Source organism: Talpa occidentalis, unplaced genomic scaffold (genome assembly GCF_014898055.3).
Source record: "Talpa occidentalis isolate TD23 unplaced genomic scaffold, MPIMG_talOcc4v2.1 talOcc4.16, whole genome shotgun sequence".
In the NCBI taxonomy this organism is placed as follows: domain Eukaryota; kingdom Metazoa; phylum Chordata; class Mammalia; order Eulipotyphla; family Talpidae; genus Talpa; species Talpa occidentalis.
This window is the reverse complement of record NW_023601653.1, coordinates 47,890,169-48,029,929: the sequence shown is the minus strand read 5'-3', so window position 1 is coordinate 48,029,929 and position 139,761 is coordinate 47,890,169. Positions and strand designations below refer to the sequence as shown.

Genomic DNA, 139,761 nt, shown 5'->3' with positions numbered 1-139,761 from the left:
TCTCTTTGCCCATTAAAGTGATAGTCAAATCATTAATTTTATCATCAAAATAATTAATGGAATGGGTCCTTTGTTTTTTGTGTTGGGGAGATAGCGAACTGACTTTTAACACTTTATTCATAAATGTTCTAAACAAAAGCAACCGTATTTTTTAAATTAGTTCTGGCAGAATTGCTTAAGATTAGAGTGAGGTGGTCAGCTGTCGGCTCTGATAAAACCCCGTAGATACTTAGGTGAATTCTCTCTCTCTCTCTCTCTCTCTCTCTCTCTCTCTCTCACACACACACACACACACACACACACACACACTCTCTCTCTCTCTCTCTCTCTCTCTCTCTCTCTCTCTCTCTCTCTCTCTCTCAACAGAAAATAATCACACAGTTGCTTAGTGAGTACAGCATTAAAGTGAAAGGGGTGAGTCCATTGGTCTTGATGGCCACCATCACCTCATTCTGAGGCCGCATTCTCTTACAAAATACTGTGCCTGTAATGGCCTTTTTTCCTGTAAGCTCAAATAACAACCATCTTGAGATGTCCTTTTGTAGAGCTTTTTCATGCCAGCCTCCCCACTTCTGTTGACAATTGTCTTCAAATCATTTTCAAAAAGAAAATACTTTTGTGTCTTGCTTTTATGTCTATTTTTATTTCCTTTTAAGGAAACAAATTTTTACTAAGAACAAGTCCTAGCCATCTCAGTTGTACTTATTGTTAATATCTGAATAGTCATCTTCAAAGAGACAATCTCTTTATATAGTCTGTATGTTGAAATTCTAATGGTCAGTGGAGATAAATATATATGTATGTATATATATATGAATGTTTATTATTACAGAAATAATTGCTGCAATTAATCATTGTAAATGACTGATTTTATGTCTAAAAACAATTATTGAGATCTTTCAAACAGTTAAATAAGAAAATTTTTGACAGTTATAAATCTTAAGAAAGGGAATATTAACTGAGTACTGTTAGCAACAATATTTATGGGGCATGGGGCTTCCTATTACAGAGAAACTGTTTTGGATGTGATGCATATGAAAGAAAGCCTAAAGTAAGAGTGGTTTATACATGCAAGAAGAGAATTTCTCTCTTGTATAAAAAGAGAAAGAAAATAAGCAATATAGGGTTGGTATGACAATCTCAATTTTAAAGCATGACAATCTCAGTGTTAGACCCAGGCTTCTCCTGCCTTACTGCTCTGTCATCTTCAGCACAGGTCTCCCCATCATGGTTCAAAGCTCCAACTGTTTTATTTGATATCCAGGCAGCAGGAAGGAGCAAGTGTGGGGGCACTTCGGGAACACTTCCTGTGTGCTGCTGGTCAGGGCTTAGACATCCATCCACACCTGGCTGCAAGGAAGTTTGAACATTTTTTACTCTTGGCAGTCAGGTGCTTATCTAAAAACTGGGAGTTCAAGGATAAGGGAGGAAATGAGGAGAGCAGGAGTTGAGGGGCAACCAGGAACATTTTCACAGGCCTTAATATGTATTCTTTCAAAGAATGAAGAATGAATAAATGAGTAGATACTGCTAGAAATCCAGATCCTGAGTTCAATCTTGTAATCCTGATTGTGCAAATTAAGAATGTGGCTTAATCTAAGCCTCAGTTGTCTAGTTAAAATAGTGAAGGTAAAAGTATCAATTGAGGCAAGAAAATGTATGTAAAGGCTTATCCAACACAGCTTGAAATGTGATAAAATCTTACCAAATGTTCGTTTCTGCCTCTGTCTCCCGCAAAGCTATGGTCCAGGCCCTGGAATATGGTGCTTCAGTCTCACGCCAACTACCTGCAAGACTGCTGAAGAGGCTTGCTAGGTGCATAAATACTGGGCAGGGAAGATGAACTGCCTCTCCTGGTGCATAGTGAAATCTGTATAAGTGAGTCAGGTGAGAATTATTATAAGAAACAAGCCTGTTGTTTACATTCTTTATCTCACAAAGACACTAATATTATGCCCACTTTGCCAATAAAAAAACTCACCTCTATAATTAAGAAATTTTTCCATTCAACCAGCAAGTAACAGACAGAGTCTGGGGAGATACCTGGGCACTCTGACAAAAACAAAACAAAACAAAACAAAACAAAAACAAAAACAAAACACTGTAAAACCACTCTAGACTGGCCTGTGACCACCCTGTTCTGCGACTTCCTGTGTTGCCCCCTGTGATGCTGAGCTCTGGGAGAAGGACTTATCCACCAACACTGGATAACTTGCCTGAGGTTCCCCTCAGATGTGGTTGTCTCCTAGCATCTGCTTACAGGTGAGAAGTCTGTGTGTGTTTCTTTAGTATCTCCTTCTCCCTCTGTCTGTTCAACAGCCACAACTGTTATAGGGCAGGGAGAGGGGCAGCCCAAACCCCGCAAACCTGCCTATTCTAAATGGGTTCTGCCATCCGCCGCATCAACACAAAACATAGGAGACTTTAATGGAAAGGAACTTTAATAAAAATAGGAAACAATACAGGTAAGGCAAAGAGTCTAGTTTCTAAATGAAGCACCCAAAGTTACCCGTCCCCTCGTGGGTAAAAGTCCATCCATATGGGATTGGCCCAGAACAAGGCCCCAAAGCCTGCCACAAGTCTAAAGCATCTTCCAGTGGGGACCCACAGAAAAGGGTCAGAAACTACCAGACAAGCCCGGAAGGAAAGAGCAAAATTAACATCAAGATAAAAGCTGCCATTGTCACCTCCCCACGGGTCTCACCCACATCTGTGTCACCCAGTCCACAACCAAAAGACAAGCGCAGTTTCTTCACGTGTCTCTAGGCTCCATGCGCCTCCTCCAGGTCTCCTGGCTCCATCCTGCTTCCTTCCTCAGTTTCTTCTTCTGCAGCTTCTCTCCCTGCTCAGCTCCACCCTCCCTTGGGTGGGGCAGGGAACCTCCCCCTTTCCTGGGGACCACCCTGTTACACAACCACAAAAACTGCACCCCAAGGCATTCTTTTGTTCCTTGTATATAGTCAAGGGGACTGGTTGTTGGGGCTGGAGACCACATCTTCATTTACTCTCCTCCCTCATCGTCTATGCGCAATATTCCTTCTGCCCTTTTTTAAAAGCTTGCGTTTTTTAAGAGCAGCTTTAGGTTTATAATAAAATTGAGAGAAAGAATATACCCTTTGCCCGGACATGAACATTGCCTTCCCCACTATCAACATCACTCAACTAGAATTCTAGGTACATTTTTTTTTTTAGCCAGTGATGAACCTACATTGACACGTCATAGTCACCAAAGTGCGTAGATTTTAACTAAAGTTTCTCTCTTGGTGTGGTACAATGGAGTTTGGACATATGTCCATCATTATATCATGCAAAGTATTTTCAATGCTATAATAATCCTCTGTACTATGTCTATTCATCTCTCCCCCACCTCTACTCTTTCCCCTGCAATCACTGGTATATTTTTTTTTTTTTGTCTCCATAGTTTTGCCCTTTCCTGAATGTCATTTAGCTGGAATCGTGCAGTATGTGAGCTTCTCGGACTGGCTACTTTGACTTAGTAATATGAATTCAGGTTTCATCCATATATTTTCATGCTTTGATAGCTCATTTCTTTTCAAAGCTGAGTAACATTCTCTTCTCTGGATGTTACCGAAGGACATACTGGTCGCTTCACAACTTAGCAAGTATGAGCAAAGCTGCTACAAATACGTGTGTGGTTTTGTGTAGATGTAAATTTTCAACTCCTTTGGATAAATACCAAGGAGTGCAACTACTGGATTCATATAGTAAGGGTGTGTTTAGTTTTGTTACAAACCCACCAAAATGTTCTCCAGAGTGGCTATACAGTTTTTTGTTTTTGTGTCGTGTTTTTGTAATCCCACCAGCAATGAATGAAAATTCCTCTTGCTCCAAATCCTAACCAATATTTGATGATGTAAGTGTTCTGGAGTTTGGCCATTCTAATAGGTGTAAGGGAACAACAACAATAAGAGAACAATAAGAAAACAGACAACTTAATTTAACTTAACAGACACATTCCCAGTGAAGATACACAGATGGCAAATGAGCATATGAAAAGATGTCCCACATCATATTTCATCAGGGAAATGCAAATTAAAACACTAACAACCTGATGCCATCTATTCTGTCTATCCTTTTACCAGCTACACTTTGTAATAATTCTTGAAGTTGGATAGCAGAGTCCTCCAACTTTGTAATTATTCTTTATTAATCTCTTCAAAGAACTAGCTTTTGATTTCATTGATTTCTCTATTGCTATGCTGTTTTTGACTTCATTGATTTCTGCTCTAATTCCTGTTATTTCTTCTGTTTACCTTGTGTTTAATTAGATTTTCTTTTTCTAGTTTCCTAAGGTAGAAATTTATCTGACTGATTTTAGGTCTTTCTTCTTTTCTAATATATTCATTCAATGTTAAAAATATATTTCTAAGCACTGCTCTCACAACATCTCAAATGTTTATAAGTTGTATTTTTCATTTAGCTCAAAATACATTTAAATTTCTCTTCAGATTCCTTCTTTGACCCATGTTATTTAACAGTGTGTTGTTTAATGTCCACATAGTTTGAGTTCTTCAATTACCTTTCTGTTGTTGATTTTTAGTGTCATTCCATTATGGTCCAAGAGCAGACATGTGTGATTTCTATTCTTTTAAATTTGTTAAGGTGTGTTTTATGATCCAGAATGTGATCTATGTTGGTGTGACCCATATGAACAGGTGTTTCTAAGTAGCTTGTTTACACAGCCTATAAATGTCAATTACATCAAGTTGATTGATGATATTGTTGATTAACTGTGTCCATACCAATTTTCTGCTTGCCAGGTCCTTCCATTTCTTTCTTTTTTTTTTAACATTTATTTATGTGTACAAGAACTGGGGTTCAGGCCAGAGATTCAGGGAGAAGGGGGAGGTGACAGAGGAGTGAGAGGATTCACCAGAGACAGAGTGGGGAGCAGAACAGGCAGACTGAATGAAATACACTGCTGAGGGGAGCAGCTGGTGAGTCAGGAGAGGTCTGCTGCACCATGTGGGTTGCTCCTTGGCCGCCCAGCCAGGGATCGAACTCATGCTGCAGAGGCTGCGGATAGATTCACAGTGCTGTACTTAATCCCTTGTGCCACCAGGGAGACCCCCTGGTCGTTCCATTTCTGATAGAAGGATGTTGACGTCTCCAACTACAATAGTGGAGTCATTTTTTTCTCCTTTCATTTCTATCTGTTTTTGCCTCATGTGGTTTGATGCTCTGTTTTGGGGTACATACACATTAAGAATTGTTATGTCTTCTTAGAGAAATGACCCTTTTAGACTATGCAATGCCCTTCTTTATCTATAATAACTTTCCTTACTTTGAGGTCTAATCTTTTTGCAGTTTGCTATTGTGGAATATTTTTATACATTTATATTTCATCTTATGTGTCTTTATATTTTTTAATTTTTTTAATTAATTATTTATTTATTTATTTATACAAGCACTGGGTACAATCAGAAGCGTGGGAGGGTGAGAGAATCCGCCAGAGCCAGAGCGGAGAGCAGAGCAGGCAGACTGATGAAATACACTGCTGAGGGAAGCAGCGGGCGGCAGGAGAGGTCTGCATGCCATGTGGGACCCTCTCCTGGTGGCCGGGGATCGAACGGGCACTGCAGAGGCTGTGGGCAGCTTCACAACCCAGCACTCAACCGCTGCACCACTGGGGAGGCCCTGTCTTTATATTTTAAATGGTATTCTTGTATTACAGTTGGTTTTTGTATTTTGATCCACTCTGATATTAGGTCTTTTAATTGGTGCATTTAAATCATTGACATTCAAAGTGACTGTTTTCTATTTGTTGCCCTTGGTCTTTGGCCTTATTTTTTTTTATTATTTTAAAATTTAGCATTTTTTACATTTTTTAGACAATATTTGCTTCTCCCCACCCCCTCAGATTGAGTCCCCATAGATTCTCCTTCCCCAAAGCACCCATGCACCATCACCATAGTCCCCTGTGCTCCTCACTCCCTCCCTCTCACCCCTCTCCTTCTTCCTCCCCTACAGTATGTCTCTGATTTATAATTGTCTGTTTTTGCTTTGTTGTGTTTTGAACTGTTATTATTTTTTTTACACTGATGTCTTATTTGGTTCCCCCATATTCCTGTTATAAGTGAAACCATCCGATATTTTTCTTTTTCCTTCTGGCTTATTTCACTGAGCATAATTCCTTCTAGCTTCACCTATGATGCTGCGAATGGCATGAGTTTATCTTTTTTGATTGCTGAATAATATTCCATCTTGTATATATACCACATCTTCTTGATCCAGTCATCTATTTTTGGGCATTTGGGTTGTTTCCAGGTTTTACCTATTGTAAATAGTTATGCAGTAAATGTAGGTGTACAGGTGCTCTTTTGAATCACTGTTTTTGTGTCCTTTGGGTAGATTCCTAGGAGTGGAATTGCCGGATTTTTTAGCTCCATTTTTAGTAGATTGAGGAACCTCAGACAGCTTTCCACAGTGGTTGGACCTGTTTGTACTCCCACCAGCAATGTAGGAGAGTTCCTTTTTTGCCAACATTTGTTGTTGCTTGTTTTTTTGATATGTGCCATTCTTACTGGTGTAAGGTGGTATCTCAGTGTGGTTTTGATTTGCATTTCCCTGATTATAAGGGATGTTAAACATTTTTTCATATGCCTATTGGCCATTTGCATTTTCTTTTTGGAGAAATGTCTTTTGAGTTCTTCTGCCCGTTTCTTGACTGGATTGTTTATTTCATTTTTGTTGAGCCGTGTGAGTTCTTTGTATATCTTTGTCATCAGTCCCTTATCAATTGAATGGAGTGCAAAGATTTTTTTCCCAATCAGTGGGGTGTCTCTCTGTTTTGGTTAATGTCTCTTTGGCTATACAGAGCTTTTCAGTTTGATGTAATCCCAGGTGTTTATCTTTGTCTTTGGCCTTATTTTTACCTTATATCATTTTTCTGTCCTTTATGCTTTTAATGGATCATTTTTTATCATTCCATTTTTTTCACCTTAGTATACCAGTTCAACTTCCTTGCTTACCTTTTTTAATGGTTGCCTAGAGTTTGCAATATGCATTTAAAACTAAATAAAACTTATTCATGCTCACTTTCAAATAACACTATTACCAATAGGTAATGTGAATAACTTACAGTAATAAAACAATACTAATTCCTCCTGTTCCTTGTACTGTAATTCATTTTCCTTATATATAAGCATATGTAAATATATGAACACACATAATATATAAGTATACAAGTATATATAAATATATATACGCAAGTATAAAATAAAATAGATTGTTGCCATTATTATTTTGAACAGGTATCTGTTAAATCAATTAAAGACAGAAATATAAAAGTTTTTGTTTTACCTTCAATTCCTCTTTTAAAACTCTTTCTTTTTTCATGTAGCTGAGTTTCTAACCTGTGTTATTTTCCATCTTGCTAAAGAACTTCTGGAAAGGCAGATCTGCCGGCAACATAAACAGTTTTTGTTTATCTGAGAAAGCCTTTATTTCTCCTCTAGTTTTAAAGGCCAATTTCTCAGGCTACAGAATTCTAAGTCATTGGAATTTTTTTGTCTGAACACTTTAAATATTGCAATTCATTCTCCTCATGCTTGCATGGTTTCTTAAGAGATGTTGGATGTTCTTCTTATCTATGTTCCTTTATAGGTAAGTTGTTTTTTCCTCTTTGATCTCCTTTCATTTGAAAATGATATGCCAGGGTATAGTTCATAATTACTTTGTTGTTTAGCCATTTGTTGATATTCTCTGAGCTTCCTGGAGCTATGACTTGATATCTGACATTAATTTAAAGAAATTCATGTATTGTATAAAATATTTCTTCTGGTCTTCTTTCTCTTTCTTCTCCTGGTATTACCCTATGCATATGATACACCTTTTGTGGTGTCCCACAGTTCTTGGATATTGTTTTTTCTTTTAAGTCTTTGTTCTATTTTTCTTTTTTCTTTTTGAGGCTTCTGTTGCAATATCCTCAAGCTCAGAGATTCTTTACTCAGCCGTGTGCAGTCTACTAATAAGCTCATTAAAGTCATTCTGCACTTGTGTTATAGTGTTTTTGGTTTCTAACAGGTCTTTTTAGTTCTTTCTTAAGCTTTCCATCTCTCTGCTGACATTGCCCATCTGTTCTTATATGCTGTCTATTTTAACCATTAGAGCCCTTAGTTTATTAATCAGGTTGTTTGGCATTCCTAGTCTGCTAATTCCAACTTCTTTGTCGTGTCATGTTCTGATGCTTGCTCTGTCTTTTCAAATTGCTTTTTGCCTTCTGAAATATTCCCCCATATACCAAATACAATGTACTGGCAAAAGGAAGTGCTGTAATTGGCCTTAGTAAGTAGTGACAGGTATAGGGGGAAGGGAAGTGTTCTGTAGTCCTACTGATGAGGTTTAGAGAGGTGTTGGGTTCAGAGAGCAGGGTCCTTGGGTTACCTTTCCTCTGAAAAAGTTTCAGCAGCACGTGGTGAGTTTCTCAAAGAGGCAGAGACATTTAGTTACACCAAAGGTCAGGTTTATTATAAAAATGAAGGGAAGGGAAGGAAAGGATGCTTGCCGGAATGTAAGCTGGCTGGAAGAGCTGCCCCTGAAAGGGACAGGTTTGTTAAAAGAGAGGCCTGCATAGTCACAGGCAGGCAGTCTTGGGAGAAGAGCTGACTCTGCTGCTTTGCAAAGGGAGAAGCTTGGTGGGTGAAGAGAAGCACCTGCATAATCACAAGTGGGCAGAAAGACTACTGCCCCAGCCAGTCAGAGATCACGTTGACATAGTCTTCAATTTGGGAGGGGCTCATTCCTTTGTGGGATTGTTAGCTGCTATCCCATTAATTATGTCTAGGGTTGGCGCCTGAGGATTTTTTCTATATTTGGTTTGACTAGGTCAATTTGGAAGGACCGGTGATTGTTTTACAATGGTGCTCAATCTCCATGTCCCTTCCTGTTCTGCACCTCAGTCTGTATCTCTGGATACTTTACTTCTCTGTATAGCTTGTTTAATGACCATGTTCATCACTTCTACCCCAACCTCCAGCTTCTGGCCTTGTGTGAACCTGGTTTTGGTCTCGTGACGCTTCCTTGACAAATGTTCACTCTTCGCCTCCATCATATGATGAGGTTTCAGCCCTTTAGTGGCCCCATGCCACTGGACTAGGAACTTCGCAGTGTTCCTCCACTTTTCTCCCCCTCACTTGTGTGGGTGACAGTGACTGGATAGAGGGGGCTGGAGTGAGAATTTCCCCTCCCAATCAGTTAGGCTGTGATAATATCCCTGAAGATTAGGCTCTAACTAGTTTCTGAGGGCAGACTTAAGGAAAGAATGCTCTGGATATTTCAAATGGCTTCTTTTCTCCTCCCCATGCCAGAAGCCCAAGGGAATTTTTCTTGGATATTTTTTATGGGAACCTGGCCAACCTTCTAGAGGTATACCTCACATTACTATAGGGCCTAATCTATGACTGAGACCCTGGAGTTTTGAATTCTGAGCTGTTCACACTAAGCCACACTGTAATTCATCAATTACAGTTCAGGTTTTCCTATCCAGCACTGATTTCTACAGTGGTTTCTAATTGAGACTCTGCTCCAATAAGCCATGTCTCCCAATTTTATTCCCATACACATTCTTATTTCCAATCCATATTATTTCCAGTCAGCAAAAACCTGTCTTTCCACAGTCAGCAATTTGCCCATGGCCTCACTTCCCTTACAAATCCAAGATGAGTTGCTGACTTTTCAGTCTGGTCAGATTATTTTCTTACATTGTTGTTTATTTTTATATATTATTTGATTTCTCCCCTTAGGTGTCATTCCCACAAAACTCCCACCACCCTATCACCTGTGAACCATCACTGCAGTCCCTCGTGCTCTTCCCTACTCTGTTTTGACCCCTTCCTCTCCCCGACTGTAGGCTTCAGATCTATAGTTTGCCTCCAAGTTTTGCCTTTTTCCTGACCCTTTGTTTGGTCAGATTTTTACTTGTTATTAGTATGAAGTGGTGACTTTCAAGCTCCTTATATGTGGGATCAGAAGCCAGAAGGACATTCCTTCCACTCTATATACTATAAGTTAACCAGCAAGAATTCTCTCCTCCTCTTGGCTCAAGAGAGTTGGTGAGTCCTCACCGACTTCCCCAAGATACCGCCTTCTTCAAGCAAGTCAACTGAAGAGACACTGAGCTAGAAGTATCACCCCTAGCCCTGCTCCAGGAAAAAGGCAGGGAGACAGACAGTTGAGGAGGCTATACACTAAGAAGAGATGTATTTCAAGTTTGCTTAAATGACTTTAATTGGAGACTTGAACCCTCTAAACCATAGTTCAAGCCTGGCTCTGCAGGACAATGTCCCATTGGGGTCAGGGGAGAAATGCACAATTGAGCTTGAGAAAAAGTTCCACTGTCCCTAGTCTTTTTTTATAGGGTTTATTTAAATTATGGCTGCTACATAAACCTTAAGATAATTAATGTTCATACACCAAGCTATAAGTTCCTTTTTATTTCTGATTCAAAACCTTCCTCCCATGAGGGCAATTCCTCTATAGCTCTGTAACCACACTAAACATCTACAAGTGGGGGCTTCTTTTTTTTTTTTCATTAAAATATTGTGTTTATTTTTAATGATTTATTCTAAGCTATCTAATAATCATCTGGAAGCTGAGATATTCTTAAGTAGAAGTTCTTAAAGTTCAAGAACCAATACTGAATGTATCTGTTATTTCTTTTTCTTAAATTGTTATTGAAGTACCATTATTTTATTATCCCATTATCCCATCCTTGCTATTTCTGATTCATTTGCTGAGCAGGCCTGGAGAAGTCCATTCCCTCCAGCCCATGACCCCCTTCATTTAGCACCGGAGTTCCATGACCCTGTTCTGAGAAGATCTGACCCCAGAATAGACCAAATACCCACTCTTTGATTTCCAAGGCCTGATTTCTTTGAGCTCCACACAGGGCTAAATTGCAGCTTGCCAAGGTGTGGACAATAGCAGCCATTATAGCAATTTTAAATTTCTACCAGCCATACTTCCTAAGAACAATTGAAAATGTTTTCACAGTAATAGCATCAGGTTTGCCCTCTCCCCAAAAAGAAAGGGGCCAAACCTTCTCTTTATATTAAAAGGAAACATGAGGCCCACAGGGTCAAGGACTTATTTTATGGTTCCACTTCCCATCAGGGCAGAAAACTAACTCGGGCTCCTATCTCCTCTATCTGGACCCTGTTTCTTAATCTTTGTTGCCAAAATGCTCGAGGACAAAGATTTGACTGTTTCTCTGCATTTTCCTAATTTTGTCTCTTTTTTTCTCTTTCCCACATGGGCATTTCTGGGCTTGGGAATCCCTTCTAATGTCTCTATTTCCTCTCCAGCCTAGAGCACGTAGCATATTAGTCCTGCCAAAGCTCTTCTTCCCCTTATGCTCTTATCTCACTCAAAGCTCTATTGGGTGGAAGACACCACATAGGCGGTGGCGATGTACTTCTTGCCATTTCCATAGGTAGTCTTGTCCCAGGTGTAGGTCTGGATGGCCAAGGGATATCCACCCAGGCTTAACCGGCACCTGTGAGGAAAAATCCCCAATTATAGTGAGATATGACAGGAATTCAGCACAACGGAATTTAGCCCCCACTTCCCCATCCAGTATTCCTGAAAAACAGCTGTGCACATTTCAGAACAAAGTGATTCAAACCCTATTACTTTGATTTAAACCCTATTAGTTGATCTCTCACACAGGTCCCACTACTTATCAGACTTCCATCTTATCTAACTAACAAGAGGTTAAGGGTCCATTACTATGATAAACAAAATTGGCCAACTCTCATTATCCCAACCTTCTTTTAAGCAAAAGTTTCTGGCCCTTCCATTAAGCAAAAGTTGTCAAAACCCATCAGGATCCCACCTGTGAGCACTTGTCCCCTCCAACTAAGCAAGTACATGTGTCAGCAGCCTTAAGGGTCAAGGCACCACTCTCCTCTGAATCTACCTGCACTCTCTTGTGTGTGGGACTTTCACCTACAATAAAGCTTCATTTCTAACTCACCTGTACTGACTCCCTCATGAATTATTTCCTGCAAAGAAGTCAAGAACCTCAGCACCCCTAGGCCTCATCAGTAGGGGCACCACTTCACTCTGCCTCTGTCCGCAGGCTGGAAGGATCAAGTCCCACCCATGCAGGAGTCCCCTCTACTTTACATGTTTCAGTCACTACCTCTATCTCCCTGTATGCAGGAGCCCTTTCACAATCCATGCTTTGTTTTCAGTCTTCTTAGCACTGTTCCTCCTCTTTCCCAGAGCAGTACTCTAAAAAAATAACCCCATAATCTAGAGCTGAACAATCCCTCCCCTCAAAATGAAATGTCAGCTTAGGGTTTCAGAAGTAATAGGGCCCAGAGTCCTTTAATGTTAGAGAACTTGAGACCTAATGGTTTCAAACTGTGCTCTCTGGAGCTCTATGTTTCCCCCAAACTTCCTTGAAGCCACATAGACCTAGAACCCCAGGGCAGCTCTATTTCTAAACACCTTATAGGTAAAGGTCCTGCATAAAATTTCATTTGGGGGAAAGTTCTGCTGCTAAGATGAAATTTGACAGCTATCAAGCTAATTTTACAACTTCATTTTCCAAATGAGAAAACTGAAACCCAGAACAGGGATTTGTCCATGTGCTCCCAGCCATTGAGAGGCAGATTCAAGGTCCCTGAATGTCCTGGCCAAGGACAGCCTGCAGCTCCCAGCCTGTCCCCAGGGCTGGCCCAGTACTTACTCTTTGCCTGGCCTGGCAATAAAGCACAGAGAGTAGAGTGCAAACTCAAATTCAGGGCTGCTGCCGATGAAAGCTGAACCCACTTCCTTATAGTAGCCGTCCCAGTTGAACTGCATGGCTAGCACATCAGGGTAGGAGTCCCACTGAGAGAGAAGAACCACGGAGGGTCTGGTGAGGACCCAGAGCGGAGTCTGACAGAGGGTGGCAGATGGGAACTGTCAGCCTGGATTTGTGACGGTCCTTGAAAGGCGCATGTGAGCTTTCCTAAGATGATGAATTCTTTTAAGTGAACAGAGAAAACTGTCTGCCCTGCTAATCTGACTGAGTCCTGATTGGACCCTCTTGAGCTCCTGGTGCAAGTCTCCCACAGAGGTAAGTTAGTTGGCACCCACACAGCTGATGCCAGGGCACAGGGACATAGCTGTTCCTTGTAGCCCTCACACATAGGGAAGGAGAGTTTATTGTCCCCAAATTATTTCCTAGCACAAGGTAACAAAGTTTCCTTTTTATAAATATAAGGAGTTTAATTGAGACCAGCCAGGCCAAAGCTTCTAACTAAGGCCACATTCTAAAGAAATTTGGGCTTGTATTTGGCCCTCCCCTCTGAGAATCCTCTCCAGCCCCAGCCACCCATCTTGAGATGGTACCCCTGCCTCCTCACCCCTGCAGTTCAGTCTTCACTGAAAGGGAATCCCAGCATCCTGGCTGCATAACCCTGCTCACCAGGAGACAGAGAGTCCTTGTCACAACTCCTGCCAGTGAGAGTCAAGGTGGAAACTGACCACCTGGAAGGCAGAATGAGGGCAGAAGTCTGCTACCAGGTGGGCTTTTCAGTTCCGGGGGCAGCACTCTCTACTCACAGGTCCATCGTAGATATGGCTGTAATAGTCGACCAGGCCTTCCTTCTCCTGCATGTAGAAGCGGATCCAGTTATGGAAGCCGGTGACCTTGCCTTTTTTGACTTCACCTATAATAGAGTTCAAGATGGGGCTGGGGGGCTTCCCTTCCAAACCACTTTCTGCCTCCTATGCCAGGCTATCCCCCTTCTCCAGTCTCTGATTCCTAGAATATCCCCCTTTCCCCAGAGCCCCTCATATCCTTAACTCTCACCCCTAACTCTCACTCCAACTTCAGCTCAAGTCCTGGGGAGAATCCCTCCACCCAGTTGGACTGATGACCACCTCGGGATACTGCTGTCACTGTTTCTTCAGGAGCAAGCCAGACTTAGTAGAAACTTTTGGGGGTAGAACAGTGGGGAGAAAGACCACAGATCTCTGGGAAGCAGCCAACCAAGCAGAGGAAAGGAACAGCTAAGCTCCCAAACCATCTCCCTCCCATGTGTGCCCCTTGAACCCCAGTTTCTGGTCTTCCTTCCCCCTTCAATTCCAGAAGAGCCTATTCCTCAAAAATGGCTTCCCTGATCCTCCCGCTTGGCCTGCAGCATGTCCCTCCCTGCCAGCAGGCCTGGCTGCTGACCCGTTCATGATCAAGGCTGCTCTGTTCCTCAGGGAAGGCCTTTCTCTTCATCCCTAACTCTCTCCAAGCAGTGGCATCCCACCTGAGAAGACGTGTTCAAAGCCACTCGAATCTGCCTCTTCGCTTCCTCTTGAATAGAGCCCGAACCACATGTTCTTCAAGTCGTTGACAAATTCTTTTTCTGAGCTGTAGCGGTCTAGGAGAAGGAACAGAGGAGTTAGGAGAGGGGAAGGAAGAAGATTCTGGGAAACAAGGCCACTTGCCCTGCCAAGAGACAGGTGGGTAAGACCAACAGATGTATTCTATTATGTATTAAACAGGGATGTGTGGGGGATAGGGTGCCTGTCCTGTGCCAGGCCCAGATCTAAAGCCTGGGGATTCAGCAGGGAGTAACAAGGGCAAGGTCTTTCTAGTTTATGTTCCAGCGTAAGAGACACAATAAACAATGAGTAAACAATATGACTTCAGATAAGTGCTATAAAGAAAATAAAATAGAGTATCTTGTGATGACTAGAGGTGAGGATGGGAGGGGAGGAGAAAGAAAGAAAAATCTGTTCTGGAAAGAAAGATCAGGAAAGGGTAGCACTAATTAGAGACCTGCAGAATAAGAGGTCTTTGGTGTTCAAGGAGCACCAAGGGGAGTGACAGGCAAGGAGGTTGGAGAAGGAGGCAGGGACCAGATCACCAAACTATGGATCTCAGTTAACAAAAAATATCTTAGAATCATTGAGTGCTTCCTATGGCCAGGCACTGTGTGTTGCTTTCCTGAGATGTCGATTCTTTGAATCACATTGACACTTCACAGATATTAGTACTAATTATCCCCAATTTAGAGATGAGGAAACTGAAGCAAAGTTTCCACAATTCATGCAAGATGATAGCTCATAAGAGGCAAAGCCAGCACTTGAGCCCACAGTGTAGCTCCAGAGACTGCTCTAGCTTCTGTGTGATAGAAGAGCCAGTGACAAGTTTCAGGTCTAATTATGTGGTAGAAGCTTTGTTTTGAAAGGATCATTCTGGTTGCTATTTTCAAAGTCAAGGGGGTGTACGCGCAGGAGCCAACAGACTAGTTTTGAGGCTAACGTGCTGTTGAGCTCAGAGTGGTGGTTGTTTAGGCTGCCGCGGCTGCCTCAGAGGAGAGAGGAGGGGTGGCGATAGGTGTTGAAGGAGTGATAACTGATGAAGAGCAATGGGGTAAAGAGAAGAATCATATCTACATCCTGGGCTTTTGGCCTGAGCAGATGAGTGAATGATGGCCTCATTTGCAAGCTGGGGAAGACAGGAAGAAGCAGGTCTGGAGGAAGAGCCGGGAACCAGGAGTTCTCTTTATACAAACTTCAGTGCAGGTGCAGATGAGGTAGACAAGAGAGGCAGTGAGCACCCAAGGGAAAGGTCGGTGCTGGTGGGGATCTAAATTAAAGCATCATTATATATGGACTACTTGCTACCCAGAACTGTATTAGAAGGATACAAAGGAGACACCTAGTCCCTCCTTTCAAGGACTTAAAACATAGTGGGAAAACAAGACTAAATGTACGTGAAACACGAGAATGGCTTCATGAAAAGCTTCCATTTACTGGGTGTTGGGCTATCTCCTGGGTGCTTTACATACATAATCCTCCAGACCCTGTTCCACAGAAAAGGCTCACCAGATAAGCTAACTTGCCCAGGGTCACTAACTGTGGCAGAGATGGGAGTCAAACCAAGTCTCTCCCAGTCGAGGCTATTTTGGGTGATACTCCAAAGGCTTGACCTCTGAAGAGACTAACCAGGGCAGGTGCAGCTTCATGAATAAGAACAAGAACATTAAGGATGAGGTGGGTTTGGACAGGGAGAGAGTGAAGACAAGAGGAGCAATGGAACAGCCTGGCCTCGGTATTAGAGCCCTGAGTTCCAGCCCCAGCTTTGCCTTCAACTTCCTTTGTGGCCTCAGACAAGTCACTTGCCCTGTCTGGGCCTCTTGTTTCTCTCCTTTGAAAAGTTGAAGGCTCAGGCTAGGCCAAGATTCTCTCCAGCTTTGACAACAAAGCAACACCAGGGGGCGGTGCAGGATTGCCATGTCGACGAGTGAGGTGACAGGGAAGCAGCAGCCCCTCAGGCACAGCCCAACCTCCTGGAGTTCAGAAAAGGAATCTGGAGGACACAAACAAACACAGCCCCATGCCAAGAAGTCCTGCCCAAGCCTTTTTTGGTCCGTTTCTAATGTAGCTGGAGTGGGTCCAACCAGAACCCTTCCCGATAGAACTTCCCTCTCAGAACTTTTGGATTTTTCTCTTTCTGTTTCCCCAGCAAACATATGAGGTGACTGGCCTCCTTCTTGGACTTAGCAGGAAGAGGTAGCAGAATCAGGGACTGATTTTAAATGCCTGAAAAATCAGCCAGAGGCTGACTCTGGCTGAGAAGTAACCTGGAGTGGAGTGGGGTGACTCCTGGCCTGCAGAGAACCCTGAGATAGAAGAGGTCAAAAGCAGGGGATAAACAAGGCTGCTAAGAATGTGTTAAAAAGATGGGATGATCCCAAGTCAGACAAGATTTGTCAAGTCCTGATTGGGTCCATGATTTCTTCTGGGCTCCTGTCTGTCCCCTTCCCTGCCCCCTCTCAGATGGATACTGGCCTCTACCTTGTCCCGCCTCCTCCTCACCTGCTCTCTGAACCTTCTGTCTTGCAGATCCCAGAGGTACCCGGCTCTCATGCAGACAGACCTGAGTCCTCAGCACTGCCTGAGGGTTCACTCACTCTGGTGATGGAGGAAGCTGTAGAGTTCCTTCATGACGGCTGTCTTCATGACCTCGGTGAGGAAGGTGTCCTGCTCGGCCAGCTGCTGGCTATTGAAATGTTCCCCACGGCCAGTTGCTCGCTGGTAGTTGTTGAGGAGGTTGATGAAGGCTGCATAGGTTGGCTTGGAGAACAGCTTCTCGTTGACATAGGTGAAGAGCCTGGGGGTTGGAGGGAGACCGACTGAGAGGCCTAAATGTGGACCCTAAGGATAGCCAGGGGCAAGCATATGAGGGCTGGGTTCAGGGGCAGTGGGGTCACTTCAGGGTCTCTTGAAGGCAATACATGAGGTCTCTATTTTCTTCCATGCCAGCTCTTGGAAGTTCCATTCTATCATCAGCCTGGCCAATCACAGAAACCCTCCCAACTGGATGCCACTGTCCCTCAAGATGGCTTTATTTCTCCCTGGGAACAAATATTTTTCTCTCCCTTTGATCCTGCCTGCTTTGAGGAGAAACAAGCCAAGGCAAGCATCAAAAAAGCAAAACTAGGAGAGAAACGTTGCAGGAAGAGGAATGAAGGGAACTCACGGCTCTGGGCAACGGTCCACTTGGTCCCCAGTCTCTGAGGGGGAGATTCGGTTCTGGCTGTTGAGAATGATGTCTTCCTTCTGGGCCTTGTTGACATCCGCCTGGTAGATCTTCTCAGAGATGCTCTGCAGCTCCTCCTTGGTTATGGCGTCACTGCTGCGGGAGAAGCCCTCTGGGAGGAATTAGGGGAGGGGTGCTCTCAGAGAAAAGGAAGGCTGGGCATGATTGTTTGTCCATGTACCCCCTCTTGGACTCCTTCTACAAGCCAGCAGTGAGGGAGAGGGCTGAGACAGGTACCTTAGTGGTTGGACGTCAGGGTCCCGGGGCCCAGAGGATCTTTAGATCAGCACATGGCCTTGCCCAGAGACTGTCCACCAATCTCCACACTGCCCCCATCCTGTTGGAAGGTTCTCAAACATTGGCATGCATCAGAGTCACTCAGAAGGATTGTTAAAGTGGATTGGTTGGCCCTATCTCTAGGGTTTCTCACTCGGGTCTGTCTTTCTCTCTTTCTCTCTTTCTCTCTTTCTCTCTTTCTCTCTTTCTCTCTTTCTCTCTTTCTCTCTTTCTCTCTTTCTCTCTTTCTCTCTTTCTCTCTTTCTTTCTTTCTTTCTTTCTTTCTTTCTTTCTTTCTTTCTTTCTTTCTTTCTCTCTCTCTTTCTCTCTCTCTCTTTCTCCCTCTCTCTTTCTCTTTCTTTCTGTCTTCCTTTCCTTTCCTTTCCTTTCTTTTTTATATCCAAAAGGGCAGGTTTATTATACAAAAGGAGAGGAGAATGAAGGACACTTTCACACACTCAAGTGGGCAGAAAGAGCCTTTCCAAACCTATGGTACATTTCTAGCAAATTCCCAGATGCTGCTGGGCCAGGGGTCACACTTGGTGAAGGATGGCCCTAGAATATTCCTGTGTCTCTGGAGCTGTGCTAAAGGGAGCAGGAGACTGACCATGAGCACACAGATGCTCGAAATCCGTGCAGCAGTTCCCAAACTCAGGGCAGCGGGCATTGCAGTGGCACGGGTGGTGCTTGTCGAAGGCTTCATGGCAGCGGCCCCTGCAGGAGTTGGGTGCTGAGTACAAGTCTGAAAGAACAGGGGCGAGGTGTGTGGCCAATGACCTCTAGAGGTCACTCGATGGTGACCAGTCCCCCTTCAGCCTTGCTCTCCTCACTCTTCCTATTACAGATCTCCAGGGAAGGAAAACAAACAGTCTTGATTGGTGCACACCCTTCACAGTCAGGAAGTCCTTTCTGAAGCTGAACTTTACTTTTCTGGCCTGTTGTTTTTATAATCTTCCCACTCTAAAAATAAAATCTCTTCCACTTCCTTCTCCTGCCTCTCCACAGGCCTTAGACTCTCTCTGCTCCCTCCCCAGAAAGACTGAACACCCCACCTCTACCCATCCCAGCTTCTTCCTACCCAGAGCCCCTCTCACCACCTCCCGGTGCTGGTTTGGGGCTGGGGCTGTTGTCAGTGTACCCTCCTACTCCCCTCCTTTATCCTGAGGAACCCCCCCTTGGAGAGGCAGACTCACGACTGGCTGGGGCGTCCTCGGAATCTTCCTCCATTTCTAGAAATGCTTCTGGCTCTTCTGGGTCCTCTTCAACTGTAGGTCAGAGATGAAAAGTCACAACCCTTCCCAAGTGTTCCCTCCCCTTTCCTCTGGCCCTCAGGTCCCCCAGCCTCAGCACAAGCAGGTGCCTTGGCAGGAAATACAAAACAGGAGCTAGGATATGAAAAACAACTACCAAGTAAAAGAGGAGAAAACCTTAAAATGGAAGACAGAAGAGGAGAGAGTGTTGAAAACTACTGAAAAGTGGAAATTCACCTGAACCGGGTGCAATCTACCTTACCACTTCACCACTATGCTCCTCAGCATGTTCATCTGTGGAAAGGCGCAAGGGAGGCAGTGGGTAGTCCCTTTTGGACTGAAAACTCTGATTTTGGCTAGGACTTTTTCTAGTGGAAGCTGACAGATGGACAGGTTTGACACTCTTCCAATCACAAGGCCCTCACTTAGGAACCTCCCTTACCTAGAGTAACTCCCTGTCACAGCCAAGGGTGGGCTCCTCCCAAGGCCTCCAGGAATAAGAACTATTTCCTGAGATACCAACTTCCCTTCTTTCTTCCTAACAATGGCCACAAAGACTGCTTGGGAGGAGGGTGTGTTCAGAAAAGCACATTCCTATCACTGCCCAGTTCCCTTAGCAGAGGCCAGGCAGCAGAGACCGGAGTGGGGGGCAGAGGGGGCCAGAGGAGTGCTCCTGCAGACTCTGAGCTCCTCCCCTCACCCAGTAGAATCATTTCCACAGAGTGATTCCAAATGTGGGAGTGGTCTCACCCGGCAGTCCTGTGGAATCCCAGGAAGCAGGTTGTTCATTCAGTCCCCAAACATCTGATTTCTTTTTTTTGTGCTGTGCTGTGTTCTAAATGTTGGCAACCCACAGGACTCTTAATTCAGTCACAGTTTATGCTAAACAGAGCTGATCTGGAGTTACACACATCATTTGTAATATTTTTTCTATGGGAAAAGAATTTGGAGTTGCAATGGCTGAGCTGAAATGGCTCTACCTTGAATACTAGATAGATTATCATGTCTATCTTAAATGCTGGCCTGATGGTGCAAGGTGCCAGGTGAACTGCCGAATGAGGCCCAAGACCGCAGCAAAAGGGTAGGCTTCAATTCTGCCCTGAGCGCTGGGCTTGGGTCTCCTTATCTTGGCCTGATCAGCAGAACTTCTGCTAATATACATGTTGATTTTGTGTAATTTGAATAAAGGTTCTTCAAGGTGGAAGTAGTTCAGTGGACATGTGATTGGGTCACCAGATACTACCTTTGGGCAAATTAGGAAAAAGTTCTCCTTTCTCTCAGCAGACACAGTTCTTTACCAAGATACATGGTTTTTCAAAAAGGGTACAGATCCAATTTTGGCTCAACTAGCCTTCTCATCCAGGTGTCCTTGTGGGCTGCACAGCTCTCTATACAGGGGCCTTGCAGTCATCACCTACCATGGCTTCAGTGACCATGTTTTCCAAACTGGGAGCTGGGGTACATGGTTTGACAGTGAATGTAGCAAGGCTTCGTTCATGTCAGAAAGAGGAACATCAGGAAGTCTAAAACACTGGGAGCATTCAAATAAGGGGATTATTGAAAATGATTTTTTAAAAATGATCCATTTAGGGCCTCCTTGGTGGCACATAGTCTCAGTACTATGAAGGTATCTCCAGCCACTGCAGCACGAGTTCAATCCCCGGCCAGGGAGCTAGCCCACATGGCACTGCAGATCTCTCCTGACTCTCTCCCTGGTAATGTAATACATGCTAGAATAGCATTTTTATCATGTTGTTTTTGGGGAATCACTTCAATTTTCAAGGTACTGTTAATCCTGATAATTCAGATAGATATGCCAGGTAAATTATAGCTATTGTTTAAGTTGGGGTTTTAAGGTAGGGACACCCTAGAAAGCTTGGAATGTGTGGCAGCCAAATAAATCCCAGACCTCTGCGCTGGCCCACAGGCCCTTGTTTTGGGGCATATTAGCCCTGTCACCTGCCCCGAATCCTCGTCTGGACTGAGGGACACCTGCCAGTAGCCCCTCAGGCAAGCTGAGCAGAAACCTGGCTGGCCTTCGTCCCTCCTGGGCCCTCAGCCCCCAGAGCCTCACTTGCACACAAGTGCTCGTAGTCGTCACAGCAGTCTCCATGCCGGGGACAGCGGTGGTCACACTGGCAGGCAGCGTCCCGGTTAAACTCCTCACTGCAGCGAGATGCACATGACTCCATTTTTCCTACGGGCAGTGAAGGTCACAACTCAGCTCAACGGGGATCCCATTCACCTCATCAAGGTTCCCCTTGTGGGATGGTTCACAGACAGATGCTCCCAGGCCCCACCACTGGGAAGATCATGAATGCAAAGAAATGCACTCCCAGCCTCCCATTCGTGACTCCCACCACCCAGCAGCATGGCAGGGCTCATAACGTACACCGGGATCACGGACTCAGATGCCTGTTGGAGCTGCACCTATAAATAACTGAGTAAAGAAGCAGGGAGGCAGGGGGAGGAGGTGGGGACTGGGAGCAATTTCCACCTGAAACTGACCACCACCACTCAGAGGCGGCAGCCATGTGCTGCCAAGTTGCAGTGCAGGCTTGCTGTGGCCAGAGCCTCTAGTTTTCAAGAGAGACCATAATTTTTATGTGAAATGTTTCCAATTAAAAAAAAAAATATATATATATATATATATATATATATCTCCAAGCAGACCAAAGAGGTCTGTAGGCCAGATGTGGTCGGCAGGCCACCATTTACCTGCCACGTGGAGGAGGACCAGTCTCCAGAGACCCCTCCCCAGCTCCCCACTGCTCCTTCTTCTCATCTTGCCCCTTTTACATCCCCTGCTGCTCTGTCCTTCCCCTCCTACCCCTTCACCCCTCCCCATCCCACCATCTGGTCTTCTCTGTGCCAGGTTCCCCTTGTGGCATTCTTGTGTTTCTTTAGTCTTTGGAATGCATTAGAATTAGTTTTTGCTCAGGGTGGGGAATGAGGCGGGTGTGGGTGAGAATAGGGCTTTGGAATAAGGATTCTGTTATGGAACCACAGACCACATCCCTAACTCAGCCAAATGACTTGCAGAGCAAACTTTTGGTCACAGAGGGCATGAGACAAGACATTTTGAAGGAAACACTACAAGCCCACCACCCACCCTCCAGAAATAGCACCACCACGCCCAGGACAGCCTGGCACAGCACAGGGGCTGTGGGCGGGCCATGGCCCTGGTGAACCAGAGGGACCGCCTGCTTGCACTCTAGGCTTTCAAGGAGATAACAGAGTCTTTGTTTCCATTTGAGGTTCCTGGGGTTTGGATTTAGTGGGTGATGGGTTTAAGGGGTCAGGCTGTGGATTACAGAGAATGTCAAGATCAGAGTCAGAATTGCTGTCAGTGGCGGGTTTTGAATGAATGAGGAAACTGAGACCAAGTTAAGGCCAGGATTAGGGTTAGCGGGTCAGCTAGATTTAGACTACAAACTCCAGTTAGGGTTTGGACTTGAGCTAAAGTGACAATTTTGTGTTGATGTTTGTATCAGAAATGGTTTAAGACCACATCAGGACAGGGCCTTCCCAGTGGTGCAGCGGTTGAGTGCTGGGCTGCAAAGCTGCCCTCAGCCTCTGCAGCGCCGGTTCGATCCCCAGCCAGCCGGCGAGGGTCCCACATGGCGCGCAGACCTCTCCTGCCGTGCCCGCTGCTCCCCTCAGCACTGTGCTTCGTCAGTCTTCCTGTTCTGTTCCCCACTCTGGCTCTGGTGAATTCTCTAACCCTCAGCGCTTCTGACTGTACCTAGTGCTTGTATAAATAAATAAATAAATCTTTAAAAAAAAAAAAAACACATCAGGACAGAGGAATGTGTGAGGATTAGGAGAGGAAAAAGAATTTCAGTTGCATCTCAGATTGGATTTGGAGTTTGGTTCTGATTGTGATTCCACATTCCATTTAGGCCTGAACTGGAGTAGAGGTACTAGGGATATTTTCTGAGGGTTTATACTCTGCTAATGAAGGTGGGCCTAGCAGAGAGGTCAAGAACCTGGACTGGTGCTGAACTGCTTGGGGTTGGAATTCTGGTTCTGCTGCTTTTCAGTGATGTGCTCTTGGCCAAGTTATTTGACCTCTGTGCCTCAGTTTCCTTATCTGTAAAGATGTAATAATAATGGAGCCCATCTCGCAGGATATTCTTAAAAATTAAATACATTTTGTTTTAAAGCACTTAGTACAGTGCATGACACAAATAAGTGTTTGTTAAATAAACAAATGGTTCCCCAACCAGTCCCAACACTTGCCACCCAACTAGGGGAGACAAGTGTCCAGACTGGCTGGTGCAGCCTTTCCAGCCAACATTCCTAATCTAGCTGGCTCCCTCCCTGGGTTTAAGCTAGGTCATCCCTTGGACTGGAGTGTCAGCCCGTTTATGCTGCTGACAGATTCTGAGCTGACATCATCATCTGTGTTCTTTACATCAAAGAGTTGTGTGGTAACATTAACCTAGGTCTGGAGGCAATTTCCCATTGTATGCAGGGCCAGAAGGCAGGACTCTGATATAGTGGCTTGTCCTCAGGAGAAAACAGGTCGAAGTCCACTTGTCGCTTCAGCCCAAGGAAACTCCCCTTGAATCTTAAATGATGTACCCTGGAAACCCAAATGCAAAGATCTTAAGGAGAAATTTCAGCCCAGGGGAAAACTTCATCAGTTGCCTGCTAAGTCAGCCTGGCAGTACACCCAGAATCCAGATGGAGAGAACTCAGACAAATCAGGGCAACATTTTTAATGGGCCAGATCAGCAGAGTCAAGGAAAGAATTCAGTCCATTCCAGCAGCTGGCACCAGTTGAGAAGGGCTGCAAGTGAATAGTCAGCTCTGTGGTGCTCAGGAGAACACCCCCCACGGGCCCAAGCCAAAGGAACTTTTTCATCTCTGCTCAAGATCTTTGTCCCCAGTAAGAGCCCATTCCAAGGGTTTGTCACATTTCCCTGTAAACTTGGTCTGCTTCAAGATGACCCTGGGGTGCAGGTGGAGGGGAGGAGTGGATGCCTTGCTGTGCTATTCTGGGGACACTCAGAAGACTAACCACCACAGCACTGCCACCCAACACCTCCTGCTCACCAGAGGCTCTGAGCATGCTGGCTCACCAGTTAGCTGCCCGAGTCTTTCACTGCTCCAGCATCCATCCGCCCTCTCCCTCTGCCTCCACTCTGCCTCTCTCTTCATTTTGACTTTTCTTCTCTTGAACACAGATCCTCCTTCCATTCTTCAGGAAGGCCATAGAGTCTCCTGACCCCTTCCCTCACTATAAAATGCTAAATTTCTCTATGCCATCCAAGACTTCAATATGACAGAATGCTCAGCTCCCTAGCCACAGAAAAGGCTTGATCCCAAGCCTGGGTGTCCCTATATGCCAGCACTCATCCCCTCTGATGGTTTGGGCATCCAACATCAGTACCTCTCCAAGGACCTCAGATGCTTTGTCCATGGAGAACTAGTCACCCAAGAGGATTCACTTACTGCCTCAGTTCACTTGAAACAACCAGTGATCTTGAGCTGGCAATGGCTTCCCAGGTGATTCATATTCTTGCATCTAAGTTCTGAGAAGTTGGAAATAGACAAGATGAGAGCTGCCTCCTTCCCACCATAGGAAAGAAGGAGGCATCACCCACAGTCACTTCCCATCAGTCCCACAGCCAGAGCAGACCACGGCTCTTCCCACCCAGGCCCCAGATGGAGCTGATCAGGGCTTTTCTACAGTGATGCACAAAACTCAATCGCATCCAGGGCCAGGAGGCCTGGAAACAGCTGTCCCCTCCAACTTTTCCATGTAGGAATTTAGGAATCCAAGTAAGTTTTCCATGTAGGAATCCCATGAGGGGTCTCCTTATCCACAACCTGATGGGAATAATCCCAAGAGTAAGATTTTCCCCAAGAGTATTCGCAGTCATGATCAAAATCCCAGTTCACTGACATCTCACTCCATGTAGGATGCTGTATACATTTTATTAGATTATTTAATCCTTGCAATAATGCCCTACATAGGTTGGGTGGCATGACTATCAAGCTCTGATTCTCTCTCCTCTGAACAGAAAATTATCCTCTCCACATCCTTCAGCTCAGCCCCCTCCCCACCCCACCCCTTGGCACTGTTTCTACTCATCCATTAATCTCCAGCTCACACATCACCATCAGTGTTTTGCAGCTATTAAACAGGAGAGTGTACTATCCCTCTGCCAGTCCCAACCCTACATGGCTAGTAGCTGCAAGCAGGCCCCTCCTCAAAGTGTTGGTTCCTTTAACAATGTGCAGCGACCCATTCCTCTTAGTACTTGTTGATTCCTGGTCAGGGGCTCTTCCAGTTTCCCCCTGAGCTTGCCCATCTCCTAAGTCTCCTTTTTTTTTTTTTCTTTAAAGCTTTATTTTTTATGCATACAAGAACTGGGGTACAGGCCAGAATTGGGGGGCAAGAGAATTCACTAGAGAGAGTGGGGGACAGAACAGGCAGACTGACTGAAATACACTGCTGAGGGGAGCAGCGGGCGAGGCAGGAGAGGTCTGCTGCACCATGTGGGTGGCTCCCTGGCCCGCCAGGATGGAACTTGAACTGCAGAGGCTGCAGAGAGCTTCACAATGCTGTGATTAACCCCTTGCGCCACTAGGGAGGCCCCAATCTCCTAAGTCTCCTAAGAGAAATGTCCTACCCCAGACAATCCACCCACCACCAGGCAGTTGGAGAAGTGAAAAGCATCCAAGCCACTCAAACCCAGCAACTTTATATGCTATAAAACCCCAGCTTGATACCATAAGGTTAACACAAGAAACAAAACTTTGGTCAGATCAAATATCAGGTTGGACTAAGGGATGTTTGGGGCTGATCCTCCATGGTGTCAAGAAGGGGCACCCAAAACATTTGTTTGCCAGCCCAGCAATTCTTTTCCCACAGTCCACTCCAAACCAGAAGCAACTCTTTTCCCTCTCAAAAGGACAGGCCCAAGGTACTCCAAACTATAGGACAGAGCTGGCCTTCCCTGCCCCACTAGCATCACCTTCCAGCAAATTCCCTAACTCTCTGCTTCTTTATGCAGGACCCTTTCCACCACCACCTGATAGGAACTTACCAGCCCAGGCCAGGCCACAAAGCATGGCCACCAGCAGGGGCACACAGGCCCTCATGGCGCCCAGTGGGAGGTCGGAGGGGAACTGGCTGTTGGACTTTCACTAGAGTCAAGGTGGATGTCACAGCTCCCAAGTGAGCCTTATTTCCCAGGATGATCCTTTTAAAGACATCAGAACTTGAGAATCTGGTACCTCCAGATCCTTCCAGGAAGAAAAAGGGGAGGGAGGGACCAGATGGATAAGAGGCAGAGAGGAGGTGGGACCCTACAGCTGTTTAAAGCCAGAGGGAAGGTGACTAAGCAGGCAGGTAATGCCAGCTGTTCAGAACAGGTCGTGCTAGCTGTTTGCAGCTAGAAAATAGGTCATACAAGCAGGCACAGCAAAATGAGTCTAGTCTGAGGGGGGTCTCTGTCCAAGTTAGGTATCCCGATAGGCTTATCTTTGGGTGATGCCCCCAAATACATACCCACCTGCAAGCCACAGGCCTGCCCTTCCAAGGGACTGTAGGCTGGCCTCAACTTTGAATTCCTGGTGCTTTGCAGGAGGAATGTGGGGAAATGGTCATTACAAGCTTGGCAAACAATAAGTGATCAAGTAAGAGTTGGGGTCAGTGGGAGGAGAGAGCTAGGAGGCAAGCATGATGAACCAGGGGTGCTTCTCTTACCATGAAGCCACACATGGCTAAATCACCCTGGGAATAATATGCAAATGAGCCTCTAGCACTCACTGAGCCAGCATCTCAGATTACATGCTTCAGCTTCTCTAGGTTCCAGTCTTATGAGGCCAGGAAAGGACAAGAGGCCTCTGAAAGGACCCACCCTTCCTATCCTGGGAGCCCAGGATCCCACTCCCTTTACCCTCCACTTACACTCCTCTTCCCCCAAGGACTCCTCCCCAGAGAGAGATGAGGCATCTTAGGGCTCTTTTCTTCCCAGGTCTGAAAACAGATGCAGCAACTTGGGGATGCTAAGTTTTCCCCTCATAATGGAGGTAAAATCTGCTAAAATGATCTTTTCAGAAGGAGCATTGCATGGGGACCTCAGAGAAGTCTCGTGTAAAAAGGTAAAATGAGGGACAGTGGAGAGAACCACATAATGACGCCTACCTGGGGATGGACAGAGGAGGACCCAGGTCCTTCAACAATGGGATTTCCTTCCCCTCTCACGTTCAGATTCCTCACCTTTGATATGATGGAGTTGGCTCTGACCACTTCTTTCAAGTCCTCAGACTTTAATTTTGAGACCTCCTGCCCATGCCCTAGGTAGAGCAGTTGCTGGTGGGTAGAAGAGAATCCCCCAGCCGCTTTCTGTACAGAGGTGAGACTGGATATGGGGTCTCAGGAGTGGAGTAGACAGCAAGTCTTCTAGCAAGGAGCTCCCACCACAGGCACAACCGAGGAGTAAACCTGGTCCATTCCTCCAGGCAGGAAGGCCAGTTAAAGAACAGACACAGTGCCCCCCTGGTGGCACAAGAGGTCAAGTCTCAGCACTATGAAGCTATCACCAGCCACTGCAGCACAAGTTCGATCCCCAGCCAAGGAGGTGACATGCATGGCACAGCAGACCTCTCCTGTTTCACCTGCTGATCCTCTCAGCAGTGTATTTTAGTAGATCTGCCTGCTCTGCTCCCCACTCTGTCTCTGGTGAATCCCTCCCCCCACACACACCTCTGGCCTACACCCCAGTTCTTGTATGCATAAATAAAAATAAATCTTTAAAAGAAAAAAAACAAGAGCAGAACGGCTGTTTTGTTTGCCTTCACCTCGTTGGCACAGCAGGAAAGCAGGCTGCCATGCCCCAGCCAGAATCCTGTCCTGGACTGGCAGCATGTGAACATACGTTCGACTTGGTGAGTTCAGGGGATAAAGGAGAGTGTCACTGGCTGAGAGTGTCATCACTTGAGCCTGGAAGCAGTGATGCCCCAGAGTCTGGGGTTGAATGGTCTTTCCCTTGCAGCAGATTTTGGCCGAAGCCAAAGCTATCAGTTTGGGAGGGGGCCTGACCAGGGGTGCCCTGATGCCCACTGAACTGATTATGGATGGGGTTTAATGGGTGAGAATTCTTCCTGCCATCAAGGAACTGTGAGTCAGATCAGGAGCCAGACTGGGTACTGGGAGATGGACTCCAGGGAGCTGCGGGTCACCTGAGGACCTTAACAACCACCACCAACTCTGACTGACTTGACTACGTGCCACACTCAAGGTTTCCTATTTGTTATCCCCTTCATTGTCACTACAGCCTTTAACAGGTACTGTTGTTATCCTCACTTATAGATGAGGAAAGTGAGTCACACAAAGGTTGGGAGATTTGCCCAAGAGCACATGAGCATTACACCAGGCAGCAGAACTTGGGCCCGTGACCCATGACCAGAGGCTGCTCTCAGAAAAACTGATATCTTGTGGTCCTACAAATACCACATTTTCAAAGGGAATCAACAGCCACTGATTATATCTGAGTTACTACCAAGGCAGTCTGGAATCAGGCTCTCTAGAGCCCGAGGGACCTCATGGTCACCTAACCCACTGTTCAGATGCCGTGGCAAGGCCCTGAACACCCTGAAGAGGTTGTCCCGCCTTCACTGGAGTGTCTCTGGTACTGAGGGATCCCAACCCCTTGGGGTGCTCACCTCCTCTTCTCAGATCTGATTCCCAACCTGCGGGACTCCACGGGCTGATGTGAACAAACTTAAGAAGGAAACAAGCCAGCAAGCCATAAGGGAGCATCCACCCATACATTCATGCAGAGAGGCCGCAGAGAAAAAATCAGATGCACAGGGATGTGTCTACTACACAGGGTCAGACACATTAACTTCTGCTCCAAACAGATTTTTCTTTCTTGGCTGGCCTGGTCTGGACAGAGAACTCTGCTGCCTTCCTTCAGGTTTTCTCTTACTCAGGTACACTCACCCACCCCGCCAGCAAGGTGGGAGTCCCAGGAAGCTGAATCTCATATACCTTGTATAGGGAGAGGGTGGCAAGAGGCGTGTGGTAACACAGAGACACCTCCTCCCCATCGGGAAGTGGGGACGGGGTGCAGCTGTGACCTCTGTGGAGGTGTGGAGCGTGGGCAAGGACTCAAGAGGCAGTCAGTTGTTGGGGGCGTAGGGGGTTGGAATCCTAGCAGCAAATATTTACTCAGTGCTCACTATTCCAGGTGCCAGGCTGGGCTGGAAAACTCTTCTTGGAGCTAATGGGTCTTTGTTAGGACAGAAGGCCCAGCACTAGGCAGGTGTTCAGAGTAGACGCCACTCATTTCTGGGCTACCAAGGTGATCGGGCCCTATTAGGTCCAACAAGCTATGGGACAGACTGATGCAGGCAACTCCTAAAAGGGACACACAGCCCAGCCTATTGTCCCCATGAAATCAAGGCCATCTCACTTCAGCACAGGACTAGAGACTAGAAGGAGCCAGCCCAGGTGAGACCTGGCACGCTGGTACCTGAAGATGCTGGCTCTGCAGCCTCCAAGCCCCTGCAGCCTGGGAGTGCCCAGGCTAGAGGCCCAGGCCAGCCCCCATGTGCTCACTTGTGAACCACCTCTCCCTGTGGCACCTCTTACTGCGTGTCTCAGAATGACTCCCTGTGGTCTCCTCCCACATTGGCTTGTATGCTATGTACCACACTTGTGTTTCTAGGCATTTCTTTTAAGTTTGTGGATGTCCAGCTATTCAGCATCATACTCATCACCTGCCCCAGGCATGTTTGTAAGACACGCCCCTGGGCCCATATGTCACAGTCCCAGGCTGTCCTTCCGGTTCTGCTGGTCCTCTGACTGAAGTGCCCACCCACCGCGTGCTGACTGTCCAGCCCCAGGGCAAATCCACTCTTCCACAGATGACAGCACCTTTCCTGCCTATTATGTTTTTCAAATTTGTCCCTTGTGCCCCTGACACATCACAGTCACCTCTGGTAGATGTTGCTGTCAAGGTGCCAGGGAACTCCTACATGCCATCTAACTCCACCCTTAGAATTGCTTCTTCTGCCCACTTCTGAAATTCTTTGAGATTCCTGCCTCACGAGACCCGTCTGCTTTGTACTTGTCTTTCGAAGTGTGCTAAATAATCACCAGTGTAAGCCTAGCACCATAAATGAATCAATAAATGAATGGACTGAGGCTTCCAATCCCAGGCTGGGGGGATGATAAACATGACAGAGAGGGCCAGTGGACCCCTCCTGAGTTCCAGAGCTTCAGAGTTTATACATGGAGGGACTCAGGGATGGTGGGTGGAGTGGGAACCAGCGGTTCATTTTGTAGTAGCATTTCCATAGCAAACACATTGTTTTTACGTTATATGTTTATTTGGCACTAATAAACCTATGCCACCTAAAGCCTCAGCCTCCCATGGCACCATCACTGCAGAGGTCACCATCACAGGGTTCAGGCAGACCCCACGATTCCAGGAACTTCTGAATTCACATAGCACAGATAATTCAACTTCATCCTGCTTTTTAGGATCCACCTGCCTCCACTTTTTGCCAGCTGTGCCAACATTTGTTTTACTCGCCTAATAGTGATTAATCTAGTTTGTGTCCTCAAACCCCAATGATTTTGAGGGAGGTCTGGAGGCACAGACAAGAACAAAGAGAAGCGGATGAGACAGAGATAAGACTCAGGGAGTCTGGGAGTGAGTAAGGGCAAGATCAAGGCAGAGAGCCAGCACGGCCACGCAGGCCTACCAGAGCCAGGTGCTGGCAGAGGGCACTTTGCCAGCCTCTTGCTCCAGGCACGTTGGCACAGCTCAGTGATTCTACCCTCACCACCAGGACAGGACTGGCAGGAGCAGTTCCTGATCCCTGATCCAAAGATCTACAATCTGTAGAAATTGTTGTAATTATTATGCCAAGGTAGATGAATGATGGGTATTCATTCATGCAATGGGCTGTGCTAAGCAAAGTGGAAGCAAGGGCAGGCTGCTTAACCTCTGCAGGGGAGGGGGATGGTGGACAAAGTACATTGAAAGCTGTGGCCAGGATCGGGTGGGCAGAACACAAGGCTGAGACCACTGGTTCTGGAGTAGACTATCAGGGCTTGAATCCAACTCTGCTATCACCAGCTGAGCATGCCTGAGCAAGTTCCCTGATCTCCCTGTGCCTCAGTTTCCCCTGTAACTGTAAAATAAAGCTAGCCAGAGCACCTTACAGGGCTCTTTTGAAGATTGAGTTAATATTGGCAAAGCTCTTAGAAGAATGACTGACACCTAACAAGACCAGATATGTTTTTAAAAACAAATAGGGCCACAAAAGACCAAATTCAGATAGGCTGGTCAGGGAAACCCTCCTGAAAAAAAAAAAAAAGACATTTTAAACAGACATCAAGCAAGAGAAAGTGGCCATTTCTCTAATGATGCAGGCCTCCCTGGTGGCGCAGGAGTTAAGTCTCAGTGCTATCAAGCTATCGCCAGCCACTGCAACACGAGTTCAATCCCCAGCCAAAGAGATAACCCACATGGTACAGCAGACCTCTCCTATATCACGCCTGTCTTGCCCGCTGCTCCCCTCAGCAGTGTATTTCAGTGGATCTGCCTGTTCTGATCCCTACCTGTCTCTGGTGAATCCTCTCACCCCCCACACCTCTGGCCTACATCCCAGTTCTTGTATGCATAAATAAATCTTTAAAAAAAATAAATTCTCTGTGATGTGATTATTTTTATAATTCCAAAAATAAATTTACATTTAAAAAAATGTGCACTTTGAGAATTTTCAAGTCTTGGGGAAACTTTTTAATGAATCTATCTAGCTCACCTGCTTTGGCTGCTTGTTCGGAGGGAAGCCTCAAGTTTACATGGGGAGCAAATCCATGGCACCAGCCTTCTGGCCTTTATGCTTACTCTGATGAGATTACCAGAAGCCCAGAACCAAGAGACAGAGAACCAAGGGCAGAAAAGGCTGGCATCTTCTGCCAGGCTGGTGTTGCAGGCTCCCCTCTAGCACACAGAGGCCCCAAGTGAAGCTGGCCACCTGCCTCTTCTTCTAATCTGACCTTGAGGGATCCTGTGCACCCAGGGCCCTACCCTGTCCCCTAAGTAACACTCTGGGCCTTGACCCTCGGCCATGGCATGACATTGCCTCGGGACTCTTCCTATTCTCCCCGCTTAAAGGGACCATTACAAGTATTCATTAGAATCCTGACAGACTATTATGATTTCCCCAGGTTAGGGGTCTGCACAACAGGCGACTCTGCAGACAACTAGAACTCAAGGGGAGAGATGAGTAGTCATAACTCAGGCAGGCCGCTGGAGGCAACATGGAGGAGGGAACACCTTCTAGTAGACTCCTCACAGCTGACCCCTTCCCTCAACAGCCCTAGCAGGAGATGAACACTGGAAAGAGGTTAGGAGTCTGGGGCCTCCCCGGTGGCGCAGCGGTTGAGCGCTGGCTTGCAAAGCTGCCCGCAGCCTCTGCAGCGCCAGTTCGATCCCTGGCCACCGGAGGAGGGTCCCACATGGCGCGCAGACCTCTCCTGCCGCCCGCTGCTCCCCTCAGCAGTGTACTTCTGTCCTTCTGCCTGTTCCGCTCCCCGCTCTGGCTCTGGTGAATTCTCTCACCCTCCCGCGCTTCTAACTGTACCCAGTGCTTGTATACATAAATAAATAAATCTTTAAATAAACAAAAAAAAGTATTAAAAAAAAAGAGGTTAGGAGTCTGAAGTCTCATGCCCCTTCACCCCTGTTGATGACTTGAGCTGCTAAGTCAAAGGCACTAAGAGCAAGAAAACACTCCCAAACCTTATTAGTCCAGATCTCTGTTCATATATAAGGGACCAAGGAAGGGGCTTGCCAAAGCTTTGTGCCTTTTGAGGCTGAGTCTCCTTGGCCCCATAAACTGCTTGCCAGCAAGGGGAGGTCCTGACACCTGCCCGTGCTGCCTCAAGCTCGTGTTTATAGGGCACTCTTCTGGGTGGCTGAGTAAGCTTGACTGTCTGGCTGTCATGGCCTCAGCAAAAAGTCACTTCTCTCCACCCTTGTGCTGTTTGGAGACCCCTGAGTGCCAGAAAGTCTGCCCTCTCCTCTACTCAGCATCCCAGAAACACTCTGGCTGCCCACACTCACACCCCAGCATGGAAACTAAGGCTCAGACAATCCCAGGGCCAAGAGCACGGCAGGCCCATGATCCACACCAGGCTGTCTGAACTGTAAGAATCCCACACCTTCCCACGAAAAGTGGGTCTCTGCTCTGACCCAGCCTCCTTCCTTCTTTTGGGGTTCACAGTCCATGTTCCTTCTTCTGGTACCACCCTGGGCAACAGCACCCCCACTGGCCATCAAGGCTACCTGCTCCAGGAAGGCCCCGGTCAGGAGAAAAAAAGTTGCTGTCAAAGCACAGCTGAGTCAGAGTCAGCTCCTCAGAGTGACCCTACTTCCTCATTACCGGGAGTTGCCCTCAGCTGCCCCGTCAGGCTGGGCTGTGGGAGACAGACTCAGGTGTCGAAGATTCAAGTCTCAGGGAGCAGAAGCCTGGATTGGCTTGGCCAACTGGACAGACCTGAGCAGATGCTTATTTAATGCAGGACCACAGCCCTGGCAGGTGTGTGAGAAGCCCGGGACCTTGTGCGTGGAAAGGGTATACAATTCAGAAGGCATTTATTTTCTGACTGGTAGGTCCAGGGAAGGGAAGGAGGGGTCAAAAATGGCTGCCAGGTCAGAGGTCTCACTCTAGCCACCAACTGCTATTCCTAACACTCAAGACACTAGAGGGTTGGCCCAGTAGGGCACAGAGAGCAGCCGCAACTCTAGGACGCAGATCTATGCAGGGAATGGGGTTCTGGAGGGTGGGGTGTAGCATTGGGCTGTGAATCTGAATTCCATCATGGGGGACACTGGGGGTCTAAATGCTTGGGATGAGCAGTGAGGTGTGGGTTCAGACTTCCAAGGCTTTGTCTTCTGTGGCATCTTGTCCCTCCAGGTGGCCTTAGTTCTGAGTCCAGCTGCCAGGCTGGGTACACTGTCCATGAGGGCCAGGACTGCCCATCTAACTCACAGCACCTACTGCAAGCTCCAGTACATGTTTAAAAAAGAAGGAGGGAGGGACCTATATGCCTGGGTCTATTCCTACAAAAGACAGAAATGCTGGGTTCAGGGAGACCACATCTGAACTGCCTGGGGCCCGAGGAAAGGGCAAGACTGATAGTGCAGGCGTGACCAGTCCATGTTCAATTCCTCAGTCCACCCGCTATTAAGCAGTTATGTGACCAGCCTTCCCATGCCTCAGTTTCTTTTATTGTAAACGGGTAAAAATACCTGCCCTATTGTCAGGATAAGAAGATAACAGATGTGAAAGCATGCTGGAGAGGATGAAAACACTCCACATCTATATTAGCATGATAACTGCCATAATCACAGCAACCTGGAGAGGAAATTTTGCTACTTGGGAAGCAGAGCAGTAAAGGTCCAGGGCTGTCCGGAGACACAAAGGTGAGGAATGAGCAAGCAGTGGCGCTGGAGGGCGCTGGATTTCTGCTTGTTCTGTCCTGCTTGGGTGAGGTTTGCAAGAGAGAGGAGCTGGCTCCTCTGGAAAGGGTCAGGACTCCCCAGCTTGCCTTACCCCCTCACCAGATCCTGTTATGCCTCCTAGAGAGGTGTGACCCTCTTTTGTGTGCACCCCACATTTATAGTCCTGGCCTGGCCCTCGGGCTTCCAGGGCCTTTACAGCTGAGGATAGTGGGGAGGGGAAGGGTGAGGGGATTTGAGAGGAGGAATTACATCCTGTCTTCTGTCTCCCCCATGGGACACACACACAGTCCCTCTCTATTATCGCCTTTTAGGTAAACAATTTAAGGCCTTACTCACACATCTTTCTCAGCGGTCCCATGATTCTTTTCCCACTGTGGCTGTTGCAAAGCTGGAACTCAGACTGGAAGCCCCTCCATACAACCTGGGCTGCCAGAAAACAAGAAAATGCATCCCCAGCACCTTCCTGGACAGTCAAGGAGACTTCAGAGCAAGAGGCCACACCACCAGGAGCCCTGACTTCCCCTCGGTGTGCAGATCCAGCCCCCTGGGGCTCAGCATTCAGTCTGTGTCCTCCTATCAAATCTCTCCCCACAGGCTCAAAAGGTGTCCTGCCCGAGAGACAGGCAGGCAGCTGGGAGGCTGCAGGTGGTGCGGGGCAGAAGGGAGATTCACATGATGCCCAGGTTCCTTCGGGGTCACAGGTGTGAGGAAAAGGAGGAAAAGGAGGGTCGCTGATGGAGGAAACCAGCCCCCAGCAGCTGGGCTGCAACACAGCATCGAGGTGCAGCTCTCACCTTGTGTGACAGGGAGGACGGCCGCCGGTGGGTATGTCTGGCCACAGCAGAAGCACTGTCAATGGTTAGAAGAGGATACCTGGGATGCCCGACTTGCCAAGGCCTGAGTCACATGTCGAGGGCTCAGCTCTGGAAGCATCCACACCCATGGTCCTCCACCGCCACCACGGACAAGGGAACGGACTGATTTACCCCTGCCATCTGCTCCACTCCAGGCCGCCTCTTGTCAGGGGGAGGACACAGACCTGCCCGAGGTTGTCACCTCAGCTTAAAAGGCAGAGCTGCAGTCTTACTGGTTTGTCACTGAGAGTCGGCCATCAGACCCATCTTACAGATGGAAATGGGGGTGGGGGTGTTCATTGACTTGCTTAGGTTCACTTAGAAACCTGAGCTAGAAGCCTGGCTATGATGAGACCCTTTCTTGAAGCAATCTGCATGTGGTCCATGACTACAGGTTGAGAGATCCGGCAGCGCAGGGGTGCAGTGAGGGGGTGTCTGAACCCCAGGAGAAGTACCTGCTGAGCAAGTGCAGGGCCACACCAGGGGCCTCCTTCCCCCTGGGTGTGGGAGCACTTCCTCCGCATGCCCTGTGCTCCCCACCCACTGGCTTATTCTGAGCTTATCCAGGGCCTCCAGTCCTCTCAGGAGTCAGGCAATGGACCTTCCCCTACCAGGCTCAGGGCCATGGGGGCAGGGGGCAGAGAGGACTGAGGCCCACCCTGGAATGTCCTCAGAGAGGACTGGCCCCACCGGGAGCTTCCTCCAGGGAGCCCCCCTGAGGCCTTGCAGTAACTGGTTCCCAGGGGACATGCTGGAGAGCAGGGACAAGAGGACTCGACACTGACAGAGCTTGTGGGACCATTGTCATCACTCTTGAGAGAAAGCCTGACTTCATGGAGCCTGTCAGGCCTCAGTAGGGAATGGGCTCCCCTTACAAGTCTCTGCCTCAGCATCTGCTCTGCCACTGGCCACCACTCAGAAGCCTCCATTCCTCAAACCAACAGGTTGAGATGAGTGAGGTAGGCACTAGCTGCAGCTGGGCCATAACTGTCCTCTCAGACACCGTGGAGAGTCTGGGTGATCCTGGCCAGCCTCCTACAGGTCTAGGCTCTAGCCACTCCTGTGGCCAGCAGCATCCATTTTTGAGCCCTCTGGGGACCGGGAGACCATGTGAGGTGGAAAGGTTGTCCCATGCACCTCTTGGGGCCCAATCGAGTGCAGCACCACCTCTTTCTCAGCTTCTGGGCCAGAGGGTGTGGTCTCGGCCTTCTCTGCTGCCCCCCAAAGGACTGGCCTCAGAACATACCCTCTCTGTTCAGTTATGGCTCCTCAGGGACCACCACTCCCATACAGACAGCCCTGACCACACCCGACTGTTTATCTCATAGGCACAGAAAGAAAAGCAGAACTGCTCCTGCCCCCCACATCCCTCCCTTTCCCAGTTAACGGGCTCTCCCCGCCACACACATGCCACACACATGCACACACGCTCAGTTCACTGTGAAAATAAACCACAGGGGCCTGGAGATGGCCATACAACAAAGGCACAAGGCACAGAATCTGGAAAAAAGCTGGTGTGGAGAGCTCTCTATTGAACACAGAGTCCCAGCGCCGCTCCACTCGCCTACCCACTCCAGGGCCTCTCTGTCCCCCATTCCTTGGCCTTGGGCCCTGGCTCATTCCATTGCAAGGTTCTCCTTGGCCGCGAGTCATCATAGGGGACAGCTGTCTCCACGCTGCCTGCTCCAGGGCTTCGAGTCCACTCTGCGGAGAGCCCTGCCCAGCTGCAGCCAGCCTGTGGGCCCCATGGCCCGGGCGTGCCCTGGCTTTCCTGGTGGGAAGTGCCTGCTCCAGCTCCAGTCCCTCCTCATGACTCCAGTTCCCGGGAGAGGCGGGAGAGCTCCCGCTGGTTGTCGATGACCTTCAGCTGCTGGACATACGCCCAGGTGCTGGCTGGACTCCGGGTGCCCAGGGACTGCTCCGAGCCTGGAAGGGAAAGTAATGGGGGGGCATGACACCACTCTGTAGGGTCCCTCCCTCCCACTCCTGCCTTCCTGCCCTCACCTCCACCCTGTCACTGCCCATCTGAATCCTAGGGGCGCAGTACCCGCCCCCCACTTAGCAGGGTAGCACAGCACCATGGATAAGAACAGACTGAAAAAATAGGTCCCCAAGATTACAGAGAGCATAATACTTTTACTAAGTTCATAAACAGCTAAACCTCCTCCAGAATATTTTGTTGTCATAATACATATATATAGGAGGCATTTTAAAGACATGTGAGTAATATGTGTGTTTGTATATATGGTAAAGCTTTTAAATAAAGATAAGAAAATAAGTGACTCGATGCTCAAGACAGCAGTTACTGTTGGGACAAGCAAGGGGAATACCACTTCAGGGGGAGCAAGTTATTGTCAGTGTTATACTTGGGGTGGGACCAGAGGTGTTCACAATATCAGTAGAATAAATGTATATGTATAAAATAAAATAAAGGGGCAATGACAACAGTGTGGTATAGACCGTGGATCAAATCAATCCCATTTCATGCCACTGAAATCAATCAAAAAAAAAAAAAAAAAAAACCAGCTCTGTAGAAAGTGCTAGGACCTCACTAACCCCTTTGACTCGGGCTCTGTCACCAACCACGTGACCTTGCGAGAGTTCCTCAGGCCTGTTTGCATCAGTTTATGCTGGGATGACACTCTACCTACCTCACAGAGGTGTGAAGTAGCAGCACAAAGGCCAGCAAGGCTGGCCAGCACCACCCTACCCCACTCACATGTGGAAATCCTCGCAGCCTGGCCGTCCTCGTGCAGATGGGACACACGGCTTCTGAGCGGCGAGAGAGGCACTGGGTGGAGTAAGAGGTGGGAGTGAGGCCGCAGCCGCAGGAGGGATGAGGGTTGGGGGTGGGGTCCTACTGGGGCAGCTGCTCACCCATACTGTGGCTCCGGCAGTGGTGCAGCGTCCGTGCGGCTCTGGCCATCATCCTCTGCAGGCAAGCACATGAGATGGAGCCTGAGGGTCAGGACTCTGGCCTGGCCTGTGGGGCAGCTGGGAACCCAAGCTCCCTCTGGGATGCTCCTGGGGACTAGGGAGCTATAAGAAGGTTGGTCACGTCTGCTTCACCCTGGCACCCCCAGAAACCCAGCATGGAAAGAATAGGCATCAGGAAGGGCTTAGAGAGGAAGAGGCCTGGAAGGGGCTTCTGTGGAATGGTGAGGCACGGAAGGCCATCACCCACTAGTGAAGAGCCAACCCTCCAGCTTGCAATGGGCCAAGTCAGGTACTATTTTAAAAGAAGTGTTTGTGGTTATATCATTAATAACAACTTTTGTCAATCTCCCACCCTTGCCCCCTCCCAAGGCCATAACTCTGGTGGCGCATGTCCCCCCTCACCATCTTCTCAAAGTTAATGAGATTCTCCACCAGCGTGTGGTTTCCCTCATGGATGAAGGTCATGTCTGCAAAGAGGTAAGTTTTGCTCATATGAGTCCAAATTCCCTCCCCTTCCAGCCGCCAAGGAAAGGGAGAGAGTCAATAAAGGGGAGCAGTGGGCCTGTCCCACACCTCCATCGACCTCTTCCTCTGGCTCCCTCTGGCCTCCTGGAGTCATTTCCTTGTATCGCTTAGTTGTCATTTCTTAGTGGTCATCTAAGGTCACTAATGTTTGTCTGCATGTCCTAACTGCACTTCTAGCCTTGGAACTCTTAATCCATCTCTGTGCCTCCCAAGCTGTCAGCACATTGGAATCACTCAGAGAAAGCTGGGTGGACAGACAGACAGGTGCAGGGATGGATGGGATGGAGGCAGGAAGGTGAACACTGGTCCTATTACCTTTGAGAAGAAGGGGCATGAAGGGGATGACGGGAGGGGAGAGCTTGGTGAGGGCCATTCGATACACACGGTGGTTCCAGGAGGGGTCCTGACAGGGGAGAAGCCTCAGTGAGAAAGGGATGGTCATGCACCCCACAAGCCATCACAAACCGTAACAAAACCAAATGTACCACCCCACCAAGAAGGGCCATGCCCTTCCCCTTGGCGCTCGGTTTCTCCTTGTTCTCAGGCAGGCTCTGCGGCCAGCAGGAGGGGCCTGAGCTGGGACCGCTGGTCTAAATGCACATGGCAGGGCCTCCCTGGTGGTGCAAGGGGTTAAGTCTCAGCACTATGAAGCTATTGGCAGCCACTGTAGCATGAGTTCGATCCCCCAGCCAGGGAGCTACCCACATGGCACAACAGACCTCTCCTGTCTTGCCTGCTGCTACTCTCAGCAGTATATTTCAGAAGATCTGCCTGTTCTGCTCCCCACTCTGTCTCTGGTGAATCCTCTCACCCTCTGTATCTCTGGCCTACACCCCAGCTCTTGTATGCATAAATAAATAAATCTTTAAAAAAATTTAAAAAGTGGGCCTCCCCTGGTGGCGCAGCAGTTGAGTGCAGGGTTGCAAAGCTGCCCGCAGCCTCTGCAGCACCGATTCCCGGCGCTGGACGAGGGTCCCACATGGCACGCAGACCTCTCCTGCCACCCGCTGTTCCCCTCAGCAGTATATTTAGTCAGTCTGCCTGTTCTGTTCCCCGCTCTGGCTCTGGTGAATCCTCTCACCCTCCCGCGCTTCTGACTGTACCCAGTGCTTGTATAAATAAATAAATAAATCTTTTAAAAAAAATTAAAAAAGTAAAAGCACATGACCTCTGATTAGCCCTCGGAGAACCTCACACCTTCGGTCAACTGGCGCCTGAGGTTTCCTGGAAAATTCACTGTCTCCCTTTTCTGCCTCTGCCTCTTGTATGGGTAAATTCCTTTGAACCTCTTGAGTCCCATGAGGTAAATTTTTTTCTCAAAAGCTCCCTGAGCCATGCTGCTTAAAGCGCCTCTGTGCCAGTTCTCTCCTGGACACAGTTAACACTTTCAGTTGCCCCAAACTCCTGGGAGCAGAAGTTTCTGTTCTCCAACTCTTTCCTCTCTGTTGGCCTTGATGGGAGCGCAGGCTCCTCAGGTCTCCTGAGGGGCCCTGACAAGTCTGGCACACCGGGTGCTGGATCCAGGACTACCTCCCAAGCCCTGAGGAGGGCTGGCTGGGACAGTGCCCTGTCGATGCTCAATGCTGCCCTGGTGCCACAGTGCCCGTCCTGGTCTTCACACAGGACCCCGCAGACACAGCGAGCGCCCTACACACTTACTGAGGACTCTGACCCGCTGTGCACCCCACCATAATGTTCACTCACAGGCCGGAGGGAACCAAGCCCTGGCCCTGGTTGGGAAACCAGATGCAAGCAAGGATAGGCAGAGGGGCTTCAGGGAAGCCAAGCACAGGGGCGTCTAGAGCAAGGAGCCAAGGTCCAGGACTCACCAGGAGCCTCTCGAGGACTGAGTACAGCTTCCGAACTTTGTGGGGCAGCCGCTATGAAGGAGAAGCAGATGGAGCTACCAGTGCTCTGGGTGGGAGCCCAGCTCCAACCAGGACTCTGGACTCAGGCCTGGGGCAGGGAGACCCAGGCCTCATCCCAAGCCACACTAACCTCCCAGGTGTGGCCCAGGCGGCTGATGGCTGAGTTGCTGAGGCCAAACATGATGGCAAAGAAGGAGTTGAGGTTCCTTTGTTCCTTGAGGCTGCGAGCAGAAGACCCAGAGACCCTCAGGGGAAGCAGCCACACTCTAGTGCACATCCCAGACAACAGCCAGGCCTGGGGCCCAGCACCAATCCAGGCCAGCAGGGCCTAGGCAGGACTGGGGCCAGATGGGGTGAGGAGGTAGAGGTTCCAAGGGACAGGGGGAAGCAAAGGGATACAGATTTAGCAATGTACTGACTGGGATGGGGGTAGGGGTGGGAGTAAGAAGATGCTTCCCCAGGACTCTGGCCATGCACCCCACCCAGGTACTCACTGGGCTGCCAGCTTGATGAACTTCCTGAGCAACTGGGCCCTGGGACCCGGCTCAGGGCAGAGACACAGCTCTGTGGCCACCCAGTACTGCAGCTCATTGAAGCGGCGCATGAAGCGCTCCAGGTTGGCAGTGGTGACATCCCGCAGGTGCTGGGGGCCCAGCACATAGTGGATCAGCTCAACCTGGTGGGGGTGGGGCAGAGCAAGCTCTCAGCATGCACGCATTAGGTGGGGTTTCCTGCCACTGGCTCTCCTCCCCTCAGCTCTGCCCCATACCTGGTGGATACTGTTAAAGAGGCTCCAGTCGTGGTCAGTCAGCTGGCCAGCCAGGTCTTTGGCACTCACCAGCTCCAGTCCTTCAGCAGAGCCCACAGTGGGCCCTAGCTGCTCAGGGTGTGGGGTCTGCAAGCAAGAGAGTGCTCAGGGTGAGCAGTGGCTGAGGAATCCAGGGGAAAGGTACCAGATGGGAGGGGAGAATGTGGGGCAGAGACTGCCTGGGGTGGAGTGTCAGGGAGAGCAGTGTGCTGCAGGGAATGAAGGGACCTCTAGAGGATGAGCGTCCCCAAGGAGGCCTCTTCCTGACAGCTCTCCAAAGCGAGGACCTTTCCTTGTAGGGTTCCTGGGGAACCCCTAAGGAAGGCAGGTCTTCCTCTTTCTCCTGGAGAACTCCTTCCCTGATCTTTGGAATCCCCTCTCAGCTAAGGCCCACTCCTTCCTCTTCCCTTTTAAGACCCAGCAGCAGTCAGTTCAGTCAGCACCCTCCTGCACTCAGCATCCACCCCTATCACCCCCCCCCCAATCCTACCCCAGTGCCAGCCCCTGTCCCTATCTTCTCCTCCCTGTCTCTATCATCCCCTTTATAGGCCCTCGCCGGCCTGGCCCTGGCCTGTCCATACCAGCTCCTGCACTTCCTGTGCATTGACAACAAAGAGCCGCTCGTTGAGTCCCAGGGATGTGGCCACACCACGAGCCTCTGGCTGCAGGCCAACGGCATCTGCAAAGAGAGCAGTGGCTGCACTGGGTGGGGACAGGTAGGTAGGCCAGGGAGCAGCCAGGATGGGGCGGGACCTGGCCTGGGAGACTGGGAGGTGGGCAGGTGCTCTAAATGCACAGGTGCGCATGCTGGCGTGGAAACGGCCCAGGGCAGCACACCAAGGAGAGTGATGGGGCTCTTGTGAGACAGGCAAGGCTGCAGCCCCTTCAACTTATGACCCCCTTTGTCAAACAGAGACAGGAGACTTGCCCTGACTACTCTCAAGGCAATATGCATGAAGAGTGCATATACATACAATGCATATAAAAGCACTTTGAAAATCAAGAAATATAAGACAGAAGTCTTAGTGTTGATTTTCATCAGCTCCTTGTGAAATGGGACTGTTTTCAGTCATGCTGGAGTCCTCAGACCCTAGGCCAGTGACCTTTAAAGGAAGGTGCATAAGGTCATCTATGTGTCCAGGAAAAAAAAAATAGTTTATCTTTTTATATTAATTTTTCTCATTCACTTTGCGTTATTATTTTGTGTGCAGCTTCACATTAGTGTAGAAATATATGTATGTGACTTATAAAAAGACATACACATATTAGGGGGTTTATAATAAAATATTGTTTATTGGCATGGGTGTCGATGAAAATAGTTTGGAAATCAGTGCTCTCAACATTGCCTGACACATGTCGGGTCTCAACAAATTCTGGCTTTGGCTACTGCAACTCTCCAGGTGACCACGAGAGGGCAGTGCTTCTTAGAGCCCATCACAGGTGCAGGTGACCTCATCTTCCCACTTCCCAAGAGGAGGCTTTTCTCACCTCCACTGCCTGCCATTCACTGAACATTCACTGAATGTTCTTAATTTCTGTCTACCCTGGGCTCCAGCTGTCAAACTAGTCTGCATTCTTCTTCAGTGTTTTTAAAGTCCCAAATTCTCCCATAGCAGGTCTTAAAATAATCCTCTCCTGCCAGGAGGACTTGGGGCCAGGTGCCGGATAAATGCTCCCCACACAGCGGTCCTGTGTGATAGGTCCCACCACAGTGCTCATTTGACAGATAAGGAAACAAGGTGCAGGGAGGTTAGGCAACTTGCCCAGGATCACATAGCTAATAAGCAGCACATCTAGAACTCCAAAACAGGTTGGAGCTGGCAGTCGATGCTCTAACCATCACTGCTGTCTTTCCTGCTGTGGTACCTTAGCTCCCAACGCTGTGATCTATAGCCAGAACTCAAAAATGTTTGCTGACTGACTACATAAAAATTAAGCTACCTAAATTCAAAGGCCAGCTATCCTGTCCTTTACCATGTGAGAGTGGGGAAATTGCTAATCCCCTTGAGCCTCAGTCTCCCTTGTCTGAAAATAGGATAGCAGTGTTTATTTAATAAGATTGTTATTAGGATTCAATAATTACATAAGCATAATAGTAATAATGACAGCAGTTAATACCTATGCTATGCTGTGACCAACGCCATTCTGAACACTTTGATCCTCATATAAACACATTTCATCATCACAAGTCCCCTCTGAAGCTGGTCCTCTTATTCCCATTTTATAGATGCAACAGAACACAAAGATTAGGGACCCTGCCCGAGGGCATACAGTGAGCTGAAGAACTGGTATCAAATACACACAGTAGACTCCAGAGTTCATGCATTTAAGAGATGTAATAAACCATCCATACTCTAACCATCATTCACACTGATGATGATAAAGATGATGAATTTAATTGGGGGGGATACCTGTGCATAGCTCCCCAGAGACACCACTCACCACCTGCGGAGTTGACCTTCACCAACACCTGCCCCTTGGTCCAGCCATCTTCCTGGGCCAGTGCAGACATCACCTCCCTCACAGTGGCTGTCACAGGCAGCTGCAGGGTCAGCACCGAGTGGTCTGGTCTGAAGATGTTGTAGGGGACTAAACAGGAAGAGCAGGCTGAGCTGCGGGAGGGGACTGCGTGTTCTCCCCACCCTCAGAGGGAGAGGGGTCCCTCCCACCCTAAGAGAGGAAAGGTCCTAAGGAGAAGCCTGGGTGAACAAGTTGGAAGCCTGATCACTGAGCTGCAGAGCAGGTGTGGAGGTAGCCTGGAACTGGGACCCGGAGCCAGGCACGTCAAAGTCAAGGGTGAAGACAGCAGGGTGTGGCTACTCCCTGGCTGGCTTGGACCACCGACCTTTGTCCCCAACTCGGATGGCACAGGTGCTGCTGGGGAGGGGCTCATCCTGACCGGGAAGCCAAGTAGGTACGATCCGGGCCTGAGAGGAAGAGAAGTAAGACCATGGGGCGCTAGGGAAGCAGGGGACTCGCACAGTGCACAGACCACCGCAGGCTCCACTTGCCATACGGCCCTGAGCCCAGGTGAGGTACCAGGAGCTGAGACTCCAGGGGAGGGGACAGAGCAGGACTAAGCAGAGCCTGCATCCCCTGTGTGTCACCCTGCTCTGCAAAATAAGTTTAGCAGTTGCAATCTAGACACACCTCAGGCTAACTCTGGTTTTCTCTTCCTTTCTACCTTCAGCTGCCAGTTTGCTAGTTTGCTATTTGCTACATGTCAGGATAAGGGCATGCTTGTTCTAAGTATCGAAATAATCACAATAGCCCTTTGATGAAAGTATTATTTTCCCCATCTTATGGAAGAGATAAATGAGGTTCAGAGAAGTTAGGTAATATGCCCAAGGCCACACAGCTGCAAAGCAGGAAAGCTGGAATCTTCCTGCTCCTCCCTCCCTCTGTGCTCTTATCCACCAGCACTCAGTTGTGTCTGCTGCCCTGTCAAGCCACAGCCTTTCATAAGTGGGCGCCAACCACAGTGGCCACCCCAACTCTTCCCAGCCCTCACATTGACTCTCTTCCTCCTCCCATTTTGAACATGGCAGATCCTCCAGATTCAGACCCCAGACTTTCATATCTCAGCACTCTCCAAGCTCTTCTCAGCTTCATGCTCTACCTGCTTCTGGAAGACTCTTAAAACCATACCACCTGCACTGAGTTTTCTTCTAAGCCCTGGTTGCAAATGCCTCCCAGAACCTTTGGTATCTATGAGCCTTCACCTCAAACTCAACACATCCATGGGGCCCCGCTTATCCCACCTCCCAGTTATTCTCCCAGGCTTGGGGCACTCGCTTCCTCCACTGCCCCACAGCTCAGCACCTTGCTGTGGGGATTGTTCTCCAAGACCCCCTCCTCCCAAGTCCACGCCAACACCCCCCAATTCCACCTGCCCGTGTCAACTCCTGCCTTATCTGCTCCACCAACCCAACTACTCTCCTCCATGCCCCCTCCTCCAGCCTTCCTGCACAGAGCCCACTTTTCCTACCAGGGCTTCAAGGCCATTGCCGCCCACCAGATAAAGCACAGGCTCCTTAGCTGACCGATACAGAAATCTGACCTTGCCTCTACCTCCGGTGGCTTATCTTGCTGAGGGCAGCAAAACCACTTCAGTGCCCAGAGGGCCCGCACACTTTGGTCCCTACCAGTCTCCCTGCTTCCTCTGGCCTCCCTTCTCCCACAGTCCTAAAGGGTAAGCTCTTCTCCTTTCTCCACCCCCTTCCTGCCAGGAGCATCTTCTTCCTGAACCCTTACATCCTGCAGCTCTCAGCTCCAGCTCAGGTGGTCACTTCCCTGGGGACGCTCTCCCTGGCCCTGACCCAAATCAGTCCTTTGCTCTTCAGCCCAAGAGACCCCTGGAGCAGGAGACTCTTTAGCATCTCTGTCCCTGGTTTGCTGTCCCCCAAAATGCTGGGGTGGCCCTCCCCACCTACCATGGCATTGTGGGCACCTTACACAGTGCCCAGCACATGAGGGTCATTCCATGCTGGTTCCAGCCCAGCAAGGCACTGCGAGACCCTAGGGAAACAGTCAGGGCCCCACCTGCATGAAGCCTGCAGTCTAATGGGATATGACAGATACTAACAATCAGCAAATGGACCCGAAAACAACTCCATGTGGACATAATGCTTTGAAGAAATCAGAGAAGACACCTTGGAGAGAGTGGCAGGGTCAGGAGGGATTGTTCTGGATGGGGAGGTTAGGGGAGGTTAGAGTCCCTCTCTGGAACTCAACATTTTGGCTAAGATCAGAGAAATGAGAAGGACCCAGATTGGCAGAGTGTGAGAAAGAAGGTGGGAGCAATCTCGCCTACAGAAGAGACATGGCCCTGAGCGTCCAGCAGGGGCAGAGCGTCAGGGACAGGCAGGAGGAGGCTGGGCACCACGACCCCGCAGGCTGGGGAACTGGGTTTATTCCCAGGGCAGCACCCCCCACAATAGACACGCAGCTGGAGCCAGACAGAGGCAAGAGGGGCTGGTGCAGGGCAGACACCTTCATCTGAGGAGATGCGTTCCCACAGCCGTTTTCCAACCTGCGGAGCAAGTGAGAGGGAGGTAAGACTGGAGGCAGGGCCCAACAGGCCCAGGGCCAGGCCTGGGCATACCAGAGACTCAGACCAGCGGACTCAGTGGCTGTTACCTAGAGAGGGGCCTGAGTGGGGCATAAAGTCATGACCCTGAAGTCTGTCATTTTCCAAGGGGAAAATAAGGGCCAGTAAGAAAGAGAGACGAGCTTCAAGAGAGCACAGGATGCTGGTGTCGGGTGAGGTGGGCGCGGGTTCTCCCTGACCCTCAGCTGTGCCAGGGGGAGGGTCTGAGAAGGCCCAGCAAGGTGGACTCGGAAATATGCTGGGTGGGGCCACAAGAACAGGCACCAAGGGTGCTCAGTAATAAATAAATATGCATAATAAACACGTGGCAGATGGAGGAAGTGAGACCAGCAGGTGCCCTGGGGAAACAAGAATGACACATGAGCAGCTGTGTGATGCATGAAAATGAGGGGCAGGTAAGAACAACGGCCTGAAGTAACAGGACTGGACAGACATGGGCCCCGCAGCCCAGGCTCGACAGCGCCGGGCAGGGCACTCTGCGCTTGAGGCGCATGGCCTATTCCATCCTCGTAACGAGGCAGACATGCTCCTGTTTTCCAGACAAGAGCTCAAAGGCCCAAGAAGGATGACGCGTCCAGGGCGGCACGGCTATAAGTGGGTCATCCTGGGCTTAAGTGGCGAGTCTGACTCCTGGCCTGGTGCTCAAGGCCCCCACCCAGTGTGCTCCCATCACCAACGACTCAAAGCAGCACCTGTGGTGTCGCCGCCTCTCCGGCCACTGCTCCCGCAGCAGGTTGCTAAGCCGGCCGTCCCTGCTCACCAGGTCTGAGAGTTTCTGGGAGGAGGCAAGTTTCATTGAGATGGCCACCGTGTGCAGCCCCAGCTGCCCAGTCCAGCCTGGCCTCCCTCCTAGGCACCTGGAGGAAGCTGGCGGCCACAGGGTCGGTGTGGAGTGTGGGGCCGTACAGAGCCACCCACTGGCTGACCAGTCGCAGGATCTGCTGCCTCTTGTTGCAGATGTAGGTGCTGCGCTCCTGCTCGCTGCCACCCGTGGGCTCCGCGTGGAAAGTGGGCACCAGTCAAGGAAGCACAGCAAGCAACTGGGCAACCCCCGTGCCTCAGGCAGGGAAGGGGTAGCAGCCCACAGTGGCAAGCGGGTCCTGGTGTGAGCTGTACTTTGAAGGGTTTGGCATGGCCTTGCTATGAGGGGCTCCTTTCCCCCTCCGCACCTTCCTAATCACCCCAGGGTGGGAAGGATATTGGTGTAGAAGGGCAGCACAGAGCTGGGTGCTGGACATGAAGACGCTGTAGGTCAGGAGGAAGTCACTGAGGAATGTCTCTGTGGGACAGAGATGGGGGGCAGGAGGGGCACTTCAGAGGACAGATCTACTGAACACAGGTGTTTGCATCACTAGAGTGTCCCTTCCCTCAATCCCACCATGGGCAAGGAACCAGCAATGCCCAGCCCCTGTAACAACGCTCCCCACCCACCGAGAGCACTGGCATGAGGACTTCCTGCTAGGTGACCAAATAGGCCAGCCCAGCACGGATGCTGTCAGAGACAGAGCTCCTGGCCCTCTCTCGGCTTCACCCAATGAGTCAGAGAGCAGGCAAGGTGTCTCCTGCCCCTACCTGTTGGGTCATGAGCACTGGAATCAGGCCTCATGGCCTCCAACAGCAGTTCTAGGATCTTTTCTGGGGTGCCAGACATCACCGTATACCTAGGAGAAATGGCCATTTGCGCCACTTGCTCCCCACCCCCACAGCCTGGGCAGACATAATCGGCTCCTCCTCCCTAAATGCCAGCCCTGAGGTGGAGGGAGCTGACTCAGCAGGTACATCTTGGTCCCTGGATGCCTCTTTCCTCCCAGGAGGCCAGTGGGGGGTGGGGGGGAGGGCAGGAGGAGAGTGAGTAAAGTCAGTAAAACAGCAGAGAAGGTTGCAGAGAGAGCATGGTGGTTACCGGTTCCTGCCTGGGGGCGGGGGGCGAGAAGGGCCAGCGCTCTGAGACGTCCTCTCCAGCACCAGCACCACTTTGCCATGCTCTTCCAGCCTCATGGTCTTTGCTTCTACGTCCTGGAGAACAAGTCACAGTCACTGCTCAACACACCTCCACCTCCTCTGACCCAGACCCTGAAGCCCTCAGGACCCTCAGCCCTCCCCCACCAGCTCAACACTCACAATCTCAGATGTGCTCGCCCCTCCCTCCCCTGCCATCACACAGCCTGGCTCCCCGTCTTGAGTAGTTCCTTCACCACATCCCCCCCAGCCTCCTCCTAGTCTCATAAGGCTGCTTCCTCTCACGCCCTAGTCCCCACTATCACTCCCTCCCCCACATCAAAGGGGAGGTCAGTCCTGCTGGACCTCCCATCCCCCAGTTGTGCTCCCACCTCCCGCCTCCGCACTTCCTGGCCTCCTGCCTCTCCCTGCTCTCTGGCCCCAGCTGCTTACTCCACACCACTTATCTGGAGAAGTATCCCTACCATGTCTCCCCACCCCCAGCTATGGCACCTTGATTATACGGTTGAAGTCCTGCTTGTCCACACGGAGAAAATGACAATTGTCTTCTCGAAGGATGATGGTGGCTGCCCGGGGCGCATCGTTCACCAGAGCCAGCTGCCCAAAGTCATCACCCTCGTGCAGGGTGGTCACCAGTCCCTGCAGCCAAGCCTCACTCAGAGCCCAGGCCAACCCCAGGCCTCACTAGCACACACCCAGATGGAGAAGAACCACCCAAGGCTCCCCCCACAAGGACATGGCCAGGGAGCAGTGACAGCTCAGGGGCCTTGGGAGGGAGGGAGGACTCACCTTGCCGTGCGTCACCACATTGACAGAGCCCTTCCAGATAATGTACCATGAAGTGCCCTTGTCCCCCTGGCTGAACACTAGAGAAGCACAGATGAGACATGCTCTCCTGGCACCCACCCCTTCTCCACAGCCTCTGCCCACGTCCAGGCCCTGCCGCCCAGCTCCCAGCCCCTGTCAGACTTACACACAGTCCCTGCCTTGCTGTGTGGTTCAAAGAGCAGAACTGCTGCTAGTTCCCGCTTCACCTGCGGGGTGGGGAGAGGGGGCCCAGCCGGTGAGTCCAAAAGAGAAGAGTCAGGTTAGGTGTGAGGGGTTACATCCAAGGACACAGGGCTAAGGGGACAGAGGTGCGCCTAGGTCAGGTGACCTGGAATACAGCAGGAGACAAAGCCAGGGGAGGATATGAGCTGAGGAAGAAAGCTTTGCAGAAAAGGTGCTGGGAGGCTGGGGGCAGAAATGAGACTGAAACATCCAAGCCACTGGCAGAAGGGGGGAGGAAGTTTCAGCCCACTGTTGGGCCTCCAAGCAGTTGTGGGGAAAGCGGGCGGGGGCAGGCATGCGGGGCCACGCCTGCACACTGACCGAGTTGGAGAGGTGGGCCACGGCCTTGATGTGCAGCAGCTCCTCAAAGATGAGGTCCAACTCCTCGTCTGTGCGCTGGCCTGGGCTGTAGGCACAGAAGAGCCGGGAAGCAATAACGAACCGTGGGCCCAAGGCCAGGCACAGGGAGCCCCCTCACCCACCTGGCTCGGGTCTGAGGCTACCACTGCCTCAGCAACAATTGTTGTCAATAACAGGCCAGTCTTCACTGTGGGCACCCAAGACCAGACAGTGGACTGGGCGCCTTACATGCATTACACAATGAGGTAGGTCTTGTTATCCTCATCTGACAGGACAGGAAGGTGACAAGGAGCAGCCCAATACTGCCCAGCCAGTAGCCAGCAGAAGTGGAATTTGAACACAAACCTCCCTACAGATTCCAAGCTCATTCTCTCTAAATTACTATTATACCTCAGAGTGGGCAGGGACTTTGGGGGGCCATGTGCCCCATGCCCTCAGTCATGGTGAGGGAAATAGTTCAGCAGTGAGGAGACAGTCACAGGCAGACTGCTGACCGTGGTCCAATCTCTAGATCAGCCAGGGTCCTTTCCCTCAGCAAGAAGTAAGGGGTCCCTTCAGAGGATCTGAGTAACTCTGGGGTCTGAGAGCCACGTGGGAGCTGGGGTTGCAGGGCGCAGGGCTCCCCACTCACAGCTTTCGAAGTGCTACAGTGAGTAGAGCATCAGGCCCCCTCTGGGAGAGCAGGGCCACAGCCTCAACCAACTCCTCCTCCATCTCGTGGATGCCCGCAGGCTCTGACTCCGGCCCGGGGAAGCGATAGAATTGGGTGTCTCGGTCCTGGAAGGTCCAGTCGTGTTTCACTGTGGAGCAGAGGCCCAGGTGTGGGAGAGGAAAGGAAATTAAGTCCATGCAGATATGAGTCCCCACTGCGATGCCCACACCCTCCTCGCCCCTGGGTGCCTGCTCTCCAGGACTGCCCAGCCCGGCGCCCACCCTGCACATGGGCTCACCATGGTAGAGGGCGCCCTCATCCAGCAGCACCTGGCAGATTCCCACGGCCTGGCTCCGGGAATGGACCCCAAACCCCAGGGCCAAGATCCCGTCCACCAGCTCCCGGCCAGAGCAGCACTGCCTACGGGACAGGAAGGGCACAGGAAGAGGGAAGGAGCAAACAGTAGGAGGGTGGAGAGGAGAAGGGCAACTTCCCAGTCCACTACCAGTTCTGCTAGAGGAAAGCTAAGCTCAGATGCCTGGAATAGAGTGAAGGGGAGAGGTAGGGCGCGGCAGGCCTTCACTCACCGATAGAGCCTGAGGTGGTACTTTCTGTCTCGGATGAGGTTTGGGCAAGCAGCCAGCAGATGCCGATGCAGCTGCCTCCCAGCCCTGAGCAAGCGCTCAGTGGAAGTCTGGGGTGGGAGGACAGCGCAGCTAGTTCAGGCCCCCGAAGCCCCGCCAGACCCTCTCCTCCCAGGGCCACCTTGTAGGGCTTGTACCTGCTCTAGGCTCCCGCTGAAATCCAGGGACTCCTCACTGTCAGTGAGGGGAGTCTGCAGGAAGAGGAGAGGGTCTGCATGTTAGCGCCAGGCCTTCGAATCCAGTTCTCGAGCCCCACCTCTTCCCTACCACTCCTAACCCATGCCCAGTCTCCGACTCCAGATGCATCCATTTAGCTACTCAAGCAACAAATCAACAAATAATTAGCAGCCCATGTGCCAGGCATTTGCTGCAGCCACCCCATCACCAAACCCTTGTTTCCCTTTCTGGCCCAAACGCTCTCTCCCCACAGATTCCCCAATCTGCTGCCTTGGGACCCAGGCATGCCCAGGCTCCCAGGTGAAGTGCGGATGTGAGATAAGAAGGCGGTGAGAGGCCAGGAAGTGAGCCCCTTAGGATTCCAAGAACACTTGCTCCTGGGTTGGGTCACAAGGCCTGATCCCATGCCAGGGTCTGTTCCCAGCCCCAGGACAGACTGGGCAAATCTCTTGCTTTCTATGGGCCTTGGCCCTGCCAGGTAGTTAAAAATACAACTTCCAGACCACACTCCTAGAGTCAAATCCCTGCTCCTCTGTTTACTAATAGCATGACCCTCAGCATTTACCTCTCTTTGCCTCGGTTTCCCTGTCTATAAAAGCTACATAACACTCATAATACTACGTCAGGCTTCTGGAAGGACTGAGTTAATAGGTATCGAATGTTTAAAGCACCACCCGGCATAGTCGCATACACATGTTGGCTGTTATTACTCATCTGTGAAGCAAAGGGCAGGGCCACTTGCTGCAAGTCCCTTTCCTCCTTGAGATGCTGTTCGTCCGTGACCCTGTGAGAGTAGGTAAGACCTGGCAGCACACAGCACTGGCTCCGACACAGGGTTTTTGGAGAAAGACTGTTAACAAGGTCCCTGCCCTTAGTTCCCACTGAGCCACCCAGGACTCCCCAGCCTGTGTGCCCCTGGAGGTCGGCCATAGAGGCGCCTCACCATGCTTCTTTCCTGCCACCTGAGAACTGGGAGGTACAGATATCTTTGGACAGGATGTCCTAGCTTCCCCTCAGCTCTCCCTAAGGCAGAGCACTGTATATTTGGCAAAGCAAGTCCACCTCCACGGTTTCCTGTGATCCTACATGAAAAAGGATCAGATGTGAAATAGGCCGAGCAGGTCTGCCCTCCTACGAGGAAACAAGTCTTGGGGTGAAGTGCCCCCTGTGAATCAGTCGCATGTACATGGCACAACCAGACAGCAATGACCAGCTCCAGTTCCTACCCGGGAGTGTTTGCCCTCTTGGTCTCCACCCACCCCACCTGCCTGCTTCTGCTCCCCTCTTCTCTCTCCTCCCCAGCAATCTCTCCCCTGCTCTCCCATCTGTACTCAGGTCTCTGAAAAGGACCTGGCTAGGAGCTAGGAGACAACCAGGCTTGGGGCCAGAGCCCCTTCCCTGATCCTAAATCTTCCCGCAGCACAGGCAGAGGCCTAAGGGCTGACGTGTCTAGGCGCCTGGCCCAGGGCTGGGCGGAAGACCTAGGTGTCCCCAGGGTATCCCTGCCCGGGTCATGGGGCCCAGTCCAGTGCCAGACACAGAGCCTTGGAGACTCAGGACAGGAAATGAGGAGGAGGAGGAGGAGCCAGGAAGGAGGAAGGGCAGGAATGCTACCCAGTCAGCCCCCTGTGTCGGAACAAACAGTGTTGAGTGCTAATGACTTGTTGTTGTTCCAAGTCAAACGCTCAAGCAGAGGCCCTAGTGGCTGCCCCAGCTCCCGTTGGTGCCCATAACCCAGGCTCCAGCACATGCTCCCTTCCTGGTATTATTCTGACCCCAGAGGGCACATCAGGGGGCTAGGTGCCAGGTCACATGGCCAGGCTGGTCCCGACCCAGACCCCAGATCCAAAGGCCTTGCTTCCAGCTCTGCCAGCCAAGCTGAGGAAGGATCCTGACGGTGTATCTCTCATCCTCTTCTTTTGCCAAGTAAAGCAGGAACCCAGAGAGATGTAAGTAACTTATTTAGAGTCGCCCAACTGCTCAGAAATTTAAGATCCTGCTGAATAACACTGCTACCGACATTGACCCTGGAAGTAGCTGCTTGTCTCCTATTTCGCAGCTATCGAGGAGGCTTGGAGGTTATGTAACCTGCCCCAAGAACTGGTAAATAGGATCACCAGGATTGCCCACGCCTGTCAATTCCAAAGTCTGAGCTCTTAGCCACCAAGGGCCTCCATCTCCCTGTGTCTCCTCCATTATGTGTCATGAAAGCAAGAACAGGAATGTCACATGGGCAAGTAAGTTCAGAAAACACCGGGTTAAACAAAGTTCACTAGGTTTGTTACCACGGTCCCTAAAATGGTAGTACGCACTGGGAAGATCCTAGGATCAGGGTGGGGCTACTGACTCAGGGGGATTAGTCAAGTGTGCAGGCTCCATAGCTGGATACCTGAGTTCAAATCCTGGATCCCTATTATCACTGCTGTGTGACCTTGGCTCCTTATTAACCTCTCTGTGCTTCAGTTTCTTTATCTGTCAGATGGCATTGGTAATAACAATACCTATCTCATAGGTACCCTGAGGATCAAATGAATTAATAGTATTAAGCACTCAGAGCAGTGTCTGGCTGCAGTAATTGCTCAGAAAATGTTAAGTAATTTGACTGGACTTTACTATTTCACGATGGGCACCTGTTACCTGCTGATTCTGTCCCTGATTCTGTGATCCTATCTGTCAGCTTAGGAGTTCTCTGTCTAGAAGAGGCTGTGAAGGGTCAGGGTGAAGACCCTCACCCACCACCTCCCTCTCAGGCCCAGCTAGGAAAGACTTGGGGTGCCAGCGAGCCCCCTGGCAGCAGAGCCACAGTCAGCCTCACCTCCCTCCCTGTGGCCGAGTGACAGAGTCACACAAGAGGAGCAGGCACAGAGCCAGGCAGCCGTCAGACCAGTTCCCTTAGGCCACAGTGAGGGTCAAAGGCCAGGGCTGTACATGGTGGAACAGGGAAAGGATGCACAGTGCGGAGTGTTCTAGGGGGGGTCAGTGATTGAACTCTGTGGCCAGAGTGCCCAGGACCAAAGACCAGCTTTCCCCCTCAGCAGCAAGATAACCCTCAACTTGTCCTGCAGCCTCTCTGTGCCTCCATTTCCTCACCTATAAAGCGAGATGACATAGTGCTTACATCACAGGGCTGCTGTGAGATGACTGGCTATGCTAAAGGTAAAGCTCTTATTCAATTCAGGGTTACCAGAAAAGAAGAGGGAAGGGAGGGGGTGGCAGAATCGGGTATAAGGAACCAATTTCATGGCAAGGGATAGAAGTGGCCTTTCAGTGCTGAACTTAATGTAGTACACATATATACACATTGATTTTTAGTGATGCACCGGAAACTTAGTGTTATTATATAATGTTACTTCAATGAAAAATAAAATAAATTTCATTAAAAATTTTTTTAACAAAATTTTTTAAAAAAGCAAAGCTCTCCACTCTCTAATAGTGCCTGGGAAATAAGTACTTGATAACTATTAGCTGCTACCATTATTTGGGTATGTTTTCTGGGTTAACAGTGGAGAGCCACCTCCCCAGACAATCACTCAGAGGGAAACTTGTTTTTGTGAGCTCAGGGGGCCCACCAGAGGCCATCTCGATCTGTCTGTGGACATATTCATGCCTCTGTTGGCTCCCAGACATTGGACGAGATCACCTCTCCCTGTCACATTTTCCAAAGGAGATGTTCTTCCTTATGGCTGCAGAGTTGCCTCTGCCAATATTGATAAGTCCTTTCTGTATCTAACCTCCGGCTCTCCTGCTGTAGTCAGCTTTCATTTTCTTTTGTTCTGGTCAGGTAGGAACAGAAAATGCTCCCTTCAGACCTCAGGCTGATGGATTCCCCCATGTTTGTACAAGGTAGGCATGGACTGAGTAACTCCTAACACTGTTCTCCTGGGGCTCTGCCCTCCACCCTGTGCCAGCAGACCCCTGCCTGACGAGCCTGCTTCCCTGGGCCAATCACATCCTCAGGAGGTGACAGGTGCCACTTCACAGGTACCCAGAGCCTCTTAAACATGCTGCAATGGGTTGAAAGCACCACACCCCTATTTCCCATCAAGACAGGGCATGTCCCTGCCCTCAGCCAGGAACATCTACATTCCCTCGAATCACCAAAGCCCACTTACCCCTCCCCACCCCATATACACACACCTGGCAGGGGAGAGGCCTTTAACCCCGTTTACACTCCAGCAACCCTCACCCTTCCGGCCTCCCCAGGCACACCAGCCCTTCCATTCAGGGTGACTGGGGGAATCAGGAGACAGCCTGGCGGCCTCCTCCACCCCTCTCCCAGCCTTTGGGTCCCAAGAGATCCTCCAATGACCTCATTGTCCTGACACCTGACCTTCCCCCCACTCCCTACCTTGCCTCTACTGAGCTAGGAAGGGGACAGGAAATGCACAAGTAATTATAGCCTGAGAGGGAGTGAGGAGGGAGGGTTCCAGCCCACTGGCTCCAAGCAGTAGCTACTGCCAATGACCTGGAGGTAGGGTGGGGGGCTGCTAAAACCAGAAGGGATCAGCTCCCCTACCCACTTCCAGAGCCCATCTTGAGCAGGACCCAGGCCCAAAAGAACCCTTATCAGGAAGACTGAGATAGGGAAGGGCTGGCGAAGAGAGGGAAATGACACCTAGAGTCTCTCAAGTTCAATCCCCAGTTTCAATCCTCTTACTGGCAGGCCTTGGGTTTTCTCAACTCACTCTCATAGTTTGATAAATAAAAATGGCAGCTGGCAAAGGGAGGAAGACGACAGTGGTGGTCATTCTACTCAAGAGGGCTTACCTTTAAGAGATGTGCTCTCCCAAGCTGTCGCCTGCTCCCACTTTCCCTACAGTCCGGCAGCCAAGTATAGTCCTTGCCCCACTCTGCTCTTCCACCATCCCCCGCCCAAGAGGTGGGGGCACACAATGGGGGAAGTTACTCTAGTAGTTCTGGGCAGTTGGGAAGAACTTCTATGCTAATTTGCATCCCAAAATCATTATCCTGCCCTTGTCCCACACCCCATTATTTCTCCTGCTTTCTCCTTCATTCTTGCAGCTCCAGAGATGTTCTTCACTGGCAAACAGAGCTCCTGTCATCTCAAAGTCTCCAAACTTCTCAGAAATCTCCCTTGAGCCCCCAAAGCCAGATGCCAAGCAGTGTTCCCATGACCACCCCATCCCAAGACCAAAAAGCAGAATCAGTGCGGTTCAGTTGCTCACTAAAGAATGTTGCCACGGTGATACCAAGCTGACCTCACAGCCCACCTGACCTGACTGGCTCCCTGTATTTCACACATGCCCCTCACCCCCACCTGGAGATCACACCAGCACCTAGCGCTGATAGCACAAAGGAAACAGACATAGCCTTTCTTCTCTTCCAATTACCCAAATGGGGGCCTGTGGACACCACAGTACACAGATATACATGATGCAGCTGTGTGAGCCATTCGCCTACTGCAATCGAGCTTCCCACCCGTCGTCCACATCAGCAGCACCCCTTACACCCCCAGAGCATGCTGGCTCACTAGCAGCATAGCTGAGCCCCCAGTGCAGGGCCCCCTCCAAGCCCTGGTCCCTGCCTGACTCTGCTCAGGGCAAAGGATGGGCACTCACCCAGCGAAGCCCCTGGATGCGACTGGGGCGCTGGTGCTCAAGCAGCAGCTGGTAGGAGCAGCTTCTGGGCCGGTGCATCCTCCTCAGCACCATGTTGAACAGTGTCTCCTCTGGCACCAAATCTGGGAGACCCCCCACAGGTGGTGCTCCCAGAGCTGGGCCATCTTCCACAGCCAGGCCCACCTCCCAGCGGCTCTCACCTGGCCAGCCCACCTGTGACACCGGGAGGAAAGTGGACCACCAATGGGGCTGGGCAGCAGGACCAGCAGCAACCACCCCAGGCAGAACCACTTCCTCGGACTTCCCTGGACTACTCAGGCTAGGGTTACAACCCTGCCAGGGCCAGGACTGGGACGGAGATCTTCACTAGGGCCTGCAGTCTGCACACTTAGCGGTCCCCAGTGGGTGCCCATGGGATAAGCCCCTTCTTCCCAGGCTTGTTTGGGATACTGTCCCCACCCCACTGCCCATGTCCCTGCAAGGATCTCCACCACCTCCCAGAGTGAGGTTTTGAACTCATCAAATCCCCCAGAAACGCAGCTTCAGCTCAAATTCTTCTCCCCTCCCCCCCCCACCCCTACCCCTGCCAACCCTTTCTCTCATCCAAACTCCCGGCTTCTTCTGTTCCTCCTCCCCTAGCCCTACCTTACCCACCTTCATGATCCTTCTCAGGCTGGCACTGTGGTGCAGGCTGTAACAAAAGGCTGCGGAGAAGGTGGGGCAGCAAGTCCCCTTCAGCTCCGACAGGGGTACCCCAGGGTGCTGAGGACTGAAAGTCCCGGGCGCAGTGGACCCGGCCAGTTTCTAGTCGGACGGGCCGCCCGGGCAGCAGGAGGCAAGGCTGAATGGAGAGACTCGGCTCTTCTTGAGTGTGTAGAGGGCTGAGCCCATAGGGATGGGGGGTCCCCCCCAGCGACAAGAAGCCCCCAGCCTCTGCCTCCGTCCCAGACGAAAGAGCCAGCTGGCACCGGGTGCTGAAGCGGAGCCGCGGCGGGCACTGGCCCGGGCGGGAGCTGTCACACCCCCTGGCTGCCCGCCCCTTCCTCTCGCGGGACGGGCTGAGGAGGAGGCGCCCGGCTTCACCGTAGGGCAGGGCGCAGCGAGGGGGCGGGCACGGGCGGGGGGTGGAGTCGGGACCCTGGGTACGCGAAGCTGGCACGAGCCACAGCCCTGAGGAACCCACGGGCTGGAGTGGCCAGGGTGCTGGGGTAGGGATGGCGAGAGGTTGCCCCGGCCGCCACGTGGCCGGGAGGAGAAATGCAAACAAGGAAAGTGGGGGGAAGGGGGAGGGGGTGAGTCATTGCGGCCCCACCCGGGAGGGAAATCCGGGCTGGGGCCGCTTCCCGGCCGGGGGCGTCCTGCCTCCTGTTTCGATTCAGGGTCTAGTACAACTGGGGGGAGGGCTGGGGCTGCTTTCCCGTGGGGAATCCCGCTGCCGAACCTCCAGCCCCTGCGCCCTCATGCCCTGCTCCACGCGCGCGCGCGCGCACGGGCCCGCGCGGGTGGGGACACTGAGTGAGGCTGGAGGAGAAGCAATGCTTCGGCGTGGATGGGGCGGGAGATGTGGCTCAGCTTGGAGAAGGGGCATTTTCTAGAGAGCCAGGACCCCGCAGCGCGCTCCCCGGCGGCGCGGTGGGTGGAGGCGGGGCGCCGGGGTTGCGCTGTCTCGGGCAGGCGCTGCTCCGAGGCCCAGGGCCTCAGCTTCCACCGCGCGAAGGTGGTCCGGGGCGGGCCTCTGCGTCCCACCCCTCTGAGACGGTGGCTCCAGGACCCTGCGCGCAGGAATTGCTCAGGACGTGAAATGGGCACTCCCCGCCCCCAGCTTTCTAGAACTCCTTTTTTGCCCCATTTTCCCCACACTCCCTTGCTGCTGCGGAGCTCGCTGCTGCTAGGGAAGACACTTGGCTAGCAGTTCAGCTTTCCTGCTCCGGAACACGGGCCCCCATCTGCCACCAATGACTGTTTTTCTTGTGAAGGAGGTTATTATTAAACTCTCCAGTTTTAATGTGTATTAAAAAATCTTCCCAGGCACTTATCAAAATGCAAGTTCCAGCCCCCAAATTCAGATTCAGTCTTTGGCATGAAATGGAAAAATCTGTATTTTGAATAATCATCCCCCGCCCCCTCAGGTTATCACTTATGTGCACACTTTGAGAAATTATAGAAGTTTTAATTTATAACACCTTTTTTTCTAAATCAAGGTTACATTGGTTTATAACACCTTAAATGATTTAGAAGTGTAGGATCACACCTCAGCTGTATGTTACCAATCCACCTCTGATGGTGGAGCTTTAAACACCCCTCCAGGGATGGAAGGGAACCTGAGAATGAATCTGGGCCCAGGCCCAAACCTACTCACCCACCCAAGTTCTGGGGATTTGGAAGATAGAGCGCTGTTTGAACGGATAGTGGCTGGCAGGGATAACAGGCTGGTGGGCGCAAGTGTGTGAGGGGATGAGTTAGAGGTGGAGGGTGGGGCAGGAGTTGAAGTTTCAAGGACCTGGTCTAGAAGTTCTTGAAGGAGAGTTTCCTCAGGCAGGCAGCGGGGTCAGAAAGGAGTCCCTCATTTCTTATTTGCATTGCCCCTGCTTTGGGCAGGAGGAAAAGGGGCAGGAGAGTAAAGGATACATTACCTGGAGAGCTCTCAGCAGAGCACAATAGCCCATAGGTACCTGGCAGTGTTCCCAGTACTTCACAGACATGCATCTCTGCCACTACCCTGGTGAGTGTAGTGTTATTCCCACTTTACAGATAGGGAAACTGAGGTTCAGCGGTACTAAGTAACTTGCCTAGTTCACACCGCCAGTAAATAATGATGGAGCAGTGTCTTGAGCCCAGGTTGTCTGGCTCCACTGAACCCCCAGGCCGTAGCGTTTGTGTATGCATCGTGTGCTGTGTTCATTTTTCTAATCTGTGCTACCTGTCCAGGAGATGAAGCTACAGAATGAAGTAGAACATGTATAAATGGGAGAGAAACGTGCCAGGATCCAAAGAAAGTCATTCAAATCAGTTAAAATGAAAGTCTTCTAAACCCAATTTTCCCCTCTATTTCCCTCTCAATACTACTCTTTCCTTGCCTTTCTTTTTCCAGGTCTCTTTCTCATCCCTTCTCTCGGAGGAGACTGAGGTGATTATCTGTTCACTAGTAGCCAGGGAGACCACAGAGATTAGATGTTCCACTTACCTGTTCTTATTACTGGCAGGAACAGCCCCCTGCCTCCCACCAAGGCAGGTGATTGAGGATACCTGAGGGGGCTCAGGTGGAATGACCCCTCAGTAGACAGGTGACCGAGGCTAAAGCCTGGAGGGGACTGGGGACTGAGGCTGAGTCTGAGTCTGAGGAAAACACCCCAAACCCAGTGGGGGACAGTCACGCCATGCGTGGTACAGCTCCACCCTCCTGACTTCATTAGATGTCTGGCAGGTATGTTAGGACAGATAAATAATAATAACAATAATAACATGTACCAGGCCCTGTTCTTGATACTTTTTTATGCACTCGCTGATCTCCTCATCACAACGCTATGATAGAAGCATTGTTGTTACCCACTTACAGATGAGGAAGATCCCAGCATCCCACACCCAGGTAGACACAGAGCAGTGAGTGATTCTAGCCCAGTGGCTCGGAGTCTGTGCTTCACCTCCCTGCAGTCCTGCCTCTCACATACACTGACAGTATTCACAAAGAGGGAAGAGCTTTTGTCCAGAATCATTTCCCTCACACACTGGTAGGAAGCATCTAGAGGCAGGAGGAGGAACAGGCAGAAGATGGAGGCTGAATAGCAGGGCCCCTTGACACAGTGTGCCCGTGCAGTGAGCTCTCTGCCTTCTCGAACCCAGCCCCTTTCCTTCAGCCAGGTGGCAGGGAACTGAGGGGTTGTGGGAGCACAGTCCAGGAGGGTGAATTGGTAAGGCGGCCTGTTGGGTTACTCACTTTAACACTGGGCTGTATTTCTCCCACCCAGGCCTGAGAGAGCTGAGCTCCCCCATCACTTGTCCAGCGCATGGCTTCTGGATCTTCACAGGTATCTCTCACGAGGCCTCCCTTCTATCCAACCTGCCCTGCTCCTGCTTGCTTCTCTTAGTTCCCTGCTCCAAGAGCCACACCACAAATACCTCAACCACTCCTTCCCCCACATCCAGTCAGCCACCTAGTCTGGTTGATTGATTCAGCCAATGAATAATCTTCTGCATCCTGGAGACTGTGGTGAGGCAGCCGGTGCCTGCGATGGCTTCTCCCCACGGGGGGTGGGAGGGAAAAGGGTTGGTTTTCCAGTTAATTTCAGGGTACTTTGTTCCATCTTCCTCCCGCTTTGCTGCTTTCTTGTCTCCTACTCTTTCTCCTCCTGTTCTGTGCTGCAGACTCTGCTCCCTCACCTGAGGCTGGCCGGTGGTACAGCAGTGAGACCTCTGGCGGGGCGACAGGAAAGGGCTAGCTCGGAGACTAGGGGAGGCAAGGAAGAGCCTGCCTCTGTGACTTGAGCAGCCTCCCTCAGCATCCCGGATTCTGCCTTGGCAGGAGAGGGGCTGGCAGAAGAGCCCAGGCACCCTCCCATGAGCTCTTACCTCCTGGGTGTGCAAGGTTTCAGGTCTTCTGATCCTTGCCTGGCTTCTTCCCCTAGGGTGGTTCCAGGTCAGTTCTCTCATGTCCTCCCTGCCATTCCTGGGGTGGGAGGTAGAGGCTGAGAGCTGGAACACCGATGGGCACCAAGCCAGACCTTCCCCAGACCAGCAGGTCACAGCCTGTTCATGAGCGCCTGGACTGGGGTGGAGGGTGGAGGACGGTGGACTCCTGCCTTCTGCAGGGGAAGAGGTGGGCAAACTGGAGGGAGGGCTGGGCAGGACAGGGGGACCATGGCTACTGACCCAGGCCAGGACAGGGAACCCTGCACTGTCCCAGAGGTACATTCTGCAGGTGTTCAAGTGATGCGTGTGTGGTAGGGGCAAAGAAATACTGACAGCCGAGCCTGTGGTGGTAACGGTGGTGGCTAGAGGGTAAAGAAAGGCAGAGAGCAGGAAGGTGGTTCTGGAGCTGTGCTAAAGTGAGAACAGGCTGCCTACCAGGGAAATCTGGTGTTATGTGAATGTGCATAAATTAGCAGCTGCTTTTTCCCCTGCTTCTGCTTCTCAAGGGTGTGTGTGTGTGTGTGTGTGTGTGTGTGTGTGTGCGTGTGTGTGCGCGCGCATACCCAAGAAACACTGCGTGTGACCTTGAATGATCCCTGCTCTGAAATGGCAACTCCAGTCCAGTTGCTGCCACTTTCCTTCAGGCTGGAAGCTCCTCTCCTTCGCCACTCCTGCAGCCATGTCCAAACTTCCAGTCGGCACTTGCCTTCACTGCAACTACACCGGCTTCTCCCGGGCTGACCACCCACACAACTGCCTCTTCCTGACTTTCGCAGTCTTCCCCAAGCCCCTGTCTCCAGAGTTCCCAGCCTCCATCACAATCCTGGGCCCGCAGCTCTGTTCTGGTCTCATGCTGGACCCACTTTGTCCTCGTGTTTTAGAGACTTGCAGGGAAGGCCACAGAGCCTGAGTGAGGGCCTTGTAGGGCCCAGGCCCCTGCTCCTGAGAAGCCTTGTTCTGTCTGGCTCCAGAGCACTGGCAGAGGTGGGACAAGGATGTGGGCAGTGAGGCAAGCAGGCCAGGGAGAGAAGTCCCTTCTCAGCATCAGGGCAGACCCCCATCCCACCCCCAAATCCCACTCAGGAAGTGCTGGGGCCAGAGAGGAAGCTGAAGAGTCCAGAGACTTCCCACCAGACACTAGACCCTCTGCCTAGTTTCCTCCCTCCAGAGAAGACACAGTGAAAACTCAGGGATGGCTGCAGAGAGGGGGAGTTTGAGAAGGGAAGCACATAATGCTGATGGAAAGGCCGGGCTCCCTCCCTCCCTCCCTCTTGGTATCAGTCCTTGCCTCCAGAATGGAGAGGAGCCCTCAGCTGCTCAGACTTCCCACCCTTGGGCCTGGGGAAGTCCTTCCTACTCTAGGGCCTGAACTGCCCCTCCCTCCAGGTGCTTTGCTCCAAAACAATGGAGAGTCAGGACCACCTAAGAGCCTCTCCTCCCCTACTGCAGAGACCTCTGGGCCTTTAGTCTCCCCTGATGGCTGTAGTTCTCTCCTCAGGCCTTAGTGAAAGGGAGTGTCTGCTGGGGCCCCAGGAGCCAGGCAAAGTAACAACTTGTGGAATAAAGGAAGATTGCTCCGCCTTTTGTGCCATTGGCCTCTGTGGCTATCACCTGCAGCCTTGAATGCAGGAGGCGCTTGGGAGTGTGGGCTTGGGGCACACATGCCTGATGATGGACACCTGGAGTATGGTGTGGGCATGCGTAAGTGTGCACATCTGAGCCGAGGGACCGAGCATATTAGGACAACGTCACAGAGGACGGTGGGTGGCAGAGGACGTGTGGCGGAGTGCAGTGGAGAGCAGCAGAGAATGGCTATGTGAGGAAAGAGCGTATAGAGACTGGCAGAGGGACCTAAGCTGCTCTCTCCCTGCTGGCTTGTGGGAATGACGATCCCTAACCTGTGGGGATGATGCCAAGGGCTCCAAGATTCTCTTTTAAGCTGCCTGAACTGACAATGAACCTACCCGGCCTGGGATGGTTGCAGAACACAGCTCAACTGCTACCACCCCAAGGCTGGTTCTTCTTCCCCAACACAGCCCCAACCTGGGTCAAGGGTCCCACTTCTCTGCCACACACTGGACGCTCACAGCACATGAAATGAAGCCACTGCCTAATTATTATTAGTGATCTCCCTTCTAAGGGATTGTAAGCTCTCAGAGGGCAGGAATCGGATCTGCATTGTTCAAGGCTGCACACCTTGCACCATCAAGATCTTGGTCATAAAAGATCCTTGAGAGTTTATTGAGTTGAATATCAAAGAGAATTAAAAATTAATTTCCTCTCCTGCCAATGATCCTTTTCTCCTCCCTAGTGGCCTGTAGGGGCAGGAAGGACACAGTGCAGGTTCTCTGATCCAGCAGACTGGGTAAAGGAGGAGTCAGAGTCCTCAGTGGCTTTTGCAGGTCATTTATTTAGATTTACCAGGCATATGGCAGGCAGGGGTGCTGGGAGGCTGGCAGTCCTCCCAGCCCCCAGCAAATCCTTACTCTGTCTGGGCTCTCCAGCGTTCTCTCTGCTTCTCTTCTTCTCTCGGCTTCCATTCATTCTTGGCTTCTGCTGGCATCCCCATGGCGCTGCCCTTATAAACTCAGTCTCTCAGCCCAGGTGTATCCACTTCAGGTGCCCACCATCAGGCATGCATTCAGGACCACAGGGTTCCCTCATCTATCCTAATGGCGGGAGGGCAGAAAAGTCTAATAATTTTACCTTACCCTACATGGCCCCCCCAGATCTTTCTTCCTGGTTCCTTTTCACCAAGTTCCTGACCAATCTCTGCTCCTGACCTCGACTCAGTCACCACTAGTCTATCCTCTTCCTCCTACAAGAACCCCCTCAGAAAGGGGTGCTATTCTTGGGTCCCCTGTTTTGGACTAAGTATGGGGCACAGCCTTATTTCTAGTACCCTCATTTCATCCAGCACTTGGCTATAGGGCATCTGCATATATTGATTAGGCCTCCGTGGTAACGTTCCCATTTGTAGGGTGAGGTAAAAAGTATCAGGCTTTTCTGTCCTCCCACTATTAGGATAGATGATAGAACCCTGTGGTCCCGAATGCATGCCTGATGGTGGGCACCTGGAGTAGGGTGTGGGCATATGTAGATGGGATTCACCTGGGCTAAGACTGGGCTTTTTAAGGGCGGTGTCACAGGAACAAACAGACAAGAAGAGAAGCAGAGAGAATGGAAGAACCACGAGTAGAAGCAGGAGCAGAGACCACAGAGAATGCTAGAGAGCCCAGAAAGAGTGAAGACTTGCTGGGGGCTGGTAGTCCTGCCAGCCTCCCGGCCCCCCAGCACCCCGGCCTGCCATGTGCCTGGTAAATCCCAATAAAAGCCTAAAAAGTCACCTAGGGCTCCAGGACTCTCTCCTCCTTTACCCTGTCTGCTAGATCAGAAAACCTGCTCAGTGGCCTGTCCTGCCCTTACACCATTCAATAAATCCAATCACCAAACTCAAATCTAAAGGATAAATACCGGTGCCCTGCTTTATCCTTTAGGAGGAAGCAATGCCCACCCATCCACCCCAGCCTGATTATTCTCTCATTGCCACACCAGGTCAAGTGCCCATAGAGGTTAATTACAGATGGTCTCCCTCCCTGCATCTTCCTTCTTCATCCAGCAACACCACAGTTAAAGGGAAAAGAGAATTGGGGTAGGTACCTGTGATTGAGGTTCAGGTCAGGGGGTGGGGGGTCACCAGAGAATCCTAGGAGACGCCAGCATGCTGCCCTCGCACACTCCACAGTGGCTGTGACAGCAAACAGGTATTTCTCTCCCCCACCTGGCCTCCAGTGCTGCCCCTAATGCTCATTTAGCGCGTGAGCTCAACGACCTGTTGTTTCTGTCAGCATCTTGTCACTCGGCATCCTGCCCTCTGCATCTGGCGGGCAGGCAGAAGTGGGGTCTCCATGAGAAGTCAGACTGTGAGTCATTTCACTCCAGCCCTGAGAAGCAGACATCTCCACCTGTGTGTGTGTGTGAACCTCGGGATTCCTTTCTGCAGCCAGGGCAGCTGGGATGCTGGAGGTAGGCCAGTTCCTCCCTGCAGTAAGCCACCTGCTCCTCCTTTCTAGAACAGTCTTTGTTCTCCGTGGCCTATAAACCTGACCTGGAGGGAAGACAGAGCTACAGGTGAGGGAGGCTGGGTGGAGGGAAGTAGGGATAGCTTCTGTCCTCAGCCTTCACCAAGGCCCTTGGCCCTGAACTTCAAGGGTGGGGGGAGGGGAAGTTGGGCAAGGGGATCACATAAGTTCTGAGGAGAATCTTGTGAAACTTATCACCTAAATTCACACACAGAAGATTTGCACCCAACTTTGCTAAAGTGGGCCTCAAGGCACAAGGTTGGGGAAGACTGCCCCCTAGGGCCAGGATCAAAAAATTCTTTGTGGACTTATCACACAATTACTGAGCTCCTGCCTATGCACCTGGATTATGTGAGGCAATAAGAAGACAAAAGTAGACCAAGGCAGGCAGTAGGGCGACTAGACTCAGGAGTTCTTGGGATGTGGAACTGCTAGTGGTAAAACCAGACAGTCCCATGCAAATTGAGAGGATTTAGTCACATTAATAGAGAAGCCGCCTACTCTCAGGGAGGTTATAGTCCACTGGGATGGCAGGGTGGAGGTAGAAAGGATACACAATTACATAATACAATTTCACACGGTCATAAGTTCTGCAGAGGAAATAAACAAGGAGGGATTTGTACTTTAGATGCAGAGGTCAATCTGCCTCTCTGAGGAGGTACCATCTGGGCTGAACTGAATTATGGAGGATCAATCTAATGAGCCCACAAAGAGATTCCCAGACACAAAATACAAAGACCCATAGTCAGAAACAAGCTGGGGACATTCAAGAAACACGTGTCTGCAGTGAAATGAACAGGGGCGAGGCTGGTTAGAGTTGGCAAGATCGAAGAGGTTTACCCTCAGAATGATGGGAAGCTGGAGGGATTTAAGCAGAGGAGCACCATGGTCTGGTTGGTATTTTTTAAAAACGATGCCAGCTTCTGGAGTGAGATGGATTGGAAGGGAAAGAATGAAGGCCAGCTAGGAGGTTGTTATGGGGGCAGGTGTTGATGCTGGGGGCTGCACTGGGTGGTGGCAGGGGTGCCCAGAGAGTGAAAGGACAGAGCAGACCCAACTGAGCTTGCTGACGAGTTGCATGTAGGGGGTGAAGGAAAGGGAGGACTCAGGAATGAAGCCTAGGTTTGGACTGGAGCCATGGTAAGCAAGGACATGCCCCAGAGGCACAAGAGGTCCCCCGGTGTGGCAGTTAAAACGCAGAGGGGAGGAAGCCCTGATGAGTCCAATAAACTCAACCGGAGGAGAGCTCAGTGGTGGTGTCTTTGCTGTAGCATTGTGAGAGGCGATATGTCTGGAATGTGCCTACTTTGAGGGAGGGAAAACTAAATGTCTTAGGAATTTAGAGTCTACAGTTGGTAGGAGTATCTCTTAATAGACAGGGGCCCAGTTCAAAAGTGACTTCAGAGGAATTATTAGTTCAGACTATTTTTATAGAATACACACACACACACACACCCTGAAATGGTATAGAGGGAGTCATTCTGCTTCATTCATTCATTCATGCATTCATTCAGAGGCTCTTTCCATCATGTGGTGCTGCTGTCTTCAGCATGTGGTCTCTAAAATCATCAGAGTGGGAACAGCGGGTAGAAGATACTTGGGAGATTTTTGTTTGTCCAGCCTGAAATGGTACATGTTGTTTCTACTTTAATTCCACTCCTTAGAACTCCATTCCAAGGCATCAGTTTAACTTCAAGAAAGCTGGGAAGTATTCAAAGTTGAAATTTAGACAAGATGCTGCTGGTAAGCTCCACAATCCCTCCATTTTTTCCTATTCTCATAGCCTTTCTCCAGATCACATCTTAATTATCCTTTACTTTACCACTGAAATAGCCTCATGCATGCTTTCACCTCTACAGTTTTCTTTTCCCCTCAAGTCTAACTTGGGTATCAATCTATCCAGTTTTCCCAAGATATAACAATTTCAGCAGCACTAATAACTTATGGAATTACGGGGTTGAGGGCTTTAACTGTAGTATCTCAGTATATCTCTCATTATAGCAAGCCTATCATCATTATCATTCCCATTATACAGACAGAGCAACAGACTCCTGTGCTGCCTAATATAGCAGCCACTAGCCACATGTGCCTCTTCAAATGAACATTAAAAACAACTAAAATTAGGGGCCTCCCCGGTGGCGCAGCGGTTGAGCGCTGGGTTGCGAAGCTGCCCGCAGCCTCTGCAGCGCTGGTTCGATCCCCGGCTGCTCCCGGCCACCAGAGGAGGGTCCCACATGGCGCGCAGACCTCTCCTGCCGCCCGCTGCTCCCCTCAGCAGTGTACTTCGGTCCTTCTGCCTGCTCTGCTCCCCGCTCTGGCTCTGGTGAATTCTCTCACCCTCCCGCGCTTCTGACTGTACCCAGTGCATGTATAAACAAAACAAACAAACAAATAAAATAAATAAATAAATAAAAACATGCCTCTATTAAAAAAAAAAAAAACTCTTAAAAAAAAAAAACAACTAAAATTAAAATGGCCCACATTTAAAAAAAACTGGCAACAACAAATGCTGGCAAAGGAACCCTCTTACATTGCTGGTGGGGATGCAAACTGGTCCAGCCGCTATGGAAAGCTGTGTGGAGGACACTCATGTTATCAAAAATGGATCTAACCTATGACCCAGCGATTCCACTCCTAGGGATCTACCCAAAGGACACAAAAATATTAATTCAAAAGGAAACCTGCACCCCTACATTTATTGCAGCACTATTTACAATAGCTAAGATATGGAAACAACCTAAATGCCCCAAAACTGATGAGTGGATCAAGAAGATGTGGTGTATATATACATAATGGAATACTACTCAGCAATCAAAAGAGCCATTTGCAGCAACATGGATGGAACCTGAAGGGATTATACACAGTGAAATAAGTGAGGAGGAAAAAGAAAAACATCGAATGGTTTCACTTATAGGAAGAATATAGGGAAACCGAACAAAAGGTAAGAAAAAAAGACAAAACTTGCAAGCAAGTTGGATATGGGGCATACAGCAGGGGAGGGTTAAGGAGAGGGGCCAAAACAGAGTAGGGAGGAGCACAGAGCTCTGTGGTGACAGTTCATGGGTGACGTGGTGGTGGGGGATTTATGAGAATGACATCTTAGTGGGAAAATCAAATACCGTACAAAAATGAACAACTATGTAAGAGAATAAAAAAGTTTAATTTTTAAAAAAAAACCTAAAATTTCACTTGCTGGACCATACTATTTACATATCAAATACTCAAAGAGCCAGATGTGAATAGTGATTACCATTTTGGAGAGTGCAGATAGAGAATGTCTTCTTGGCAGAAAGTTCTGTTGAGTTAGGGTCACACAGGATGTGTTATGGCTGGGCTTCTGGTCCCATCTGAGTGTGAAACCCTTCAATATCTCCATATTGCATCCATAAAGAAGAAAGTTTCAGCAGGCTCTTATCCTTTTGGTATGCAACCTGGGCCTAGGTCTGTTCTAGAAGCATTTCTCATCACCCCCTTGCATAGTCTCACTACTTATCACAGGCGTACTCACTGGTGTCTAACAATCCTCCTTGCTGCCTGCCTGGCTGATCCATCTCTACCTGACCTTTAAGATTCAAATAACTCTTGAAGCAGTTCCCTCTTAACCATTCTCATTGCCTCAGCCTGAACCACCTTTCAGAGCCCCTCCTCATTTCCTGCCTTGGCAGCCATTCTGCTGCTACTAATCACAGTTGCTGACACTAAGCACCTACTCTGTGCTAGGCAGTCTTCCAATCACCCATCACAAGACTGAAGTAATGTCGCTGCTGTCTCTGTGCCCATTTTACAGATGGGGTAACTGACACACAGGGAGGTGAAGGCCTTGTATGAATGAGCTCTCTGCTTTGAGTCTTTCCACAGGCAGTTCACCCTCCCACTATTACCCACTATTCCTTTCCAAAACACAGAACTGTTATTTCCCTCCCCTGGTTCCTCAAAGAGGGCACAACATGCCAGGTTCTCTGTGTTCAGAATATTTCCAGCCTCAAAACCCATCACTCTACCCACAGGCCAAACATGACTCAGTTTCCTGAAATTTCGTCCCCCTGGATTCTCACACACATTGTCCCCTCTAATAGGTGTTATCCCAGCTGGCCAGCTCTGAAGTCATCTGAGGCAGCACACGCTGGGCCAGGGACTCACTTCTCTCTCTGAAAGTCCTACCCTAACTCTCTCCAGTTGGTGGCTCCCAAAGGCAACCTGGGTGCTGAGCTCACCACATTAAAATCACTTCTTGGGCCTCCCCGGTGGTGCAGCGGTTGAGCACTGGGTTGCAAAGCTGCCCGTGGCCTCTGCGGCGCTGGTTGGATCCCCGGCTGCTCCCCGGCCACCAGAGGAGGGTCCCACATGGCGCGCAGACCTCTCCTGCCGCCCGCTGCTCCCCTCAGCAGTGTACTTCGGTCCTACTGCCTGCTCTGCTCCCCGCTCTGGCTCTGGTGAATTCTCTCACCCTCCCGCGCTTCTGACTGTACCCAGTGCATGTATAAACAAACAAATAAATTAAATAAATAAATAAAATAAATAAAACATGCCTCTAAAAAAAAATAAAATCACTTCTCATTAAAACAAATATATTCCTCATGTTCAATCAGTGTTAGGTCTAGGAGTCTCTTTTTTTTTTTTAATTTAGCATCCCAGATTGTTCTGCAGTGAGAACAGCACTTGTTTGGCATTTAAGCAAGCCCTGGCTAGATTTCTTGTGTATACTCCCTTGTTGTTATATAGTGCTTACCTTCATTCACTCACATTTGTCTATTAGAAAAATGCTTATTCAGGGACTATTGTGTGCCAGGCAGCCCTCTACATGTTGGTATGAACCCCTTGCTCAGAGGGTTTACATTCAAGAGAGGTATGGTAGGCAGCATAACGTCTCCTCAAGATACTCAAGTCCTGGGCCTCCCCGGTTGCACAGCTGTTGAGCGCTGGGTTGCGAAGCTGCCCGCGGCCTCTGCAGCGCCGGTTCAATCCCCAGCTGCTCCCCGGCCACCAGAGGAGGGTCCCACATGGCACGCAGACCTCTCCTGCCGCCCGCTGCTCCCCTCAGCAGTGTACTTCGGTCCTTCTGCCTGCTCTGCTCCCCGCTCTGGCTCTGGTGAATTCTCTCGCCCTCCCAAGCTTCTGACTGTACCCAGTGCTTGTATAAATGAATAAATAAATTTAAAAAAAAAAAAAAAAGATACTCAAGTCCTAATACCCATAATTTATGAATGTTACTTTACATAGTAAAAGGAATTTTGCTGGCATGAGTAAGTTAAGGGTAACACTTAACTTACTTAATTTTCAAGATGTGAAAATTATTTGGATTATCCAGGTTCTTAATCACAAGGATACTCATAAGGGAAAAGAGGGAGGCAGCAGAGTCAGCAAGAGAAAAGGAGATGTGACAACAAGCTAGAAATCAGACCCTTATGACTGCTGGCATTGACGATCAAGAGGACCCGCAGTCAAGGTTCTGGAAAAGGCTGGAAACAGCAAGCTGGAAAGGCAAGGAAACAGATTTTCTCCTGTAGCCCCGGGAAGGAAAGCAGCCCTGAAATCCCCCCAACACACACACCTTTTTTTTTTTTTAACACTTTTAGGCTGCAGAACTGTATAACTATAAGATCATAAATGTGTGTTGTTTAAACCAATATATTTGTGGTCACCTGTTACAGCAGCAAAAGGAAACTAATACAAGATATTTATCTTGTGCAGGCCTCTCCAAGAAGGCTTTAAGTGTCTGAGAGTTCTGTGTTATATTTTGATCGCTGCCCCCTACCACACACACACACACACACACACACACACACACACACACACTCACATACACACACACACACACACACACTAACTCCTCCCAGCATGAAGCTGGACCCAAGTGGAAGCTCAATATGCTCCTGCTCTAGAGTTCAGTCTCTACAGTTGTCTGGTTCTGTGGTGTGCGTGTGTGTTGTGGGGAGGGGGGTGTTCTTGCTAATGATTTGGGGTGGAATAATGAGGCTGGGAGAGATGCAAGGAATGGGGTGCTGTCCGAAAGCACAAGGGGTTTGAGCTGAGATGCCTGCGTGGAAATGCCAGTGCGTGGAAAGGTTTTCTGAGATGCGTGTTAAGACTCTGTAGCGTGGACCTGATAGGGCCACGGGTACCCTGAATCATATGCCTTGTGTACGTTCATATTTCTTAATGTTTACATCTTAATTTTTAATGAGAAATTTAAATCTTAATTTTTAGAACAGAACATGTCTTTTACTCACAGGTACACATTTCAAAGTAGTTACCGCAGCCAACGGCTTGAGCGCCCACTTTGGGGCCCCGCGAAGGTCCAGATTCCCGAGGGGGCGGGTCTGGGGATGAGGCTGGCACCCGCCTTTTAAACAGACGTCCCCAAGTATCTAGGGGCGCAGGCACCTCGCTTTGCCGGCCGAGCTGCGCGCGAGGGCGGCCTCCGGCCGGGGAGGGCGCTGTGCCGGCGGCGGGGAGGGGCGCGGGGCGGGCGGGGCGGAGCGCGGGGCGCGGGCGGCTGGGGGTTCGGGCACCCCGCGGGCTCGGGCTCCCGGCCCTGCACCTGTGACTCCCGCGCTCGCGCGGCCGCCGGCGCCGCAGCCCCATGGCCCCATCCCGCCTGCAGCTCGGCCTCCGCGCCGCTTACTCGGGCTTCAGCTCCGCGGCGGGTTTCTCCATCTTCCTCGTCTGGACGGTGGTCTACAGACAGCCGGGGACGGCGGCCATGGGGGGGCTCGCAGGTACCCCCGGGGCGCGGGGGCCGGGGTCGGGGCTTCGGGGGCAGCGGCGGGGCGGGGCGGCGCTGTCGGCCGCCGGGAGGCTCCCTGGGCGGCGCTCCCCGGGGAGCTGGTGGGGTGTTTACCCCGCGCGTCCGCTGGCGGCTCGGGCCGCGCGGGTCCCGGCTCTCGGGCATCCTCCCGGGCACCCGGGGCCGGCTCCCGCCGGGCACCGACCTGCCGCGCCGCGGGGGCTCACTCGCCCCGCACCCCTGGCGCGGCCGCGCCTCCCGGTCGCGGTGACAGCGGCGTCCCTGCGCGCCCCCACCCTCGCCTTCGCGCACTGGGTGTGACGACCCCCCCAACATACACACTTGTTCTGGGGGATTCCCCCCTCGCGCATCCCTTCTTTGCGGACGAGGTGAAGGCAGAGACGGTGGAAAGGAGGGGGCTGGGGGTTTCTGGGGACCTTTGTGCCCCTTCCTACAACGTGGACCCTCAGCGGAGACCTGGGGGCAGTGCGGGAGATCTGATGGAAACCGCTATTTCCTTCCCACCTGCTTGGGGTCTCTGCCTCCCCGGTGCTGCGGCTCGGGGCCAGGGTCTGCTCAGCCCGCTAGCCCGGCCTCTCTGCGCCTCGAGGAGGGAGGGAAGCACGTGCTAGGGTGAGAACTCAGCTGGGGGTCCCTGTGCTCGCCAGAGTTCTGTCCTCCTGTGCCCCTTTGGGCACGAGATTAACCCCTCTGTGTTGGAGTGAAGGCAAAATCTGGTTTGTACAGGACAAGACTCTCTAAAATGCTTTCTGTGTGTCGGGGATTGCTTCCTTCAGCCTCTGTACCCTTGTAGCAGTCCTGGGAAAGTGGTGTCATTATTGTACCCATTTTACAGATAAGGCTTAAGTTTAAACTGAGACTTGGAGTAAATAAGGAACTTGCCCAGGGTTACACAGCTACATGAAATAATATATGTGGGGAAAGAACTTTGGAAAACAATACGTGTAAGGATAATACCTTTACATCTGATTTCATTCCGTTTTACTAAAATCCCGTGCCCAAAGAGTCACACACAGACTGACTAAAACAGCTAGATTTACTCATTGCCTCCAAGGTTATTGAGTCCACCTGCGGATAGAGGGGCTGGCTAACGGCACCCTAAGCAGTGCCAGGCAGGGTGTTGGGGTCACCAAGGAAGGGCAGTGGGCACTCTGGTGGCTGCCCTCATGCTTACCTAGATGCCCTTCAGCCTGTCCTCCTGAGGGCAGCCAGCACTTCTCTTTTCAGTTATCACGGAGCCCCAACTCCTTTTCCCTCTGTACCCCTATCACCAACCATGGTTCCCTTCTTCTTGCAGTTTTTCTGTTTCCTCGCAGCCCTGCTGCATTCCCCTTGGGAAGGTGTCATTGGGAGAGGCACTGTGGTTGCATTAATGAGACAGGAGATGAGGGGGCTTGTTGGAGGGGGCACAGAGGGTTCCCTCTGACCCAAATTCTGGGCTCTCTCTCCCTCCACAGGCTTTTCTCATATTCTGAGTAGGCCAGCTGTGGTATTGCCTGCAGGGAAAGGTCCTAGCCCAGGACTCTACAACCCAAAGTGGTTAATCACGTTCCGAAGCTGATCTTCCACAAGCAGGAGGTGGCTGGGGGAGAACCAAAGATGCTAGGTGGTGGGGTGGTGAGTGGAGGGAGGGGTGGCTAGGTCAGGGCACATGCGCCCTGTCCACCCTGGTTGGGTTCCGAGAGCTTCTGGAATGGTCAATCTTCCTCTTCTTGGGGTGATGCATCAGCAGATTTACTAACTTGTGAGCACCCCACTTCTGACTTGGCATTTTTCAGCCTAAAAACTGCTGAGTCACTGGAGGGCAGCCCACAGCATGTTCCTTCCCTGGGTACAAGGCGAGGCTGGTTTCTGGAACAGTCTACCATGAAGCCCCTGGGCCTAGCAGGAAGAGCATGCAAGAGCAGAGACCCATTCTGTCCCACCCTGGAGGGTGTCTGGGAAGAAGTAGCCTGGAGGAAGGCAGTTGCAGAAGAAATGGTTCTGCTGTGGGGACTCTGGGGGACCATAGACTCCTGCTTAGGCCTAGTAGGCAAGGAAAGTTGAAGAATAGAGACGTTGCCCCAGGAGTTGAAAGGGCATTCTTCCCCCACTTGAGCTATGAGTGGGAGGGGACTGTGCCCCAGGCCTTGCCGGTTCCCAGATCAGAGGTGCAAGGACATAGCCAGGCCCTCGCAGTTGTGTGCTGACATGCCCGTCACAGGCTACCTGGCTGCAGGCTCCTCGTCCCCAGCCACTGTAGGTACTTTCATTGACCAACCTTGCCCCTTTCTTGCCCTTTGTCAGCTCTGAGCCCCTTGGGGCAGAGTAAGGGGTGAGCTCTGGGGTGAGCCTACAGGCAAATGGCCTGAGGACCTGTCCATTGTGCCCTCCTTATGCAAGCCAGGCTTCCTGGAGGCTAGAGTATCCTGGAGAAGGTCTGGAGCAGAGGGACAGCTGCCTGTGCCTGAGGTGTGGGGGTGGGGATCTCCTATTCCTCCCTCGCCATCTTGGGTGCAGTTGGTAGAGGCGGACTCTTTTGCAAGGACAGTGGTAGGAGCCGGGGGTGGGGGGCAGGCCTGCTTCCAGACTTAGTTGGTGTTTATCTGGGGGTAAGGCCTGTGCAAGGGGAGTGAGAGGTGGGTAAAGTTGTGCCTGGGACCTGTAACACCCAACATGGCCATCTTCCTTTTCCTCCCACTTCCCTCTTTCTGCAGTATGTGGGTGTATGTGAGCTGGGTTTTTAAGGGTGCTGCAGGAGCATGGCTAGTGGCTAACACATGGCATCTTCACAGCCCCCTATTTCAGCATTTCCTTGTCCAGAAATTGCTGAGTCACAGAGGAATTATTCTGACCTCCTTATTTTTTCCTCAGCTGGCCTCCAGAACCTTTGAGTATAAAGAACCTTAGAGCTCATACTCTCCACCTCCTCCATGGCATGTGGTGGAGACAGGCCAGGTGGGCAGCTCCAGACAGGGGCCCACCTGACTGTTCTTGATGTCTGCAGTGACAATAAACCTCCACCCCACGGCCCTTTAAGAGACCAAGCAGTGTCCTGGGAGGCCTGGAAGAGGACTGGAAGGAGTTCTGGGAAAGTCCTGGCTGGCACACAGTCCAGATCACACAAGATATAAAACGAAGCCATGGGTTGTTCTGTGCACCTTTGGCCTATCCCAGGCAGGGGTGGAGAGATACTTGTCATGGGTCACCCTGATCTCAGGGGTAGAAGGACCCATATTTCAGGCCTTTAGCCTCCAAGGATGGTTAGGGATGGGTAGAGGCAGAGCCAGGAGAGTGAGGGTCAAACAAGTCTGGAGGGGAAGGCATGAACAGGCTCAGCCAGAGTCCTGGGGTCACCAAGTACGCAGGCTGGTGAGACCTTTGGACTCACCGTTTCAGATGAGGAAACCCCAAGGCGCTGAGCAGTGGCCCAGCAGTACAGCAGGGCCAGGCCCCAGGCCTCCTGGCTTGTGCGTTGGGACCTGTCTCTTGCTCAATCATCTGAACTGTCACAGCGCTGCGTGGTAACCAGAGCTCTGTGGTGATGCACCCCCTTACCTTTTGTCCCTCCAACTTAAAAAAGATATGCATGAAACATTTCAGGCATGTAAAAAAAAAAAAAAAAAAAGGCAATTTAACAAACTCCCTGACACTCACTACCCAACGTAAAAAATAAAATATTGTAGATTCAGTCAAAACTCTCCTATTTTGCTTCCCTATCAACTTCCCCTCCTTTCTTACTACCAACAACCACCTTCCCTACCAGAGCTCACCCTTCCTGTGCAGATGTCACTCTGCATTCAGTGAGTGCAGCTCCTGCTTTTAAAGGTCTCCTGACTCCCAGGCTGCAGCAGCCAGGTGACCCACACCTGATGGCTGGGGCAGCACCTGGCTTGCCCTTTTCCTCCTTTGCCAGGACCGCTCAGTCCTGCTCTGCATCCTTGCCAGTGGAACTGGTATTTGTTCTACTTTTTGGGTTGCACCGGCAGGCACTGCCTGGCACAGAGGGTGCTCATTGTATTGAATGAGTAGCAGCTGGCATCCTAGAGGACATGCTCAGCCAAGCCCAGAAAAGCCTGGGGGTGCCTGGCCTCCCTTTGAGGCAAACTCCAGGAGATGACATGGAACCTGGCCATGAGTATGAAGGCCCCCTGGATGCTGGGGCTTGGGAAGCACCCTGCTGCCAAGGAGCTCTGCCGCAGGCCCTCAGGTGGAGGAGCATTTGGTGGGAGGACCACTTCCCAGATGGTGCTTAGTGCAGGTAGTGAGGAGCCCCTAGAAAGCAGGCTGGGCTGCAACAGTTCTCAAACTTTCTGACTTCAAGACAATTTACACTCTTGAAACACAGCGAAACACTAAGTAATTTTTTTATATGGGTTTTTTTAATATGGGTTAAATCTGTCATAAAAAAACATGTTATATTTTTTTCAACTCTCTTATTTATTCATTTATTTGTAGAAGAACTGGGGTCTAGGCCAGAGGTGCAAGGGATGGAGTGGGGCGTAAGAGGATTCACCAGAGACAGAGTGGGGAGCAGAACAGGCAGATCTACGGAAATACGCTGCTGAGGGGAGCGGAAAGAGAGACAGGAGAGGTGTGCAGGCCCCATGTGGGTCAGCAACCTGGCCGGAGATGGAACTGGGGCCATATAGGTGATAGCACTGAGACTTAAGTCCTAGGCCACCAGGGAGGTCCTAAAACAACATTTTAATGTTGTTTAAATATTAAAAAATGTTTTGTTTAAATATTAAATATTAAAATATATTAAATATTAAAAAATATTTAAATATTAAAAAATAACGTTTTGTTACTATAGATAACATTTTGGGTGAGAAATATTCATGTTTTATAAAACAGAAAAGTCAGGAAGAGTGGCAGTGGGTTCCTATTTTGCTAATCTCTTTAGACTGGTTTCACAAGGCAGCTAGATTGGCTTTCCTGCTTTTGCCTTCAGGTCCAGAAAATTCTACTCTGCGAGAATGCATAAAAAGGCTAGTGTTACCTTATTATGCAAACAGCCCTGGTTTGGGGGACCTCCAGGGCCCCAGGGGTCACTGCACAGGAGGAAGGGTGCAGAGGGGCGGCTGCAGCGCCCTGCTCACCTGTCTGTCCCCGCAGGTGTGCTGGCGCTCTGGGTCCTGGTGACCCACGTGATGTACATTCAGGATTACTGGAGGACCTGGCTCAAGGGACTGCGTGGCTTCTTCTTCGTGGGTGTCTTATTCTCGGCCGTCGCCATTGCCGCCTTCTGCACCTTCCTGGCGCTGGCCGTGACCCGACAGCAACGTGAGGGCGGGGTTGGGGCGCGGGCGGGGCCGGGGGCGGGGTCGGGACCGGGCCGGGGCGGAAGACCGGCGGGGGCTTCGGAGCTTAAGTCCAAGGGACTGGGAGGGCTAGTTGACACCCCCGTGCCTGGGTAGCCTCATTGTTACAGAGTGGAGAATCGAGTACCCACCCGCGAGGGTTCCGTGAGATTCGGGGAGCCCGGAGCGGCGGCTCAGCTCGGTGTAGCCCGGGCCTGGCTCCGGCCCGGCTCCGGGGCGGGCGCGCCCTCTGGCGGCTGCAGACCGCCACAGCCGGAGGCCGTCTCCCCGCCCCTCCGGAGCGGATCCTTAACACCAGCTGAAGTGGCCCGGGGTAAATGTCACCCAAGCAGAGGCGGGGATCAGGCCTGTGTCTTGCCCAGTCATATCCTCCCTCATGCCCGCGTCCTCCCACCCGCAAAACCTGAATGCTCTTAAGGCGTGGTCACATGCAGTCTCCCCTGGGTCGGTTAGGCCTCAGCAGAGGCTGCAGGAATGTTGAGGTGGGAAGGGTGACCCCGGGCAGAGAGCAAGGCCTCTCAAGTCACAGTCTGGCTCCTTCCTCCCGCAGGCCTCACAGATCCCAACAGCTACTACCTTTCCTGCGTCTGGAGTTTCATCGCCTTCAAGTGGGCCTTCCTGCTGAGCCTCTATGCCCACCGCTACCGCGCTGACTTTGCGGACATCAGCATCCTCAGCGATTTCTGACCCAGGGGGTGAGGTCTCTGCACCCTGGAGGGCCTTGGGACCTGGACTCAGCCTCTGAGACGTCAGGAAGGCCTGCCCCGCCTTGTGGACCCCAGAACTGGGGCAAAATACACAGCAGGGGAACTGAGGTCTCCAGGAAAACTGCCGCATTCCCTTGAGGAAGACCCAGGTGCAGTGTGAAGGGGGTCCTGCCGTGTTGCCCCTCCTCCACCTCGCTGGCAGGCGGCTTTAGCCTTCTCAGATGGATCTATTTTCTTAGCACTCAGTGAGGAATCTTTGTAAGCAGGGCCAGGGCAACAATGGGTTGGGCAATGAGGTCCTGAAGTGTTCCTGGGGGCAGGCAGTGTGGCCCCTGCTGCCCGGCATTCTCCCTCCGGCCTGGTCACATGGGGGATCTCTGGTAGAGACCTCTTAACCCCTAGCACCCCATCCTGTTATCCCCGAGGGTGAGGCAGCTTAACGCATCTGTCCCAGGAAGTCATCAGGGGCTGTCCCTAGCCAGGCCTGGTCTGTGGGTGTCCCAGAAACAGTCATCACCCCTCCACACTTGTCACCTCTTACATGCCCCCCACATCTAAAGTGAGACTCCCAACAAGGCCGGCTAACAGTCTTGGGGAAGGTGCTCCTGCCCCAGCAGGGCTTTGGGGTAGAGGGTGGCAGTGGAGGCCCAAAGGAACCCCTCAACCTTAGGCCTACATTCCTAATCCACCTTCCTACACCTGTCCCCAGGGCATGCTGGTCACCCGTGTGAGATGACACCCCTGTCCCACCCCTGTTCACTGCCTGTCTCCTGGAATTTTTATCTTTTAAAAACATCTCCCTACTGAAGGACAGAACCTGCCTTTCTGCCCACACCCTGGCCCGGACCCACCTGACCTGAGGGGAGCTGCCGCTGCGTGTCTCATGTTAAGGGTGCACACCCACCCCTCCCTACCAGGTGTGGCCAGCCCCAGTTCTTTGCCTTATCTGTGTCACTGTCACTTTAGCAGAAATACAGTGGTCATCAGTATTAGACAGCCTCTAGTTGATGCTCACAGGTGGGATCCGGGGGGCATGTGGGCACGGGGTGGAAAGGTGGTGTGGTTCTCTAGTTTCAGCCATTTCCTTAGCTCAGACTGTGCCCTGGTGGGCAAAGGAGGCCATCATCTTGGACTGGAGGCTGTCTCCCTCTGGCCCCTCTCGGCTCGGGGGACCCACCAGCTCTTCTCCAACTCTTAGTACACACCCAGCCAGGGTGGGATACCCACGGCACAGTCTAGCCCCCCACGGGATTTTGTGTCTGTCACCAGAGAGGCCAGGACAGATGGGAGGGGGAAGATCCCCCTTCCCCACATCCTCTCAGGTATGGGGCCAGGCCTGAGGCCATGAGGCCACCACTCCTGCTGGCTGGAGAAGGCAGGCTGGGCCACTCCAAACCCTGAAGCCAGGGCGCTGGCAGGATGCACCTTCCTCCCTGCTTACCCTGAGCATGCCTGCCAGGGTCTGCTGCCTCACTCATTTGTTCTTGTGGTCACGCTACGTGTTTAAGAAACCATGATGCGTCAGAGCGGGAAGGAACCATAAACGGTGTCTACTTCTAGAGCCTTTGCCTGATGAGCAGGGGCGTAGGAGGTGATCTAGCTGAGCCCCCAGCTGGGACCTGCACCCAGGAAAGGCTGCTCACAACCTGAGCCTTAGCGCGTGGGGCTAAGGTGGCCCGTCCTCCACGGGCCCTCTGTCCATGAAGTTAGCCAAAGCTGCCACCTCATCACCCCAGGGTGGGATAGGCCAGGCACCAGGGTGTCTTCAGGAGGGATTCCTCCTGCAGGAAAGCTGCCAGAGGGCAGGGGGCCGGAGAGAGGATGGTCCCCCACCAGCCCAGTCCCCTCCGTTCCCACCAATCCACTGCCGCTGTATGCCCACCGCACATCCCTCCTCCCGAGGCCCTTCACATGCATCTTTAAAGCAAATAAAACATTTATTGTTCAGATTTTTTTTCCTTTTTTTCCTTTTTTACAAAAACATGCATACATACACAGGGTACAGTAGATGCTGGGGAAGACGCGCACGCGCACACACGCGCGCACACACACACACACACACACACACACACACACACACACACGCTTACGCACTCAAATACTTTCCTTCTTGGCCCCAGGCCTGAACCCCAGAAGCTGTGAAGACTTTGCCAGGGCAGCCTCCCCTCCCCATACCTTGCCTCTGCTCTCCCTCCCATCCACCTCAGCCAAGCTAGTCCTATATGGGTGGGAATCAGAGTTAGGGTAGGGGGAATCCCAGAAAGAGAGCAGGCTCGTGGAGGGGCCAGTGACCAAGGGATTCCTGGGGGCCCTGCTGTGCTCCTGAGGGGAGATGAGGGTTTGGCACCATTGGGTCAGAGAGCACAGAACTCCGAGAGCACCTTCTGCTCCACCGGGCACTGAGATGGTGACAAGTAGCGGCCTCTTGCAAGGGCGGGACCAGATGGGAGGCCTGCTGGTGAGGGCTCTTGGAGGGAGCTTCATCTTACTGCCCAGCAGCGGGGGAAGCTTCCAGAGTCATCAGAGTGGGCAGGTGGGAGGAGGGGCTACCCCTGACTCAGGGATATGGGACCCCTTGTATTTTCCCCATCACCTCCTCCCCGCTGCGGCCCTCAGAGCCTAGGAAAGGCCACCCTGACGGAAGCCAAGTTCACATTTCTGTGTGGAGCCTGGGGCTGTGTGCAAAGTCCAGGTCTACAGAGCCAAGAATAGTGGTTACAGGTAGGGAAGGCGGCCTGACTGAGCCAGTGTCCTCTGTGCAGTCCTGAGGAATGGGGGCCCAACCAGGGCCTGGACCCCACAGGGTAGATGCTGTTCTTGGGAGAGCTCTGCTAAGGCCTGCTGGCTGCCTACCTAGTCTGCCTCCTTCCAGAGTCCCCTTTGGTCCCCATCCTAGACCCAGGGGCCTTCTGAGACTCCTTGGGGTGACTGTCAAGAGGCTGTTCTCTGACCCTGACTACCTGCCCACAGGATCTCTGAAGACCCAGGGAGGGGCACTGTCGCCAGACGTTAGAAGAGAACCAGGTCCAGAGGGTAGGGTGGATGGGCAGATTGCTTCCGAAGACTTAGAGATTCATAGGTTCTTCCTCCTCCACCAGCTGCTCTGAGGGCCTGGGGAGGGACAAGACAGAGATGCTGGGGGTGCTGAAGGAAGGGCCTGAGAAGTCTGGGGAGCTGTGCTAGGAACTGGGGTCCTCCTGTTGGGAGAACCCAAGGGGGTAGAGAGGCTGCCGGCCAAGGCTGGGGTTCTGGCATTACCTCTCCTCAGCCAGGATGCCCACGGAGAGAGATGCCAGTGCCGTCACTGCCTCCACTTCTGCGTCAGCCCCCGGCACCCTGGGCACCCAGGAGTCTGGACAGGAGGCCAGGTGCTGCATGCAGCCCCAGTATTTACCTGGGACAAGAGACTAGGTCAGAAAGGGTTGGGAAGACAAGCCCTGCCACCCTGCCACCCTGCCACCCTGCCAGGGAAGCATTCTAGACTGATGATGAAGTCTGGCAGCTCAGCCAGGGGCCTGAGAGAAGCAGGTGTGTCCTCAGTTCAAGGTCAGCTTGCCCACCTGTCCCTACCCTCAACACAATGCCTTCTTGGACCTGGCATCCAGAGCCCTGACAGACTGGCATGACCCTGAGGATGCCTAGCAGGTGTCCAGGCCATTCTCCACCTCTGGGGTTGAGGCCACCTCTGACTGTCCCCATGGGGATGGGATTCCTAACAGCACCAGCAGGAGGGCTGAGACCTCCTGAGCACAGCCCAGCAATGCTCAGAGCAGCACAGAGGCCGGCGGTGGGGGTGTGAGGACAGGGGAGCTGCCACCACTCTGTTCTGCGTGGCCCTCGGTAAGCCCCCCACCCGGGCTTCCACTGCTTCCTCCAGATGGGACACCACCACCCTGCCTAGTGTGAGAGGTAGCGTCTGTGGGACATGCTTAGCCCAGAGCCGGGCCTGGTGTGGGGGCTCTGTGTCCAGCCCCAGTCTTCTTCAGCAGCAGCTGAGCCAGCAGCAGCTGAGCCAGCAGCAGCTGGGCCCTGATGTGAGAAGAGATTGAGTCATGTGTGTCATCCTAGTACAGGGCATGGGCCTTTACACGTAGTGCTCCACAGATGCTGAATAGAAGCTGAAAATCGTTATGTGCTTTTCAAATGTGGGGGTTATTCTAAGACCCAGTCCCCAAAGCAGGCAGAGCCTCCCAACCTGTGTGGCAAGGCCTGAGGGTAGGTAGAGGTAGGAACCATGGCTTTCAGAAAATAAGTCTTCCTGTGACTGCTGACCTGACCATAGCCTGAGGCAGAGGCTGGACAAGGAAGGCCAGTCCTGCTGTGAAGAGGCCACTCTGCAGTGGCCTCCACTGAAAGGCTCTAGGGGCGACTTGGGGTACACCATGACTGCTGGGGTAATTTATAGGAATTTATGGGAGTCCTGCTCCAGGCCAGCAGCAGAGGCCCTTGTCTGGCTGGCACTGGAAATCTTGAGACCCAGGTCAGTGAGGGGCTTAGAACCCCGAGGTTCTCCTAAATGTGGGGTCCCTGGATATCTTCTCTCCATACTCACTGTGCACCCGGATCACAGCTTCCAGAGAACGGATGGCGTTGAGGTTGGGTTTCTGTTTCCAGCCTTCTTCTGAGAGGGGATCCACCTACAGAAAATAGTACATTAGCGTCCAGTCTCTTGGGGACCCGCAGGCTCAGCTCTATCTACCCCAAGGGCCCCAGACACCAGCTCTGGCTCTGCTTAGGACAGGAGATGCTGCCATTGACCACTCTGTTCCCCTCGTGCCCCCCAACCCCAACTGTGAGCTCTCGGAGAGATGTTCCATTTGCCTAATCTTTGGGATAGTCCTGGGACAGATGGGCATCCTGCCTCACAGATGAACAGACCTGGGGGTAGGGAGCTCACCTTGTTGCCAAGAAGAGCAGCAACACAGGCCTCGGAGGCATCACAGATGGCCGTGAGGTCATGGCCACCCTCCAAGGCCAACACCACTGCACCTCCCGCCAAGCTCATCAATTGCTGCGTCATATATCCAAAACCTAGATGGTAGGGGGCAGGGGTAAGAGGGAGCAGGAGTGAAGAAGTGGATCCATGGTCTACCCATTGTTTTCCTGCTGCCTCCTCCCTTACACATGACTCAGACACATAAATCTCTAGTTCCGAAGTGCTTTCGCATGGAGCGCCATGCAAAACCTATCAGCATACCTCCCTCAAGGCTTAGAAGGGTAGGAGACTCGCACCAGGCTCCAGGCTGACTTGGGCAGGGCCTGATCCCCAGGCATGGACTCAGCTAGGTCTTTTTCACTAAAGCTATCCCATCTCTCTCTGTCCTCAGGCCTGTGGTCCCGTGGGCTGAGTGGGCTCCCTCTGTTCTGGAAACACTGCTCCTCCTCACTCTCTCTCAGGGGAAGCCAGGTGGGGATGACACCACTGGGATGGAGGCAAACTACGGCTGCACTTTCTATACGACTTATGTTCCCCAGGGTGTGACTTGGTTAGGCCTTCCATGGTGCACGGACCTGGCCATAAGAAAGGGTCCTGTGCTGTGCCAGGCGAGGACAGCCAGGGCCAGTCGCCACACCCCCTGGGGCCCTCTCGCTTGTGGCCATGGGCTGGCACTGTCACCTCCCCTTGCCTTGGCAGTGCCTTCCCTGCCAGTCCAAGCCTCATTCCCATCTCCCTTCTTACATTTGGCGGAGACATGGTAGCCGCCTAGTGGGGCTGGGTGGCCCTCGGCAGCATCAAACCCAGCCGACACCAGGACCAGATCTGGAGAGAATTCGCGGGCTATGGGCATCACGACTATCCTGTGAGGGTGCAAAAAGGGGGATAATTGGAGAAAAGTAATCAGAGACTAATTTCCAGGGTTCTCTCCTCCCAAATGGAATACAGGGACCCAGGAGTGAGGTATCTAAGAGCTCCTGAACAGAGCCCAAAGCCCCTCTTCTAGAATGGCTTTTCCTAATCAACTGCCCTTAATCAATTCCAAACTTTTTCTCCACAGTTTAAGTTTCTTATTTCCTGTGTGAAGCCCACCTCCTCCAGGCAGTTTCCTCTGACTGACGTTTGCAGCTCTGCTCACCCCCCCTGCCCCTCCCAGCACTCAGCTCAACACTGGGTCTTGTGACATGCAACCTTATAAAATACCCTTGACTTTTTATTCTTGGGTGTTTCCCATCTTTCCATCAGGACTCGGGGCCACCAGAGTCCAGCAATAGTGCCTTTCCCCCTCTCTGAGTCCATAAAGTCCACCCTGGGACTAGCTACAAACGTCTAGTAATGGGATGGAAACAAGCTAATGGATCACCTCCAACCTGCTGCTGCCGGGAAAAAGGGTAGGAGAAGGTGGTCTTGTGGGTCAGGCCCACTCTGGCTCCCCAGAGCACTAACCTGAAGGCAGCCAGGTACTCAGGATCCCCCACTGGGGGGTCCAGACCTCCAGCCCAGGCCACGTTGACATTGAAGCCTTCGCCGCTGCCAGCCCCCACCTGGAAAACAGGAAACAAGAGACATGAGAGCAGAGCCCAGAGGATGAATCCCCGATGCTAGTGCCGTAAGCCCAGCTCACCCAGCTTCTTCCAGATGGAGAAAGGATCAGAGAGGTTAAATAATCTGCTCGGGGTCACAAAGCTAACAGAGTGAGTGCCATGAGGGAGCCAATGGGGCTGGAAGGTGTGGTTACCTCGTCCACAGCCCCACTGCCCGGGAAGAAGTTGCCGTCATCGTGGCGGTGCAGGGAGATGTAGAGCACACTGGGGTCCTGGTAGAAGGTTTGCTGGGTGCCATTGCCATGGTGAACATCCTGGCGGGAAGACAGGAAATGGATTAGGGAAAGTCTGAAAGCAGAGATGGAGACGTTACCAGTTGGAAGGGTATTGAGATCTGTGAGCATTCTGAGGATCAGGATGTTAAACCTGGGGTCAGGAAACCGGGGTTTCTAGCGCCAAAGAGTTTAATGGACTCAAGCAATCTAGAGGCCTGTCTCTCCCCGTGTACAGATGTGTATATGACATGGGGCACAGATTGGCTACAGTGTGAGAGCCTGAGGAGGGGAGGCGGATCACGGGTGTGAGCAAGAGTAACATGTGGGGCAGGAGACAGAGGCCCAGGAGTGCGTGTTGGGAGCCCTCAGTGCAGTGTCCTGCCCAAGGTCACGGGGCGACGCAGGGGATCAGAAACTGAGCTCAGTTATAGGGGGTCAGGTGCATGGGGCCCAGTGCCGTCCCCACCAGGAGGGTCCACAGGACCACACACAGGTGAAGTGTGCAAAGTTCCTCACTGTCTGTCCTCCTTCTCTGGTGTAGCTCAGTAGTCAGGTCCGCAGAGCCCGCTGACCCACCTGGGTTCCACGCCCTGTTCCTGAACTGACTAGTTGTGACTGTGCAAGTGACTGACCCGCTCTGTGCTTACCACCCTCATCTGTAAGCCAGCCCAGTCAGTGTTAACGCCTCACAGAACCACCAGTGTTTGATGTCTCAGTGATCAAACGTTGATGTCATCGCTACCATTATTATCATCACTATCTGCAGGGGCAATGTAGCTTCAAAGAAGGAAACCAACAGACACCAGATGACAACATTCAAATGGCTCCTAGTCATCGTGGGAGTTTCCATGGCTGAGACCTTCCCATACACCTGCTCCTGGCCCTAATCGTCCCATGACACCATGTCATAGTCATCTGCATTCTGCACAAGGGAAACTGAGGCTCGGGGTAACACAGAGGACATGAAGTCATGGCCTCTGACACCAGGCTCAGGACTTGTTCCACAGGGCGCTCAGATCTGAAGGGTTAGTAACCAGGACCTACCCAGTCCACAATGAGGATCTTGCTGGCCTTGCCCTGTTGTTGCAGCTGCCGGCAGGCGATGGCCACTGAGTTGAAGAAGCAGAAGCCCCTGGTAGGAGAGAGAGATCCTGCCAGCCCATTCCCTTCTGGTGCCCCCACCAATCCTGTCTCCTCTCTCTAGCAGCCCCAGAGCCTCAGGGAAGGAAGGGGAATGTCCCAACAGGCAGGGCCTGGGGATCTGGCCCCCATCTTGCTCCTCCCACACCTCCCCCAGGGTCTTACATGGCTGTGGAATGGTCTGCATGATGTCCTGGGGGCCGAACCACAGCAAAACCATTCTAGAAACAGAAAGAATGCTTGTCAACCAAACAGATGGCCCTCTGGCCCACATCCCCATGACCCTTGCCCCCCAGCCCCACGCTCCTCTCCCAGGAAGGGGCCACAGGGTGATGGCTGCCAGCCTGTCCAACTGCACCCAGGCTGGATAAGGCACCCTGTGCTCCACCCCCACGCCAGCACCCTCTGCTCTCAGTCTGGACATGAACACGGAACCCCCAGCCTGGGGTGCCCTGGCTGTTATCACTTGTAATGACAACAGCTACTGCTTATTAGGCTAAAACTGTGTACCTGGCGCTGGGCTAAGCACTTTGTAAGTGCTGCATGCATCTCATAACATCTCTCTGAGGTAAATGTTATCTAATCCTCGCAATTTCTCCATGAGATAAACAGTAATTTTATCTCCAGTTTACAGACAGGAGAAATCTGAAGCTCAGGCAAGTTAAACAACCTGTGCAGAGTCGCCTGGCTGTGAGCAGTGGAGCCAGGATTTCAAAGCCCCACCCAGGAACCATGACACGGAGACACTGAGAAAGCCTTGGGCTACAATCAAAACAAAGGGGTTGTGGGGGGGTGGGGCATGCCCGGGAAAGGTATTAGCCCAGAGCAAAGGAGACTGCACCAGCCTGGTCACCAGGCTCAGTTCTGCAAAGGACCGACCTGAGGGGCCCAGAGGCTCCACACGACTTGCCGACAGTCACATGGCGTGTCTGGGCTGAGGGATCCTGAATAGGGATCTGGTCTCTTAGACACAAAAGGCCCAGGGGTCACAGTGGCTTGACTGCTCACCCGGTAACAGTGTTAGGGGGAACTAATTCCATTCAGGCTTCGTGGACTCCACCCCCACTCCAGACCAAAGCCATCAAGACATTGGGAAAGACAAATCCCGTCACCACCAAAGGGAAGGTGGCTGGGACCTGAGGGTGGAGTTAAGCAGCCAGGTTTAGTATAAAAACCAAACACGTGTGCCTTGGGGGCTCTCGTTCTGTTGCTCGCCTCCTGGCTTCACAGCTCCTGGCTCGCGGCCAGCTCTCAGAGTGCCATTTGGGATTCCTGATCGGCGGATCGGGTAGGACGCATTTAAAACTTTGTCTCCCACTTTTCTCCCTGAGCTGTACATTTCCTCATTTGCCCTTCCCTTGTAAATAAACCTTTTATTAACCTTTCTGTGTGCCTGCAGTAGAGTACTGATAAGTCCTTTTAAGCACATGGGTGAGGACACACAGTCAGGCAACCCGTTTTGTATGGGGGCTGCCCTGTAACAACAGCTATGGTCACTACACTGCTCACTTGGTCACTAGAGCTCTCCACTTCCCTTCCAAACCCTGGGTGCCAACTAAGAGAATGAGATGCCTGGGGTTCTGGGTGTCCAGCCTTCAGCTCCTCCTTGCCCCATTTAACTCAAACTTCCTACCTTTAGCTCTCGGGAAGCCACTTTGAAGGCGAGGTCGGTGACGCTGCCGGCAGCCCAGCGGGCTGCGTTTGAGGAGTGCAGCTCATTCCAGATGGTGTCAGTATCCACCTGTGGGGGCCAGAGTCAGGGCCCGCACTTCATCCAGGCTCCCCACAGGATCCAGGGGCAAGGGGGCAGAGCCCACCCCACGGCCAGGACCCCAGGGCAGGGAGCTGGGCAGACAGCGCTGCTTCCCCAGTGCCCCACCGCCCAAAGGCAAGGCCTCCTGTGTCCCCCAATCCCAGCATGGCTTCTTCCCAGCTGCAGTCCACATCACCAGCCCATATCTGGCCAGCACTCTGCTGGCAGCATCGCTCCTGCCTCCCCGGTCAGAGGAGGGAGCATGGCGTTACCTGGGCGGGACTTGGGATTTGGGCCGGGAGGGGGTTTTAAGCCCCAGCTGACTCTGCTCAGGCCCTGCGGGACGGTCGGAGCTGGAGGGGCCGTCTGCACCACTGTCTTCCACTCAGGGCCCCTAGCCCAGGCTGGGAGGCCCCCCAAACCCAGTCCCTGGGCCTCAAGGCTAGGGAGGGGCCGGGGGGCATGATGGGGAGATGGGGAGGGCGAGGCGGACCAAGAGAGGCGAGGAAGGCAGAGAGAGTCGCAAGAGGCTGGAGAAAGAGAGAGAGACAGAGAGACAGAGAGGGAGAGGAGGGAGGAGAAAACAGAAGCAACAACAGTTGGAAAAATCAGAAAGTGGCAAGAAATGGGAAGTTGTGAATAGGGCACTGACTGGCTCCCCAAGAGCCCCCCCCAGCTACAGCTCCCATCTCCCCTCCAGAACTAGGCCTCCATCCCCTGCCTCCACACACCGGACTGGGAAACCACTGCAAGGACCTTTTGAGGACAGGAGAGTACTGCCAGGAGAGGCAGGAAGTCCCCAAGCAGGGTGAGGGGAGAAGTAAGGCTGGCTGGGAGGCTGCATCCTGGGGAGGGATGTGCCTGGATCACCAAGGACCCTGAAGGCACCCCACAGCCCGAGCCTGGAAGCCCAACTCTGCCCAGAGGCGCCACTGGGGTCTTATGAAGGGAGACACCCCAAGCCCTAATCTTGACCCTGCTTTTTGAACCTCACTCAACTTTTACCAAACACCTTCTACATGCGAAGCACTGGCAGCTATATCGGGAGACACCGGGTCAAGGGCACACCTGTCCGCAAGGAGCCTCCAGCCGGCAGAGAGGCATTATGGGAAAGCCCGCCGGGGCAGGGCCGGGGACGACAGAGGGGAGACCCAGAGACGATGCCCACTCGAGAGCCCCTGGCACACTTACCCCAACCCCGCCACAGGGCAGCATCACAAACATCCGCTCTGCCAGGAGCCCTGTGGGGAGAGCCCAGTCTATGTGACTGCGCCTTCTTAGTCTCGGCTGCTGGGGGCGGGGGCCCCGAGGAAGAGGGCTGGGCCGGATGTGGAGGTCAGGGTAGAAGTGGGTAGCGAAGGGCATAGGGTGGCATGGGGATGTCTGGGATCCCGAAAGGACAGGCTGGGCAGAGCAGGGACCAGAGCACAGGGGACAGCTGGGCGAGCAGGGTGGGTCCAAGTCTCCCTGGCGCCATGGGGTCTCTACCTGGCAGCTTCCCGTTGTCCAATTTGAGGCGGCTAAGGGGATTGGTGCCGTAGAGAAGCACATGGCGCTCTGAGTGAACTGCCTGCAGCTCCTCCAGGGAGGCCTTGCGGCCCCGGAGACACTAAGGAAGGGCGCACAGAGCTCCTCAGTCCCTGTGCACCCCAGCCTTCATGCCCACCACCTAGCCTTAGCCTGCCCCCTCACCTCACACTGGCTCCGGAGTCCCCGCTCCTGCAGCCGAGACCAGATGCTCTGGATGCGGCCGGCGTGCTCCGGGTGCCTGCTGTTGTCTCCGCAGGAGCACTGGTGCTTTAGCATGACCGAGTCGTACACCAGCCCTGCAGGGAGCAAGGGTCAACACCCCCATCCGGGGAGTCCCACCCTCTGGGCCACTGGCTACAAACAGAGCTCATGCTGGCACCCCCACAAACAGTACCCCCAAGGAGTCAGGCCCAGGACACCCCATCCTGGCCCCTCACACTTGACACACATATGCACACTTATCCAGAAAGCCTCAGGCACCCCACACACACCCACACAGTCCCAGCCAACGTCACTGTCACAGCCCAGCCTCCCTGGCGCTGCCCTCCTCCCACGGCCCCATGTGTCTAACTTGCTCAGAGTCTAACAAAGGGAGGTTTGAGGCCAGGGTCTTACACCGGATATCATGACTCAAACAGGTCACCAAGAGGGCAGCAGGGGGGAAAGAATTCCTAGGAAAGCCCCAAACCAGGAGCTGGGAAGCCTACAGTGACACCGAGCCATGTGACAAGACTGATACAATTTTGGGGAAGTGACCACTTCGCCTGAGCAGCTGGATGCCTAGAAGAGGGCCCGACCACTGCTGGGAGAGTCCCTGTCAGCTCATCTTAGGACATCAGGCACTGTCAGAGGCCCAGGGATGTGCTCCCTAAGAGTGATCCTCAAGGAGACAATCCTTGTATGCATGGACACTCGGATGAGGGAAAATGAATGACAGTCTAACTGCCCCATCGATAAGAGATGTTTAAATAAATATAAAATACAACAATGATACACGATCTATAAAACGAGAACCACCACCTACTGCACCTGCCTCATGGATGCTGTATGGGGCTAGCAAGGCACAACAGGGCTTAGTGTCCTCAAGAATGTTCTGAGTGACACCCCGATCTCTGCAACCTCCAGCCCCTTCCTCCTGCCTCACTCTAAACCCCATCTCACCTGTGGTGAAGGGCAGGGTCCTGGTGGGGTTCTCTGAGCTGGAGAGGATGCGGGCCTGGCTGGCGGGCTCTGGTGTTGGCAGCGAGGCAGGTGCAGCTGGAGACGACTGAGCCCTGGACAGGGGCCGGTGACCACCCTGGGCCAGGGGAAGCAGCACCGAGCTCCCAGTACCTCCACCGGTCAGCCGCCGGGCTAATCGCTGCTGCTCCCAGAGGAATACCTGGGGAACACAGGGCCTGAGCCTCCAGGCTCTCGGGATCCTACGCAGTCGGCTTCTGCCCAAGGGCTTTGGAAACCTTCAGCCAACTACTTTTCTGAAGAGATTCCAGAATGCCTCCTGCTCTGCCTTCTAGCAAGCCAGATCCCCAAAGATCTGCACCCAGGGCCTGCAGGACTCCAAAATCAGAACCCAGATAAGGGCCTCACGCTCAGTTCTAACCAGGAGCTCCTCACATCCAAGGACGTTGCACTGCCCAAGAATATGGGAACCGATGCGAACCTCTGCATGCATGTGAGCAGCTATCACAGGCTATGGGCTGAACTGTGCCCCCCCCCACCAAATTTATATATGAAAGAGCTAAGCCTTCAGAATGTAACCTGTGACCTTATTCGAAAATAGTCTTTACAGAAGTACTCAAGTTAAAATGAGGTCATTTGGATGGGCCTTAATCCAATGTTACTTTTATCCTCATGAAAAGAGGAAATTTGGAACGTAAGGCAGAACGAAGATAATGTGAAGACACATGGAAAAGACAATCATCTATAAGCCAGGGAGGAAGGCTTATTAGCACACTCCTTCCCTCGCAGTCCTCAGGAGGGAGTGACCCCTCAGGAGGGAGTGCTTAAGCAACAGAAATTCTGTTGTGGTACTTGTTACAGCCACCTAACAAACAGACACCCTATGGTTTCACTCGCAATGAGCGCGCTGGCTGAAGCACCTGAGCCCGGCTCCACCCCTTTCTGCCTCAGCCACTGGCACAGGAGAGGTGCTGGGGTAGGCACACACAGGGCTCCACAAGGCCAGCCTCTGCTGCACAGGGCCCCGGCTTCCCCGATGGCGGCAGGCTACAGGAGTGCAAGTGTGTGTGTGAGTGTGTATGTATGTGTCTTCACAGTGTGTATAAGCGTGTGTGCACAAGCATGCATGCATGCATGCGTGTGTGTGTTTGTGTGTGTACCTTGTATGGACTGAGAGGGCAACCACAGACCCAAGCTGGCCCTAGTGCCGATACCCTGTCTCCCTCCTTCCATCTGCACGCCAGGCCTACAGTCTTCTGGCTGTTGCTTTAGAGTGACAGCTGGGCACTCCATACCTGTTGGTGCTGCTGGAGAGGAACAGGACCTCTGGCCTCGTGCTGCCCATGGGTGGGCTCCCTGCGTTCCGGGCTATCCTCCACCACTGGCCCTACGCCCCCACCATCCGTCTCCAGGTCCTCAGTGGACGGTATCTGCCGCAGTCCGGGCTTCTCACTCGGCTTGGCCGACCTCTGGAGAGGGGAACACACCAGCTGAGAAGCCACACTGGCGTGTGTGGTGTGAGGTGGGGTGTGGTGGGCAGGGCGAGGTGGCCACCATCCTGCTGGGGGCTCCTGGGGCGACGCAGCTCATGGCTCCCAGAGCCACATTTCTCCGGCCCTCCAGGTCCCTGCCCTTCCTAAGCCCCCCTCTTTCAGTCCCCAAGGGCCCAGTTAGGCAAACCATCACCACCTCCTCTCCCCAGTTCCCCTCACCTTGATCAGCTGGGCGGCGGTGCTTGGGGGCAGGGGCTCTGAGCGGGTCCGGCTCAGCGGCCAGTGGAGGCCTGACCCCGAGAGCCGCTCGGTGGTCAGTAAGGACTGGGCAAAGTGGAAGGGCAGGGGCCCAAGCCCGGGCACTGGAAAGAATGGGTGGGGGGGCATAAGGAGGGAACCCTAGGGAGCAATGGAAGGAAGCAAGGGAACAGGGTAGGGGGGCAGAGCCTCAGCAGGGAGACGCACGGGAGGGGGGGTACAGCAGAGGGGCAGGAAGGACGAATCCCTCCCCAAGTTGGGCCCTTGGCCCCAGCCCCTCCCCGGGTGCAGCAGCGGACTCACCAGTCAGAAGTGGGGCATGAGAGACTGAGGGATCCAGAAGGAGAATGGGCTGCAGGCGAGAGGGCAGGGGACCCCCAGCCTCGGGCTCCAGGCCATGGGGCAAGAAGAGGGGAGCATGGGGGCTCCCCAACACTGGTCCCCGAGGGCCCAGAGTCGGATGAGTCCTGCGGTCACCATCAGCCTGGGGAAGAGGTGGGGAGAAGTCACAGGGGAGGAGACTCTGGCAGCGAGAACAATGAAGGCCACGGGCTAGGCAAAGGGAGGGAAAGATGCCAGGGAGCTTGGAGTGGGGGAGGGCACCTCAGCCACTCACCCTGACAGGAGCAGGAAGCCCCAGTGTGATTGCGGGCAGCAAGGACACAGTCGGCAAGGCGAACGGGGCCAGAGAGGTCTCCTGCAGCCGCAGCCGCTGGCCCAAGAGCGCCTGCCATGGGGAGCAGGGCAGGGGTCACTCGTCCCAGACCTCTACCCCCGGGGATGCCTTCCCCAGGACACCCCAGAGGCTTGGGTGGGCTGCCCCAATCCTGTGGCCTCAACCTAGTTAGGGCCACTTTCTGAGAAGGCTGAGCCTCCAAGCTGTCCCTGGACAGTGTGGCAAGGCCTTACCTCTGAACCCAGCCCCGGGTTGGGGCCATGCTCGCTGTCATTAGGGGAGCTGCATCCTGAGGCAGGTGTGCTGCTACTGCTGGGGGAAGAGTCTGAGGTTTGGGGAGAGAGGGAAGCAGTCAGAGGCCAGGTTCCTAGTTCTAGATACCTGGGAACTACCCTCCCTTTCCCAGTAGGCAGTGTCTGTTTCCTGCTTTCTGTCCGGAAGGGCAGCAAGCCATGTTAGGCTCCAGCACTTTTAAAAAAGGTGCTCCTGCTTCTGGGCAGACATCAGCCTGATGTCTGATGTCAGACAACCCAGCAGGGTCTGGCTCTCAGCCCTAGCTTGCTCCCATGGAGCACGTGTAGGCCGGACCCAGAATAAGGAGGTATGGCAGCCTTCAGGAGGGGACCCTATCCTGGGGGGAGAAGACCAACCCCCACCTGCCCTGCTGGCCCTCACCCCCAAGGGCCTCTGTAGGCCTACCCCGGAGGCTGGGCGGGGCACTCTCCTTTCTGAGTAGTGGGTTCTTCCTCCGCTCCAGGGACTTCTTGGGCTTGTAGCGCAGCTTCAGGTTGGGCTCAGAAACTGTGGGGGCACAGCATTACTAGCCCTGCACCTACTCGCTGCCTTCCTCCCGCTCCCTTCCAGCCACTTCTGACTTAAGGCAAAAGAAGGCAGAGGCAGGGAGAAAGACACAGAGTGCTGACCCCCCAGCCTACCCCCAGCCCAGCCCGGCCCTCCAACCCCCCACCTTCCTGGCAGGACTCCAAGGCCCTTCCCCTGACACCCTGGAGGGTGCCCCACTTTCCCTCCAGCTCACCTGTCTTACGCAGAGGGAAGTGCTCTGGGGGGTCACTAGGCAGGCTGGGAACAGGAGGCAGAAAGCTGCTCAGCATGGAGCTGGCAGCTCCTTCGGTCTCCAAGGGCTTGAGAGTCCTGTGGAGCGAGCGCAAGGCTGCTTAAGAGTGGGGATTCCCAAAGGCCTGGGAGACACCCCACCCTGACAGGCTCTCAGCATTGTCCCCAGGCACTCTAGGGGAGGCAGTGGCCCCAGGAACAGTTAGGGAGACAGTGCAGTATATATGCCACCTCTGAGCTGGACCTAGAAGCCAGCACCCCAGGGCTTGGGTGAGGAGACAGACACAGGGGGACAACCTCATTGTTCCCGTGGGAAGAAACTGCTCCAGGAATCAGAATATTTTTGGCAGAGGGGAAGATACAAAAATGAGAAGAAATTCACTGTTGAAGAAGAAAGTCAGCATGGTGTGCATGTGCCTGTGCCTGTGTGGGGGTAAGGGCCTCAAGTGGGTGGGGAGAGACCATTACAGGAGAGAAGAGGCGGTGGGTGGAGGGCTAGAGAAGCCTTCCTACCAGAGGAGTGGGGACAGGATCGCTACAGGGCAACGGGAAGAAGGCCGAGGAGGGGAGCAGGTAGGAGAGGGAGTTACCTGTAGGGAATGCTGGGGCTATTGCGACGGACTGTTCTTTCTAGGGCTGCCTGCTTCTTCTTCAGGATCACCTCTGCCAGCTTCTGCTTCACCACACTGCTGGCTACAGCGCCTACGGGGGTAGAGAATCAGGAGTGGGTCAGGGGTGGGTGGGCAGATGGCCTCCCTGGCACACTCTCTACCCATTACCCTGTCCACACCGTACCAGGAACTCCATGGGCAAGAGAAGCAAGGCCTCCGGGCCTCCACCCACATTCACAGGCAGAGTCACGGGAAACCGGGGCTGGACGCACTCCCACCCAGCCCACACGTGCCCTTGACATGGCAGGGCACCGCCAGGGAGCCTTCTTCCTTACTCCGCTTGCTCTTGTCCTTGTTGAGAAGCTGCCGCAGCTCCTGCTCCTGCTGCCCCACTTGTAATTCGGGCATTGGTGCGTCCCTGGAGAGCTGTGGGCAGAGCTGTCACTTAGGAAGGGGCAAGGAGTGAAGGAGGGTCTGGGAGACTAAGTGGGGAGGGACTGGGGGCTGAGCTCAAGGCCGCAAGGCAGCCCGGAGCACTCTTTACCCTCATGGGCTCCGCTGAGTGCTGCTGCTGCAGGCCTGCGAGGAAGAGGTGGTGGTGCAGGCGCTGGGGGTGCTGCAGGGCCAGAAGCGTGGGCTCTGGTGGGGGCTCCACCGAGGGCCGCTGACCCACCCGCAGGTCCATGGGCTGGGGCAGGTGGCCAGACGAGTCAGCTGGGGGCCTGGGGCAGCCTGCAGACACAGGGGGAGGGGAAGTCAGCAGGACCATTCATCCGCTGGTCCTAGGTTACAGCCTGACCAGCTTCCTTCAGGCTCCTTGACAATGGTGAAACACCCTCCAGGCCATTTCCTTATGTCATCCTCACCATGGCCCTGCAACATGGGTATACTCCATTCCATTTTACCCATGACAGGAGCGCACACCAACCAGGCACCGCTAGTTTACTGCTGGAGGTGTCTGAATTGAGCCTCCTGACTCCAAGCATAGTACTTTCCAACTGTGGGGATTTAGCGAAGGACTGTTGGCCCCATGGTGATATATTCTGGGCTGTCTCCTTCCCTTCTCCCTGCCCAGGAGTGAAGATTTGACCCAGCTGCCCTCTAATAGCTGCTCTCAAAGACAGCACAGTGAGCAGAAATGAACATTCCCCTTTGTCCCTCTGACCCCCAGTCACCACCCTTCCACTGTCCCAGGCCACTGGGTGAGAAGCAAGGTCTCAAATCTAACATGGGCCCTGGCCTGCCAGATGGGCCTGCACAGTGTGTATGCCCATGGAGCCTTCCCCTGGTGCCCTCCGCCAGCTGTGGGCCTGGCTCAGGGAGGACAGTAGGCTTGGCTGCCTCCTCGAGTGTCCTCTGCACCCACACGAGAGCACTGTGATAAGGCCATGGGTGCAGGGCTATTTATAACTAGCCACCTGACCGGGTTCCATGCCAGCACAGCCAGCTGGGCCAGGCTGGGCCAAAGAGCCAGAGCTGCTCAGAGGTGGAGCTGCTGCAGACACCTCTCCTGGAGAAGGGGGAGCAGGTACACAGGGTCAGGGCACACAAGTGGGAAATCCTCCCAAAGAGGTCTTCTTCTGCCTATTGAATACTGGACATCCCCCAACTGGGCAGCTACCTGCTGTCCTCTGTGCCTGAGGCCTGGAGAGCCTGAAAAGGCAAGGTAGCAAAGTACCAGCAAGGATTCAGGATACTCTGCCTCCAGGCCAGCACAGCCACTACTAATCTTAACAGCTGCAGCACAGGTGCTTGTGTGTCTGCAAAACCTAAGAATTCCATTATCCCAAATGAGGAAACTGAGGCTCAGGGGAAGGGACCTGCCCAAGGCTACCTGGCTCAGGCAGAGGAAGCATGGGCACTAGTCCTAATGAGGCAATGAACCCGCTTCATTTTCCTACCCACTTTCAGGAAGGAGCCATCCCCTACTCCTGCCCCTGGTTTCTAACTGGGGGAAAGAAAGAGGGACTTGCAAAGAGGCATCAACTTCCTTGAGATGGAAACGAGAAAGATGCTGAGCAGGGAAGTACCTGCCACTCTCCTCCGGATGTTGAGAGCACGGGGATGGCTATATTGCCCACGGCAGGTAGTAGGTGCTTCTGATGCCCCCACCTCTTGTTTATGTGTCTACCCAGGTAATTCAGGTCCCCATTCTGGATGAGTCTGGGCCTCTGACACCCTAGCAAGAGTCTTAGTCCTTCTGTATCTGGTGTCCTGGCTTCCTGCGATGACTCCTTGACTATGCAGGTCATAATCTGCAGGCAGGCACCACATCTGAGCTAAGTTACACAGGTTCCCTGAACCAAGTCAGGGAATCCAGGGCGCAACCCTGGGACCCTCAACCCGCAGCTTCAGACACTCAACGGCCCTACCCCTCACTCACAGCACCATCACAGAGCAGAGGCTGCTGGGAACACAGGAGAGGCTACGCCTGCAAGTCTGGGAAGACCTCTTGGGGTGACTTAGCATTTGGGGGATCTCACAATCTGCTGCTATCCTGGCTTCTCTCAACTTTGTCTATTGCATCTGAATGGGAACCCTCCTCTCCCTGAACGTGAGCCCTCCTCCACAGCCATCAGCTCCACGTCTCAGGTACAGGTATCTTTTGTCCATTGAACTTTTACTCAGGGAGCCAGTCAGTGCTACTCTCACCCCTAGATTCTATTTTTCCAGAACTCACCCTTCCTTCCAAGCCAGCTGGATCCCTCCTCTTCCCTGCGCCCAGCCCAGTGCCTGCCTCGTCTGGATTTCAGGCACGGGGCGCATCTGTGTTCTTTAGCACCTTGTGGGCAGGTGCTGCATCTGAGTTAAGCTCCACAGGAAAGGACCTGTTTTTGCTCAGGACCCTAACACTGCAGACAGCACTGGGCAAGCAACAGGCACTCAACAAACACTGGCTGAATGACGAATCGATCTCAGGATCTCCCCTGAAATGCCTAGGAAGGTGCCCTGGCACAGAGGCAGGGTCTATTCATGTTATTTTTTCCCCAATTTCTGTATTAAGTTTCTAGAAAAGTACACATCTAGGACTAAATGACAACGGGTGGTAATTTAATGTTTCTTGAATGAATTTACTAATCCAGTAATTAAAATTCATTAATTAAACTCGTTCGGTTTAATAGGGAACTACTATCTTTTCTTCTATTGCACACTAATTTTATTAGTTATTTTTTACTGAAGAAAAAAAATATATACACTCATTAGTTAAGCCTCTCTCATTTGGCACTGATCATATACTGTATTCTACTGTTATCTTTTAATTTGTGTCCTGTCTCCCGCCCACCAACCCGTCTATCCACTTTCGGACAGTCCTGACTGAAGCAGTGCGGCTACCTGGCCTTCATGTGTCCCCATCACGTGCCCTTATAGGTCATCCTCTGCAAGGGCCGCCAGCAGGCCCTCACATGGGAAGGGGCACCCTCATCAGTCCGGCGCCAGGCCCAGGGGCATGTACTACACCACAGAAGAGCAAGAAGTCTGCTCCCTTCCTTGCCCAGGGCACCTGACAGCAAAGGGGACTTGGGCCGGCAGTGGGAGGAGACAGAGAGGGGACCAAAGAGAAGGGGCCCTTCCCCAACCACCTGGCAGGGCTGGTATGCGGACTAAAGGAGCTACAAAGGAAAAAGCCACCCAGCCCACAGCCTGACGTGAGGCAAGGGTCTGAGTATAAATATTAGGTTCCTACTTGCCTTCCTGTTTCACAGCACCCAGCAAAATCAAGGGGAGAATCCTGCCTTTGCTTTTCCTGTTGCACTTCCTAGCACTGGGACCAGCCTGGATCCCAAGCTGTCTCTCTTACCCCATCCCTTTCCCTATAAAACCCCAACAGCCCCCTCCCTGGGACCCCCAAGTTCCCAACTCTCTGGCCAATCCGCCTGGTCCTCTGCTGTTCAACCCCTGAGCTCCTCGTCCTCCAGGACCTTCCCACTCCTCAACTTGCATTCCCCACGTGTGTCCTCAGGTCTGACTCTTACCTGTGCCAGGGGCACTGTGGCAGTGGGCACTTGGGCTCACCTGGGTCCCATCTGCAGAGAGAAGAGAAATGGAGTGAGGGCATGGCAGAGAGTGCCAGCGGTGGGGAGAGCGGATCCTATTCCAGCTTGAGCACTCTAAAGCCTGGTGCCAAGAGATTCCTTTCCTCAAATTCCCAGGCTGAATAAGAGCGATCCCTAGCTTTCTCCTCCTCAACCACCCAGAGACTCAGATACTTCACCTGCCGGAGTGGGAGTGCAGTCCCCAGCAAGAACCTGGGAGGCCCAACTCCCTCAGCAATGCCCTCAGCATCACGATGCGCTCAGGTGCAACCGTCCCTGGGCAGCCAAACCAGGCTCTCCTAGCCCTGAGGCGAAGAAGAGGGCTGGAAGGTGGGGGCCAGAGGTGGGACAGGATAGCTGGTGAGGCCACCAGGAGGGTGATAGGGAAGAGCTGGCCTGGAGAAGGGGTGTTCCCATCATGGGGGAGGAACTGGGTCATCTGGAGTCAAATCTGGTGGAAAATGTGAAAAAGTGGGTCTGAAAGACACTGCCCGAGGACCCTACAGGGAGGACCCTTTTTCCTCTCTCTCATCCATCCTCTGTCCTGCAGCCTCTGCTCCCCCCAGGAGACAAGCCCTCAGTTTTTATCTCCGATAACCTGAAATAGAGCCTTTCCTTCTGGAAAAGGCCCTCTCCCCAGGTTCGAAGCCTAAGCCTACACCATCCTATCCAACTCAGAGCCCGTGAGACCCCACAGGAAGGGCCAAGCTGGGGGACAGCAGTGACCATGAGGACCCAGAGGCTGGCCAGTGGGGGAAGGCAGAGGCAAATCCTGACGTCCTCTGTCCAAGATGGGCCCATTACCCCCTGCTGTCCCCACTCAAGGCCTGAGGGCAGGAGACCGGGAGGCCCCAGAGGGAGCATTTGGTGACACAGAAGCCCTGCTCGGGCTAGAGTCTGGCCAGGGGGGTATGTTCTGAAGATAACTGGTATTGCTTTTGAGCCTGTGTTTAAGGGGTAGCCATAGTTCCTCTTCCAGAAGCTCAAAAAGGAGAACTCCCTGCTGGCAAGCACCACGGGGCAGGCGGAGGGGGGTGGGGGTGAAGGGGGGACTCTAGGCAGGCAGACTCCTAGCAGCTCCCCTCAATCACGAGTGTCTGTGTGCTGGATGACAGTTTAGTAGAAAAACGCTGCTCCGCTGATTCAAATTCTTCTCATCCCTTAAAGTCCAGCCTAAGTCTCAGGAAGATCACCCCAACACCCCCTTGCTTCCCACAGCACCCACTGTGTCCACCACTTCCACAATTCCCATTAACCATGGTCTCTGGTACCACCTGTAAGCCGTGCCGGGTACATGCAGGTTCTCGTGGGAAGCACGGAACTGAACACAATGATTCTCTCCTGGCCCCCTGCCTAGGACGGGGCATGAATATACCACAGGGTTCGTTGGGCCCTAAGGAACCTGGTGCAGGAGGCAGCCTGCCCTCCCCAGGACCAGTAACCCTAACCTTGGGATTTCTTAGGCCCGCCTCTTTCTTCTGCAGGACCCCAAGAGAGATTTCTGAACTGGGTTCCTGAGTGCACTCCCAGGGGCTGCGTCAGGCTGAGTCCTGTGTCCCCGACCCCTGCCTACTGGGAACACTCTTCCTCCTCCCCTGCCTGCCTGCGGGCTGGTCAGCAGCATTCACGCTTGGGAGCAGGGCCAGGTCCCCTGCCTCCCTCCCCCTGGTAACCACGGATTCCGGACACCATGCACTCTCTGGATAGGAGGAAAACTAATGACCCTGAACTCTGTAGTGTTTGTCACTGGGCCCCAAAGGGATGTTTTGTGATGATGATCTATGATACAATCTCTGTTCAGAAAGGCTGCACGCATGCATGTGTGTTGGCAACAGGGATTGCTTCCAAAAGCAATTCCTGGAAAAAGTTCTGCTTCTCCCCCAATGTCCTGACTTTGTGCTGATAGTCTTTGAGTTCAGAGGAGCCCAGGGTAACAGAGATGAGACCAGGACACAGCTCTCCTGTGTCTCGGAAAGGAAAGGTGTTTAGAGGCACCCAGAAAGTGCTGAACTGAATTCTGCACCCCAGGCTTGGGGCCCAGATTCATCAGCCTCTCTCACGGAACTGTTACCATCAAGTTGGTGAAATAAAACCAGGGGTGAGTGGACTTCAGGGTCTGGGAGCAACACTGAGGGTGGGGCCCTTCTCCACCCGTCTCAGCCAGGGTAGTGTTTGTGGGGTCCATGCTACACCTCATTCCACGTCTACCTTCTTTGGAAGCAACTGCAGTCAGACTAAAGAGGCACTGAGGTACCTGGACCTTCAGTCACCTTCCAAGCCAGAGCACCTGGTCTCACCCAGAACCAAGAGGCCCCAGAAATCCTGCCCCAGTGGGCCAACCCTGGCTCTCAGAGACCTCCAGAGGAGGGACGCCACTACTGCTACCCCTGAGCACCTGAAGCGGCTGGTCCTGGGCCCTGCCTTGCTGTTCTAGGCCCTCTTCAGCCTCAGGGGCTGCAAGCGGGCTGTATAAAGCTGTGAAACCTGAGTACCCCCTGACCACTTGTTCTCCCAGATGCTCCAGGTCCTTTGTTGGGTTGAAGGGCTTCCCTAGGAACTTGGTTAAGCAGGAGCCCCTCCCAACACCTCCGAAGTCTTATTTTGAGGCTGTTTCCCTTTCACTGCAGACTCCTGACTAGCTGAAAAAGGAGTAGCAGGGAGACCTGGGTTCAGGCAAAAGGACAGTGGGCAGCAGCAGGAAGCAGGGCCTGGGTTCAGGGCTGACTCCCTTCATATATCCTAAGTTGCAGCTCTGGTTCTGCTTCCCTGTGAGAGGCAGGGACAAAGCGCGACTCCACATGGGGGCTGGCAGAGAAGCAAAAAGCTGAGGGTGAAATGGCTTCTGAGAATAAATAAACATGAGAAAGAACATCCTGGTTGCCAGGCCTTTCTGACACAGGGAGGCCTGAACATGAGGGAGAAACTTCTCGAAGACATTTGGCTCAAAGAAGCTGAGACTGTTAGGAGCTGGGGCTTTAGAGATGGTTCCTTCACAGAGGAAAGAGAGGAGAAGGGGAAAAATCATGGTCATCTGGTAGGCCAGTCAGTGGTAAGGCCAGGATGAACTAGACCCACAAAGTCCATTGCAAATACAGGTATTAAGTCATGGATGAAGTCATGGGTCTGGGGAGAGGGGGCGGGGGGGGGGGGTTGAAGAGATGGAAATGTGAAGGAAACCTGGTTTTCACTTTCAAAGAGCCAAAATTTAAAAAATAAATAAAAAGTAGACTCCTTGCTGAAACTAAAAAAAATTCAAAGAACCCCCTAAAGGTATAAAAGAAGTTAATCTCTCACCCGAATCCCTAGAACTTCCCTAGACTCAATCCTTTTTAATAATTTCTAATGTCCCTTTCTGAAAATTCTCTTCCTCATTATTAATTCAATTCATAATTAATCCTAGCAGGTGGCAAATTACAATGGAACTGAGGGCCCATCGCATTGAGGACACTAGCTTTGAGGTCCAACAGACATGGGTTCTAACCCAGAATCCCTCAGTGACTGCCAGGGACAGCCAGGGACATGATATAACCTGTTCCAGCCTTGGCTGTCCTGTCTGAAATAAGAAAATAAGAACATCTACTTAAAAGAGGTCATCTGAGATTAGCAATGCTGTGTGTGAACCACCCAGCCCAGAGGAGATGCTCCTTCAGTGGTCATGGCTATTACTGTTTGGCCTGGACTTGTCTGCAGCCTCCCTTCTGGCATAAACATTACAGTGCTTGGTCCCAGCTGTATCCTCTCCTCTGCTTCCACAGTCCATTTTCTTGCAGATGCATACTCTGGCCTCTTATCTTAACCCCTGCCTCTCCCAAATACAGTTTCTTCCCTTTCTCTTCCACCTGAAAATTTGCAAATTAACACTTTACTATGCACCAGAGATTGTTGCTAATTCACCTAACCTCATGACAAAAAAATGATGTGGTTGCTGTCTTCATCCCCATTATACAGACCAGTAGACTGAGGCTCAGTAGTATTAAATAACGTGCCTCCCTGGTGGCACAGGGGTTAAAGTCTCAGTGCTATCAAGCTATCACCAGCCACTGAGGCTTGAGTTCAATCCCTGGCCAGGGAGCTCACCAACATAGTGCAGCAGACCTCTCCTGTCTTACCTGCTGCTCCCCTCAGCAGTGGATTTCAGTAGATCTGCCTGTTCTGCTCCCCATTCTGTCTCTGGTGAATCCTCTCACTCCCCCCACACACCTTTGGCCTACACCCCAGTTCTTGAAAGCATAAATATAAATAAATAAATAAATAAATAAATAAATAAATAAAGTGTCTGAAGTTACACAACATGGAAGTGCTTGTGCCGGGACTTGGGGCTCCAGATTCCATGTTCTCAACTAAGGCTCCTTACTGGCCACCAGGTAGGGAGCACAACTGGGACCTAACTGAACACAAGGGAAAATAAAAAAACATAACACAGCACCACAGAGATCCATACCAGTGGCAAACACGAGGCCTGCACCAGGCTAGAGGGCAGAAGCTGCCCCTTTCATCGTTGCTCATGTCTGCCCTATGAAGACAATCCCAAAGAGTCACTTGTAGATAGCAACTGCTGACTTGGCATGCCAAGCCACGATTTCAGACTGCATGTGGGAAAATCGGACAGGCAACAGCTTAGGGTCTTAGAGGAGCATCAGACCCATTTTCCTTGTTCTCAGGTGTCCTGCCATATCCTCCCTCTGGCAGCCCCCAGGTCCCTCTCAAGCCTCACCATCTCCTTCCCGGCCCCATCCCGGCCCAACCCCCCATGCAGGCAATGAGGCTGCCCACAGGAAAGGAGAGACTTGGCTCACAGGTGACTGGCCTGGGATGTAGGCCTACGCAGACCAACGCCTCTTGTTAGTACAACGTATGGGCCAGGCTCAGAGGCTGTGGCCCAGCAGGAGCGGGGCTAGAGGGCCAGGCCAGCCCTCCAACTCTGCAGACGCGCATGCCCCTTTCCCCAAGCCTGGGGCCCTGTGGCAGCTATTTTTAGCTCTTGACACCTGGGTATTTTGCAGCCGCAGGATGTCCGGTTTGGAGTCTCTTTCTGGGAATCCCACATGCACGCGGCTGTTGTAAACAGCCCCACGCAGTGGAGGCCCAGGCTGGGAGCCTGCACCCCCCTCTTTCTGCTGTTTGAGATGAATCAAACAGGAAGCAGATGTAACCATGGCAGCGGCTGCTCGAGCTCCCTGGGGGTGGAAAAGCGTCCTCCCTGGCTCTTGGCCACCCCCCAACCCCAAGTCTATTCTCCTCCCCGGCCTCTCTGGGTGGATGGAGACCCGCTGGTCCTGCAGCAGGGGAGCTGGGCCTTTCTGAGATGCATGTGGCTGATGGTTCCTGGGACTGGCACTCTCGGGAGAGGCTCTCTGTCCTCTGGCAAAGAAAACAGAGTCCTTCCAATTCTCCCCTGCCCTCTCAGATCACCATTCAGTCTTTTCCCTCTGCCCTCCAAGAAGGTGTAAGGGGGCAGCAGAGCTACTTGCTTAGGGAGGCCGGCCTAGGCAGCCGGCATCCACTTCCTGTCACCCACACCTTTTTCCTTACAGTTAGGCCTCCTCTTCTCACTAAAGGAATTCCTGAGCAGGCCAGCTAGTTCCGGCCCCCTGGCACAGGCTGCCCTAGAGTTTCTCAGGCCCTGACTGCCCTCACTCCCCTGCTCCAGTAGCTCCAATCCCTGGTAGGAAGTTCACCACGGTGTCTAACCACCATCTTTCCTATCATTAGCAAAACATCCTGAGCAGTCAAGACAAGGACCCCATCTGTATTGTGGAGAGAGAAGTGAGGCAGTCAGCTTCTGCCCTGTCTCCCCCTCCCCCGCTCCCTGGTGCCCCACTTAGACCAGCTGCTCCTCTTAGCAGCCAGTCCCAGCCAGTCTTTCTCAAGGGCTAGTGCTTGCCCCAACAGGAAGCACGGTCACCGCCCAGGGGCTGCCTCTCAGCCCTGCTCCTTCTCTCCCCTGAGGTCTCATATTCATTCACCTGCTCTCCTTTTTGTTCCCTCAGTTTCTGGACCCTCGGTGAGGCCCCAAGTCCACCTGTGCACCCCACTCCTGCCTGCCTTCCTTAGCTGCTCCCACCTGTGCCATCCATGAGGCCACTGAGCCCACTCCAGAGACTGCCAGGGACAAGTTTGTCTTAGTAATACTGATACCTTTTATCTTGTTATAATGACTAATTAATACTATTAACAATAAGCAACCACCATGCACTGAACACTCAGTGTGTGCTGGGTGCTGTGCTGGGACCTGATTTGCATCCTCATTCCATCCTCGTCCTCCCAACAGTTCCTTGAGGTGACGGTCATTACTATCCTCCTTCGTGAAAACTTTGTAAAGTTGAAGCTTAGAGAGGTTAAGAAGCTTGCCCAGATCACAGATGGTAAGAACATAAACTCGGGCTGCTGGCCTGAACAAGGCGTTCAATCCGCCTCCCCTTAGGGGGTGAGATGAGGCAACCGAGGGGACACAGTGCACCCCTGAATCTGAAGGCGTTATGTTGCTACCATGTGCTGGTGCTCCATCCAGAAAACATCTACAACAAAAATAAAAACAGATAATAATCTATGCCTTTGTCCCTCATATGATTTTTCTCTCCAGGAGACACTCCCCACCCCCTTCATTACTTTTTCATCTGATATTTTCCCTGCTTTTTAAATGTGCGTTTTACTATTTTATTGTTTCCTGTAAGCTACCTCCAGCAGGGCATAAATAAACAAGCAAACCTCCCAGGGCTGCCGTGGAGGATCAAACACTGTGTGAGAACACTCTGGAAATTGTTCAGCCAGGTATAAAATGCTGGTTACATAACCAGGGCCAGTTGCCCAGAGTGGCTACTCTGAAGATGGCCTCTCTCTCACTCTCTCTCTTTCTCTCTCCCAGGACTCACAGATGGAAGAGGTGGAGGCACCTACCAAAGCAGAAGGGAACACTCATCTTCAAGGCAAGGAGACGGGCACAGGGAACACAGCACCCTGAGACCTGGGGAAGGGGTAGGCAGAGACCACGGTGAAGCTCCTCCCCACCAACCTGTGCCAGGGCCTGGATACAGCACAAATCTGAGAATAGCAACAAGCTATGTGAATGCTGGCATTCAGAGGAGTGCCCCCCAAAACCTCCATCCCAGTAGAACCGAGGTATAGCCCGCATTTTGCCTGTAATTTCTGGAAGACGGCAGAGATCTGTCAGCAGATCCTCCAGGTGACGCCACTCCCTTTTGCAGCCAGAGCCAACCAGGTGGCACCATCCTGCCTTTGAGACTTACATGGTGGGATTTTTTCCAGATCACAAATCCAGCCAGGGTGCTTACATAGCCTTCAGGGACGTCAATAGCCAGATGCATGGTCCTGAGTTGCCAATTTGGACCAACTAGCCATGAAGGTCAATTTCAGATCAACTGGGAATGTGATTAGTTGAAAACTTACTGTAATGGAAGGTGGAGATCACTGACTGCATAAAAAGGCATGTGTAGCATGACCTCATTTTGGTAAAAAGTCCTACATAAAGCACCTAGGAAATGGGAAGGGATGCACTAAGGCGGGTGGTAATGACCTCTGCAGCTGGGATTGTGATGTTTCTAATTTTTACACTTTTGTTTGGTTATCTACAATGCAGACAGACTGCCTCTGTAATAATCAAACAATGCACGTGCATACATGAATATAAGGATGGCAGAGCCAGTGGGTCACAAAGTTAAGACACTCATGATGCCCTTTGAGACAGGACATTGACCCCATGTGTTGCATTCTTAGGTCTTAAGTCCTCTGAGATTCTGAGGTATCCACAACCCGACAACCTCTGCCTTCCCGAGTAAAGCAGAAGGCTTAGCATGGGGCTGGGCACAAAGTCAGGACTTACTTAATGAATGCCTGTAGGCTGAAAAATGATCATTTCCTGCAAGAAATGCCTCCTGCCTCTTCCAGGGCTGAAGTGCTGGGAATGCTTGCTGCTGACATCACCGACCTTCCCATCCCTCTTCTGCCTCATGTTTCTCTTAAGAGCTGCCAGGGAGGGGCGAACATAAAGGTCACCCCAGCAGATGCTGGCAAGGTGCTCTGCACTGGGGCCATCAGGGCGGGCCCACCCCAGGCCTTCCCCAGAGCCAGCTGGCTTCGAAGGTCTTGGGTCCCCCAATCCATCCTACCTCACTGGGGGATACTGGGGGGTGGTGGAGTGAGAGAGAAGGGGTCCACCCTGTGACTTCTGGCTAGAGGCTCCTGCTGTTTCAGGCCCTTAAGGGTGGAGGAATCTGGAACAGTGATTTGGCCTGGTTTTTTCTGTGAACTGGGGCTGGGCCCAGTTTCTGTTCTTCATGTCTTTAACATTCCCTATCCCTGACCTTCAAAAATATGAACAAAACATTAATAATAATGATGAATATTCTGTGAGCACTGCTTTCTGACCAGCACGGTGCTAATGTTACTTACTCTAAGCTTTATAGTAACTCCATGAAGTTGATACCACTATTATTTTCATATTACAGATGGAGAAACTGAGGCACAGAGAACCATGTTCCCAAGGTTGCACTTAGCTGTTTAGAAAAGGAAAAGGAAGTCTGCCAAGGTCATCTGACTCTTCCCTCTTGTGTTATTACAGGAAGGCCCTTCTGCCAGGTTTTGCAAAGGGCACAGTAGGGCCTTAGGTGATAGTTAACATCTGTAGGGTGCTTTAGAATCCCCCAAGTGTTTACATGTACATAAGACAAAATTCCCACTTGAAAGAGTAGGAAGCCAAGACTTATTGCCCTCAGAGGCTTGGCCCTGCTGCCCCAGCCCCACAGCCATTTGGCTGGGACTTAAACCCAGGTCTTTGCCCTCAGAATGATGCATTTCTTTCCCTTTATCACACAGTGCCTAGGGCCCATCTCAAGATGGGCCGTCGGAAGGTCTGAAAGGGACAGGCAACCCTCCTTCGGCTCCAGAACCATGGAGACCAAGCCTGTGCTCAGCCCCTCGCCCCGTGGGGGCGCTGTGCCAGCACCTCGGCAGTCTTCACCGTGACTCACTCTAGGGACCCAGGGGAAACAGCCCTGCCCTGCGGGCAAACACTGCCGGCTGCCTGCCCCGCCCCCAGCTCCCCGCCTCCACATTTGCTAACCGAAACCGGGCTGCTATTTTTAACCCTCAGCTCCCCCTAGCCTGGGGCTCCCCCTTCACCCCACCCCCACCCCCGTCCCAACCCGGTGCCACCAGCCTGTCATTCTGAGAGCAGTTCTACAGCCTGAACGTCCGGGAGGGCGCAGCGGATGCCCGTACAGGTTTGTGGGGCAAGCAAAACAAGACAGTTACAGCCCCGTCGCTGAATTCCCCCACCCCGACTCTTTCCGAACCTGTGGCTCCCAGCCTGCTCTGCTGCTCCGGGCCACCCTGGGAACCCGGGAGGGAGAAACGGAGCTTCTTCCAGGGCTGGGGTAGTCCAGAGCCTGGCTCCTGGACATGGGCTCTTCAGGGAGCTAAGTTGGCCTCCTGAAGGGGAGTGGGGCTCCCCTTTTTCTCCAGGACAAGAAGTCTCTGACCACAAGGGTTTCCAATCCCTGCAGGCAATGTAGGGAAAAGGAAGTGGCTTGGAGACAGGGTGGGGACAGTGAGTCTGGCCCAGCCCTCCTGAAGGGAGAAGTGTGGTCTCAGAAGGGCCAGGGGGCAGGCGCATAGTCCAGGGGGTGAATGCACCAAAGCCTAAGGGAGGTCCAGGGAGAGCCCTGGGAAGGCGGTGGGGTGGCCTGAACAGCCTCTTCTCCGGCTTGAAGGCCCTTCTAATTCTCTGCTCTTCTGGGTCCCCAAGGAAAATCCTACCGCAGAGAGGAGGCTGAATGGAGGTGAGATGGTATGAAGGCTGCTGGCACAGAGTAGGGTCATGATGCCCAACTTACTGTTGTGAAATACCCACAGGGGTCTGGGAAGGGGCCCTGACTTCCAGCTCAGGTCTGCCCTCTGGACTTAAAGAGTCCAACCCAGTTTGGGGTGCAGGTTTGGGAAGCACATTTCAAGAGCCCAGGAGAGCACCCAGGTCTCCTGCCCTGGATCCCTGCTTGGCCAGCCTTATTCCTGCTCTGGCCCCAGCCCCAGCCCTTCTTTCTGATCCGACCTCTTCCAGTGCCTCACTCTAAGCCTTGACCCCCCCCTCTCTCCTCAGTGATTCCTAAGCCAGGTAAATAAATCCCAGTGGCCACAGAAACAGCTAAGGTAGACTCAGAGGGGAGGGACTTGGCACAGCAGCTTCAGGGTGGTGAGAAGGGGAGGCAGGAGGGTCAGGAATGGGGCGGTGCTTTGAGAGCTCCTGGAGAGAGGCTTCCGCCTTCCCAAACCCAGCAGGTCCATAGGGGCCCCTGCTGGGCCCAGTAAGGGAAAAAGGCTGCTCCTCCAAGCAATGGAACAGCCTCCAGTTGGGTCCCATTCAGCTCCCAGTCCTCCTCACCCCTCTGCCAACCTCTGGGGGCTCCATGAGGAACAGAAACCCTGCTGTCTTCCATGCCAAGCAGGAGGCTGGCAATTCAGCTGCAGTCCTTAGCCAGTCAGTGCTCAGACCTGGTCCCCCACCTGGATGCAGGCAGCTCCCAAGCAAGGCTCAGAAGGTCTGGGGAGGTGAGAGAAAGCATCAGTGTCACCTTCTCAGGCAGGCCTCCCCTGGCCACCCTCTCTAAGGAAGTCCTACCTTGTTATTTTCTATTGCTGCACCCAGTTCATTTCCTTCTTAGGGCTTATCACCATGTGTAACCAGATATATATACTCATTTCTTTACTTGCTTACTTGTTAGCAACTGTCTCCACTAGAGTGGAAGTTCCCTGAGGTCAGACACTCTACCATTGTGTTCATGGCATCATCTGTGTCCAATGCCTGGCACAGAGCAGGGCTCAGTGAGCGGCAAAAAAATGGGTGAATGGCTGAATGGCTCAGGAAATGGGCCTCCTGGTTGCCAACATCACCTTTAAGATTGACACTTAACAGTTCCAGGATTTCCCCAGGGAGGCGGAAATAGGGTGTAGCAGGAAGAACAAGGTCAGGAATCCAGGGGAAAAGTCAAAGCCCAGTTAGCATCTGTACCAGGCCCGCCTGGCGCTCTTCATCATCCTAAATGTGGACGTGTGCACACATGCACACACAGAAGACACAGTAGGCAGGTCCTACTGCTCTTTAACACCTTTTAAGTGTATCTTGAAAGGCTTGAGTTTTGTCCTGGTTCTTCCTTTAGTAGCTCTGGACAAACCATACGCCTCCTTTGGGTCTTAGTTTCCGCAAAAGAAAAAAATGAAGAGGCTGGCTAGATCATCAGTCCGCAAATATGGCTTGGCCCCAGAATCACCAGAAGCACATGTGAAAATCCTCATTTCCAGACCCCACCCCTGCAGATTCCAAGTGCATCTGGAATGGGGCCTGTGGCCCTTCACTTTCAGCACATTCCCAGGTGATGCTGAAGCACACAGCCTGGGAACTGGCACTTGAGGACCAGAGCTGGAACAGTGCTTTCCAGTCAACATCTGGACTTCTATTAAAAAGCCACTCCCTCACAGATATACACCCCCCAAAACACAGTCATATGCCCCACACAGAGCCCTACAGTGTAAAGGTGCACACTGTCCAGATGCCACACATCTGTACTACACATGTGCACACTCCCAAACATCCAACACAGAGCGGCACACGGGTCCCAAACCGCCAGGGTACCACCACATCTGCATGCACAGCTGGGCACACACAGGCACCCACCACACACCCAGTGTGTACACACACCCATCACATGTTGACCCACACTAAACAGACACCATTCTGAATTTATTTTGCCTCCGGGAACTGGTCCAGGATCAGAGGAGCTCTGCTCTGGCGATGAAAACATCCCTCCCACCTCTGCCACCCCCATCCCTTGCCCCAGGCTGCGGCTACCTCCCTCTGGTGAGGGAGGGCTGCTGGAGAGGGGCAGTGAAGAGACAGGACTAAGGCACAAAGCAGTTCCTTCTTTCCCCCTCTTCCCCCAAAGAGAGGCAAATGGGCCTCTACCCAGCCCTCCATCAGCGCTCCCTCAACTCACTTGTCTGGATTCCCAGGCCCTGGTCCTATAGAGCCAGAAGGGTTAGGGAGGTGGCTAGATCTAGGAACTCCTCCTACTACTCAGGCCTCTAAGGAAAGGGCTGTCTGGGGGCACCTTCCTGCAGCCTAAAGGCCTGGCTCCCCCCACCCCCAACTCCAAGGTTACCACAGAAACAGGGGGAAATATTACAGGGAAACACAATACCCGGCAGGGTCACCTGCTGACCAGGCTTCCTGCTGTGTTGCCCACCACAGGGGGGGCCACCACTGCCCTCCCCCCATCTCATTGCCCCCACTGCCTCCTTCTCTGGCCTCAGCCTGAGCCTTGCACCAGTGCTTTCCTTCCTGACTCCCCTGGGTTAGGAGAAGAAGCCTCAGGCAGAAACTCTGCCCCTCTGTGGTCCAAACAACAACATCAGCATGGCTCCAAGCTGAGCCCCCATACCTAATCCTACCAATGCCCCCACTACAGGAAATCAAAGCTTCCTGCCCCAGAGGAAGTGCCCCATCTCGTAACAAATCCAAAACACACAAATGTACAGCCCTGGAGCCTGGGGGAGGACAGAGGGCCCCCTTCTCTCCTCCCCCCTTCAACTCCCACCCCCAGCCTAGCTCCCAGGCTTCACTCTGGGCCTACTTTCAGCAATGCCCCAGACCCCCTGGAGGCCCATTGAAAGTCTGGCTGTGGACAGGGCAGGACCAAGGTACAAGGGGTAGGTGCCAGAGTCTGAGCCAGGTCCAGGGAGGGAGAGGCCAGGAGAATGGGCAGAGAGCGAGGTCTGGTTCCAGTCCTACTAGATCTGCCATTCCCTCTCTGGCTGACTCTGGGCCTTGTATTATTTCATTTTGTCTCAGACCCCCCAACTTCAAAATTATCAGTGCTTAATGAAAGACCAGGAGAAAGCAAGCAAATAAGAGATGGGGGTTCCAGAGGCTTCTGCCTTCTTGATCCTTGGACAAGCATGCTTAGAGCTACAAGAGGGTCCTAGCCCCTACCCCCATCACACAAGAGTTTCTCACAACCCAAGGGTTTTATATCAGGGTTGAAGAATGGATGGAAGAGAAGGTTCCAACTCTCATGCCCAGAAACCACCAAAGACAAAAACTGAGATCCATTATCCTTGTAGGACATGAAGTCGTCAGGGGTACACAGCAGTCCTCACAATGAACCAATTCACTTAACATTTTTTTCCCATTTTATTGGTGGGAAAGTAAGATAACACCAGAGAGAACACTGACACTGGAAGGGCCAGTGCCAGACCAGAATGCAACCTCCCAACCTCAAGATCCCAGCTTAAGAACTGGTGGCTAAGAAGACCTCCAGCCCTGGGTTCAGGCGGAGGACGAGCCAGAGGCCTCAGGAGAACACGGCCCTGGGGGCCTTCCAGATGTAACCCTGAAAGGCAGCTCTGAGCCTGACTCTGAACCTGCCCAGGGGGACAGCAAGGACCATCAGAGGACTAAAGTCAGGGAGGTGTCCCGGCGGGTCCAGGACTGATGAAGTCTGGGTACACTAGGTACAAGGCAGGACTGCTTTGTGCCTCAGTTTCCCTCTGAAGTGACTGCAGAGAAGAGGAAGAGTACTTATTTATTGAGGTCAGGAGAGGAAGCAGTGTAGAATAAGGAGAATGAAATGCTAAGGAATGAGGATCTAAAAGATGACTTACAGATGTTGGAGACGGAACCTGGGAAGGTATAAAAGAGAGTTGCTGTGAGAAGTGGTATGACAGCTTGAGACACTTCAGGGACCTGCCTACAGGGTCCTGCTGGGGAGAAAGAGGCTACCAAAGTGCTGCATTAGTGGGTAGGAAACTGAGTCACAGTCTCCTCTCTTGGAGAAATGCTGACCAGGCAATTTGAGAAAGGTTCCCATGAGTCCAGCTGCAAGACCCAGGGAAAGTCTCCTGAGTCCAGATGTTGAGTCCAGCAGAGCCACTGAGGCTGATTCCCCATTCTCACCCTGGAATCTGGCAGGCAGAGCTGGACCTCAAGCAGATGTTGAGTAGGGTGGTGGGGAGGAGCAGCTGCAAGACAGTCATTATCCAGATACAAGGGAGGGTTGGGGGCATGCCGGGCAGCCAGCAGGGACAAGGGAAAGGCCTGGACTTGGTGGTAAGAGCAGCAGTGGCTGTGGAGGTCAGCTCGGGATGGGCAACCGCGCGGGGTGGGGGAGAAATGGGGGTAGAGGTATTGGGTGGCCTTCAAGTGGGAGGGACTCTCTTCCAACCCACAGGCCCAGAAACTGTGGGCATTAGGGCTGAGACAAGATTTGCTGCCTGTTTGCTCTCTCAAACTCCCCAGCATCAAGAGACCCCAGTTTTGGAGGCGCACATCCTGTCCCCCACCACTCACTCAATACACAGCTACGGCCCCCATTCTCCCCGTACCCTTGCTAGCACCACCTAAGCTCACTCGGGCAGTTATCGCTTCACCTGATGGGTGATGAAGGATGGGGGGCGGTGCTCAGAGAAACCTCCCGGTCCACGATCCTACCTCCAGGGGACCATTTTCCCCAGCGGAAGGATCAGAGTACAGCCCTGAGGGGGACCTACGGAATGGGGGCGCTGATGTCCACTGCCACGAGCCCGACCCAAATCAGTGGGTGCTGCCCTTTGCCCTGGCGCTTCCAAACCTTCCGCCCGGAGCACCGCCCCCTCTCGGGGCCGCGGCGGCCATCCCTCCCTCCCCGGTCGCGGGTCTGTCCTCCTGAGCTATTGGGGTGATGGGACGCCCGGCCCGTGCACCGGCGGGCCGGGGCCTCCGACTCCCTCCCGCGGGCCTGTCGCTGCCCCGGGGCAGGCGGATGTGGGGGCCCCGCGAGAGGCCCGAGTCCTCCGGCCCCGAGACTGGCCCCGGCCGGGAGCCCACCCGAGCCCCGCAGAGCCGGACTAGGCGGGCGCGGTCGTGGGGGCGCCCGGTGGGCCCAACCCGCGGGGCCGAGCGAAGCCCGAGCCCGAGCCGGAGCCCGAGCCTGGCGGGCGGCGCTGGGTGCAGCACGCAGGGCGGGGCGGGCGGGACCGGGGGCGCACCCCAGTACTCACCAGCGCCGGGGCTGTGCATCCAGGGGCCGGGGCCCTCAGCGCGGAGGGCTCATGGCGGGGCGGGGGGCTGGGGCGCCGGCCTCACATCCCCCCAGTCGCCGGAGGCTGCAGAGCGACTGTGAGACGGCGAGAGGAAGGGAGGGGGCCGGGAGGGGGAGGGCCCTGGCAGCCCGGCCGGCCGGGTAGGATGACAATGGAAGGAAATGCTTTATCTGAGCCTGAGAGCGGGCCAAGGGGGAGGGGAGGGAGGGGGCCGGCGCTCGCGGCCCTGGGACACGCCACCCCGGCAGACGCGGCGCGGCGCGGCGCCCGGGCGGGAGGCCGGCACCCCGCGCGGCCGGGGCGCGGCGGGGCGCGGCGCTCGGCCCGGAGGCAGCGCCGAACCCGGAACGCGGGACGCGGGACGCGGCCCCGACCCGCGCGCGGCCGCCGCGCTGTCTCCCGGCCCCGGCCCCGGCCGCGGCGCCCCGCGCACAATTCCCGGAAACCCAGATACCTGAGCGCACGCACCCTTGCACGCACAGCGCGCACGCATTTGCACCCATGTTTACACAGGGCCAGAGCGTTTGCACAGACACGCTCTGGGAAGGACCCCCCGGGCTACACGTCCATGCGCGTGCAGCCCCCAGCAACCGCCACACGCAGGACAGCGGGACAGGCGTGGAGCTCCTCGTCCCGGGCGAGGGATCCCAGACGGACACCACCACCACCACCCCGCCCGACTTGCCTGAGGAAAGTTCCAGGATCTGATTTGAATCACTGCCCAGCCCTCCCCCTCTGCTGCCCCCCACCCCCACCCCTCCACGCCTGCTGAGGGGAACAGAAGGGTCCAGCCTGTTCCTATTAAAAGAAAAAGGGGGTGGGGATGGTGCGGATTTTGAAAGTTTTCTTTTTTTTTTTTTTTAAAGAACTTTCTCAAGGGATTTCCTTCCCTGGTCTCTTCTTCCTCTCTTCCACCCCCCCCCCACCTCCCTCTGCTTTTCCCCTCCCGGTCCCCATGAGTCAAACTTCAGCAATGTGCCCAGTGTCTCCCAGTGCATTACAGCGGATCACAGAAATGTTCCAGTCTGTGAGTCGGAATGCAGCCGCCTCCAGCCCTCCCTCAGCTAATAAACTCAGCTCTGGGCTGGCTTCGCAGCAGCCCTCCCTGCCCCCGTCCCTTTTAGCAGGATGAGAAGGTCAGTTTCTGGGGTCAGGGGCTGAGGACCTCTCCATTGTGCTTCCCAGCCTTGTCCATCAGCCCTGTCGCCTCTGGCGATCTGCTGGCTCCTAGAAGCTGTCCTCCTGGGAAGAGAGAGTCCACAGCCCCAAATGCCAGGCTCTGCTGTAGTTTGAGGTATGACCACTGGAAGGCAGGACGGATCTTCCCTGTGACCCCATCCTACCTCTTTCAACCCTAGGAACCTCCAGGGTCTTCTGATTTCTACAGGAGAAACTGAGGCTGGGCCAGAGCCACAACAGATGGAAGCTAGAGTCATGGTGGTCTGGGAGGGGGTGGTAATGCTAAGGTCCAACTTCTAACCAAAGACTCCGCTCCTGCAAGCCCAGCTTTCATCTCACCAGCCTTATGGCCTGCTGCTACCTGGGATATTTAGCAGCTGACCTTCTACCAGTCACTTTCATTGTCTCAGGGCTCATTCGGCAGACCCATCCAATCCCCTCTGCACTTGTGAACTTATCCCTTTTTCCCACAAACTCCTTTCCTGGTATTCAAGCCCTCCTACAACTTGTCACTACAGTACACCTCTTTCTCAATCTCTTCTCTTCTCTCTTCCTCACTTTCTTTCTGTCTCCTGCCAGGGCCCTCTGCTACTTAGTGCTCAATAACGTTGGTTGCTATTATTACTAGTTCAGCCAAACTGGATTGCTGGCTGTTTCCCAAACTTATCTTTCCCACTCCCTTGCCCTGGTCATTCATGTTCCCTCTAAAATGAATGTTCTCCCAGTCTCTTTCTCCTCCTGGTGAAATCTTTCTGATCCTCAAAGTCTATACCACCTTTTCCAGGAGTCTTTCTAGCTTCTCAAAGCCAAAGGGATTCTTCCCTTTCCTTAAACTACCCGCCCCCCCACCAGCATATTATCAGTGCTTCTCTGTATGTTAACCTTCATCCATCTAGTCTACCTGTCTCAATTTTCCTCTTTCATTTGGAGAATGTTCAAGACTGTACATCTCCTGGGCCCAGCTACTGCCTAATCACGGGTGCATTTCTGTAGTGTTTTCCTAAGTGCCTTGCACCAAATTGAAATTCCTCGTGAGTTATTTGTTGAATTGGGAAGGAAGATGATGGTAGGAACTAAAGCAGGTGTCCATGGCCTTCAAAGATCATCCTCTAGCTATAAACTCAGAAATAAACACTTTCTTCTCATGACTCCCCATGCTGAAGCTGTAAGACACATGTTCTTCCACCTCTGGGTTGTGCTCTCCAGCCCTCACTTCAACCCAGATCATCCATCTCCCAAATCCCTTTTCAGTGCTATGGACTCCAGAAAAATATCTAATTACTCCACAATCCCAGCCTCTCCCCTGCTGTCTTGCTCCTCCAGCTCCACAATATCCTACCTAGTGACCCCTGGAGTCTTGCAGGCATTTTTTCTGGTCTGATTCAGGGCCTTGTTTGCTCATTTCAACCATGTACATTTCTACCATGTACATCATTCACGTACTCGTGTCTGTGAGCCTTCATTTTCTTTTGACCTAATCACTGAGTCCTGAGAGATTTGAGACATCTCCCCCTATCTCTGTCCTCACAGATCCAGAACATTTTTATACACTCTAGGCATCCTGTCCCCAAAGGATAGAGAGACAGAATGTGAGGTCTGCATCTGGGAAGCTGACTGTGTCCCTCCTCCCCTTGCCACTCAACCACCATCTTCCTTCCACTCAGTCACCACTACTGCCTCCCATGACAGTCTTAAGTCATATATCCCTTATTAGGATGTGTTAGCTCCCAGAAGTCCTAAGAGACATGAGGCAGAAAAATGTAGGTTACCTCTCTCTCCTCTACCCTGGTTACCATGGGAAGGTTTTCTTAAGGATCTTGAGTCCAATTCTTTTACAGACTGCTCAGGTAAGCACCTGAGGAGAGATTATCCCCCCACCCCCCACCCCAGGTCCTGCCAGGGCTTCTTCTCATCTTCCTGGAGTCTCTGTCCAGTGCAAAGCCTAGAAGCACTTCCCTCAGCCCTGCTTCCATTTGAGGTTCTGTGCCTACTTGACCTTCTCTTTCTTTTCTTTTTCTCCTCTCCTTTCCTTAGTTAGCTACCTTCCACTGACTAGTTGTCATGTTGCATTCCTGTGCTAGCCCCTTAGCAAGCATTGGATCATTTATTCTTAACATAATCCCTGTTATGTTCATGATTAAAATTGGCTCATAAAGCTTTAGAAACTTGACCACTGTTACACAACTTTCAACATTCATTCATTTGTCAAAACTGCCAGGTGCCTACTTTGTGCCAGAATTCAAAGCTCTAGAAAGTCTGAGGTCTAAACCTCAGGGCTCTCAGACAACCCCTGTCCCAACCTTCTAGTGTGACCAAGATCCCTCCCCTAACCTGCTCTTACCATGCATTTTCTACACAGCTGGTCAGAAAGTGCTTATTTCCCAAGGCCTCGGGAGACCCCGGACAGCCATCTCACTGGACTTGAGCTGGGCTTTGCGTTTCAGTTTCTGAAACAGGCATCAAATACAATTCACAGGGTTTGGGACTTGCAGATTAATAAGGGAGGAAGGTCCCCAAAGCCAAACAAAGGGTTTCATGGGACCAGATATAATAAGAGGAAGCTGAACCGGATATAATAAGAGGAAGCAGGACCAGATACAATAAGGAAGGGACAGAGAGAAGAAAGGGAGGGAGAAAATTAGGATTTATCAAGCATCACCTTTATGTCACATGCTGTCCAAGGCTCTTTCTCTTACATTTTGTTACTTTACCCATTGTTTTAGGGAGCAAATGACAGCTCAGATCAGAGTGATTTCCCCAAGGCCATAGAGCCAGTAAAAGACTTAATCCTGATTCAGAGCCTGTGCAATTCTGAGCCTGTGTCTGATTCTGAGCCTGTGCAATTTCTTCTAGCATGTCAAAACAATGAAGCAGGCTGCCAGGTTTTCTGCCCCAGTGTAGCCTGGTTACTAGAGGTCTTGGCTGACCTATGGGGTTTTCTCAATGTCAAGTTTCCTACCTGGCTCACCCCAGCCATGTGGTCTCATCCCTGGGCTCACCTTTCTCTATTGCATTGCACAGATCAGAGGAAATTTCTAAGTATTCTGGCTAGGGTTGGGGATCGGGGTGGCTTTGGGGTACAGACAGGCAGAGTCCCCTATCCATGATTTCAGGATCTGAGAGAAGAGGCAATATGTCCCCTGGAGCCAGAATCTAATGGATAAATCAAGAAGAGACTGGGGCATGGTTGTAAGTCCTCACTGCTCAGGTTTGGGAGGAGAGATCATTATGGGGACTGAGGTCTGTGGAGAGTACTCAGCAAGTCCCTTCCCCCGTCCCCCTACCTCCCTCCAGAGTCAACAAAGGTGATGTGGTTTCCCCTGTGGTCTGTTGCCCTAGACACCTGTGTTCTGAGTGCCTGTGTCTGCGACTGTGTGCCAGTAGTGCCGTGGGGGGACATGAGGAGAAAGCAGTGGGACAGGATGGGGAGGGGCAGGAAGCCAAAGACAGGGTCTCCTCAACCCCAAGATGATGAAAGTGCACAAGATGGCAGAGGTCACCCCCTTGGCTGCTCCAGGATCATCAGGAGAGAGCTGGAAAAGAGGCGCAGAGAGCATCAGGCCCTGGGCTGTGATTGGGAGTTAGGGACCTTGGCTTCTAGGACCAGCACTGCCACTAACTTTCTGAGCCCTGCCTTAGAAAGTCTCAATGTCCTACTCTGTAAAAGAGCAATATCCTGGGTACCTATCCCCAGGTGTGGTCTGGGGTCACATGAAAAATATATGCAGGTTCATCTCAGAGTAAGTTTTAGAATTATTGCCCTGGTTGCATAAGAAATATTATAGTTGCTTACTCCAGCCCACAGATACACAAAGTACATGTGTGCGCATGTGTCCCCTCCACCAATGGAGATGACTTTAAATGTAAAACCCAAAACACAGCCTCTGCCCTACTGAGGAAGCAAAACAAATGTATAAAGTACTCAAAAACTTCTTGCCAGTCAACTATGTAAAAAATCTCACTATCTGTGATCTTGGCCAAGTCACAACCTCTCTGGACCTTAGTTTTCTCATCTATCAAGTGAGGGAGCTGGTCAAGATCGTCTCTTCTTGTTTTCAGTCTAAAGCAGTTTTCTGACCCTGTTATCCCAAATGCAAGTGAGCACACAACAAAGAGGAAAGAGCGGAGCAGATCCCAGCAGCTGGTCTTGGTTGAGCTGGGTTTTGTGTGAGCCCAGAAATGTGGATCTGTGTCGGGGAGAGGAGGGAGAACATTCCAGGTAGGGGGAATGGCATGTGCAAGGGCTGGGCAAGGAAGTCAAGGGATGGCAAACAGATTAAGAGGTTCAGAAATGAGGCTGATGAGGACTGAGGGAGCCCCGGGGCCTGAAGGGGGGGGAGGAAGGAGGCAGTCTCCAGGGCTGGAGTCAGGGAGGAATATGGGTGGGAAGAGACACTCAGCTGAGTTAGGTGCCAAAGCCCATCCAGCCAAACTCAACCCAAGGGGCCCCACCCACCAGGGAAAGTGCATTCCTGCCCCCTTCACTCTCATTCCTCTCCTGACCTGGATGCCAGCAAGGGTCCCCTGAAGCCAAAGCCCTGCTAGTAACAGAGACAGCGGACGGGCACCGCCATATTCCTCTGTGCAATAATGCCGGCCCCGGGGTAAAAATAATAATGGTGGTGATGATGAAGATGGTGGTGGTGATGGTGGAGAAAGGAGCTGCCCAGTGCCTGCCCTCTGATAAAACCCCTCTCCACCAATACCTCTTGATAAGATCATTCCATTTACTAGAATCATTGTTCCTGAGGACGATTTACAAGTAATTTACAAGATTATAGGATTATAGTCTCTAGGCCTCCCAAACCTGCATTGTATCAAAATCCCTTAAAAGCACCTGTGAAAAGCATTGCTGCCCTATCCAGGCCAGACACTTCGGGGCCAGGGTGGGGATAGGAGACTGACAATACCCAGTCATCTGCCGGCATTCCCCAGGTCATTCCAAGAGGTGCTTAGTTTTGAGACACCCTGATCTAATCCAAGCCACTCCTTTTACAGATGAAGAAACTGAGACTCAAGGGGAAACAGTTTGTCAGAGATGATGTTATAATTAGTTATGGGGGGGGGGCAGGCACATGCAGGAAGAGAACTCAGGTCTCCCAGCTTCCGGGTCAGTGCTCCTGCTGCAGCCCGCCATTGCCCAGCCCTGGAGACGCCTGTGCCAGCAAAGATTATGTCAGGGAGGCAGCCACCCAGCCACACACTGATCAGGAGCAAAAAGAAATTCATCTGAGTTGCAAAATGCCTTTCTGTAGCCTGCTCACAATTACTCACTCTAGCGAGTCCTATAGGGATGCTATGGCCCACCCACTGATCATTTGGGGGTTTGACCTTGCTGCATGCCCCCAGTTGGACCCTCTATAAACTTAGTGGCTCTGCTGGCTGGAGGGTACTTTGTTGCATATCCTAATGGTTCTTCTTTGGTGGCACTTTCCTCTAACCCTGGAACCTCCAGGATGACCTGTGGAGGCCCTGGCCTAAGGGTCTTCATCTCTCTCCCCATGAATGAGTCACTTAAGGTGGGCTTGGAGTACCCCCACCCCCATGCCAGGGGAATGAGAAAGGGAAGAAGCAACAAACAGGTGGGAGTGAATTGGGGGGGAGGAACCACAAAGGAGGGAGAGTGCCTAACAGTGGAGAGTAGGAGAGTCCTTGCCAAGACTGAAGTACCCCACCACATGGACCACCTCTGTACTCTTATTCATTAGCTGTAATTTTTTTAAAAAAAGATTTATTTTTTATTTATGCATACAAGAACTGTGTACAGGCCAGAGGTGTGGGGGGTGAGAGGATTCACCAGAGACAGAGTGGGGAGCAAAACAGGCAGACTGACTGAAATACACTGCTGAGGGGAGCAGCAGGCGAGTCAGGAAAGGTCTGCTGCGCCATGTGGGTAGCTCCCTGGCCGGCCATGGAACGAACTAGTGATGCAGAGGGTGTGGATAGCTTCACAGTACTGTGCTTAACCCCATGCGCCACCAGCGAGGCCCCTAGCTATAATTTCTTAATGGTTGGCCAGCCACTCTGAGCCAGGGTTGGGCACAGAGGCAAAAGAAACCAGACCCCTGTTATCGAGGGATTCTTCATTTCCTGGAGAGCAGGACACAGCCAAAGGAGAGAGCCTGTGGCAGAGAAAACTGTCAGGTGTGGGGCTCAAACAACCATGCTGTAAAGGGGTGATGGGTCCAGAGTCACAGGAAATCCACTGGAGAGGGGAACTGCAGGTTGTTAGGTCTTGGTGGGCCTGGGCTATGGCCCTGCTCTCCCCTGTGTGTCCCCATTCCTAAAAGAGTTGTGAGTCTAGAAGTCTCTGTCCCCATCATTGTCCTTATTCTAGGCTGGCCTGAGTCTCTAGAGGCAGAGACATATCTCTCTCTCCTTGGCAAGACCCTGAGGCTGGGCTCCAGGCTTCTCTACTGCATGCTTTCAAGGAACCATTAAAAATCTGTGGAGGAATGGCTGAAGGGAGGTAGTGTTTCTTGTGGTTGGAAGTGAGTTTGGAGCCTGGCTGCTTGGGCTGGAGTTCTCAGCGTACGCACTGCTTGAGTTTAAGCCTGTTTCACCCTCTTTGAGGCTGACTTTCCTTGTCTGCAATGCGTGCCTGCCACATTAGGGCTATCTATCGTGAGATGGCAACACAGAATGGGCAGCACAGAGCATACGGGCCCTGAGGAGCAAAGCAGCTGCTGACAGTAATATAGGAGAGTGTTTTGTCTCTTCTGCTGCTCTCTAAGCCTCTGTTTCCCCCACAGATTATCTCAAAAGTGTTGACTTAATTTGCGCAAAGGAATTCACAAGGATCTAGAGACCAAACTGAACCTTCTGGGGTATGCAGGGTTACTGGGCGATGGAGTTAAGGAAAATATGTGGAACCTTCCTGGATCATCTAGAGGTAGTCAGGTATTGTCTTGGTGGACTCAGAATGGAGGGGAGGCTGGGCCAGGCTGCAGGGGATGCCTATGCCAACTGTAGGAAGTGCCTCACCTCACCCAATTCTGGCACTGCACATCTGGAGTGATCTGCACATCTGGCTGCATCCCTGGAGCAATGGCCCCAGCTGCTGACATTTGAGGGAGGAGAGATCTAGCTCCTCTGCCAGGGCCTGGGGGTAGGAATGGGGGCTATAAATAACTAGCTAAGAGGACCAGGGGGACAGGGTTGACCTTTGGGGGGCGGGAATGACTGGCGATTTCCCCCACCCCCATGGGTCCAGAGCCAGAGTTTTAGCAAAACAGGAAAAGGCAGCAACAGCTGCTGGGAAAGTAGGAGTGGCTCCCCTTCCCCCACTTGCCTGGGGCCTTCGGATCCCAGCCAGGACCTGGGAGAGGTGGAGTCATCTAGGCAGGGAACGGGAGGGGCAGACCCACGCAGACTATGGCTAGCTCCCAGGGCTCTCCTATAGTTCGACTGGGGCACAGGCAAAGGGGGAGAAAGAGAGAAGGGCAGCCCACTGGGTGGTATCTGCCATCAGATCCCCTCCTATTCCCTTTCTGTTCTCCTATCAGTGGGGGCAGCAGGAAGGAGTGGCATTAGGAATAGAGCTTCAAACATACTTGCTTCCCAGGCCCTGTATCTAGAATCCCAGAATCGGGCCAAGCCCTCCTCTACCTCTCTCATCCTCTCCCAGCCTACCTGTGTGCTGGCCCCAAGGCCCTTTGGGTGGGAGAGGGAACTCTGGACGGCAGGAAGGATGCCTCTGGGCTTCTGGAGAGGACCCAGGACCGGCCCAGGGAAGGGTGGAGTGTGTCGCATGCACTGTTGAGGAGAGAAAATCCAAAGATCTCGGGTGGCCCTAGGTAACTGTTTTCCCAGGGAAACAGGGCATCCCCAGGGATGTGTTCAGAAGAGCCATACCTGAGCTCCTGAACTGCACGAAGTTCAGGATTGAAGAAATTATCCCAGAAATATTGCTTTGCCTTGCCTGAAGGATCCTGGCCACTGGGTGTCTGACTGGCTGGTGATACCTGGTTGGAGCTTTGGCTGACTCACAGCTCCAGTGGGGTCTGTAACTGTTTGTGTCATGACCCCTCACTATGCTCACTTCAGTGTGTAATCAAAACAATAAATTACTGGGCCTATCCTGGTGGCGCAGCGGTTGAGCGCTGGGCTGCAAAGCTGCCCACAGCTTCTGCAGAGCCGGTTCCAAACCCGGTTGCCTGCGAGGGTCCCACATGGCGCACAGACCTCTCCTGCTGCCCAATGCTCCCCTCAGCAGTGTTTTTCGTCAGTCCTCCTGTTCTGTTCCCCGCTCTGGCTCTGGTGAATTCTCTCACCCTCCCGTGCTTCTGACTATACCCAGTGCTTGTCTAAATAAATAAATAAATAAATCTTAAAAAAAAAAAGAAAAAACAAAAACAATAAATTACTGTTTTATTTATTACCTTTTTTTTTTCCTACTAAGTCTTTGAATCCAGTGTGTATTTTACCTTTGTAGAACATTTCAATTCTTAGCAGTCATGTTTCAAGTACTCAGTAGCTCATGTGGCTGGTGGCTACTATACTGAACACAATTTTAGATGATCATGAAGCTTAACCTCATCTTCAGCCCTTTCAGTCCCTTGTTAGGGAAGAAGCTCCAGAAATAGAGGAGGTCAGCAAGGTCAATGGTAAGGGTTAATTTGTTCTAGGAGGGTGGCCACCCACGGTGTCTTTCAAGCACCTGCATTGAGACCTAGAACTATTTGGGGGAAATGATGTCCTGAGTTAATCCCATGCAGGCTTTGTGGACTCCACCCCCACTCCAGACTAAAGCCATCAAGACTTTGGGAAAGACAAATCCCATCACCACCAAAGGGAGGGTGGCTGGGACCTGAGGGTGGAGTTGGGCAGCCAGGTTGGATATAAAAACCAAACACGTGGGCCTTGGGGGGCTTGCTGTCGCCTCCTGGCTTCACGGCTCCTGACTTGCAGCCAGCTCTCAGAGTGCCATTTGGGATTCCAGATCGGCGGATCGGGTAGGACACGTTTAAAACTTTGTCTCCCACTCCCTGAGCTGTACATTTCCTCATTTCCCCTTCCCTTGTAAATAAACCTTTTATTAACCTTTCGCGTGTGCCTGCAGTAGAGCATTGATAAGTCCTTTTAAGCGCGCTGGTGAGGACCCACAGTCAGGCACCCCGTTTTGTATCAGGGCTGCTCTACAACAGAACCAGTCCTAATATATAGCCAAACAGGGAAACTGAGTCACCGAGCAGCATTTTCCAAGATGGCTGGCCTCCTCCCCCCACCCAGCCCTCCTCCTCTAAGCTGAAAGTTGATAGAATCTCATTTCCTCTCCAGGTGTGCTAGTCTCTACCCTTCTCTTTTCCTTTCCCTAAAGCAACCCCACACCCAAAGATATTCAGGTAGCAGATTAGGAAATCCAGAAGAAGACCTGGTGGTCTTCCATGAGAACTGGAGTTATAGGCGACGAGACCCCAAAAGCAGGGGTAAAGAGAAGGAGGGAGCGAGGGAGGAGACTTGGGAAGGTGGCTGAATACAGAAACTTGAGAAAACAAAGATGAAGGGGTGGGGGGTGAGGGATGGGGCTGAGAGCTGGAAGCCCTGGAAGGGGGCAGAGGCTGAGAGGGAGCAGGTTAGGGATTTAAGTGAAGCAGAAGGGAGTGCCACGTCAGATTCCTAAAAGGGAGACCAGGGCCAGGAGAGATTTGCACTGGGTTGCTGTCGGGGCTGCTTTATTTAAAATTCTTAATGAAAGAGCTTGCACACTTTGGTAAGAAGCACTCAATGGTAGTAGATTAAAGTTCAAAGCACAGAAACAGACTCTTCAGGGAAGGAGGAGACACCGAGCAAGCAGAGCTAGGGAAATGTTCAATCTGATCATCATCCAAGTAACGCCAATTAAAACAAGATAAAAGGAGGTGCCCTTTTCAATCATTAGTGAGAGTGTGGTGAAATGGACACGTTGTTATTGGTGGTGTAACCTCTTTTGAAATTGATTTGGCAATATATAGTAGGAGCTTTAAATGTTTTTACCCTTTGGCTCAATAACCCCACCCAATGTACCAACAACTAGACTTCTATAGCCAAAATTCGGCAAGGGGAGCGGAATAAAGCCTGATGATGCTCACCACACTATGTGTAATATGGAAAATGAGAAATGTTCTGAACACCTACAATTGGAAAGTTGTGAAGTAACATCAATTTCCACTTAATAGAAAATTGTGAACCTGTTAAAAAAAATGTTTATTAGAGATCTGACACAGCATGGCAGGAGATTTGTGTATACCCTGTGATGGTAACTCCATTTAAAGCACAGAACAAAAGACTGAGAGGAAATGCATGCAGTAGGTGATGATTACCCAGGTGATTACCCAGGCACTATGAATACCCGGGTTTTTCTTGCCACTTAGTAATTGTCAACAGGGTGAAGGAGCTGAGAGTGGGGTGAGGGCTGAGCTACTAGGAGAGCCTGAGCAGCTGACCGAGGCCTGAGTTTATGGGCTTATTAAGTGTAGTTATTGGACCATGATCATGTGCCAGGCACAAGCACTGTGGACATCAGCTCCCTGTTGCTTGATGGAGAAAGCTGCCAGTGGGGCAGTGGCCAGGTACTCCTCCAGATTCCCTGTTTGGATTCCAGGAGAATGTACGGGAGGCTGCTGGGGCTCTGTTGGCTCCTGTGCTACCGCTGGGGGCAAGACCTTGTCCTGTCCGGGGGACACCGCCAAGATGACAAGACCCACGGAAGTCCAGAGCAGGCAAGGGAACAGCAGTGTCCCCAGTGAGGTCAGGAGAGGGCTGGGGGTCCACCAAGTCGCTGATGGGTTGTCAGGGCTGCTCTGCTCTAGGGGAGGTGTTGGTGGGTTGTGGTCAGCCACCTGCTGTTTCACATCACCCCAAAGATGACATGAGATGTGAGTGGGCCCTCACTTCCACCACAGGAACTCTACCTGGGCCCCCACCTACGGGCACCATCCGGCCCGGGCAGCCTCCTGCTCTCCCCCCACCCCCCAGCTCTCTTCCTATAACAACACACTGGGGCCCTGAAATAACACATCTTTATTTACGCCATCATTTCCACATCATTTGCCTATGATTCATTTGTTGTCAAAAGAATATAAAGCCTCCAGCTCCAGCTCCCAGGCACCCACCAACACCCGCCCTATTCCCTCTGTTGGCCCACCACTCCCTTTCTCGTACCATCTTGCCCACGTCCCACCTCTTCCCAGCTTTCTGAATGCCGGGCTCACCTAGTCTGGGCACATCATCCTCTATGAGAACCACCTCCTCCCTCTGCTGGGGAGTGGGAGGCTGGGCCTGGCTGCAGTGGCCCAGACCTCATCATCCATCCTGACCTGAGGGAAGCCCTGCTGGGAAGGCCTCTGGACTTTAGATACCAGATGACCTCACACAAGTAGGAAGTCCTGGAAAGGGGAAGAAGCTTCTCTGCCTAGAAGCAGGAAGCTGTGGAACACCCCAGCCTCAAAGGCAGCCCCTTTCTCTGACCCTTCCTTTCCCCTCACTCATCAGGCTGGATTTCCTCACCACCTGCCTGGTCCCCGAGTCCCTCCCCCCTCACTGTTTCCTACTGGGTACAAGGGTATAGAGTCTCCACTGTGTGTGTGTGTCTGTGTGTGTGTGTGTGTGTGTGTGTAAGAGAGAGAGAGAGAGAGAGAGAGAGAGAGAGAAAGAGAGAGAATGAGCCAGAGAAGAATAGAGTTGTCTTCTCATATTGTCCAGTTAGGATCTGAACCTTTGGGGGGCCTCCCCAGTCTCCCCCCAGGGGAATCTAGGTGAGTCAGGGAGCTAGAAGGTGGGGGAAGCAGAGGAGGAAGAGGGCGAGGGGCAAGGAGGGGCTGCTGGAAGCTGGGTTAGGGTAAGGGGAGCTGCTGTGGTTGGGTTATCTGATGTAAAGAGCCAGGTGTGCAGCTTGGGGTTGGGGGGGGGGGCGTTAAGGGAGCTTGAGAGAGAGGCAGAAACAACAGAGGGCCTGGGGATCTGGAGGCAGAGACAAGAGATGCAGCAGTATGGAGTCAAGAGAGAAAAAGAGGCGGGAGACTGCAAGATCTTTGCCCCCCAGAGACCAACTCTCCTCCTGGAGCTCAGGAGGCAGTCCCAGGCTGGGGGCAGTGCCCTCCTGGCCCCCCATCCTTGGTCTCCAGCCCCTCCAACATGTGTCCTCCAAAGCCCCCCAGCTCCCAGAGAAGCAGGCAGTCTCCCATCTGCACCATGTGGCTGAGGTGGGGGTGGCAGGGACTGTGCGGTAGAGACCAAGGGTCCAGCCTTATCCTCGAATCAGAACAGTTGGAGACAGTTGAGGGTCTCTAATCTCGGTTGGGGGTTGACGGGTGGAGGAGGCTTTGTGGGAGGAGATAATGAGGCAGAGCTGAGCCAGGCCTGGTCCACGGTGCCTGTGGGACAGGAGCCCCTCAACCTGCTCTCCCCACCTGCTCTTCTGCCTCGGTGGCTTCGCTCAACACCAATGCTGCCCTCCTGGTTCTGCAGAGCCGGGGGAGGCAGCTGTGAGCACCACTGGGTGCCGGCATGGGGTCCACTGTGGTTCCAACTGCCACCTCCTCCAGCACTAACTTGGGGGGGTGTATATGTTCAGGGGAGAGGATTCCCAGGCGGTGAGGAAAATGACAATAAAGACTGACAGTTATCAAGCACTTACACACGCCAGGCACAGTTCCTATGCTGAGGGTTGTTCCTTTAGTCCTCACGACACCTATGAAGTGAGCACCATTATTAACTCCACTTCACAAAAGAAAGAGGGACCAAAGCCAGATTGTCAGTGGTCCCACTGGGCCTCGCTGGAGAGCCAGGTCCAGGCCTGCCCTCCATGTTGTCTCTGCTGTTCTTTCCTGCTGCCACAGGTGGGCCTGCCAGGCACAGAGCTCCCCGGTTGTTATCTTCACTAGGACTCCAAGTCCCCATTCACTGATGGGGCTCAGAGAACTCAAGTCACTTTCCCCAGGTCACACAGCTAATGAGAGACACTGTCAGTGTTTGAATGACCTTCTCTTGTTCACTGCATTGGCTGCTTCCCTCAAGGCAGGGGCATGGGGGCTTGGGGGCGGGGGACACCTGAGCTCTCTCTACCTCTGGCCCTTACAGCCCAGCATGGGTAAGCATGTGCTGAAAGGATGAGCTAACCAAGTGTTATGTAATGGCCACCAACCTCCAAGGCCACCGACCTGCTGCCTGCCCCCATCCCCTCCTATCCACTCTGTCCCACCTCAAGTCCTTCCTGTAAACACAGAAGGCAGGGATGGGGTGAGGTCCCTATCAGAGAGGAAGTGGAACTGGCTTCTCTCCCATCCCCTTTATCACTTCTCCCCATCCCCACTTTATCATCCAGGGTTGCTTCACCATCCCCTCCCAGCCGCACCCCTGGGGCTCCAGGGTCAGAGAGGGGCAGACATTTAAATCAGTGGAACTGGGGTGATCAGGCTGGGAGAAGCAGAGGAAGCAGGGACATCAAGAAGGGGTTTCCCTGACCCTCAAAACCTGGCGCTGGCAATCCCCCCAGCTGTGAGACTGAGCTGGCCTTGGTGTCTGGGTCTTTTCTCCTGGGCTGCCTGATCTGCCTGGCTCCTTCTCAGCAAGGAGAAACTGGGACCAGGCACAAACACAGTGGGGCTCTTGTGCTTCCCCCCACCTCCCACCCCACCCATGTCAGCTCCACAGGTGTTCACAGGTATCTGCTAGAGTTATTTTTTTTTTTAAAAGATTTATTTATTTGTGATTATAAGAACTGGGATACAGGCCAGAGGTGTGGGGGATGAGAGGATTCACCAAAGACAGAGTGGGAACAGAAGAGGCAGATCCACTGAAATACACTGCTGAGGGGAGCAGCAGGTGAGACAGGAGAGGTCTGCTGCGTCATGTGGGTTTCTCCCTGGCTGGGGATCAAACTCGCGCTGCAGAGGCTGTGGGGAGTTTCACAGCGCTGCACTCAACCCCTTGCGCCACTAGAGAAGCCCAGTCTGCTAAAGTTTTAATGAGATGGTTTTGGGTCAAGGTGGAACCTACCTTTCCTGAGATTCAGCAGGATTATGAATGCAAATGAAGAGGGCAGTGAGAAGGCCCCAGAAACTAAGAAAGAGCTGCCAGAGTGGGCTCCGTGTGGCGTCACCATTCCCCACATGGTATGTGTGCTGTGCTGTATACCTAAGGAGGGCTCTGCCCCCTGCTCTGTGTCTTCCTCCTCACAGCAACCGGTGTCCAGGAGACTGCCTTCTTGCCTGTGCAAAGCTCAGATAGAATTTGGAGAACAATCCAGCTTAGAATCTGATCCACACCTTCCCATACCCTCTTGGTCAAATATCCCTGGAACCCATCACCCTCCTTGGGGTAAGGCTGCTGGGGTCTTGAGGGGGGTGGTGGTGGAAGCATTGATAAGCCCCGCAAATTCCTGTGGATGTCTGGATTTTTCCAACTATTCCCTTCTCCCAGGACACAATCTTTTATTATCCACCTGCTTCCCAAAAATGTTTTCAACTGAACCAAAGTCAATTTTCCTGGTCAATGCACTAATGTCAACCTACAGACAGGCAGGCAGAGTCTCTGGTTCTATCTCAGCTCTGTGCATGGTCTGTAGGCATAGGTTTTGGAAGGTGAAAGCCCAAGAAGGATGGTAAAAATACTGGATGGCGAAATGAGGATTCAAAAGGATTTGGGCAGTAGAAATCAAGTCAGATAAATAAGAATAAGGATAAGTACTAAGTTCTGCATTTTGATCCAAAAAACAAACTGTCCACATAAAGAATGAGGCAGATGTGGCAGATGCTTTAGGGAGATGTAGTTAGCATGGGGGTTCTGAAGTCATAGGAAGTTAGTTTTCAAAGTCCAAGGGGAAAGTGTTTACATTTAAGTGTGTTTACATTTCATTTTCTAGGAGGTACCCAAACAGATTTTTTTCAATTTGACATCTATTGTAAGACCAGATCTTTTATTTTATTTTTCTTTAAGATTTATTTTATTTATTTATGTATATAAGAACTGGGTTCTAGGCCAGAGATGGGGGGGAGCGGCGCGGAGAGGATTCATGGATTCATCAGAGACAGAGTGAACTACACTGCTGAGGGTAGCAGCAGGCAAGACAGGAGAAATCAGCTGCACCACGTGGGTTCACCCCCTGGCCAGGGCTTGAACTTGATAGTGCTGCGACTTTAACCCCTGCACTATCAGGGTGGCCCAAGACCAGATTTTTTTGATGCTAATGGAAGTGGATAACCCGCTGCTTGGTATTCATTCATTCATCCATTTATTCAGCTACATTTATGGACCCTCCTTTGTTCCAGTCTCATAGAGAGCCCCAAAGGCAAAACAGAAATTTAAAACACATTACAATGTACACTTTGTTTTATAGTGGAGTGGGCACACAATTCTACCCAGATGGGGCCAGCAGGGGGTCAAGCATGGTGAAGTTCAGGGAAGAATATTTGAAAGACTTGAAACCTGAGCTGAAACTTGAAGGAGCAGCAAGAACTTACCAAAAATCAGGGAATGGAGACCAAAATAGAGGATGGGCGCACGGAAACTAACATTGACAGTCAGGCCAAGGAAACAACACATCAAAAATGTCTGTACATTTTTGTACAGACCACATGACCATGTGGTTCATGGTCCAGTGTGGACTGGGGATCCTCCCTGGGTCCCTGAACCTCTCTCAGGGGCTCTGCAGGGTTAAAACTACTTCCGTTTATAATAGTAAGGCATTATATGCCATTTTCACTCTCATTCTCTCATACAGAAGAGGTTTCGAGAGGTTCCACGATAGGTGATGGCCTACAGATGTGAGGAACAACACGCTTTCCATTAAGAAGATTTGCAAAAAATGGCATAACAATGCCCTCTGGCCACTAAATTTGCTTTGCGAGGTTATTTTTAATAAAAATTGTATTATTTATGCCAACTTGTCATACATTCACTACTTTTGAAAGATTTAATGAATATTTTTTAAATTCTCAGTTTTAATTTCTTACAATGGTAAATATTGATGAATGTAAATTACATAAACAAAAGCGCTTTGTGGTCTTTTAAAAAATATAAAGTGGTCCTCAGACCAAAATGTTTGAGAACCAGTTGTGTGGGTTTGGGCCACCCAGGCTCATGGTCAGAGGGTTTCAAGTGGTTGGAAGTGGCATTTGCTTGATGTTCGGACAGTGACATGCAGCCCTGGAGACAGTTGGCCGGGTCATGGTAGGCTCTGTATGTCACCAAAGGAACAAGGACCCAGTGAACACTGGGGTAAACAGATGAGAAAAGAGGACCCAACAAATACGTGGGGCAAACCTGATTCTTCAAGTTCGTACTGATTGTCTTCTCCCTGGCCGTGAGGTACTTCTTATCAGAGAATAATTAATTATGGGTCTGCAATATGTGCACAGTGAAGTCAGTGGGGGAGTAAAGCTAGCAAAGAAAGATGGTAATTGAAAGAAGTTGGGGACAGCATTAGCTGTGTTTCAGATTTATGTGCCCACCTTCCCATCTCTTTTTTCTCTTTGAAGATTCATTTTATTTAATTTTATTTATTTATGCACACAAAAACTGGGGTCCAGGCCAGAGGTGGGGGGGGGGTGAGAGGATTCACCAATTACCAGAGACAGAGTGGGAAGCAGAACAGGTAGTTCTATTGAAATACACTGGTAAGAGGAGCAGCAGATGAGACAGATGCCATGTGGGTTACCTCCCTGGCCAGGGATTGAACTTGTGCTGGCTGCAGTGGCTGGGGATAGCTTGATAGCGCTGAGACTTTAACCCCTGGGCCACCAGGGAGGCCCACCTTCCCATCTTTCCCTCTCTCTCCAGCCTGGCTGTTTCAGTGGGGATGGAGCAATTTGACTGAGTAAGTGCCACACCTGCCCCCTGGTGGCCAGATGCACTACCAAGCCTTCCCTGACCTTGGTAGAATGGAGTGGGAAGGAGTGCTAGGTTCCAGAGGCTGAGTCTGGAGGGGAGCCAGCCAAAGAGATTAGCTGGGGTCAGTTGAGAGGACCCAGCAAGGATAAGTGGTCAGGGCATGGAAGCAATCTCAGCTTCCAATGAAAACTTATTTGGCCATCCCTTTATTCTTCAACCTATGATTATGCTGGCTAGCACTTAGGTGCCATGGCTTCATACAGTTACTGTGATAAAAGCTTTGCACAGATTATATCACAACATCAGGTCTGGGAATAGGGACTATCATTGCTGCTGTTGTACAGGTGAAGAGACTGAGGTTCAAAAACATTAAGTAACTTGCCCTTGTAGTTTGTGGCAGAGCCAGGATAGGCGTCCGGTAATTTACACTGCTGAGTGTTATGGTTTGCAGTGCCCATTGTCCTGGTTGTCGATGGTCTTTTCCTAAGTCTGTCTCCTCCCACTGGACTGTCCCTTTCTAGGAGACAGTGACTGTTCTACCTCGTGCTGTATCCCAGCACTGACGTCAGTGTCTGTGTTTAGAATCACCGGAAGGACTGCATGACCAGGCTGCTCAGAGGCCCCAGGCATAAGATCTTCACTTTGGGAGCCACTGGCTAAAGGGCAAGTGTCAGATTCTCTTCTGGTTATGACTCCAGAAATGCCTGGAAAGGCAGAGAACAGGTCCCTTATCATTCCTGCTTGGTCCCTGGTGTAAAGAGAGGTGAACATTGCCAGCTGCCACTGCCAGTGACAGAGACTCAAAGCCTTGCTGGATCTCAGCTTCACAGAGATTGAGAAAGGACAGGAGGGGGAAAGGTCTAAGGAAGAACGTGGGACAAAGGCACAGAATGAGCTCAAACCTCTCCCTGTAGGGCAGTGGCGCCACCTAGTGGGGAGGTTCTAGATGATTTAGGGAAAAAACACCTATAAATCCAGAGCTGCATAGGCTGGGATTACCATCTCCTGGAGGAGGTGCCTGGTCTGTAACTGTCCTTCTTGAAGTCAAAGCCAAGCATATAGAAGTCTCTGCCTTTCCCTGAGGCAGAGCAGCCCACTCTGAAAGGGCCCATCTTGTTGCGAAGTAACATCCTCCTGTCCTACCTGGACTTAGCAGAAAAGTGCATCCTAGCTCAAGGTCACATCAAGGCAACACCCTGTTTCCGGGGACAGCCTACCTCCAATCAGAAATTTTATGTAGGGACATAAAAGCCTCACCTCAACATGGGCCACTTTAACATGCCATTCCAGTTTTGGAGCTGGTTGAGACCTCTGCTGAGACTGCGTTTCAACCAAAGCTGAGGAGAACAAGACCTTTACCCAACAAACTTCCCTCACTTCAACCTATATTTTATTTTTTTAATGATTTTAAAAAAAGATTTATTTATTTATTTTATACAAGAACTGGGGTACAGACCAGATGCACGGGAGGGTGAGAGGATTCACCAGAGATGGAGCGGGGAACAGAACAGGCAGACTGATGAAACACACTGCTGAGGGGAGCAGTGGGTGAGACAGGAGAGGTCTGCTGCGCCATGTGGGTTAGCTACCTGGTCAGGGATCAAACTTATGCTGTAGTGACTGGCAATAGCTTGATAGCACTGAGACCTTTACCCCTGTGCCACCAGGGAGGCCCTGCAACATTATTTCATAGACCATCTATGATATGTTTGAATAGAGAGATTCAGAGTACCTCTCTGGAGTAGTGAACCCCGAACCCCAGCCCCAGTCAATAGCTCCTTCAGCTTTTTGGTCATTTGGAGCCCAAAGTCCCCAAGAAGTTTTCTTGCCCACAATGAGTGCTAGCTGGTATGATGAGGCATCCCTTTGGTCCTGCTGGGAGTGCCAGATGTCTCTTATCCCCCTTGTCCCCTGTGGGGTTATTGGGTAGGCAATAGATCCCATTGCACAGACAGCTTCCAAGGGAGAGACACTCACCTGAGGGTTCAGGCCACCCCAGACAGGTCTTGCTTGCTTGCCCCCAAGGCTAAAGGTATCAGCATTTCCTGGCATATCACTGATCTGTGTCTGCTGCTTGGAGCTCAGAGCCTCTCCCTCCTGAAGCTTTTGCGATGTTTTTCCCTTATGTCTCTTATGAGGACACAGCATGGCTTGATGTTCCCTATATATCTTCCATATGCAGTCAGTTTAATGGCCTTTCTGCCCAACAGATCAACGGAAGTGTGTCATCCGTAATCAGCACCCGGTGAGAACATGTCCTGTAGGCCAGCGCTGACTTTTAGAACTTGCTGTGATGATGGAACTGTATCCATTTTGGTAACCCTGGGGCTACTGAGCACTAGAAATGTGGCCAGTGTGACTGAGGAGTTAAATGTTCACTTTTATTTACTTTTGAATTAATTTAATTTAATGCCAAGGTAGTTTTAGAGAATCAATTCTTGCTTAGACCAGAAATACAATACTAGGTTGGTCTGGGGGATGGTATACATACACTAAAGATCCTCAGAGTCTTACTGTGATAATCATTTCTCTCTCTCCACAGATACACACACACACACACACACACACACACACACACACATACCCTCTCTATGTACATGTACATACAGGGAGACCATCCCTTGTGTCCTTTCATCCATTTCCCTCCCCCTCACTCTTAAGACTAGAGTTCTCAGGACATTTATTGATGCCCACTGTTTTTCTTTCGTGAATTTTTTTTTTGAGATTTATTTTTATTTATTCATGCATATAAGAGCTTGCGTGTAGGTCAGAGGTGTGGGGTGGGGTGAGAGGGTTCACCAGAGACAGACTGGGGAGCAGAACAGGCAGATCTACTGAAATACACAGCAGAGGGTGAGACAGGAGAGGTCTGCTGTGCCACGTGGGTAGCTCCCTGGCCAGAATCAAACATGCCACAGTGGCACAGTGGCTTGATAGCACTGAGACTTTAACCCCTGTGCCACCAGGGAGGAATTGATATCCACTGGTTTTTGAAAGTGTTTTACATTGTCCAGTTGTCTCCAAGGTAAACATCCAGTATTTGTTTTTATCCTTCTGATTACTTTGTACACATAATTCTCTCAAGTTCATTCCATTTGTTGAAAATGGCTGCATTTCATCTTTTCTTATAATGCTCCATGGTCTGGATATACCACATCTTTTTTAACCTAATTTTCCGCCAATGGATATTTAGGGAGCTTCTATGTCAGGATACTGTTTTTTTTTTTTTAAAGATTTATTTATTTATACAAGCACTGGGTACAGTCAGAAGCGCGGGAGGGTGAGAGAATTCACCAGAGCGGGGCGGGGGTGGCGGGGGGAGGGAGGGAGAACAGAACAGGCAGAATGACGAAATACATTGCTGAGGGGAGCAGTGGGCGCGGCAGGAGAGGTCTGTAGCGCCATGTGGGACCCTTGCCGGTGGCCGGAGATGGAACTTGCACTGCAGAGCCTACCTGCAGCAGCTTCACAGCCCAGCGCTCAACCGCTGGGCCACCAGGGGAGGCCCCAGATACTGTAAATAATGCTGGTGTGAACATTGTAGACAGGTATCTCTTTGTGCTGACAGTTTCACATTCTTTGGATAGATGCCAGAGAGTAGGATGGTGGATCAGATGGTAGTTCTCTTTTTAGTTTTTGAAGGGAAACCCAGATCACTTTCCATAATGGCTGCACGTATTTAGACCCTCCAACAGTGTAAGAGGGTTCCTCTTTCGCCACATCCTCTCCACACTTGCTGTTGAAGGTCTTTTTTTTTAATATGTGCCGTTCTTGTAGCTGTGAGGTGATGTCTCATTGTGGTTTGAAACTTCATCTCTCTTATCAGAAGCAATGGTGAACATTTTTTCATGTCTTTTGACCTTCTGAATATCCACTTTGGTGAATTGACTCTTCATATCTGCATCCCATTTATTCAGTGGATTCTGAATTTTTAATTTTTGGATTGTATGGCTTTTTTACATGTCTTTGACATAATTCCTTTATCAGTTATATTTTGTGTGAATATTTTCTCCCACCAAATAGAGTGTCTTTTTTTTTATTTATGCTTACAAGAACTGGGGTACAGGCCAGGGGTGCAGGGGGTGAGAGGACTCACCAGAAACAGAGTGGGGAACAGAACAGGCAGATCTACTGAAATACACTGCTGAGGGGAGCTGCAGGCAAGTCAGGAGAGGTCCGCTGCACCTCTTGTGTCACCCCCCTGGCCAGGGATTGAACTTGTGCTGCAGTGGTTTAACAGTGCTGCATCTTAACCCCTTGAGCCACCAGAGAGGCCCCTCAATAGGGTGTCTTTTAATCATCTTGTATTTTCTTTTGTTGTATGGAAATTTTTAAACTTGAGGCAATCCCACTTGCTTATTTTTGTTTTTAATTCCCTTACCATAATGGCCTAGTCATCAAAAATATCCTTATCTTTGATATCATGGTACAGTCACCAATGTTTTCCTTTATGTATTTTATTGTTGCAGGTGTCACATCTAAATGTTTACTCCATTTTTGTGTACAGGATTAGTAAATGATCCAATTTTGTTTTTCATGTGTCACTTGCCAATTTTCCCAGCACCATTTATGAAAGAGCCATTTCCCCATTCTGTGGTTGCAACTGCTTTAGCATAGATTAGGTGCTGGTATGTAAGTGGATTTATTTCTGGACTTTCAATTCTATTCCATTGATCCATATATTTATTTTTGTGCCAATACCATATTGTTCTTAGCACTGTTGTTTTATAGTGAAGTTTGAAGACAGGTAAGGGTGATACCCTCATTTCTCTCCCTTATTTCCTTAGTGTTGCTTTTGCAATTTGAGGCCTTTTGTGGTTTCACATAAATTTCACTATTTTTTGTTCAATTTTTTGTTTCCTTTTTTCTGAAAATTTTTGCTGGTATTTTGATGGGATGATATTAAATATATATATGATTTTAGGGACATCTTGTAGTTCTCATTGTATGGGTCCTTTACCTATACATCGGTTCCAATATTTTTAATTCTTTTGGCATTATTATATATTATTAACATTTTTAAAAGGATTTATTTATTTATGCATACAAGAACTGGGGCACAGTTCTTGAGGGGATTCACCAGAGACAGAGTGGGGAACAGAACAGGCAGACTGACTGAAATACACTGCTGAGGGGAGCAGCAGGTGAGTCAGGAAAGGTCTGCTGCACCATGTGTGTTACCTCCCTGGCTGGGGATTGAACTCATGCTGCAGTGGCTGCAGATAGCTTCATAGTGCTGCGTCTTAACCCCTTGGGCCCCCAGAGAGGCCCCATTATTATATATTATTATAAATAAATATTATAATTATAAATGTAGTCATTTTCTTGATTTCCTTGCTCTCATTTATTGCTTGTATATAAAAGATTATGTATTTCTGTACTACTGTATTTTGCCACCTTGCTGTATTCATCGCATTTCTTTTTTTGATGGAGTCTTTAGGATTTTCTATAGATAATATCATATTGTCTGTGAATAATAATAGTTAAATTTCTTTTCTAACTTGGATTTGCTTTATTTCCTGTGTTTGTCTGAGAGCTCTGACCAAAAACTATAATACTAAATTAAGCAGAAATGGTGACAATGGTCATCCTTGTCTTGTTCCTGACCCTAAGGGGAAAGCTTTCAGATTTTCACCGTTAAGTATTGTAGTGGCTGTTGGTTTGTGGTATATGGCCTTTATTATATTGAGGTAGGTTCTCCTTTTTGTTTTAGGTATTTATCATAAGTGGATGGTGAATCTTACCAAATGCTTTCTCTTCATCTATTAGTATTATGATGTGATTTTTGATATTTATACTTGTTGATATATTACATCAATTGATTTGTATATATACAATCCTTATATCTGGAATAAATCCCACTTAATCAGGGGGATATATTGCTGCACTTGATTTGCTAGTGTTTTGTTGAAGGTATTTTCATTGATGTTCATTAGGAATATATTGACCTATAATTTTCTTTCCTTGTGCTCTCTTTGTCTGGTTTTGGCATTAGGGTAATGTTGGCTTTGTAAACATGTATCAGGGAGCATTTCTTCTTGCATTATTTATTTATTTATCTATCTATCTATCTATCTATTTATTTATTTATTTTTAGATTTATGTTTATTTATTTATACAAGCACTGGGTACAGTAGGAAGCACGGGAGGGTGAGAGAATTCACCAGAGCCAGAGCGGGGAGCAGAGCAGGCAGAAGGACCGAAGTACACTGCTGAGGGGAGCAGCAGGCGGCAGGAAAGGTCTGCACGCCTTGTGGGACCCTCCTCCGGAGGCCGGGGAGCAGCCGGGGATCGAACCGGCGCTGCAGAGGCTGCAGGCAGCTTCGCAACCTGGCGCTCAACCGCTGCGCCACTGGGGAAGCCCATAATTTTTCCTCTTTCTAGTTTATTGCTAACTTTATGGGATTGTGATCAGAGAGAATAATAGGCATAACTTCAATCTTTAGAGTTTTTGACAATTGACTTATATCCCAGGATATGGTCTATTCTTGAAAATGTTCCATGTGCACTTGAAAACAAACGTGTATGCAATGGTTTTTGGGTGGAGTGTTCTGTAGATGTCTGTTAGACATATTTGGTCTAACTCCTCATTTAAGGATATTGTTTCCTTATTTATTCTTGTCTTGTTGATCTGTCCATTGTTGTAAGTGGAGTAGTAAAGTCACCTAGTGTTATTGTGTTGTCAATATCTCCCTTAAATTCTGTTATTGTCCTATATATCTTGACGGTCCATCATTAGGCGCACACATATTTATAGTGTTTTTCTTCTTGTTGTATTTGACTGTTAATCATAACATAATGTCCATCTCTATTACCTTTCTTAATTGGAAGTCTATTTTATCAGTTATAGGTATAGCTGTTCCTGATTTTTTTTTAAATTTCCATTTGCTTGTATAACTGTCTTCCAGTCTTTAACTCTAAGTGTATATTTTTCTTTGTTGGTAAGTTTTTTGTTATCAGCAGAAAATTGGACTTTGTTTTGAAAAATTCAGTCAACCACGCTATATCTTTTGACTGGTGAATTCAGGTCATTTATGTTTATGGTGATTATTGAGACATAAATGCTCTTTACCATTTTATTATGTTTTTGTTTTTGCTTTTTGTTTGTCTTAAATTTTTTATTTTTATTTATTATTTTTTAAAAATTTATTTATTTATACATACAAGAACTGGGGTACAGGCCAGAGTTGTGGGGGTTGAGAGGATTCACCAGAGACAGAGTGGGGAACAGAACAAGCAGATCGACTGAAATACATTGCTGAGGGGAGCAGTGGGCCAGTCAGGAGAGGTCTGCTGTGCCATGTGGGTAGCTCCCTGACTGGGGATTGAACTCATGCTGCAGTGGCTACGGTGAGCTTCATAGGTTGCATCTTAACCCCGTACACCACCAGGGAGGCCCTTGTATTTTTATTTTTAATTTTATTTTTTGCTTAAACTCCCTATTTGTTATCTTATGTATTACTTCTGTTAATTTTTTTGTTTGAGGGTTCTACTGAAGTTAGCATATGATGGGTTATTTGTGTTAACCATTGGATGGTTTGGTCTTTTATTCATTCTGATAGGCCATAAATTTGTTACTTTTTCCCTTCTTCTTCAGGTTAAGTA

The 139,761-nt window shown here is 51.7% G+C and overlaps 4 protein-coding genes across 6 annotated transcripts; 1 reads left to right on the top strand and 3 right to left on the bottom strand.

The window, feature by feature from the left end:
* Window positions 1-10,102: 10,102 nt before the first annotated feature.
* On the bottom strand, window positions 10,103-19,494 carry ENDOU (endonuclease, poly(U) specific). Its single transcript, XM_037515265.2, has 9 exons — window positions 19,346-19,494; window positions 19,027-19,098; window positions 18,441-18,575; window positions 17,498-17,669; window positions 16,929-17,128; window positions 14,274-14,387; window positions 13,576-13,682; window positions 12,716-12,858; window positions 10,103-11,515 (listed from the first exon to the last, which is right to left on the bottom strand). The coding sequence occupies exons 2-9, from the start codon at window positions 19,058-19,060 to the stop codon at window positions 11,395-11,397; spliced, it is 1,026 nt and encodes a 341-aa protein (XP_037371162.1). The 5' UTR covers window positions 19,061-19,098; window positions 19,346-19,494; the 3' UTR covers window positions 10,103-11,394.
* Window positions 19,495-35,905: 16,411 nt separating this feature from the next.
* Window positions 35,906-58,121, bottom strand: RAPGEF3 (Rap guanine nucleotide exchange factor 3). 2 transcript variants are annotated; one of them, XM_037514165.2, is made up of 28 exons: window positions 57,767-58,121; window positions 57,113-57,325; window positions 51,494-51,547; window positions 51,300-51,406; window positions 51,011-51,132; window positions 50,692-50,860; window positions 50,022-50,106; window positions 49,624-49,684; window positions 49,440-49,516; window positions 49,143-49,289; window positions 48,595-48,707; window positions 48,264-48,352; window positions 47,892-47,970; window positions 47,549-47,699; window positions 47,384-47,466; window positions 46,574-46,613; window positions 44,427-44,508; window positions 44,024-44,170; window positions 42,163-42,260; window positions 41,543-41,668; window positions 41,268-41,449; window positions 40,904-40,994; window positions 40,735-40,785; window positions 39,290-39,308; window positions 38,783-38,847; window positions 38,321-38,375; window positions 38,163-38,234; window positions 35,906-37,369 (listed from the first exon to the last, which is right to left on the bottom strand). In XM_037514165.2, the coding sequence occupies exons 1-28, from the start codon at window positions 57,770-57,772 to the stop codon at window positions 37,251-37,253; spliced, it is 2,703 nt and encodes a 900-aa protein (XP_037370062.1). In that variant the 5' UTR covers window positions 57,773-58,121; the 3' UTR covers window positions 35,906-37,250. The 2 variants fall into 2 exon arrangements, with proteins under 2 accessions (XP_037370062.1, XP_037370061.1); XM_037514164.2 differs by having other exon boundaries at window positions 35,907-37,369; window positions 39,221-39,308.
* A 14,257-nt stretch (window positions 58,122-72,378) lies between these two features.
* On the top strand, window positions 72,379-80,527 carry SLC48A1 (solute carrier family 48 member 1). The gene is made up of 3 exons (XM_037514163.2): window positions 72,379-72,539; window positions 77,666-77,833; window positions 78,422-80,527. The coding sequence occupies exons 1-3, from the start codon at window positions 72,404-72,406 to the stop codon at window positions 78,556-78,558; spliced, it is 441 nt and encodes a 146-aa protein (XP_037370060.1). The 5' UTR covers window positions 72,379-72,403; the 3' UTR covers window positions 78,559-80,527.
* HDAC7 (histone deacetylase 7) lies at window positions 78,764-114,253 on the bottom strand. Of its 2 annotated transcripts, XM_037514161.2 has the most exons (26): window positions 114,127-114,253; window positions 99,022-99,072; window positions 95,592-95,779; window positions 95,383-95,473; window positions 95,027-95,138; window positions 94,399-94,514; window positions 94,062-94,163; window positions 93,596-93,687; window positions 93,303-93,413; window positions 92,990-93,170; window positions 92,648-92,790; window positions 92,231-92,404; window positions 90,918-91,137; window positions 89,919-90,052; window positions 89,715-89,835; window positions 89,418-89,467; window positions 88,107-88,214; window positions 86,639-86,694; window positions 86,378-86,465; window positions 85,253-85,372; window positions 84,961-85,058; window positions 84,259-84,377; window positions 83,476-83,609; window positions 83,131-83,215; window positions 81,837-81,972; window positions 78,764-81,689 (listed from the first exon to the last, which is right to left on the bottom strand). In XM_037514161.2, the coding sequence occupies exons 1-26, from the start codon at window positions 114,143-114,145 to the stop codon at window positions 81,644-81,646; spliced, it is 2,895 nt and encodes a 964-aa protein (XP_037370058.1). In that variant the 5' UTR covers window positions 114,146-114,253; the 3' UTR covers window positions 78,764-81,643. The 2 variants fall into 2 exon arrangements, with proteins under 2 accessions (XP_037370058.1, XP_037370059.1); XM_037514162.2 differs by lacking the exon at window positions 93,303-93,413 and having other exon boundaries at window positions 78,765-81,689; window positions 114,127-114,252.
* Window positions 114,254-139,761: the final 25,508 nt, after the last annotated feature.

Excerpts from the sequence above, each read along its gene's own strand:
- ENDOU (XM_037515265.2), bottom strand. The coding sequence starts at position 19,060 with ATGGAGGAAGATTCCGAGGACGCCCCAGCCAGTC. Across the intron at positions 17,129-17,497 it reads GTGGACCGTTGCCCAGAGCC|GCTCTTCACCTATGTCAACG; the intron begins GTGAGTTCCCTT and ends TCCAACCCCCAG. Across the intron at positions 14,388-16,928 it reads CAGCTTCCTCCATCACCAGA|ACCGCTACAGCTCAGAAAAA; the intron begins GTGAGTGAACCC and ends TCCTTCTCCTAG.
- RAPGEF3 (XM_037514164.2), bottom strand. Across the intron at positions 46,614-47,383 it reads GAGAGGCGGCGACACCACAG|GTTGGAAAACGGCTGTGGGA; the intron begins GTGCTGCTTTGA and ends CTTGCTCCGCAG. Across the intron at positions 44,171-44,426 it reads CATCCGAGTTGGGGACAAAG|TCCCCTACAACATCTTCAGA; the intron begins GTCGGTGGTCCA and ends CTTCCTGTTTAG.
- SLC48A1 (XM_037514163.2), top strand. The coding sequence starts at position 72,404 with ATGGCCCCATCCCGCCTGCAGCTCGGCCTCCGCGCCGCTTACTCGGGC. Across the intron at positions 72,540-77,665 it reads GGCCATGGGGGGGCTCGCAG|GTGTGCTGGCGCTCTGGGTC; the intron begins GTACCCCCGGGG and ends CTGTCCCCGCAG. Across the intron at positions 77,834-78,421 it reads GGCCGTGACCCGACAGCAAC|GCCTCACAGATCCCAACAGC; the intron begins GTGAGGGCGGGG and ends TTCCTCCCGCAG.
- HDAC7 (XM_037514161.2), bottom strand. Across the intron at positions 93,688-94,061 it reads TGCCCCGCCCAGCCTCCGGG|ACTCTTCCCCCAGCAGTAGC; the intron begins GTAGGCCTACAG and ends CCCAAACCTCAG. Across the intron at positions 91,138-92,230 it reads CTCTCCAGCAGCACCAACAG|GTATTCCTCTGGGAGCAGCA; the intron begins GTATGGAGTGCC and ends TGTGTTCCCCAG.